This window comes from Canis lupus, chromosome 9 (genome assembly GCF_003254725.2).
Source record: "Canis lupus dingo isolate Sandy chromosome 9, ASM325472v2, whole genome shotgun sequence".
NCBI lineage: Eukaryota > Metazoa > Chordata > Mammalia > Carnivora > Canidae > Canis > Canis lupus.
The window spans coordinates 17,654,332-17,798,510 of NC_064251.1; the positions used below are offsets into that span (position 1 = coordinate 17,654,332).

The following is a 144,179-nucleotide window of genomic DNA, read 5'->3' on the forward strand; positions in this document are numbered from 1 at the left end:
AATTTCTTGCAGAGCTGGTTTGGAGGTCACATATTCTTTTAGTTGCTGCCTGTCTTGGAAGCTCTTTATCTCTCCTTCCATTTTGAATGAGAGCCTTGCTGGATAAAGTATTCTTGGTTGCATGTTCTTCTCATTTAGGACCCTGAATATATCCTGCCAGCCCTTTCTGGCCTGCCAGGTCTCTGTGGAGAGGTCTGCTGTTACCCTAATACTCCTCCCCATAAAAGTCAGGGATTTCTTGTCTCTTGCTGCTTTAAGGATCTTCTCTTTATCTTTGGAATTTGCAAGCTTCACAATTAAATGTCGAGGTGTTGAACGGTTTTTATTGATTTTAGGGGGGGATCTCTCTATTTCCTGGATCTGAATGCCTGTTTCCCTTCCCAGATTAGGAAAGTTTTCAGCTAGAATTTGTTCAAATACATATTCTGGCCCTCTGTCCCTTTCGGCGCCCTCGGGAACCCCAATTAAACGTAGGTTTTTCTTCCTCAGGCTGTCGTTTATTTCCCTTAATCTATCTTCATGGTCTTTTAATTGTTTGTCTCTTTTTTCCTCAGTTTCCCTCTTTGCTATCAACTTGTCTTCTAGGTCACTCACTCGTTCTTCCACCTCGTTAACCCTCGTCGTTAGGACTTCTAGTTTGGATTGCATCTCATTCAATTGATTTTTAATTTCTGCCTGATTAGCTCTAAATTCTGCAGTCATGAAGTCTCTTGAGTCCTTTATACTTTTTTCTAGAGCCACCAGTAGCTGTATAATAGTGCTTCTGAATTGGCTTTCTGACATTGAATTGTAATCCAGATTTTGTAACTCTGTGGGAGAGAGGACTGTTTCTGATTCTTTCTTTTGAGGTGAGGTTTTCCTTCTAGTCATTTTGCTCAGTGCAGAGTGGCCAAAAGTAAGTTGTATTGGGAAAAAGAGAAAAAGAGAGGAGAGAAAGAAGGAAAGAAAAGAGAAAGAGAAAAAAAAAGGGAAGAAAAAGAAGAAAAAAACGAAAAAAAAAAGAAAAGAAGAAAAAGAGAAAGAAAAAGAAAGGAGAAAAAAAGGTGGTGGGGGAAGGAAACAAATCAAAAAGCAAAACAAAACAAAAACAAAAACAAAAACAAACAAACAAAAAAAGAACCACCGGGGAGTATCTTCTGATTCTGTGTTCTTTAAGTCCCTTGGCTTCTCCTGGAAGTTGTCAGTCTAGCTGGTGTTCTGGGGGAGGGGCCTGTTGTGCTGATTCTCAGGTGTTAGCAGTTGGGGGAGCTGCTGTGCCCCTGCCTGGTGCAGGGCTCAGTGGGGGTTGTTTACCCCCTGAGGCCGCAGGAGGAACAGCCCCAGTGGCGAGGCAGCTCTGGAAACCTGGATTCAGCTCCGGCAGGAACTCCGTCTGCAGGGCCTGGAGGCTCCGGGCGGGGCCGCTGATCTGCTCAGCTGGGGCAGGAGCTTCCTTGCTGTCCCGGCCCTCCCGGCCTCTGCCTGTCCCGGGGGAGGCCGGATCCTGGGCTGTGTCCCGGCGCCCTGTGCTCCGGAGCCTGCGCTGGTGGATTCGCGCTCCCGGGCCGCGCAGCCCCTTCCGCGGAGCTGCCGCCCAAGCCCCTCCGAGCTGCTCCTGGAACCGCGCAGCCCCCTCCGCACGGAGCCTCTTCCTCTGCCCGAGCCCCTCCGAGCTGCTCCTGGGGCCGCGCAGCCCCCTCCGCGGAGCCGCCGCCCGAGCCCCTCCGAGCTGCTCCTGGAACCGCGCAGCCCCCTCTGCACGGAGCCTCTTCCTCTGCCCGAGCCCCTCCGAGCTGCTCCTGGGGCCGCGCAGCCCCCTCCGCGGAGCCGCCGCCCGAGCCCCCCCGAGCTGCTCCGGGTCCCGCCGGTCCCGCCGGGTCCCGCCGTGAGCGCTGCAGCCCTTAGGGAGCTCGGCGCACTCTCCTGGGCGCGCAGTTGCTGTTACTGTCCCGGGGAGCCCGAGGGCATCTGCTCCCTCCTGGGTCCTGCTCCAACTCCCTGCGAGCCCCTTTCCGCCCGGGAAGGTCGGTGCAGCTCCTGCTCCTCCGGGACGGGGCTTTCCTGTCCTGGGGACACTCGCCCCGGCCTCAGCCCGGCTCCTCGCGGGGCCCCTCCCCCTTGGAGGCCTTTGTTTCTTTATTTCTTTTTCCCCGTCTTCCTACCTTGATAGATGCACGAACTCTTCTCACTGTAGCGTTCCAGCTGGTCTCTCTTTAAATCTCAGGCCGAATTCATAGGGATTCTGTATGCCTTTGATGCACCCTTATCCTTGTATGTGAGGGTGTGTGTGTATACATGTGCACGTGTGTGTGTGTGTTCACACTTTCTTACTTTCTGGCACTCCAGATGCTCCAGGCTCATCTTGTATATTTCCTACCCCAATCCTAAAACCAGCCATTTCTCTGAGGAGCCCTGGTTCCTCTTATTGGACAGCGGTATGAGAAACAAACCACAGATCTAATGCTCATTACTGCTGGGGGGTCATTGTCTGGAGGAATGTGTGTGGATAGGAACCCACGTATGCAAAACTGTAACAATCCTCCAGGACTCTGAGATGATAAACATCTGTCACTCTAAGCCACCCAGTTTGTACAGCAGCCCTAGGAAATTAATACAAGACCCTTCCCCTCCTCTGCAGTGAGTCTCCCTCCCCGTTTCCTTCTTTTATACCCTCACAGTTTCTCCGCACAGCCAGCTGTCTGCCTGCCTTTGTTGTTTCGTGTCTCTTTGGCTACTTCCTACCCATTCCTTCCAGATTCCACTCAGACACCAGCCCTCTGGCTGCCTTGGCATGCCCCCCCACCATGCACAGTTAGGTGCCCTGGTCCATACAGCCCCTTGCGTGTCCACATAGTTACTGCGATGTCGCTGTCGCCTCTCACTTGACTGTGCGCTCCTTGAGGGAAGACTCCGCCTTTGGCTCCCAGGGTGTGCAGCTGCTCAGGTGTCCCATACACCAGGAGAAGGCTGCAGAAACTGAAGCCTGATGAAGGCCATGGCAGCTCCAGAATTTTATTCTAGGAGGGTCCCAAGGTGGCATTTGGTTTGCAGGAGCGGAACCCCGAAACCAAAATTGCCCAGCACTTAACAAGCGTTAGAGAATTACAGTTCGTGTTAGAGGCGGAGAGATCAGGCCGCGTTGTGCAGGGGTCACCTCCCTCTACAACCCGGTGGAAGCAAACTCTAATATCCTTTGCTTCCGATGAAGAATCTGAGGAGCTGCCATGCTCTTGATCAGACTTCAGTTTCTGCAGCCTCGCAGGTCACACGCTTCCTTGAAGGTCACACGGGCGGTTCATGGCAGGCTGGGACTGCAACCTAGCTCGGTTTGTCTGACTCCAGGCTTGTCATCGCGGGAGGCGTTTAGGGGGCTTGAGGTCCCCCACCTTGTGCATCAAGGACCAGCCTAGATCTAACGGAGTTGACAGCGAGGCGGGAATCCCAGCCTTCCCTGCGAAGGGAGGGCGCAAGGGGGCACCGCTGTTGAGGGCGAGCGGCAACCATGCCGACAGCTGTTGTGCACTAGCTGGGATGGGGTGGAGGGAACTACAGTTCCCAGGAAGCAGTGCGGCTCCCTGGCTGCCCCGCTCAGGCCACGCCCAGACCACGCCCCCACCCGCCTCGGCCACGCCCCGGCCACGCCCCGGGCCGGCTGGTATATAAGGGCCGAATGGCCCGGCGGCGGGCAGAGCGCGGAGGCGGCGCGGGCGCGCGCGGGGCTGCCGGGGCCGGAGGAGGCTGCTGCTCGCCCGCTCGCCCGCTCGCCCGCCCGCCGCTCCGCGCTTCTCCCTCCGCCTCCCCGGCCCCGCGCACCTACGAGCTCCGGGCCGCGGGCCGAGCTGCCCCGGGCGCTGTCCGGGCCTGCAGAGGGGATGCCGGCGGGGACCTCGGGCTCGCGCCGGCGTTGCGCAGCAAAGAAAGGCGAGGCGCGGCGTCGGGGCTGCGCGCCCTGGAGCTCCGGGACGCGGCACTTGGGAACCCCCGCGGCGAGCTCCCGCCATCTCCGCGCGGCCGGAGCGCGCAGCCCGGGGCTGGCCTCGGGTGGAAAGTGCGGGGAATGGGGCGAGGGGCTCCGGACCCCCTAACGTGGATTACTTGGTGTGCATCAGCCGGGCTCAGACGACCCCCACCCCCGCGACCTCGTCTGCGTCCTGGGCTTGCTTCCTTCCACCTGGCAGTCGGGGCGCATACCTGGCAGGTAAGTGTTCCCTGCGTTTCGAGGGAGGGGGTTTGGTGCGCTCCTCTCTCCCCGCCTCCCCCCCCCCCCCCCCCGCGCCGCTTTCTGGAGCTCTTGGGGTTTGCACGGAAATTTCTGCTCTCGCACTGACATCTCCGCAGAGACATCCCCTCGGCCCCCCTCCGGGCGGCCCCCCGCGGGACAGACCCTCCGCCGGGGTGGGGGTGGGGGTGGGGGGCCCGTCGCCCTAACCTCCGCCCTCGTGGCCGCCCCGGGGCCCGTTACCCCGGGAGGGAGCGCTGCCGCCTCGCCGACCCAGACTGCGGCGGGCTGCGTGGGGGCTGCGGCGTCTCCCCAGGTCCCTGTGGCCGGGCCTTGGGTGAGCGGCTTAACTGCAGGGCCACCCACCCAGGGTGCTGTGGGCAAGGCTTCCCGAAGGATGGGAGACGGCAGGATCCCGGGGCACCGCGTCCACCGTCCGCCGTGCATGCACCGGGTTCCAGGTCAGCGTGGGGAGGGGGCTTAGTCTTGAACCCTGAGCTAAAAGCAAACCAGTTTTAATCTATAGCCGCATCCTCTCCTTGTCCTTTTGTGTCGGCCGCCCAGGCCACGGTTTGGGGCAGCTCCCGTGCCTGTCACTGAGTGGGCGACCCAATAGATGTTTGTTGAATGAATGACTGAGCTAGTCCGTCTTGATGTGCAGAGAAGCGGGGGTCTCCTTTACCTTCTCCCTCCTTGCCACTAGGGCTCAACTCCAGGACACCCCCCCCCCCCAACCCGGAAGATGGGCTTCCTGGTGATGCTTTCCCAGATGTGGGATTCACTCCCCCCCCCCCCCAACCTTGGCAGCCTGTCCCTGATGATCCATTTCCAGCCCAGAAGTCCCTCCTGCAAAGACAACTTCTGGAAGCTGTCAAGGGGGCCTCCCTGGGGGTGTTCTCAGGTGCTGTGCCTCCAGTGAGCACCTGCTGGGGGTGGGGGGAAGGAGGGAGGGCCAGGCACCGCAGGAGGAGAAGAGGTGGTCTGTGTTAGTACTGTCCCCTCCCCCCTGGAGCCTGTGCCTCTGGCTGCACCCAGGTCCCTGGAAATGCTCAGGTTGACGCAGCACCTTTTCCTGTGGCCTTTATACCCACCCTCTCCCCCTGGCAGCCTCCTGCCGCCCCCAGAGAGGAAATATTAAACTGTCCCACCATTCACGCACAGCTCCACCTCTGCACCTCACTCGATTTTAAAAGTATTCCGTGTTCTCTCTCTTCTTTGGAGGGCTTGGGTGGCTCCGTCGCTGAAGGGTCTGCCTTCAGCTCAGGTCATGATCTCGGGGTCCTGGGATCGAGCCCCACATCGGGCTCCCTGCTCAGTGTGGGGTCTGCTTCTCCCTATTCCTCTGCCTCTCCCCCTGCTGGGGCTCTGTCTGCCTTTCTCTCTCTCTCTCTCTCAAGTGAATAAATTTAAAAAAGTCTTTAAAATGTAAAAGAAAACCACAAAAAAAGTGTAAAAAGCAGGAAAAAAATACTCAGTTCCAGTAGTGCTGGCAGTTTGATGCATTTCCTCATTGCTGAAGCCCTGCAATGTATACACTTTGTTTACTGCTTTTTTCCTCTCGATTTTGCTTGAACAGTTCCCCAGGTAATGGCTGTATTCCTCTGCCGGCATCAAATCCTAATCTGACAATTCCCCTCTTGTTGGACACAAAGGTATTTCTAGATGTTTACCCTTAGAAGTAGAGCCTCGGTGAGCATCTTTTCTACACAAAGCTTTGTCCACCCTTTGGATTATTTCCTTTGGAAAATTACCAGAAATCACTGTCTTTGCTTTAAGTCAGAGTCATGTCTGAAGCTGGAGAAATGCCCCTCTGGGTGGACATTTCGGAGCTGGGCTTGGAGGAAGAGATCCCCACTTAATCCGTCACACACCTTCTGGCACCTGGGAGCCAGAAGACAGTGGGCGCTGGGAAGACACTTGCTGAGTAAATGCAGTGTTTCGTTCATTTCGGTTTTCCTGAGGCCAGCATTGGCATGAGAGTAACTTATGCTTTGCGTCCACGACTACCTTGTAAATTATTTTAGCAAGGCCACAGGTGAAGATTTAGTAGGCGGCTGGATTAAAACTGCTGTCCTTTTTTTTTTTTTTTTAAAGAATTCACTTTTGATTTTGATAGAGATCTAGATTTACAGGAAAGTCACAAAAATAGTACACGGAGTTCCCCTATACTCTTTACCCAGCTTCCCTGAATGTTAACATTTTTCATACCCACAGCGAGGTGGTCAGAGCCAGGGGATTAACATTCACAGACTACTTTGAACTCCTCTTTGGGCCTTATTCCGATTTCTCCTAAGGTCCCGCTGATGTCCTTTACTGGGCTCAGGAGCCGATTCAGAATCTTGCATTGCAGAAAATTCTGACGTAACAAAAAAAAGCGGGAGTTGAGAGGGATTCAGGAGATGCTCTTCTTCCTCTTTGTTTTTTTTTCCTAAACCATTTTATTGAGGTGTGATTGACATACACAAAGCTGTGCGAATTTAACGTATACAACTTGATGAGCTCGGTAATGAGTGTACACCGTGAGACCCTGACCACAGCCTAGGCCATAAACCTGCGTGGCCTCCAAAAGTTCCCTCCCACCCTCTTTATTATCATTATTATTTTGTTGATAAGAGCACTTACCAGAAGATCTTCCCTCTTAGCAAATGTTTAAGTGTACAATGCAGTATTGTTAACTGTGGACGCTGCGCTGTACAGGAGAACACTAGGCCTTATTCAGCTCAGCAGAGCGTCTTTATTCCGGAGAAGGTTTTTGAGTCGAGACTTCTTCCACTTTCTTGCCCAGGTTGACTTGCCCCTCGTCCCTCCCTATTTATGGCCAGCGGAGCCGCTGAGACCCGACGGGGCCCAGAGGAAAGGGGAGCCCCCGCCGGGAATGGCAGGAAACTTCTCTGTGTACCCCTCCTTCCTTCCCCCGACACCTCCACTGGGAGTGAGTCGTTGAGTAAAAATTGGGTTATAGCCTGATCTGTCCGGACACGTCTTCCAAGGGGTAGGTGGATGGATGACATCCGGTGTGCGTGAGAGCGAGCCGCCAAGCACCGAATCCGCTGCTGACAAGTCCGGCGTGCAATGCCTGTGTGGGTGACTCACGCCGGCCCGAGTAGCAGGTGTGCCGGGCTGCTAAGTGTGCAGACCCAGCAGAGGCCGTGTTTCCTGGTTATCTTGGCAGGTTTGAAGGAACAATGGGTTCTACTCTTACCTCGGACTGGATTTTGGGGATTGCCCAGCCCCAAGGGCCAGGGAGTGATCCCCCTTTTCTTTAGGGGGCTTCTTTCACCCAAGAGGGCTGCGGAGAGCCAGCCCGAAGGGGTTTTGGAAGTGGCTGATGTGGATGGAGGCCCGAGTGTCCTTGCATGAGAGAAGGAAGACCTGCGTTCAGTGAGGAAGCCCACGGCAGAGGCCCTTCTGCGCCTCCAGCAGAGACCACGTTAGCCTCAGTGTCGTCAACAGCCTACGTATGCTCGAGTTAGGGCCGTCCCCTCCTGCTGGGGGCGGCTGCCCAGAGCGAGTGGAGGTGATGTTTGTTCGGGATCAGGAAGTTTTGAGTTACTTGAGTCTCCACACAACAGACTTCAGTTGTCCAGAGAGAGTTTTGGGGGTGTTGTTGGGGGTCTGGTCGCCTAGCGTGGATGTTTCTCCTCCTCTTTGAAGCCCTTCCCGCCTTCCTATTAGACCTCCTGAGCTCTGGAGGATACTCATCCTCTCCTTCCCCGTCCCCCCCCCCCCCCCCCACCATCCCCGGTGCGCACACACGGGCCCAGACGGTTTCCGTAACCCGGCAGCTCGGCGAGGAGCATAACAGGAAGTCTTGGTGGGAGACGGGCTGGGGATGTTGCCTCTACTTCTGGAACAGCTTCTTCTGTCTACACCTGCCTTGTCCCTCTCCTCAGTGACTCCTTGTGGGCCCTCCCTTCTCAGGAGCCTCTGCTGTCCCCTAGCTGGACGTGGGCCCGGTCCAGACTGTTCGCTGGGCCGCTCCCCCAGTCTCCCCAAGTTGTGGTTTGCACGAGAACGGATTGCCTGGGGAACTTGAGAAGAAGGAGTACTCTTCATGAGCACTCAGCAGCCATCCTGCCCTCCCCTGCCTTAGAGGCTCTGTTTGGGTATGTGTGGGGGCTGGGGGTCTGCATTTTTGACAGGCTCCCCAGGCCATTCCAGTACAGATGGACACTTTAAGGATCAGGGTGTTGACTGATTTCTTGGCCAGCAAAACCCTGCATTGAGACTTTCCCCCCTGCTGAAGCTTACCCAGCCATAAAACCATCTTTTCTCTCTTCCAGGAAGCCTTCCAGGCCTACCTCCACCGGGCTGGGGCCCTCACGTGCACTTATTTGGTTTGTAGGTACATCTTTTGAAATCTGAGTCTTGGCAATCAGGTATCCTTTGTGCTTGGTTAGGACAGGAATGGCTGTGTTTGGATGATAAAGGTTGGGCAGTTGTGGGTTTTGGGGACGACTTAGATCTGCAGGCTCTACCCCTGGGTTTGCGAGTTCCCGGGGAGCTTGGAAGAAGAGGCCCCGCGATAGGCAGCTTCCCGCTGCTTCTGTTAGTCGGGCCCACGCAGACCACTGCTCCTCCTGTTTCTGGATGTTGTCGTCTTAGGCAATGTCCACCGTCCCCACGGAGCTGGTCGGGGTCCTCCGCGGCCAGGTAGCCCCCGTTCTTCATGTGGCACATGCTCCCAGCTCACTTTCCACGAGCAAGACAAAGGTCCTGGACGAATGTGCTCACTTTGATCCGTGTCGTTGGCTAGAGACGCCCTGTTCAGAATCACGTGCTTTGCGGACTAGGTTTGCACCTGGAGAAAGGTCTGTACGGAACCAATCGTGGTCGGTCACGTGACATGCGAAAGGCCTGGAGGAAGCATCCAAGCGCAGGAATGCTGAAAAGGCTGGTTTCTGTCTAAGCATTCTGTTTGTGATGTGAATCATCGCCTCCTCCCGCATTTGGTTTGTTGGTACAGGTTTTCACATAGAAATCTCGAAACCAGGTGTTTTTTTTTTGCAGTTGGTTGAGACAGAAGTGGCTGCGTTGGGACGGATGATAACGTTCTGGGTCCGTAGAGATGAGTCAGACCTTCAGTCTCCCCCTGGGGTCTGTGAGCTTCCCCTCCCCCCCCAACCCTCCTGGCCCACCGCCTCGCCAGGCCCCACCGTCGTTTGGGAAATGGCCCTTACGGGAGCTGGTGGTGTGGTCTCCACCCCCTTGCATGTCCTGCAGGGTGACCTTGTCCCACTTTAGAGTGGTCTGTGCTTTCCTTGGGCTGGCCGGGAAGCCTGAGAGGGACGGGGCAGGACGGAGCGTCTCCGCCGGCCCGAGATCCCCCGTGTCAGCCCGCGCCCGGCTGGAGCCACCGAGGGACCGTCCTGTCCCATTACCCTCACCGTCGGCGCGTGGCCCGTCATTCGCAAGCACACGCCCTGCCTCCCTCCCAACTTCTGCAGGTGCTGAGTGCCTGCTGGACGCCTCCTTGGACACTGCCGCAGCCCCTTGCCGCCTTCTCCCGTGGCCTTCGGGTTGGCGGGAAGCGCTTGATTTCGCTGACTTTGCGGAGGAAGGTTCTGCGGCGCTTCTTGGGTGTGGAAGGGAGGGTCTCCGAGAGCCTGGCCTTCGGGGGCCCAACCTTCAGCGTGTGGGTGAAGGCCTCAGGAGCTCCCGGGACCATGACTGTTTCGGCTGTCCTACCTTCCTGTCTTAGCTCATTTTTTTTTTAAAGATTTTATGTATTTATTCATGAGAGAGGCAGAGACAGAGGCAGAGGGAGAAGCAGGATCCCTGCAAGGAGCCCGATGCAGGACTCGATCCCGGGACCCCGGGATCACGCCCTGGGCCGAAGGCAGACACTCAACCACTGAGCCACCCAGGCGTCCCCCTCCCTTAGCTAATTTAAACATTTTTCACCTTTTGTTTGTTATGGTGGCAGATTTTACCAGGGTAACCATTTCTTATGGGTGTGATTAACGGCGCTCACGCTGCCTCTCCGTCCTGCCACCATCCATCTGTCTCCAGAGCTTGGTGAGCAGCCCCGACCCCGACCGAGACTCTTTGCCCTCCCAACACCAACTCCCTGTCCCCCTGTCTCACACCCCAGCGGCCACCATTCTGGTGTCTCCATCGATAGGGACCTTGCGGAAGTGCGGGGACCGAGCATTTGTCCTTCCCGTGTCTGCCTTACGTCACTGAGCATCACGTCCCCCAGGTTGGCCCATGTTGTAACAGGTGTCCCAATTCTTTCCCATTTTAAAGCTTAAAACCTTCCCACCATGGATTACTTTTTGCATTATATCACCTAGAAAAGCCATGGGATGATCTTTCAGTGTCTCAGATCAGAAATGTTTCTCTCTCTGACATATGTCACTTTGATGATAGAAATCAGTATTGTTCTATCCTTAGAAATGTAGCTTTAACCTGGTTAATACTGAAAGTCACAAAAATAACAATGAAAATAAATAATGGCAACTCTCCTTTAATGAATGCATAAGATGTGCTAGACATATAGCCCATACGTTATTTCTTGTCCCATAACCATGGTATGCTTACTTATCAAAGAATATGCTGAAACTTAGCTTAAGGTACTTAACTAAGGTAATAATTATTTAGTAACAGTGTTAAGATCTGGACCCAGGAACACCCGAACTCATCCTGTCCCCATCACCTTTGCTGGGCTGTTAACCATGTTGAGGACAGCATGACTCCTGACCTCCATAAGGTAAAATCAGTCTTTCAGCTCAGTGTATTTCATTACACTGTGTTCTGTTATATTTGTCCTTCAGTGAATGTGTGGCTGCAGTGTTAGATCGAATGCTTGCAAAGATGATACAGCTTTACATCATCTTAGAAAATCTGTCTTTAAACTGATACTTAAAAATCATATCCCCAGGAAACCTTTCCTTGACATTAACCTCACCTATATTTAGGCATCTTTATCTTGTTAGAGTTGACATCCAGCCCCATAGCTTGAAATACTGTCGATTACCCGTAGCCTTCACTTTCCTCTAATGTCCCAGGGCCATATCTCTAACTGCTGCCCACTGGACTGCCCCTCCTAAGCATTTCTGTAGCATCTTAAATGCAACATTCCTGGGACTCGGGGATCACAACCTGAGCCCAAGGCAGATGCTCAACCCCTGAGCCACCCAGGCATCCCTCAGCCACATTCTTATACCAGCTTGTGCAGAGCACCCGCTCTTCCTGAAATGAACCCTAGTGCAGCTAGCACAAGAGTGAGAGGATTCAGTCCTGCTGCAGGGGGATTTATAGACAGACCATCTGGAACTGTGGAGAAAGTGGAGATGTCTCTGAGAGAACTCTCGGTTCGAGTCCAGACTCCGTTGTTTGCTCTGTGACATTAAGCAAGTTGTCTAACTGTTCCCAGCTTTGCTTTTGTCTCTAACGTGAGGTTAATACTGCTTGTGCTCTCTCTGTCCGGTGGAAGCAAACTCTAATATCCTTTGCTTCAGATGGAAGCAAACTCTAATATCCTTTGCTTCAGATGAAGCAAACTCTAATATCCTTTGCTTCAGATGAAGAATCTGAGGAGCTGCCATGCTCTTGATCAGACTTCAGTTTCTGCAGCCTCGCAGGTCACACGCTTCCTTGAAGGTCACACGGGCGGCTCATGGCAGGCTGGGACTGCAACCTAGCTCGGTTTGTCGGACTCCAGGCTTGTCATCGCGGGAGGCGTTTAGGGGGCTTGAGGTCCCCCACCTTGTGCATCAAGGACCAGCCTAGATCTAACGGAGTTGACAGCGAGGCGGGAATCCCAGCCTTCCCTGCGAAGGGAGGGCGCAAGGGGGCACCGCTGTTGAGGGCGAGCGGCAACCATGCCGACAGCTGTTGTGCATTAGCTGGGATGGGGTGGAGGGAACTACAGTTCCCAGGAAGCAGTGCGGCTCCCTGGCTGCCCCGCTCAGGCCACGCCCAGACCACGCCCCCACCCGCCTCGGCCACGCCCCGGCCACGCCCCGGGCGGCTGGTATATAAGGGCCGAATGGCCCGGCGGCGGGCAGAGCGCGGAGGCGGCGCGGGCGCGCGCGGGGCTGCCGGGGCCGGAGGAGGCTGCTGCTCGCCCGCTCGCCCGCTCGCCCGCCCGCCGCTCCGCGCTTCTCCCTCCGCCTCCCCGGCCCCGCGCACCTACGAGCTCCGGGCCGCGGGCCGAGCTGCCCCGGGCGCTGTCCGGGCCTGCAGAGGGGATGCCGGCGGGGACCTCGGGCTCGCGCCGGCGTTGCGCAGCAAAGAAAGGCGAGGCGCGGCGTCGGGGCTGCGCGCCCTGGAGCTCCGGGACGCGGCACTTGGGAACCCCCGCGGCGAGCTCCCGCCATCTCCGCGCGGCCGGAGCGCGCAGCCCGGGGCTGGCCTCGGGTGGAAAGTGCGGGGAATGGGGCGAGGGGCTCCGGACCCCCTAACGTGGATTACTTGGTGTGCATCAGCCGGGCTCAGACGACCCCCACCCCCGCGACCTCGTCTGCGTCCTGGGCTTGCTTCCTTCCACCTGGCAGTCGGGGCGCATACCTGGCAGGTAAGTGTTCCCTGCGTTTCGAGGGAGGGGGTTTGGTGCGCTCCTCTCTCCCCGCCTCCCCCCCCCCCCCCCCGCGCCGCTTTCTGGAGCTCTTGGGGTTTGCACGGAAATTTCTGCTCTCGCACTGACATCTCCGCAGAGACATCCCCTCGGCCCCCCTCCGGGCGGCCCCCCGCGGGACAGACCCTCCGCCGGGGTGGAGGTGGGGGTGGGGGTGGGGGGCCCGTCGCCCTAACCTCCGCCCTCGTGGCCGCCCCGGGGCCCGTTACCCCGGGAGGGAGCGCTGCCGCCACTGTTGAGTCGGGCGGTTCTGAAAGTGAGCGGCCTCGGGATCCACACCGAGAACTTTGATTACACCTCGTGGTCCTGTGTTAGCTTCTCTCCGGGGCGAACAGGGGGCCCCGAGTGCCTTCGCGTGCAGGAGCTCGGGCGCCCTCGCCGCGTGGTGCCGTGACTGTGCCCGCGCGTGTACTACCCGCGCCCCCCGCGCCCCGCGCCCCGCGCCCCGCGCCCCGCCGGGGGTCACCTGACCGCGCCGAGGGCCGCCCCCTCCCGAGCGGGGGAGCCCCGGAGCGAGCGGCCGGCGCCCGCGGCGGGCGGGGTGCGCGGGGCGATGGGCAGGCCCCCGGCGGGGCGGGCGGCGCGGAGGCTGCAGGTGGGGGCTGCGGCGGGCGGGCCGAGCGCCGCGCGCCTCGTCTGCGAGAGGAGGGAAAACAAAAGCGTCCGCGGCGGTTCGGTGGCTGCGCGCGGCTCGACGAGGCAGAGCCCGGGGCGCGTGCGGGGGGCGCGGAGGCCGGGCCGCGGCTGCTCTGCTCGCGCCCGGGGCCGCCGACGGGAGGACGGGGCGCGCCGGCACAGGTGGTCCGCGGCGAGCCGGAGCGAGGAGCATGGCCAGGTGCGGCGGGACGAGCGGGCCCCGGGCCTCGCGGGCGCCCGGCTCCAGGTGAGCGAGCCCCAACTTGCCGCGCCCCCCGCGGGGCCGCCCGCCAGGCTGGGGCTTTTGTTCGGCGCCGCGGGTCGGGTCGGGCCGGGGCCGGGGCCGGGGCCGGGGTCCGGGCGGGGGGCTGCGCGGGGGGCTGCGGCTCGGCCCCGGGGCTGCGGGGCTCGGCCGGGCGCCCGGGACCTGCTGAGCCGGCGCTCCCCGGCCTGCCACGGCGCCCCGAGACCTCGGGCTGCGCCCGCCTTATCTCCATTTTCCACCTAATTGAGACCAAATATGCTAAGTTTGAAATGGCCCCGACCCCCGGGGCGCCCGCCCCAGGCTGCCCGCGGCGCGGCCTCTGCCCCCCGAGCCGGAGCCCGCCCGCCCGGGGAGGACGCGGGGTCGTCGCCGGCGGATGCCGAGGCCGCTCCGACGATCGGGCGGAGGCGCGCGCAAGACGGGCGCGCGATGCCTCGTCTCGCTGTGCGGGGACCCTGTCTTTTGTTCCAGCCTCTGTATTTTCCTGTGTGTGTGGGGGGTTTTTGTTTTTTTTTTTTTTTTTTACAAAGAAAGCGTCGCCTGTGCTTTCTGTGACAGGGGACTTGTCTGCCAGTTTGCCATTGTGCACTCAGGAATCTGCTCCATTCTGAAGTGAACTGCCCAGAGGTATTAGTCAAGAAGCTGGAGGAGGCTGGGGAGTGGGGAGAGGTGGGTTTTTCTTTCTCTTCTTCTTTCTTCCTTTTTTTTTTTTTTTTTTTTTAATTATTAGCTCAGAAGTGTCTGATTCACATGATTTTAAGAGGAAATGGGGGAGAGGCATTTAGTTTTGAATTGGATGCAGGTCTGTGCTGTGCTTTTGAAATATATCGAACAGCCGTAAGTCCAAGATCATCCTTCTGACGTGTACCTGATGTACTGGTGCCCTTATTGCCAGTCAAGTGGAGCATTAAATGCTTTATCAGCTGAGTGGAAGATAGGATTGATTCTCTTATAAAAACTGAGGTGCCAGAAGACAGGTGCCTGAACAAAAGGTCATCTACTTTCTGTTCTGAGGAATGTCAAGAATGAGCCTCTAGAGAAAGCATTAGCAGGATTCCCATCAGAAAATGATTTTCATTCAGTTCATGGTAACATGCATAAATGGGCCTTTATTAAAGGATATAGTGTCCAAATTGGTATCATTGTGTGTAGATTTATTATACCTGGTTTCATAGGCCATAAGAAATTTATAGGAAGGTTTACATTTGGTAAAATTCTAGGTAGTCTTTCTCATTTTACTTGTCACTTCCATAACAAGATATCAGCACCTTGCAGCCAAAATCAGCAGGAACATACATATCGTTGAACCAATGTGGGTTCATTGACTCATCACAATGAGGGAAAGCTCACACCTACAGGGAACTGTGTGACATCTCAGTAGGAAGCCTTAGAATTTGGTCTTCCAAGAGATGTTTTTTAAGAGGGTTCAAGGAAGTGAGAGTTCTTTATAGATTAAATACTCTGAAGGGCAGGGATGATTTTCTGACAGGGTTTCTAAGTAATTCTTACCTAGAAGGTGAAAAGATGAAGCAAGGCTAAAGCTGCAATAGGAAAGATACAGCAGAGAGTGGTCTGTTTTTTCTCTTGATATCATCAGTCATAGAGAGACCTTCTCTGAAGTTGGTGTGCTAAGAAATTGTTGATGTTTGGCAGAAGAACACCAAGGTATAGCTGTCAGTTCCAGGCCAGCACTTACCAACAAGACCTAATTGATAGCTCTAGGTTAGCTTTCATCTGTCATCTTTTCTCTCTCACACACAGTCCAGGAACTTTTGTTTACCAGGAGACCCTGTTAAACTGGTCCTTTATAAAGGGAAGCCCACTTTTGTAGTACAAGATGCTAATAAAATATTTTTTAAATTATCAGCAATTATTTACAGAAAACAAGAGGGGAAACCTTTTTCTTGAATTAGTTGATGCTTTAAAAAAAAGTCCATGGATCATAAAGGGGCACATAAATTTTGAAAACCATCATACTCTTTTTGGCAATCTCATCTTACAACTTGGATTAAAAATAAATTATTTCTACCTAACCCAACATAGTCATTCAAATTTTATTTGATAATTAGATAATATCTAAATCAGAGAAGAAAGTAATAGTCCCATTTTCATTACTGATAAAACCGTATCTCCAACACCATATTCAATTCTATTTAACACTACATTTTAAGAATAAAATAATGACAGCAATTTTGAAATATCTAAAGCTGCATCATGCAGAAGAACCTGTAGACTTACTCTATTCTGTTCCAAAAGCCAAAATCAGTATCATTAGCTTTATGTAATAGGGAACAAAGATTTCTGTTCAGCAGTAGGAATAAATGTCTCATAATTAAGAACTACCCAGAAATGGAATGGGTTACGTAATTATATAGTGAAATGTCCAACATTGAAAATGTTAAAAACAGAGGCTGAATGAACACAGAAAAAGCAGACATAACTGGAACATCTGGAATGAGAGTTTGAACTACATGGTTGGTCAAGACCCTCTCTGACTCTGACGGCAAAAGCAATGAGTAAGAGAATGCAGTTAGAAAGTTAGTAAGTTACCATGATCTAGGGCAAGTTAAAGGCCATCATATTTGTCAGGGTTCCAGAGAACCCAATACTGGAGATGAGAGAAAAGATAACCTAAAAGGTTGAGGCAGTCTTGGTTCCCTAGTTTCTAAAATCAAGCCATTGATATGTGTCCTCTACTGAGCATGCAATTAAGTTAGTATGACCACTGGGCAGAAACTCTGCTCTTCACCTTTTAATACTTTAGGTGTAGGCAATAAAAATAGCATTTATCAGTTACTTAGTCATGACCATTGCACCATGTGGAATGTTATGCAAATAAAATGTGCAACAACTCATATAATATCCTCATGAGTCTATGGGAAGGGTACTATTATTATCTCTGTATGTTTTATAAATGTTATAGCATGCTCAGGGTTGCGCAGCTACTATGTGACAGAGCCCAGATTTTAACCTTTGTTTGTCTAAGTTGTGGTCTTCATTCTAGGTTATACTGCTTCTAAGTAGAAGGAAAAATGAGGCTCTAATAAAAAGACCATTCTTTTCTATAAAGAGAAAGGATGTAGGGGGCCACAGTTGTTGGCAATATTTGTTGTTGTTGTTGTTGTTGTTGGCAATATCTTAATCATCAAAATCAAATGTTTAATTTTCCATGCTTAGAGAAACGCCAAGATCAGATTAAATGTAATAGAGATACTTTAGCATTAATAGAAAAAAGATGATTATGCCTGTAGACTTAAATATCTTTAAGGTTTTCTTTAATGAGGAGCATTATGTTTTGATGTTACCTGGTGAACTGTGTGGGAGTGGATCTTCTGTATTCAATTATTTTAAAACCCAAGGATCTCAACACAAATATTGTATTATAAGTAGTAGTTGTAGTAGTAGCCATAGTAGTAAAAGAAATGGAAATAGTAATAGTAGAAATAGTAACAGAAATGAGTAGCAAACATCCCTGAAGTACGTATGAGCCAAAAAACTTATTAATGTCCATTTCATTAAATACTCAGAGTAGTTTTATCAAGTTGGTCATAAACCAACAAATGTTGAAATATGGGCTCAGAGAATTTAGGGAACTTGCCCAGCTGACGTATCTAGCTGGCTTGAGAGCCTCTCATGAAAACCTTGGGCACCCAAATATATAAACTTTTTATTTGCATAACTTGAAAAGGTCAATTAAAGGTATATTGGGGAAAATGTGCAATACAGCATTAAATTTTTTTGTTTATTTTTAGAATAGAAGCCCCAGATCCTAGGGAGCAGCTGAACTTCAAGCTAAATGATTTATCAGCCTCATAAAGTTAATGTGTTTTAGATTTTTCCTTTGGGAATAGTGACTATAAACATTCATATAAATAAAATAATAATCCAAATTTTAATATTTCCCAGTTAATCAGTTTCATGTTGACCAAATTTAATGAAATGTATTAAATAGCAACATGTTCCACACAAAGCCATTTTAAAAATTGGTCTGAGTATTTAATTTGGTGGCTGCTAACAAGTTTAGTGGAGTGGACAAAATACCCTTACCATGTATTCAGCCATCAATGTCATTAAATAGTGGTTTAGCAATTTACTGCTGGGTAATGATCCAGGGCATCACGATAGCTCTTCAGATCTCTCAGGTAAACACAGTCTGTTTAAATTAGTGTTGCATGAGAATAGGACTATTTAGCATGACTTAATTTAACGTAAGATAATGAAGACACATAATTTCAAGTTCCATTACTCAACTGATAAAACCTAGATTGGAGTCAAAACGGATGTCTGGTTGGGCCCCTGCTCTCTAGAAGCTTAAAGTCTACTGGGGTTGCCAACATAGTAGGTAAGCAGGCAGTCTTTTTTTTTTTTTAATATTTTATTTATTTATTCATGAGAGACACAGAGAGACAGGTAAAGACACAGGCAGAGGAAGAAGCAGGCTACATGCAGGCAGCCTGATGTGGGACTCGATCCCGGGACTCCAGGACCATGCCCTGAGCCAAAGGCAGGTGCTAAACCACTGAGCCACCCAGGGATCCCCCAAGCAGCCAGTCTTATAAGTGACAACGTAAGTAATATAAACAGCCCAGGATACTAGGTTCTGAAACTAACATACAGAAACAGTATTCAGGTCTTTATTTTTGTCAACATATGTTCATTGAGTACACTTTGTGTTCAGTGAGCAGTTGTACAATGTGCCCTCTAGACACACTGTACTCCTCAGATTTTTATTGTGCCTCTGAATAGCCTGAAGGCCTTGTTAAAATGCAGATTCTGATTCAATGTGTCTGGAGTGGGCACGAAAGTTTGCTATTCTAATAAACGAGGTGATGCTGATGGTGCTGATCTGCAGATCACACTTCGAAAGGCAAGAGTATTAAATTGTCTTAATAAAATCTTTTTTATCATTTCTCATTAAAACCTGCCACATTTTATACATACACAAGGATATTTAGAGAGACTTTATTAGATATAAATATATCTCTACATCTATCAAGCACAAAACTACCAAGTGACAAACATTCTTGCTACTTGCCCAAAAACTTTTGGCTGTTCCCATTTAAAAACACCATTTGAAAAGGCTAGAAGGCAGTGGAATATCTCCTTGCAGTCAGTGTCCTGACTCTTGTCTAAAACTATCCACCTTAGGGCATGAGGTAATCATGAGTTCCTGACATAGAAACCTGTCTTTTAGAAATTACACTGAAACCACCGACTCATTTTGTAGCACTTGCTGAACACCTGTCTATCGATAATAACTTTTAGTCACTACCAGTTTAGGCCAAATTGGAGCCAATGACCTTTAGGTGAAAGTTTCATATTCTATTTCCAGTCCCTGGAGCCATCAAAGACTCCTGTCGGAAGAGTTGTAATTCATGAATTTCAGCATGCTGCCTCTAGCCCAAAGCACAGCAATTGTTTCTTGAAACTAACAGTCACACATAGGCTGTCTGTTGCTCGTGACATAAATCTAAGAGACTGATGGAAAAATTTGGTTTAAGTTGCCTTTTTTTCCCCTAAGCAATGCTTTAATTGATTAATACAAAACTCAAAACTTACATGAGCAGTTATCTACCTCAGTTAGTGACAATGGATTCCTAGTATATCTAAATAAAGATTTATCAACACTTGTTTCTTAAAACTGAACTTTCAAACATGAAGTAGGCTTTCTTTTCTGAGCATAAAAATGTTGTCAGGGAAGAAGACTGGAGACCTGTGTGTGAATCACTGAAGAAGAAGACCTTTCTGTGTTCTCATCTCGTTTCCACTGTAATAGGGACATGGCGTAATGAGGAAAAACTGATAGGCTGGGCCTGTGGTACTGTTTTCATTTAGTATTCATTCCTATGAGGTAATCATCTAAATTAGTGAGGATTTGCCCTTTTATGTGGAGGAGAGAGCCTGATCCAAATGGCCTCATAAAAAAGGAAATTGCTGAATGAAGTCATTACTCTAATTAGCGTTAATGCTCCCAATGTTAACAGTATACCTTTTTTAAAAATGACGTTCAATACCTTCCAACCTACTGCAGTGAGTAGTGGTCGTGGCCTGAGTGCCAGATTTAATTGTCCTTTCAATATCAATTTAGACAGATCTACTAATAGGGTCGTGTTATTAGATAAATGCCTTTGGTAATAGGAAAAAATGTCATTACGGAGCTGGATTGAATAACTGTTCACTGTGATGAGCAGTAAACTATCAAAGCTTACTCATTTATGAGGCCTACCTACCTATTCATTCGGAGTTCTTTCTCTTATCTACGTTCATATAAACAATATCATTGTTTAGCTGATGGAAAATGTTGAATGAAGCTTTCTATCCTCTTCCTAGAATATTTGGTTCTGTATTTAGGTCAAATCTCACTCCATTGACCTCCAAATTACTGCTCAGATTCTCTAGTGTTGAACGTTTTATTAAATTCTACAATTAGGCTTATCAGTTTAGGTTTGTAAAATGATTTTATTTTTGCTATTAGTATTTCAGTTTTAATAAAACCTGATGTGTATTTGTCATTCTGTCTCTCTCTCTCTCTCTCTCTCTCTCTCTCTCACACACACACACACACACACACACACACACATGCATTCTTCTTCCAGTCTTCCAACTATCTCCCATCTCTCTTATTCCCCTTCAAATCTATTGCCACATAATAGCAAAAATGAATAGCCATTTAAAACATTTAATAGAATCATGATTCCGCTTTGTGAAACTCTTCCCAAATCCCTTGACTTAGCTGACAAGGCCTTGTAGGATTTGCTTCCTGCTTGTGCTTCTCGTTGAATCCTGCACCTCTCCTCCTCGCCCTTTATGTTTCAGTGATGCTGACTCAATGATAACTCATCACTCCCTACATATGTCAAACCCTTCTGTCCTAGTGATCTTTTTTTTTTAAATTTTATTTGTTTATTTGAGATTGAATGAGTGAGAGAGAGCCAACGAGAGGGAGAAGCCGGCTCTCTACTGAGCAGGGAGCCTGACACAGGGCTCGATCCAGGGAGCCCTCGGCTCATGACCTGAGCTGAAGGCAAATGCTCAACTGACTGAGCCACCCAGGCTCCCCTGTCCTAGTGATCTTTTATTCTTTGGGCCATAACTCTGTTCTCCTGGCTTTTCATACAATGAGTAATTTTCTTTCTTCTGGTCTCAATTTAAACAGTACTTCCTCAGATAGACCTTTGTTACCCTGCTTAAAGTAGGTTTCTCTGTGACTATTTCTTACAGTCCTCTGTCATGTCCTTTACTTATCTCTTCACTTGGTTAATTTTAATATCTTTTCTCCTCTGGACTCTTAAGTTCCCAAAGACAAGTACTTTATTCATATTGCTTATTTACTGGGCACATATTAAATGCTCGATTAATGAGTCTTTTAGTCTATACCTGGAAGATTGTGTCAGTATTTGATTATTACATAGACCATCTGGTGGCAGTCCACATCCTGGGAGCCAAATCCACTCTAATGCCTATTTTTGTACAGCCCACAAAATAATAAGAATGGCTTTTATATTTTAAATAGCATTAAAAAAATCAAAAGCAGCACAGTATTTTGTGTTACCTGAAAATCATAAAATTCAAATTTTAGTCTCTAAAATACTGTTTTTTTTGGAGCCCAGACATGCCCTTCATTTATGGGCTGTGACTGCTTGCATACTACAAGAGCAAAATTGAGTAATTGTGAAGAGACCATATGTCCTGGTAACCCTAAAATATTTACTCTCTGGCTCTCTACAGGAAAGAGTTTGCTGACCTCTCATATAGACAGATTTTTTTTTTTTTTTGTAAAGAATTAGAATTTTTTTGTAAAGATCTTATTTTTTTAGGTAATCTTTACACCCAACATGGGGCTCAAACTCACAACCCTGAGATCAAGAGTTGCATGCTCAGGATGCCTGGGTGGCTCAGTGGTTGAGCGTCTGCCTTTGGCTCAGAGCGCGATCCCAGAGTCCCTGGATTGAGTCCCACATCAGACTCCACATCAAGGGAGCCTGCTTGTCCCTCTGCCTAGGTCTCTGCCTCTCTCTCTGTGTCTCTCATGAATAAATAAAATTTTTTTTAAAAGAGTTGCATGCTCTACTGACTGAGCAATCCAAGCACCCCAGAATTTCAACACCAAAAACACTTACATTGTCCTGAAGCAAAAAAAGATTATTTGGAAGAAAGAATGGTAAGAGATTCTAAAATAGGCTACTTGAATCCTTCTTATTCTAGCTTGACTTTCAAAATAAACCCCATTTGATTGGTCTACCTGACCTTGAGACAAAAGCAGTGGATTTTGAGGAAAAAAACAGTGGGTTTTCAGACTTCAGTGTGCATCAGAATGAGCTGGAGTGACCCAGGCAGCAGAGATTCTGATTAGATGGTGGAGGACTAGGGCCTGAGAATTTGCATGTCCTGCAAGATCCTACAACAAGAAAGAGCAAGAAGGATTGCATCTTTCTTTACAGAATGTGGGTGTTTTGTCAGTGTGAGAATTCATTTACTCAGTATTGACTAGATGTCAGTATTATTCTAGATGCTGTGAAAACAAAGCTAAATGATAAATAGCTTCTTTTAAGAAGCCAAAATTCAGTGCTATCCAGACATTAAATAAATAATTACCATAAAGATAACAGCTATAACAAGAGGTAGAAACAAATTCTGATGGGGGCACCAATCAGTTCCTGAATATCTATAAAAACTTTTAAGAAGGAAAATTAAGGCTTAGAGGATTCTGTAATGTTTTAAGAAAGAAGTCTATATGTCACTTTGGTTATGCCAATTCACAGCATCTCTTAAATCCTGAGTATTGGGTGCAAATTTAGAAGTTCTGTCCAATATTTCTTTCAAGGAGAAAGAAAGGGAGGTCATCACGGAAAGGCTTACAGTCCTTCAAGCAAGTGGCTAATATTAGTTCCTACCCAAACTTTATTCCATTTGTTTTCCTCCTCTGAAAACTAACCAAATCTTATTGTTGTCCCCATGTTCATCACCTCCCAGTAGCCAATTACAATCAGTGAACCCCTGCAATAAATCCCTCATTGACTTGAAGACTTTCCCTCTTGCCCGTTCTAGTCCATTCTACATGCTGCAGCCTAGCAATCCATTTAAGAAACAAATTCAAATGTCTTTTAAAACCTTCAATGGCTTCCCTTTACTTTTTGAAAATTAACCCAAGACTTTAACAAAGCTTTTTGATCTCTAACTTCAGGGCTCACTCTGTTTTTGGCACCAACCATACTGTTCTCTTTTAGTTCTCCTAAAAACTATTCTTCCTCCAGAGTCAAGGCTTTGGAGATTTATTTCTTCAGCCTGGAATGCTCTTCTGCCTGTACCGCTTGAGATTTTATTGAGTGGAGACATTTACTGAGACATCACTTGAGTGATGCTACTCACCTTTCTCATCTTAGCATAGACATCAGTGCCCTGGCAAAGCTGTCCTCTCACTGACTCCACCCCCTTCCCTGCTGTCAGAAGGAAAGAAGGACTTACCCACACTAGTAATCAGTCTAGAAACGGAGGCCATACTGTTGTGGTACCAATGTGGGAGAAGGTCAGTCATCATGTTAAACCTGCCATCAACTCTATCTTGAATGCATTTAAATCATCAAAAAACAAACTTTAGATCTCATACCACATAGCCTTTGAGTTTGTGGAATATTAAAGTATTTTACAATGTAGATTATGTCTTGAGTTAAATTAGGAAAGCAGGAACTTATCTGGATGACTAGGTAGCAGAAATTTTGAAATTAATTTTTATAAGCAACTTGGTTTGTTTTGGGAGAAAATACACACACACATTAGTCAGCTTGCATATAGTTGAGCCATTTGATTTTCAGAGATGTCCTTGGGACAAGTTTTGGGAATAATAGAGAAATTTTATTTCTTATTGTTAGAAAAGCCACATACATTTCTTTAAAGATCTGTGCTGATTCAGAAATATTTTTGGCTCAGATTGGGGAAGGGGACTGGGTGTTCAATCATAATTCATTTTTTCCCCCTAACTATCCTAATTTGAGCTCTTCTCAGAGTTCTTAAAAATACCACTACTAGATCTTTATAGCTCTTGACAGCTTGTAATTTTGTATTTGTTTGATTATTTTGATTACTATGTCTCTCCAGTATAAGGTATGTTTCAGAGGGGACTTGCTTGTTTTGTTCACCATTGTGCCTTGCGGTAATACATGCCTGACACATAGTGGGTGGCCTCTAAATATTTGCTGAATGAATGATGAACAGTTGGATGTCCTTCTGTCCATTACTCAGCTCTCATTGGCTTGGTTAGCTGATGAAAATCTCACCCTGCAGTGAACCCTTTTCCTGACTGAGCCTCTTGTTCGTCATGTGTCTCTTACTGTCCTGGACCTTTGGATTGATTCTCACCCTCCTCTTCACCCACTCTTATTAGTTATGGATGTCATTATCTGCCATCAGTAATTGACTACTTATTAAGTCTTGCTTTTTTCAGAACTAGGCTAGGAATTGCAGCATTATGCGATCTAAACATTATCATTTTGACATGTAATTAACATAAAAATGATTACGGGGATGCTTTATTTTTTTGCATACTAAGTCTTCAAAATTTAGCATGGATTTTATACTACAGCACATCTCAAAGCAAAACTGGCCACATTTCAACTCCCATCAATGGCTAGATGTAGCAAAAGCCTGCGATATTAGGCAGTGTAACTTCTATGTTATCAGCTATTATGTGATGACGGATGGCCATATATGCATGGCTTTGGCCAGAATGTCATCTCAGGGATTGTTTTAGAACTCTACAGCTTCATGGGAAGATACATCACATGTATCTAGTCCTTGTTGCTCCTTGTTCTAGTCCTCTTCCTCTTCTTCATTTTCTACCTATTCTTCTCTTTATTTTCCTCTTCCTTTTTCTCCTTTTTCTTCATTTCTTTCTACTTCTTTTCTGAACTTTTCTTGACTCATATCCTTCCCTCTTTTTTTTTTCTTTTATTAATGCAACAATTATTCGACAATAAACTTGTATTTCTGCAGGGTGCCTGGGTGGCTCAGTCAGTTAAGCATCTGCCTTCGGCTCAGGTCATGATCCTGGGGTCCTGGGATTGAGCCTCTCATGTCAGGCTCCCTGCTCACTAGAGAGCCTGCTTCTCCCTCTTCCTCTATCTCTCCCCTTGCTCTTGCTCTCTGTCTCTCTCTCAAATAAATGAAAATCTTTAAAAAAGAAAATAAACTTGTATTTCTGGTACTTTCATAATTTACTACAAATAAGGAAGATCCTGTGACAGGCAAAATTATAATGTAAAAATTCGAGGAGTAGGGGAGGTCCACCCCAATAAAACATACATCTTTAAAGAATTGGGGGGGAGACCAAAGTTAAATATTAAAGCTGCTTACAAAATAACTTCAAAAACCAGCTGACAGAAGCATTCTTAAGTGTGACGCTGAGTCTTGTTTTCTTTGGGAATTTTAGGACGTGCATTTTAGGAATTGCACTTTAGGACATGCAATTTTAGAAGAGGAGAATATTGTCTAGATTGCATTTACCAACTTTGTTTTGTATTTACAGAATTTCTAAAACACTAACTCTGTGCCCATATGACTGATTCTTGCCTTGGCTGACAAGAGTTTTGATACTAATTTTAACTCATTGATATCCCTTGTGTAATATATGAAACATCTTAAAATTTGAATCTTTTCATGATCTGTGTTTCTATAATAAAAATCTGAATCGTTGATGTGGATGAAAATGTTTATTTACAATTTGGCAAATTTTCCAACGTAATTAATTAATTATGAGTAGATCTCGAACTCTGAATGTTTTCTTTCTGTCTGATGCCAGAGTCAAATATTGTAGGTGTCATTAAGGAGGCTAAGTATCAAACTACTTGCTCCATTTATAAAACTATATAACACAAATGATGAGATTCCCAACCTCTTAAATTTTGCCATACACTGTTTCCAGCACAAGGACAGATTCTCAAGCTCTAGGGATCCCAGTGATGGGCTGTGTTGTATGCATGCCTTAGAGTCCCTGTAAGCAATCATCTCTCTTCTACTAAACCATTATCTGAAATTGATTCTTTCTGGTTACCCAAAAGGGACTAAAAGCACTGAGAATATTGGGGAGAAATGAGGGTCAAGACTTTAATCTGTGAGGTATGTTGAAGACAAGAATATTATCTTTCTAAAATCCAGCTCCACTTGGGTGCAAAATGGAATGAACTATGACCATTTGATGTAAAATCTACACGTTATTATATACCCAAAGGACTGAAACAACAGAGTCAGCATCTGAGTATACTACTTAAAAAGCCAAATGCACTTAAATAACAAATCACATGTTCCCATCATGAAAATTGATCTTATTTAAAGGGAGAACATGTCGGAAATAAGTAAAAGCATTTCAAGATATTCCACTTTGGAGTATTGCATTTCCTCGTACCTAATATTAGTTTTCAGTGTCATTCCTACTTTTTATCATAGTATCAGAACTTACAGGCATAAAGAATACGGTATGCCTCAGAAAATACTATTTTGGTGTCTATTCTCCTTCAATAAAAACCAGCAGTACAGAAAAGAAAAGAGTTTATAATTCATTGAAATAGTCTATTCTTTTTCACCCTTGAATCTGCCATTAAAATCAATGTGGAAAAAACAAACACACACCTGGGAAAGGTCAGAAAATGGATCCAAACATTATTTTGAAAACTTAGATTAAGACTATTTGAAACGGTTATTTAGTCTGATAAGAGAAATAATTCCTGTGGTAGTCTTCAAGTATACCATGCGAAAAGTTATTTAGAAAGCTATTTTCAAAAAAAAAAAAAAAAAAGAAAGAAAGAAAGAAAGAAAGAAAGAAAGAAAGAAAGAAAGAAAGCTATTTTCATCTCTTATGAATGACTTAGGAATGGATCTGCATAAAAGTGGGTAATGGATTAGATTTTCCAGGGACACACTAGGCAAGCTTAGTTCATAACAATGTAATTATGTTGCCTCTCTTCCTTTACAAGAAATTAGTACACTGTCCATTATAAATGGGCATGTATGAATTTTTTATTATAAAACCAATTATTGACTTTAATAGAGTATTATTTTTTCATATTTCTAGAAAGCTTTTCCATGTTTATGGTATCAGAAATAGGTGCATCCACCCTGTTTCACTCTTTAGAACTATAAGTTTATGGGAAAAAAAATCATTCTTTTAAGTGCTCAAAAAGCTGAGGAATAAATCAAGTTCCTCAAATAATTGTCTTTTTTCCCTCAAGCATTGATTAGAAAGAAGAATACGTAATGTATAGATAATCCTAATTATAATAGAAATAAGTGAGCAATTCTATGTATCATTTGATTTTGCCATCATATTCAATAACTAAAATCTTATATTAAATTTAACATGAAACTTCTAATGATTACATCATTTTTTACAAATGCAGATGTATTCAGAGAAAAATAGACTAGAAAAGCCTATATCCCACTTCATTTCCGAAAAAAACACACATATGCTTGGACACATGCACACATGTACATTTTTGGAAGGGGGGTGGGAAAAAAGTCACCAAAAATGTCCCAACTTTATTTTTTGGTAGCAATTATTACCTTTCCCTTTAGAAAGTAATGATTTGTGTTTAATAGTTGTGGCTTTTTTAAAAAGATTTTTATTCTTAAGTAATCTCTAGGGCAGCCTGGTGGCTCAGCGGTTCAGTGCTGCCTTCAGCCCAGGGCCTAATCCTGGAGACCCGGGATCGAGTCCTATGTCGGGCTCCCTGCATGGAGCCTGCTTCTCCCTCTGCCTGTGTATCTGCCTCTCTCTCTCTCTGTCTCACAAATAATGAAATAAAATATATAAAAAAGTAATCTCTACACCCAATGTAGGGTGGAACTTACCACCCCAAGATCAAGAGTCGCATTCTCTAGCAAATGAACCAGCCAGCTCTCCCCCTCCACACCACCTCTCCCCCCCCCCCCCCGCCCCCTCCATTGGTTGTGGCTTTGAATGAAGTTCTCTCCTGTCAGTTCTGGGCAGATTGCAAATTCTATCCCCGCCCCCCTTTTTTTCCCTCTTGGGAGGCAACATAATATTTTGAAGAGATGAGGTTCTTAAGTCATACAGGTTTTTCCACTTGCTTCATTTGTAATATTGGCAAACAGTTTAATTTTTAGAGCCTCCATTTTCTTTTAACTACAGAGACAGAATTATTTCATACATTTTTTGATGAATAAATGTCCAAGGTAGCCATCATATATTGAGACGTGTTCTGAACCAATCGCATTACATGTCCCTTTGTTACCATTAATCCTTATAACAGCACTGAGGGTAAAAGTTATTCTAGCCCCCATTTGATCCAGGAGTGCTTAGGTAAAATGTTTATTACAGTGCCCAGCTCAGTAAATTGTGGTGGTGGTGATGGTAGTAATAATACTAGTCATTGCAGTTGCTGCTTTGTCCCTGATCATCTTACAGCCCCATGTTCCCAGTTTAACCGAAGAAATTTAAGGATATAATGAGGTAGCCAGTTTAGGGGACACGGGATTCAAAGACAGGTTTATTTCAGCATGATCTGTGCCATTAAATGTTATGCCATTTTGTTAGGATATTTTGAGATTTTAGATTTGCTAAATGTTGGCACTGTGCATAAAGGCATCTCATTCTTAATGGGACACTATTTTCAAATTATATTTGAAAGTGTTTTGGTGTTCATTTTCTTTTGAAAACATGCTGATATGTTACCTAAAAGGCACATTTTACCCTTAGCATATGGGTTTCTGTACACTTACATCAGGGAATCACTTCAATGACTTAGCTAACTGACTACCTGGCTAATTCTTCAACTTAGTTTAGGTATTTCTGGTTGCCTGGTTTTATGCATTGCATTTGGTATAATAGCATGTTCTTAGTAAATTATATTCCTCAAGTGTAGTAACTATATGGGTTATTTCTGTGCTTCTTCTAAATTTTTCTTATTATTGCTAATGAAGATAATCTTAACATTTTAACTAATGATTCATACAGTTTTACATCTAGAATTTAATCTGAAGTCTTATTTTCATAAATCAAATAGTAGAAATAGAATATTATTATATAATTTATAATCACATTATTTAGCAATATAAATTCCACAGGATCTGTTACTTCATACTTATTTTTAGCCTGAACTATGAATTTATTTATTTTTTTTAATTTTTATTTATTTATGATAGTCACAGAGAGAGAGAGAGAGAGAGAGAGAGAGGGGCAGAGATATAGGCAGAGGGAGAAGCAGGCTCCATACACTGGGAGCCTGATGTGGGATTCGATCCCGGGTCTCCAGGATCGCGCCCTGGGCCAAAGGCAGGCGCCGAACCGCTACGCCACCTAGGGATCCCTGAATTTATTTCTAATTAATAAAAGGTTATGTTTCTACTTCAGGGAGATTTAAACTATAAAAGACAAGTTGGGGGAAAAAAACACTGACATGTGATCCATTTTTCTCAATACTATATACTTAAAGGAATTAAGATTCTCAGAATACTACTAACAAGTATATTATTTATTGGGACATGTTGGTTATTGACTAGTTTTACTTTATGTTTATTAGATAAGCAGTTAAGTATTGAGATTTCATAGAAAGCATAGCAGTACACTGAGAATAGTGCAAGCCCTTAGGGATGCTGAAATATAATAATAATTCATAGACTTCTAAGAAGTAACTAGCAGTTTTTGTTTGCTCAGAATTCAGCAAGTACATTTAAAAAGTCTGATTCATTCGAAATGCTCTAAATTAAATTAGAAAGTAACATTTAGCAAAATGTGTATCATCCACTTTGCAGACTACTGTATAAAAGTTTTACATGTATAAGAACCACTTTACATGATGATATTTTTCTCTTGCATTTCTCTTACAACTGTGAATAGCCATGAAAATGAGCAATAGCATTAGTGTTACAGCTAGCCTTCAGAATATTCACTTAGTGCCAACATGAGGTTTACACTGCCATTAAAACCATTTCAATTTCACAGTTTTATAAAGCACTTCCTCTTACATTCTTCATCTTCATAGTAACCCAAGGAGGAGGACAAGTGTAGTAGGTAGATATTGGTCATTTCTGTGGGCCCAGCGCCCCAAGACCATCCCCTCTTGGGGGAAAGCCCTGTGATGAGGATGGAAGGTACGGCTCTGCCTCCCTCTCCTGAAACCAAAGGAGAGCAGCCATTCTCCAGCTCTAATTCGGCGGCTCACAGGCTCTCCCATGACTGAGACTCAGCCAATGAGACAAACCTGCCCGAGTGTTTTCTTGGAAATGAATGAATCAGCGCTCCTGAGGAGAGATTGGGCCTCACTCCAGCCAAAGGAAAGGCAGGTGAAGCCTTTGCCCATGGCAGTGGAATCAGCTGGGCTTTCAGAGTCCAGGCCAAACAGATGCAACTTGCATGTTTTGATCAGACTCCTTTGTTTCTGCCCATTTCCCCCAAGATTGTTCAGCCTCTTCCCTTAACTAACCATCTCATATTTCTCTCTCATGTTTAACTTAACTATAGTAGATTTTGGAGGGCACCTGGGTGGCTCAGTGGTTGAGTGTCTGCCTTTGGCTCAGGTCATGATCCCAGGGCCTTGGGATCGAGTTCTGCATTGGGGTGCCCATGAGGAGCCTGCTTCTCCCTCTGTCTATGTCTCTGCCTGTCTTTCCCCGTCTCTCATAAATAAATAAATAAATAAATAAATAAATAAATAAATAAATAAATAAATAAATAAATAAATAAATCCTTTAAAAAACCAAAACTATAGTAGGTTTTGGTTATTGCCACCCAGAACATAGGTATAACAAGTCCTGCTATTCCCAATATATAGATGAAGAAATTTACCCTCAGTGAGGTTAAGTAACTCCCTGAGTTGTAATCATGTAGAAAAGCCAAGTCCAGAACCCATGACTTCCAGATCATAGGTTGTTTCTTTCACAACACACTGTTTTCCCAGCAGCCTTCAGTGGCCTCAACAGATAGTGAGACGTGCTTCCTCCTCCACTGCTTCTTGATTGCAGTACTTAGTCCCATTTCCTGTTACAATGCTTATCTGCTTGATGTCAGCAGTGCCTGTCTTCTACACCACGCTGCTAAGCATCTGGAAGACAAGGATTGTTTTACAGTCATCATTTTCCCTCAAACATATATTGGAGTGCCTGGATGCAGAGTCAGTACTAAATAAAGATTGTAATGAATGAGTAGCAAATGAGTGCATAAATTATTCAATTAAATGAAAACACCAATGTGGGCTTGAAGCTGATGCTAAAAGTATAACACTGATTTTACAAAACACCACGATGTTCTTTACCAATCAAAATCTTAAACTATAAATAATTTCCTTAAATATATAAAGATGCTCACTTGGTAAGCATTGATTCCGTGGCTACTATGTGTCAGGCTGTTATTACAGAGAGAAATAAGAATTCATCTCCCCTGTTAAGAGGTCTCACAGACTGATGGGAGGAACAGATATTCCATAGCTCAGATCATGAGAGCTATGATTAGGGCAGTAGGCCCACAGTCAGCAGCCATGAGAACCACTGAACTGGCCTGGTGATACCCCTCTGGGCAGGTCACTGTGGACATCAAGGAAAACAGTCAAAGCCTTTTGAAAGCTACAGAAAAAGCACAATATACTTTGCCTTTCCAGACTGTTGTGAGATATGCTTAAAAAAAAAAAAAAAAACTACGAATTGCCTCTGAGAGGCTCAGTCAGTTAAGCATCTGACTCTTGGTTTCAGCTCAGGTCACGATCTTCAGTTCCTGAGATCAAGACTTGCCCATCTGGCTCCATGATCAGTACAGCCTCTGTTTCTCTGCCTCTCCCTCTGCCCTTCCCCCTGCCCATACTCTCTCTCTCTCTTTTTCAAATAATAAATAAATCTTTAAAAAAAAAAGTTATCTGCACCCTCAATCAGACATAATTATTTTTAAAAAGGTTATAATCAGGCATATCAAATTTTAAAAATATTTTTGAAATAGCTTTGAACAATATGAGACTAATACATAAGACTATATTTTGGTTTGGCAAAAGGTGAAAATGAAGATAAATCTGTATCTTTATTTAAGCATTAAAGCCCAATATAGTAAAAGCAACAAATAAAGATGCATATAAAAATGTGAAAGGAGACAAAGCCATATATCTGTATGCATGTAAAATACACGTATGTGCAAGAAACAGGATATACATTTATCAATATAATTTCTATTTTTTACAGACTGTACACACAGTAAGAGAAATCTCTAACTCCCTGAAGTTTTGGTATCATTTGCAGACAATTACTACGGCACGCCAAAGCCTCCAGCAGAACCAGCACCATTATTATTAAATGTAACAGACCAGATACTTCCGGGAGCCACTCCAAGTGCTGAAGGAAAACGGAAGAGGAATAAATCAGTGAGCAACATGGAGAAAGCCAGTATAGAGCCTCCCGAGGAAGAAGAGGAAGAGAGGCCTGTGGTCAATGGAAATGGAGTAGTAGTAACACCAGGTTAGTCATTTAACATATGTACATATTTATATGTATGATTGATTATAGTTAACCTCAGAGAGAGAGGATTCTAATATCAAATGGAAAGGACATAATTCTTGTATCCCTTTTATTAGTTTTAATTTCGACATATAAACCAATTAGTTTATGTTCCTCGGTTTTTTGTTTCATATACACAGTATTAATAGAAATCTAATGAACTATTTCTACATTTTAGAAAATATTACAAGTCATGAATATGATTGTATAAAGTTCTGGGATCTTTGCTAATTAAAATTAGGTAAAATCTATCCTTAGAAATCTTACTATACTCACTGTTCTGGAAAAAGAGGTTGTTTCATGTGATTTAGTTAACAACTTCAATGAACACTGTACTCAAAATGACTAGAGCTACACCATGTCTGTATATTTTTCTCTCCACCCTTACTATCTAATCTGGCAATGTGGAGAAAGCATCTTTAGACATTGACTTCGTAAAGGCACCTACCCTTGAACAAGGAAAAGGCTTGTTATCTTTTTTATTTATGATCTATCATATCACATATATAAAGAAGAGCAGGCAGATATAAAGTGTGTTTGCACAAGGGTATGGCTTTGCTATTTTCTTGTGCTTATTACTAACTGAGTGCCAAATTTTATTATAATTATAAAATTAGTTTTTTTCCTTACATTACTTATGATTAAATGTTAAAGCAAAACTATGGCATTCTTTTTTTATATACTTTTTTAAAAGATTTTATTTATTTATTCATGAGACACACAGAAAGAGAGAGAGAGAGAGAGAGAGGCAGAGATAGAAACAGGCTCCATGCAAGGAGCCCGACGTGGGACTTGATCCCGGGTCTCCAGGATCACGCCCCGGGCTGAAGGCAGCGCTAAACTGCTGAGCCACCCAGGCTGCCCTAACTATGGCATTCTTATAGCCTCTAAGCTTGGAGTAAATTTCCAAAGTTTTATTAGTTATTTATTTTTTAATAACAGCATACTAGTAGGCATTGAAAATCTAAGAACTGAAAAGCTCTTGAAAAAAATGTTAACACATGAACTTCTCATACATATTATTTTTTTAAGATTTTATTTATTTATTCGTAGAGACAGAGAGAGAGAGAGAGAGAGAGGCGGAGAAGCAGGCCCCATTCAGGGAGCCCGATGTGGGACTCGACCCTGGGTCTCCAGGATCACACCCCAGGCTGCAGGTGGAGCTAAACTGCTGCACCACGGGGGCTGCCCCACATAATTCATAATTATGAATAAGGAAGGTTAAGAAATAAGCTTATGAAATGTTGATAAAAATAATAGAGCATGAAAATTAAAATACTACGTCACTATAGAAACTGTACAATGATAATTAAAAATAGAGACATCAAAATAGTTGTAGGAAATATACTATTATTATTTAATATATTATTATTAATTACAAAAATGTTTTTCCTCAAACATAGGGAGACCAAAATCTAATCTATTCCAATCAGTGTGTAAAACCTTAAAAAGTGATTTCATCTTGATTTCTCAGAGGAGGACAGCCTCCTCCATAAATGCAATGGTGAAAAACTTATGCTCTGTTCCTACCAATCACCAATTTCTGTATATAAATGCTAAAGATCACTATTGTACATAATGTAACTTGCTTACTAAAGACCCTGTGCCGGAAAAAAATGTGATGCGGTTCAGAAGGTGAAGAACTAAGTAAATGTATATGAGAGGAAAGCAATTTATAGGTCTATAGGTAATTTTCAAGCAATTAGATACCTTTTCTGTTCTGATTCTGAAATATCTTTGTCAAAATATTTATTTTTCATTATGTAATGGATTTTGAATTAAGTTGGTAGTACATAGTTTTCTTAGCTATCTTTGATATGAGAAGCAAAATGATTCAGCCAAGTGGAAGCAGTAATCACAAAAAAACAAAGTTGGAGATCAAAAAGCAGTTACAGAGTTTGTTACTGATTAATACCTTACAGCTAAAAACATAAAATATTTGCCCTTGGTTGGGCCTGAATCGTTGGTTTCTATTGCATTTCTACTCTGTATAAGGCAAATCAAATGAAGTATTCTTGACATACATTTATTTGTAAATTAGAAATTTATTTAATTGAGCGTCATAGTAAATGTAGAAAGCACCATTCCTTTCAATTCATATATTAGACATAAGGAATTGGGTTTGGTTTGTTTGTGAGTTTGGGCTAGGCAGGAGGGGTCCCAAGGTACATGGATTTGTTTGCACTCTTCTTAAGCAGCCCTAACAGTATGTCTGTCCCTGGACCTCTCAGCCTGAGGACGGTAGAGAACAACTACCCAGGCCAACTCTGGGATGTCTGGATAGTCAATAGATGCCACAAATGCCAACAGATGCTTGCAGTGGCTCTGTAAGCCTGGCTGGACTTCTCTGTCCCTTATGGGAGATGAGACATATGTAAATTAGGCGGCTCTTTGCCCAGTGTTCAAAGATGGAGAAAACAGCCCCAAACCAGAAATTGGTCCTTCATCCTTTATTAGAATATCCAATAGAAACTTTAGGGTTCACATTGCCTCCTTCCCATACATATTCACTCAGATCTTCATCTTTTGAACTTTGTCACGTTTTTTTCTAGCATAGGGTCTTTATCCTGCCTTTTTTCTTCCCATACATGTTTACCAGATGTAAGACACTTTAAACAATATTGAGAAAATTCTTGCTTAAATTTTAGTTACCGCCCTGTATCAACTAAGAGCCTATAATACTAATTAACATCAGATGTCAATTCAGAGCATAAATAGTACAATCGATGAGGTGCATTTAGAAAGTGAGAAAAGCTTACTGAGGTACTTTTATTCCATTACATAAAAATGCTGATAATACCGATAATAAACAATGTAAAAATTAACCTCTTGTGGATGCTAACCATGTTCTAGAAACTCTTTAACTTCATTATGTGTACTAGTTCAGTTATTTCTCCTAACAGATTTTACGGGTTAGGTACTATTTCATAGAATAGGACACTGAGGCACACTACTGTTAAGTAATTTGCCCAGAAACTGGGATTTATTTATAGGAAATATCGATCCAGAAGCATGTTCTTAGCTGCTATGCTATCTGAGTGTAATAGCACCAATAGAAGCATAAATACATTTCTCAGCAACATGTACGTACATGATCATTATTTTACTTGTACCTCTTTAAAAGTGGCATTATTAGTTTCTACCTACTACAAGTTTCTTATTTCTTTCATTTCTGGAAATCATGTACAACTCCACTTATGTGGCTCTGTGGTTATTAAAAAAATCGTATTTTTAAAAAATATTCTGCATGCATTTAAGCATCAAGCCTACCAATCTTGGGCAGCCCTGGTGGCATAGAGGTTTAATGAAGCCCGGGGTGTGATCTTGGAGATCCAGGATTGAGTCCCATATCAGGCTTCCTGTATGGAGTCTGCTTCTTCCTCTGCCTGTGTCTCTGTCTCTATGAATAAATAAAATCTTAAAAAAAAAAAAAGCCTACCAATCTTTAACTCCTTATGTTTTACTGAAATGAATTATTCTCGCTAGGTAAATAAAGGTTTTAGAAGAGTCCTCAATTTACTTCTACTACTCGTTTTCTTCATCGCTTCTCCTTTAGACTTAAACTTAGAACTATACATTCCTTTTAGTTTCAGGCCATATTTATGTAAAGTTTGTGTACATGAAGCTCTACTGACCTGTAACATTGTCCACGAATAGTCAAGTATTTTAAGTGAATAATTAATGTTAGGCTCCCTTTTTTGGTTGGAATTACATCAAACAGATGGAGTTAGCCCATATCACCTAGAAAAGCCATGGGATGATCTTTCAGTGTCTCAGATCAGAAATGTTTCTCTCTCTGACATATGTCACTTTGATGATAGAAATCAGTATTGTTCTATCCGTAGAAATGTAGCTTTAACCTGGTTAATACTGACAGTCACAAAAATAACAATGAAAATAAATAATGGCAACTCTCCTTTAATGAATGCATAAGATGTGCTAGACATATAGCCCATACGTTATTTCTTGTCCCATAACCATGGTATGCTTACTTATCAAAGAATATGCTGAAACTTAGCTTAAGGTACTTAACTAAGGTAATAATTATTTAGTAACAGTGTTAAGATCTGGACCCAGGAACACCCGAACTCATCCTGTCCCCATCACCTTTGCTGGGCTGTTAACCATGTTGAGGACAGCATGACTCCTGACCTCCATAAGGTAAAATCAGTCTTTCAGCTCAGTGTATTTCATTACACTGTATTCTGTTATATTTGTCCTTCAGTGAATGTGTGGCTGCAGTGTTAGATCGAATGCTTGCAAAGATGATACAGCTTTACATCATCTTAGAAAATCTGTCTTTAAACTGATACTTAAAAATCATATCCCCAGGAAACCTTTCCTTGACATTAACCTCACCTATATTTAGGCATCTTTATCTTGTTAGAGTTGACATCCAGCCCCATAGCTTGAAATACTGTCGATTACCCGTAGCCTTCACTTTCCTCTAATGTCCCAGGGCCATATCTCTAACTGCTGCCCACTGGACTGCCCCTCCTAAGCATTTCTGTAGCATCTTAAATGCAACATTCCTGGGACTCGGGGATCACAACCTGAGCCCAAGGCAGATGCTCAACCCCTGAGCCACCCAGGCATCCCTCAGCCACATTCTTATACCAGCTTGTGCAGAGCACCCGCTCTTCCTGAAATGAACCCTAGTGCAGCTAGCACAAGAGTGAGAGGATTCAGTCCTGCTGCAGGGGGATTTATAGACAGACCATCTGGAACTGTGGAGAAAGTGGAGATGTCTCTGAGAGAACTCTCGGTTCGAGTCCAGACTCCGTTGTTTGCTCTGTGACATTAAGCAAGTTGTCTAACTGTTCCCAGCTTTGCTTATGTCTCTAACGTGAGGTTAATACTGCTTGTGCTCTCTCTGTCCGGTGGAAGCAAACTCTAATATCCTTTGCTTCAGATGGAAGCAAACTCTAATATCCTTTGCTTCAGATGAAGCAAACTCTAATATCCTTTGCTTCAGATGAAGAATCTGAGGAGCTGCCATGCTCTTGATCAGACTTCAGTTTCTGCAGCCTCGCAGGTCACACGCTTCCTTGAAGGTCACACGGGCGGTTCTCGGCAGGCTGGGACTGCAACCTAGCTCGGTTTGTCTGACTCCAGGCTTGTCATCGCGGGGGGCGTTTAGGGGGCTTGAGGTCCCCCACCTTGTGCATCAAGGACCAGCCTAGATCTAACGGAGTTGACAGCGAGGCGGGAATCCCAGCCTTCCCTGCGAAGGGAGGGCGCAAGGGGGCACCGCTGTTGAGGGCGAGCGGCAACCATGCCGACAGCTGTTGTGCATTAGCTGGGATGGGGTGGAGGGAACTACAGTTCCCAGGAAGCAGTGCAGCTCCCTGGCTGCCCCGCTCAGGCCACGCCTAGACCACGCCCCCACCCGCCTCGGCCACGCCCCGGCCACGCCCCCGGGCCGGCTGGTATATAAGGGCCGAATGGCCCGGCGGCGGGCAGAGCGCGGAGGCGGCGCGGGCGCGCGCGGGGCTGCCGGGGCCGGAGGAGGCTGCTGCTCGCCCGCTCGCCCGCTCGCCCGCCCGCCGCTCCGCGCTTCTCCCTCCGCCTCCCCGGCCCCGCGCACCTACGAGCTCCGGGCCGCGGGCCGAGCTGCCCCGGGCGCTGTCCGGGCCTGCAGAGGGGATGCCGGCGGGGACCTCGGGCTCGCGCCGGCGTTGCGCAGCAAAGAAAGGCGAGGCGCGGCGTCGGGGCTGCGCGCCCTGGAGCTCCGGGACGCGGCACTTGGGAACCCCCGCGGCGAGCTCCCGCCATCTCCGCGCGGCCGGAGCGCGCAGCCCGGGGCTGGCCTCGGGTGGAAAGTGCGGGGAATGGGGCGAGGGGCTCCGGACCCCCTAACGTGGATTACTTGGTGTGCATCAGCCGGGCTCAGACGACCCCCACCCCCGCGACCTCGTCTGCGTCCTGGGCTTGCTTCCTTCCACCTGGCAGTCGGGGCGCATACCTGGCAGGTAAGTGTTCCCTGCGTTTCGAGGGAGGGGGTTTGGTGCGCTCCTCTCTCCCCGCCTCCCCCCCCCCCCCCCCCGCGCCGCTTTCTGGAGCTCTTGGGGTTTGCACGGAAATTTCTGCTCTCGCACTGACATCTCCGCAGAGACATCCCCTCGGCCCCCCTCCGGGCGGCCCCCCGCGGGACAGACCCTCCGCCGGGGTGGGGGTGGGGGTGGGGGGCCCGTCGCCCTAACCTCCGCCCTCGTGGCCGCCCCGGGGCCCGTTACCCCGGGAGGGAGCGCTGCCGCCACTGTTGAGTCGGGCGGTTCTGAAAGTGAGCGGCCTCGGGATCCACACCGAGAACTTTGATTACACCTCGTGGTCCTGTGTTAGCTTCTCTCCGGGGCGAACAGGGGGCCCCGAGTGCCTTCGCGTGCAGGAGCTCGGGCGCCCTCGCCGCGTGGTGCCGTGACTGTGCCCGCGCGTGTACTACCCGCGCCCCCCGCGCCCCGCGCCCCGCGCCCCGCCGGGGGTCACCTGACCGCGCCGAGGGCCGCCCCCTCCCGAGCGGGGGAGCCCCGGAGCGAGCGGCCGGCGCCCGCGGCGGGCGGGGTGCGCGGGGCGATGGGCAGGCCCCCGGCGGGGCGGGCGGCGCGGAGGCTGCAGGTGGGGGCTGCGGCGGGCGGGCCGAGCGCCGCGCGCCTCGTCTGCGAGAGGAGGGAAAACAAAAGCGTCCGCGGCGGTTCGGTGGCTGCGCGCGGCTCGACGAGGCAGAGCCCGGGGCGCGTGCGGGGGGCGCGGAGGCCGGGCCGCGGCTGCTCTGCTCGCGCCCGGGGCCGCCGACGGGAGGACGGGGCGCGCCGGCACAGGTGGTCCGCGGCGAGCCGGAGCGAGGAGCATGGCCAGGTGCGGCGGGACGAGCGGGCCCCGGGCCTCGCGGGCGCCCGGCTCCAGGTGAGCGAGCCCCAACTTGCCGCGCCCCCCGCGGGGCCGCCCGCCAGGCTGGGGCTTTTGTTCGGCGCCGCGGGTCGGGTCGGGCCGGGGCCGGGGCCGGGGCCGGGGTCCGGGCGGGGGGCTGCGCGGGGGGCTGCGGCTCGGCCCCGGGGCTGCGGGGCTCGGCCGGGCGCCCGGGACCTGCTGAGCCGGCGCTCCCCGGCCTGCCACGGCGCCCCGAGACCTCGGGCTGCGCCCGCCTTATCTCCATTTTCCACCTAATTGAGACCAAATAGCTAAGTTTGAAATGGCCCCGACCCCCGGGGCGCCCGCCCCAGGCTGCCCGCGGCGCGGCCTCTGCCCCCCGAGCCGGAGCCCGCCCGCCCGGGGAGGACGCGGGGTCGTCGCCGGCGGATGCCGAGGCCGCTCCGACGATCGGGCGGAGGCGCGCGCAAGACGGGCGCGCGATGCCTCGTCTCGCTGTGCGGGGACACTGTCTTTTGTTCCAGCCTCTGTATTTTCCTGTGTGTGGGGGGGGGGTTTTTGTTTTTTTTTTTTTTTTTTTACAAAGAAAGCGTCGCCTGTGCTTTCTGTGACGGGACTTGTCTGCCAGTTTGCCATTGTGCACTCAGGAATCTGCTCCATTCTGAAGTGAACTGCCCAGAGGTATTAGTCAAGAAGCTGGAGGAGGCTGGGGAGTGGGGAGAGGTGGGTTTTTCTTCCTCTTCTTCTTTCTTCCTTTTTTTTTTTTTTTTTTTTTTAACTATTAGCTCAGAAGTGTCTGATTCACATGATTTTAAGAGGAAATGGGGGAGAGGCATTTAGTTTTGAATTGGATGCAGGTCTGTGCTGTGCACTTGGCAGAGACTACATCAGGGAGATGCTCAAGGCGGAGGGCGTCAGATCTGTGCTGGGCTCTCTAAGAACAGGTTCCGTGAGGGTGACTGGCCGGGTCCCTCTGGGCCACATTAAGATGCGCTCCGGCGGTGCACTAGCAGCTGTGAGCTGACGTTTGCTTGTGAACCTAGTGAAAAATGGCTCCCTGTCTCTCCTCCCAGTGCTGAGGAGATGGTCCCTTCGGGTTGCCGAGCCCTCCTCCAACCCGAGGTGCTCCCGCGGTGCTCTCCCCGGAGGGGACGGGTAGGCTGCCGGTGGCGTTCAGCTCCCCTGCCTTTTTGGATCTGCGGTTGACTGGGGTGTGGGTGGGGACCGGTTTACTTCAAGTACAAACTACCCAGCAAGGCCAGCCGAAGAGAAGAGATGTTCCTGGCCATCGCGTTTCCATTTTCAAAAGCGCAGATTACATTTCTTTGGACACGATATAAAGCACTTTGGGTTGTTGTCCAGTGGGCTAGTAAACGATTTCTCCGGGGACAGACGCACGCATGTGTGACACTTTGCGTCTGGACTCTCCGCATGGAAAGTGACAGGTGAAAAACATAGGGATGCTTGCCCATCATCCATCTCTGAAAAGATAAAGCTGCCCTCTTCTATCTTACCCTCCCCCCACCCCCTATTTTTGAATTGTGACTCGTTGTACTGGGACAAGGATCGTGTCCCAGAGTTAGAAGGCAGGGAGGTAATGCACTACTGTCCTGTAGGACTCATGTGCTTACTAAGGAATTCCTGTGCTGAGCAGGGAGTGGAGGTGCTACAGCAGCTACACTGCTCCTTTATTTAGGCTTGGGTTTGTGAAAACTCCAACCAGCAGAGGCAGGATGCGCTTTAGCAGAGAGAGCTGAGTGTTTGAGACCCTGGTTAAGAGAATGTGTTGTTTGGGGCGGCGGGTGTGTGTGTGGGGGGGGGGGGGGCGTGGGGGTGAGATTGGCTGTTCTCTATTATACAACATTCTAAGATGATTGTATGAGTGTGGAGTGAGTTCAGGAGGGAGGGGGTGGGCTCTTCATATTTTAGGGAAGAAGTACAGCACTATCCATCCACGAGAGAGGACAACACGAGAATGCAAAATAATACAATAGTGTGCGCTCGGTGCAGAAACAATAACTCTTTAAATTGTATGATAGTTCCCTAACTATAGGAATTTGAAAAAATTTCCAGGCTTCCTGAAAAATGGCATGAAGTCACCTCTATGTTATAACAAGTAAGACTACTCGTACAATGATTTTAACTGCATTATGGAAACAGCTCCAGAAGTGCTTTAGATATTACACCACTTGTACCATTGAAGGTTATCTCTTAAAGGTTTGCATCTTGGACACTTTTACATAGGACAGGAGTTATAACACAGGTTTTCTTGTTGGGGTCTGTTTGGAATTATTTTGATGAAACTAAGAGTTTACAGAGGCAATGGGATTTGCCTCTTTAGTAGGACAACAGAAGTGAAACTTTTAACACCGCATGCAGATCTGATTACTGCTTTTATACGTGTAGACAATTAACTATGGTACGTAGTGTGCTTTAGGGAAAATGATGCAATTGTAATTGAACAATGAATGAAACAATAGATAATACAATGAAAACATGGATCCCAACATTCATGAGAAGACTAGCAGGGTCTCTCTTAAATATTGTTAATGACTACAGGTGAGGACATTTTACCCAGAGAAATTTCAGATGTCTAGAATGGGAGGACCATGTTTATAAAACTAAGGGCATAGCTCACCAGCTGTTTTAGAAGCTGGATGGCACTGATATTTAAACCAGATAATATGTGACACACAAAAGAATAGCATACAAAAAGAATCATGCACCGCAGGAACTTTCCACCAATGGAATTTTGTTTTAAAAGCGGCAAAATAGCTTTAATATAGAAGCAGTTCACAGAGCAGTAGCCATCAAGGGAGAACCAAGAAAATCTAGGACTAATATGAAATTTTTGTAATGAGGTGCATGTGATGCCTGAGTGACCCTCAGGATAGCAGTAAGTTCTTAATGAGAGCTGAAAAAGAAAAATCCACATGTTGAAATAAACTTCAGTATGCCTAAATTCGAATAACTTCAAGTTTGGAAAATAGGAAATTTCCTAGGAGTAAAATTAGTTGTTCATATGGTACCTGTGGCATAGAAAGGAAAAGTTGCGGTAAAACAATTAAGTCTCAGAAAAAAGATATTTTACTCTCACTGAATTATTCTTCAATTGTTTTTGAACACAAAACTTCTAACTTTCTGAAAATATCTTAAGTAGTAATGGCCTCCATTCTGACTCAATTTTCTCATTTTCTCTGTTACTTTTAGAACTCTATTACCCCGAATTCCATTTTCAATTTTTAAAAGTCTTATTAGATGGCAACATGCCACTGAATAAGTACAGACACGGTACGAGCCTCTGAGTTCAAAATGCTTTAATTTTCTGTTCAATTTCAGGTACATTTCTCTTCCAACTCTGTTATATCTTCAACTTTTACTCTAGCTCATACTAGCATGTGGCAGTCTCACTTCTAAGACCTGAATTACATACTCTGAAAAGAGCAGATGTTTCATGAAATTGGAAAAATAAATAAGTAAAAGTGTATTGCTATCTGACTGCTATTTGACTGTATTTGACTATTTTCTGTAGGGTATTAGGTAATACCCTAAAGAGAAAAGTCAGAACATTATTATGATGTGAACTATCAGTCCAAATGATTCACAGATAGCAGAGGTTAAAGCAGATACTGTGTATCTCAAGCATATTAAGGCCTCTAAAATATACTAAATATACTGTATGGAGGTTAGTTCTTTTCCTGGTGCTCATCACAAAGACAACTTTCTGTCAAATAATATCTTTGTCAAATTGTATATTTCCCAGGAACAGTGCATTTTTTCTGTTTCCTCTCATAGATCCCCTGCTGGGTCTCCCAAATTACACAAAGAATATATCTAATCCAATGAAAGTGATAATGATAAAAGAAAAAAACGTCCTAATCAAGGTGTTTGATATTTTAATATTTACTTTGAAACAGCATTGTCAGAATAGCTTTTTTCTCCTTTAAATCTGTAAAGCAAATCAAACTTTAGAGTCTTTAAGGAATCTAACAATGACGTGTATTATGAAATAGGAGGCTCATTTCCAGGCAGTCAGCCAATGGAGGAGCAGAAGCAAGCTTAATTGATGACTCTAATTGAAGCATTGCAGGTCAGGAAGTTCCCATATTAATAGGACCCCAGCTGAAATTCCAGAGCCAGCTGTTCAGCTTGCTCACCTTTCTCTTCTCCCTGGGAGCAGGGCCAGGAGAATAATCCATTAAATAAAAAGCAATCACTTTGCTCTAAGATCATCTCTGACATTGACCAATCCTACAAGCAGTTCAGATATTTTTAACATCCTCTCAGCCTGAAATTTCTATGACTTTTCTCTACCTACCACAGATTTCAGGTGACTCTGGATGGAAGACACTCATAGTATCAGGTGTCTTGCCAAGCAGCACCCTCAAAGGCACAAACCCCTTACCCAGTGAGAAAAGCAGAAGAGGTTGGGGGCCTTCTCTCCCGCAACTAACAGCCTATTTGCAGGTCAGCAAGCATTTTCTATAAAGGGTAGGTAGCCTATATTTTAGGCTTTGCAGGTTATCCAGTCTCTTTGTAACTACTCATTATGCAAAAGCAGACAAATCAATATATAATTAAAGGACATGGATGTATTTTGATGGAGCTTTGTTTATGAACAGAGAATTTGAGTTTTGTATACTTTCAGGATTTGAATTTCAAAATACTGTTCTTTTGATTATTTTTTTTTTTTTTGGCAACCATTTAAAAGTATATAAATTGGTCTTCATTTCTGGACCATACAGAAAATAGAGGCAGGCTGGATTTGGTCCACAGGACAAATCCTGGCCCCGTGTGTTCATGTGGGGCCTTCCTCTTGGCAGATCTTAAATGCCAATATTTTAAAAATGTTTTTTCTTCCTAGTATTGCAAGACTGCCAAAAACCTGTGGTGCATTTCAGGGGTTTTAGCTTAGCTGTTTGCCTCTAGACCTTGCAGCTTCTGAATTGACAGATGTCATCATGGGATAATGGGTTGTCTAAGATCTCTCAAGTCTATATTTTGTCATTGGCATCAAACATGATATATAGAGAAACAGTCTTGTGGACCTATAAATATTATTGATTTTTGTGTTTAGAGGCATAGCATTCTGCTGGTTATTAAAGAATCGGTGGTATGCAGATCTATACATATGGCTCTCAAGACTCCTCAGCTTTCGGCTGGCTTCCCTAACCTCTAGCAGTGGTCTTCTACCTAGGCAGTCTGGGTTCTTACCACAGCCCAGAATCAACAAAATCAGCTGCAAATTCTTCCCTCACTTCTTCAGGGTTTTCTCCTCTTTGGAATCCTAGGCCTGTTGTTTCAGCAGTGCTGATGCCTTTAAATTGTTTATTTTTTACATTTTGTGTAGATTTTTTTTGTGTTCTCATGGTTTATAAGCTTCTCACTCCATCCTACCTGGAAGCAAAAGTTTTATGCAGTATTTTTTAAATTGAACATTTTAGAGCTTATTGGATTGCATAACTATAAATTCTTTATTATTATCGTAATTAAAATTTTGATCTCTCAAAATGGAATTCCATGATGTTGTATATATGTGCATACTGTCATCAATGTGCATATGTATTGTGTGTGCGTGTGTGGATATGGATCTGTAAATGTTGACATTTTTAGTTCTGTTAACACTGGTACATAAAGTTAATTCCTTGGTCAACTACAAAAGAAGAAGCTGAGTGAAAGAGTGATGGAAGGGAGGTTATCAACTGATTTAAATTATTCTTGGGCTAGAGAAAAAAACTAGCAAATATTTTCTTACTGTTATCAAGGGGGACATGGGAACATAGATGGCTCCATACAAATACATATTAAACAACCATCTGTTGACACCAAAGCAACCATTTTATCTTGAAGCATAATGTACTAAACGTGAACGCATACTTCCTTCTCTCACAATACAGTCGAAAGTACTAAAGTCACTACATTCTGTGCATTTGTCATCGCTCTGCATTTTTAGAGTTTTAGCACCAGTCTACATAGCAGAAAAAAAAAATCTCCACCTACTACTGGATTCTAATATTAGTATTTGGGGGAGTGCCATTTAGCAAGCCAATATAGTCTTTTACAAAACGCCACAGAAATAGTGGTTAACTATTAAACAGTTTGGAGGCAAGATCAGTGAACTGCATATAAAAAACATCAACATATGTGTCTCTGGCCCCCACAATCAGTACCATGGGGTTTCTCCTGAGACATTGCTGATCACATATATCTCAGTGGTGACACATCCCCCAAGATTCACTGAGCTATAGGGTTAACATCAAACATGATTCAAGCCTTGGGGTGCCTGGGTGGCTCGGTCATTTGAGTGTGCAACTCTTGGTTTCAGCTCAGGTCATGATCTCATGAGTCATGAGATGAAGCCCCATGTCCCCATGTCAGGTTCTGCACTCAGTGGGGGAAGTCTGCTTGAGATTCCCGCCCTCTGCCCCTCCCCCCCCACTCTCTTTCTCATAAATAAATAAGTCTTTTTGAAGACACCTCATAGGATCATTCTTTTCTTAAAGTTGAAATGTAATTAAATTATCACATTCAGAAGAAGAAATTGTGTGAAATTTGGAGTCAAGGAAACTTCTAATCCGAACACAAATCTGTGGGCTCTTGGGAAAGGTACTTCTTCACTTCTGAGAACCTAAGGTTTCTTACCTGTAAAAATGGGAAGGATATCTGTTTCCTGTAGATTCAGCTTCACAAATAAAAGGGACAGTGCTTGTGACACTACAGGCTCTCAATAACTGTTCCTTTCTTTTCCTTTTCTGTGTGTTCTGAGCCAACAAATGAGCCTCATAGAAGACAAGAGGAAGAATTCAGAATAGTTGGCCTACCTAAAGAGCTTTGAATTATTCTAGAGTATCCTGGAGAGATGGAAATGAACAAAACCCTTGCAGGCTAAAATTATCTGCCTAGCTAATTCCAGCCTAATATTGATAGATTAAAGATTGTCCCCCTCTATTCTGTTACGATGGCTCTAAATTCTCAGAAAATTGTAATCACAGCTGTACATACTAGGTGGCTTCATTTCCATATTCAATGTGTATGAATTATAAGGCAGTTTTCTCATATTGCTGTAAAAACAATCACATAATCTTAACCTCTTTACCTATGTGAGAACTCCATTTCCATTGACATTTAGTTAAAACTAAAGTTTTGAGTTATTTATCTTTAAAAAAAATGGTGTCCAAAATGCACATAATTGAAGATAGCATAAGCTATGTTTGGAATATATATTAAGTGGATTTTTTTTTCAAGAGGAGGTTGCCTTTTTTTATATATATCAATATAGTGTACTGAGTTTTCCTTTTATTTTGCATTTATTTTTAAATTTTTTTCTTTGAATTCAATTTCCCAACATATAGTATAACACCCAGTGTTCATCCCCTCAAGTGCCCTCCTTAGTGCCTGTCACCCAGTCATCCCATCCTTCGTTTGTTTCCCAGTGTTAGGAGTCTCTCATGGATTGTCTTCCTCTCTAATTCCCCCTCCTCGATTTCCCTCCTTTCCCTTATAGTCCCTTTCACTATTTCTTATATTCCACGTATGAGTGAGACCATGAGAAGGGTGCCTATTCTAAAATAATAGAAAACACTAATCAATTTTAGGTCATTTCTTTTTTCTTTCTTTTCCAAATTTTTAAGTTCCAATTAGCTAACATACAGTGTAATATTAGTTTCAGGTGTAGAATTTAGTGATTCATCACTTATATTCAGCCCCCAGTGCTCATCACAAGTACCCTTCTTAATGCCTATTTAGCCCATCCCCCTGCCCCCCTCCCCTCGAGCAGCCCTCAGTTCTCCATAGTTAGTCTGTTTTCTGGTGTTTCTCTCTCTTCCCACCCCCCATGTTCATCTGTTTTATTTCTTAAATTACACATATGAGTGAAATCACACAGTATTTGTCTTTCTCTGACTTATTTCACTTAGCATAATACTCTCTAGCTCCATCTATGTCATCACAAATGGTAAGATTTCATTCTTTTTTTATGGCTGAGGAATATTCAATTGTATATGTGTGTACCACATCCTCTTTATCCATTCATCAATCTATGGATTGATGTCGGATTGTTTCCATAATTAGCAATTGTGGATAATGCTGCTATAAATATCAGGATACATGCATCCCTTTGATTTAGTACTTTTGTATTCTTTGGGTGAATACCTAGTAGTGCAATTGCTGGATCACAGGGTAGTTCTACTTTTAACTTTTTGAGGAACCTTCATACTCTTTTCCAGAGTGGCTGCACCAGTCTGCATTCCCACCAACAGTATAAGAGGGTTCCCCTTTCTCTGCATCCTCATCAACATCTGTTGTATCCTGTGTTGTTAATTTTAGCCATTCTGACAGGTGTGAGGTGATGTCTCATTGTAGTTTTGATTTGTGTTTCCCTGATGATGAATGATGTTGAGCATCTTTTCATGTGTCTGTTAGCCATCTGTACGTAGTTGTAGGTCATTTCTTAAGTGAATTTCTTAACTGTCACACAGATTAGGAAACACATAATTTTATTTTTGTAGTTCACATTCTGTTCCTAGAATGCATAGTTTATTTCTTTTTCAAATAGGGGCTTTGGCCTGTTGTCTCATTAAATTTGTATTGATAATTAATGACCCTAATTTCTCAACAATAAATATGAGCAAATTAATTTCACCTTTGAATATTTGTTTTCCTGATCTAATAAACCTAAGATTATGTTTGTAAAGTACCTTGATAGCTTTCCCCTAGGAATAATTCAGTAAAACAGGCTCTGGGGCACCTGGGAGGCTTATTGGTTAAATATCTGCTTTTGGCTCTGGTCATGATCTAGGAGTCCTGGGATTGAGCCCATGTTGGTCTTCCTGATCAGTGGGGCATCTGCTTCTCCCTCTCCCTCTGCCCCTCTCTCCTCACTCATCCACTTGCTCTCTCTCTCAAATGAATGAGTAAAAGATTAGAAAAAAACAGACTCTAAAGATACCCCTCAAGTACTGAAACTTTAGAATTGAAAAATCATTGATATTTTGAACTCCTATCTTTAAATATTATGAACTAATTTGAATGTTACTTTGTTTTTATAATGATATTTAGGATGTTTTATTAAAAATTTGAGGAAATTTAAAATATCTTAATAGAAACTGTTCTTATTTTGCTAACTGGTACTTATTCATATTAGTCATGATTTTTTTATAGCAGCATTTTGAGGTATGCTTCATCCAATAATATAGTACCTTTTCCAGTGTTTTCAGCTTAGGGGTACTACAAAATACCAACACTTTAGGAATATAAATCTTTTGTGGAGGAAATAATAAAATAAAATCAAAATAAATCATATAGGATAGATTTTTCCACTGCTTTGCATAGATACCAATTCTTCTGTTTATGGCTGACGTCTGTAATAATTGGCCCCCATCTACTCTGAGTGATTAGTGTCCAGACCATAAAAGTTGTTAAATATTTTAAATATCATTTTTGCACTAATCATTTATGTATTTCTCTTTTCTACCTCCAATCTTTATCATGGCTATAAAATAGTACCTGTGTAAGGATTATAAAATTGCATCCTTTTATTCTTGATTGCTCAAGTTTCTTTTATATTTAGGAATGAGTTATGTCTTGTCTTTACTGCTTAATGCATGCAGGTTTGAAAATAATATTGACAGCATCAAATCTGCTTGTTTTGTGCAATAGCAAAATAATTTCAAGATATTTCAAATATGGCTTTTCAAAGTTTTTTATTTTGAAATATTTATAAATTCACAGGAAATTCTAGGGAGGGCCCAAACACCCCTAACAAAGATCCCCAATGTTAACACCTTACATGAATATAATACCGGATCAAAATCAGGAAACTGACACTGGTACAATCCACAGATTGATTTCACTAGCTATCCAAATACTGGTGTATGTATGTGTATGTGTGTATTTTCATGCAGTTATATCACATATGTAGTTACATGTGACCATGACCACAGTCAAGATTCATAACTCTTCCATCCCATAAGACTCTCTTATGCTACCACTTTATATCCATATCCATCCCCTCTCACTGCACAACCCCTAACCCTTAACAACCACTAATCTGTTCTCCATGTCAATTTCTTTGGTATTTCAAAAATGTTCTAAAAATGGAATCATGCAGTGAATAAACTTTTGAGATGGACTTTTTTCCACTCAACTTAATTTCGTTGAAACCCATTCAAGTATGTGTATCAATAGTTTGCTACTTTTTATGTACCACTGTTTGTTTAAGCATTTACCTGTTGAAGGACATCTAGGTTGATTCCAGCTTCTAGTTAATATGAAAAAAGCTGCCACAAACATTTGTATATAGGATTTTTCATGAACATAGATCTTTTACCTGGGATAAAAGCTCAAGACAGTAATTGCTAGGTTTTTTGGAAAATACATTTTTAGCTTTAGAATAAACAGCTGTACTATTTTCCAGAATGGCTATATTCTTTTACTTCCCACCAGCAATGAACCAATTTTCTCTACATCCTTTCCAGCATTTGGTGTTATGACTTTTTAAATTTTAGTTATTCTGAGAGGTGTGTAATATTACATTATGGTTTTAATTTGTATTTCCCTAATGGCTAATGATATTGAACATCTGTTTTGAAAAATATTATTTATTTATATGAGAGAGAGAGATTGTGAGAGAGAGCACAGTGTGGGGGGGAGGGAGAGGGAGTCTCTCCACTGAGCAGGGGGCTCCTTTCCAGGACCTTGGGATCATGACCTGAGCCAAAGGCAGGCAGACGCTTAGCCAACTGAGCCACCCAGGTGGTTCTTGAACATCTTTTCATGTAATTATTTCTCATCTGTGTATCCTGCTTGGTAACATGTCTGATGATGCCTTTTGCCCAAATCTTAATTAGATTATTTTTTTAAATTTGGTTTTGAGAATTATTTACATATTCTATATATAATAAATCCCTTTATCAGATATGTTGTTTATAAACATTGCCTCCCAAACTATGATTTTTATTTTATCCTCTTAACGGGGTCTTTTGCAGAGAAAATATTTTTAATTTTGATGAAGTCAAATTTATCAATTTTTAGCAATTTATCAAATTTATCAATTTTTCCTTTTCTGAAACATGCTTTCAGTATCAAATATAAAAACTCTCTAACCAGCCCTAGACGCCAAAGAGTTTCTCATTTTTCCCCTAAATTGTGTACTTCAATATTTGACCTGTAAGTCTGTGACCTACTTTGAAATAATTTTCGTATAAGGTGTAAGATCTAGGTTGAGATTTTTAAATTATTATTATTACTATTATTATTATTGCTGTAGCCTATGGATGTCCACTTGCTTTAGCACTGTTAGGTGAAAAGGCTATCCTTCCTCCAGTAAACTGTGTGTACAACTTTGCCATAAATCATTTGGGTTCCATTGATCTATGGGTCTTTCTCTGCACCAGAACCATCCTGTCTAGATTACTGTAGCCATATTCTAATCCCTAATATTGGGTACACTGATATTCCCTAACTTAGTTTTTTAAATGTATAAATAGATAGAAGGTTTAATTAATCAGGAAGATTTAAAAAATTCTAAATGCATATGCATCTGATAACATACCTTCAAGTTTTATATAAAGGAAAAAATTACAAATCTGAAAAGAGGATTTGAAAAATTTATGGAGTATATTACCTCATGTACCTCTCCTTTCTCAATATTTTAAACAAAAAGAAAGATTTGAATAACAGAAATAGTAATCTTGATTTAAAAGCCACATATAGACACTGCACTTAGATGGAAAGTACGTTCTCAAGCACACAGAGTACTTTACAAACAATGAGTACATGGTAGTCTGTGGAGCAAGTCTCAAGAAATTTCAAAGTTGACAGTCCTGTGTTACAGAAAACCTTAATTATGTATCAATAGAAAGATAACTAAAATACTGCCCATGCTTTGAAATATAAAAACGATTTTAACATGTGTTTTTTCCAAATTTATTGAGATATAATTGATATATTGTATAGTTAACGATATACAACATTATCATTTGATACACATATATATTGTGAAATGAATGACACAATAATAAGTTTATTGTGTTAATACATCCAACAACTCATATAATTACTTTATGTGGGGGGTTGGGATGAGAACATTTAAGATTTACTCTCTTAGCAACCTTCAAGTATAATACATAGTACTATGAACTGTAATCAGCATGCTGTACATTATATCTCCAGAGCTAATTCATCTCATAACTGGAAGTTTGTATCTTTTGACCAACATCCCCCCATTTCCTCCATTTCTTAGCCTTCCATTCTGCTCTGTTTCTATGAGTTTGCAGGAGAGGGAGTTCTAGATTTCATATATGATATCCTACAGTATTTCTCTCTATCTAACTTATGCATAATACCCCCAATCCATCCATATTGTAACAAATGACAGAATTTCTTCCTATAGCTGAAAAATATGCCATTGTAGACGTACATTACATTTTCTTTATCCATTCATCCATTGATGGACACATAGATTGTTTTCATTTGCTGGCTATTTTGAATAAAGCTGAAAGGAACATAGGAGTGCAGATACCTCTTCCAGTAGTGATTCAGTTTACTTCAGATACATAGCCAAAAGTAGAATTTCTGGATCATATGGTAGTTCTATTTTTAATTTTTTGAGAAGCCTCCATATGTTTTCCATAGTGGCTCTACCAATTTATATCCCTAGCAACAGTGCCCAAAGGTTCCATTTCTTTCTACATCATTGCCATCTTTATATTTTTGATAATAAATATTCTAACAGGTATGAGATGATATATCCTTGTGCTTCAGACATATTTCCTTATGATTAGTGATATAGAGCACATTTTCATATACCTGTTAGCCATTTGTGTGTCATCTTTGGAAAAAAGTCTATTCAGATCCTTTGCCCATTTTTTAACTGATTTTTTTTTCTTTTTTTACTCTTAAGTTGTATGAGTTCCTTATACATTTTGGATTTAACTCCTTTTAGATAAATGATTTGAAATATTTTCTACCATTCTATAGATTGTCTTTAAACTTTTTTTTATTGTTTCTTTTGCTATTTAGAAGCTTTTCAGTTTGGTGTAGTCCCACTTGTTTATATTCTATTTTATTGCTTGTGTTTTGGCGTCAAATCCAAAAAACTAATTGCCGAGATCAATGTGAAGAAGCTTTTTCCTATGTTTTCTTCTGGTAATTTTTGGTTTCAGATCCTATATTTAAGTCTTTAATCCATTTCAAGTGATATAGGGGTCCTATTTCATTTTTCTGCATATGAATATACAGTTATCTCAATATCACTTATTGAAGAAACTATATGTCTCCCATTAAGTACTCTTAGCTCTCTTATTAAATGTTAGTTGACTATAAGTGCATGGGTTTATTTCTGGATTCTTGATTCTATCCCACCTGACTATGTGTCTCTTTTTATGCCAGTACCACACCATTTTGATTATTTTAGCTTTATGATCTAGTTTGAAATCAGTAAACATGATGCCTTGATTTTTGTTTGTTTGTTCTTTCTCTCTGGATTGCTTTTGCTATTCAGGGTCAGTATGATTTCATATGAGTTTTAGGATTTTTTTTATTCTGTGAAAAATGCCATTGGAATTTTGATAGCAATTTCATTGAGTCTATAGACAGCTTATAGATAGCTTTGGGCAGCATGGACATTTTAGCAATATTAGTTCTTCCAATACATAAATTCAGGATATGTTCCCATTTATATATGTCTTCTTCAGTTTTTTTTCATCAAAATCTTGTATTTTTAGTATATAGAACTTTGATCTCCTTAGAATTTCTTTATTTTTTATTCTATTGCAAATGGGATTATTTTCTTTATTTCTTTATCAGATAATTCATTCATTTCTGTATCCTAAAACTTTATATAATTGTTGATTACTTCTGACAACTTTTTGGTATAGTTTTTAGGGTTTTCTATACGTAAGATTATACTTATTTGCAAACAGAGATAATTTTACTTCTTTTCTGATTTGAATACCTTTCATTAATTTTCTTTGCTAATTTGCTACTTTCTTTGGCTAGGACTTCTATTACTATGTTAAAGGAAGTGATGGGAATGGGCTCCCTTGTCTTATTCCTTATCTTAAAGGAAAGATTTCAACCTTTCATCATTGACTAGCTGTGAGCTTAACTTATTATTTATTATTATGCTTTTATTATATTGAGATACATTTCTTCTCTGCTCAAATTGTTGAGACTTTCTATCATGAATGAATGTTGAAATTTTTAAATTGGCTTTTGTGTTTCTATTGAGATGATCATATAATTTTATCTTTCATTTCATTAAAATAGTATGTCATATTACTGGTTTACGTATGTTGTACCATCTTTTGCATCCCAGTGGTAAATTCCACTTGGTCAGAGTATAGGATTCTTTAATGAACTATTGAGTTCACTTTGCTAATATTTGGTTGAGAAGTTTTACATCTATATTTTTAAAATATTTTATTTATTCATGAGAGACACCAAGAGACAGAGACATAGGTGGCGGGAGAAGTGAGCTCCCTGCAGGGAGCCTGATGTGGGACTCAATCTCAGGACCCCGAGATCACAACCTGAGCCAAAGGCAAAGGCTCAACCAATGAGCCACCCAGGGACGCCTTACATCTGTATTTATCAGGGCTGTTATTAATTTCCTTTTCTTGTAATTTTTTTTTTTTGTCTGCTTTGGTATTAGGAGAATCCTGGCATCACAAAATGACTTTGGGAGTATTCCCTCCTCTTCAGTTTTTTGGAAGGGTTGCAGAGGGATTGGCATTGCTTTTTCATTTTATGTTTGGTAGAATTCACCAATGAAGCCATCTGGTCCTGGGCTTTTCTTTGTTGAAAAGTCATTTTTATGATTATAGTATTTTAATGAAAATTATAGTCTTTTTTATAATTATTTGTTGAATTACTTCCAGGACATCCAGAGGGGAGGGACAGAGAAAAGTGAGTCCATACCATCTTCTCTGGGACCAGATGTCTAAATGCTACTTTTGATATTAAATGATAACAATAAAGTTTACTTTATCATACACTCTTTCTTTTCCATCTACCAACACCCTGTGAGGGTAGGCAGATTTTTTAACCCCTACTTTTTTAGTTAATAATGCATTAACTGAAATAAAGCATTCCAAAGATTTTAAGGGCCTTGTCCAATAAACATAAATTTAAAAATAAGGCTAAATCCAAACCACCCAAGTTTAAGGTAGATCTCAATGTTATATCCATCATACAACATCACAGTATGTTTTAGCTGGAGACACTAAGCTCTTAAAAATATGTTAAACTGGTTTAAAATATTTTTACTTGGGACCAAGATGGCGGCGCCCAGTGAGGGGCAAGCGTTTGCCTCGGGGGTTGAAAAGACTTGGGGTGCGGTTGTTCGCTCCCCAGAAGGGACCCCTCAAAAGGTCCGGCAGCTGATAGATGAGGGGATTGCCCCGGAAGAGGGAGGCGCCGAAGCGAAGGACACATCTGCCACATTCCAGTCAGTTAATGGGTCACCCCAAGCAGAACAGCCGCCATTGGAATCTACAAGTAAAGAAGCCTTCTTTAGCAGAGTGGAAACATTTTCTTCTCTGAAATGGGCAGGTAAGCCCGCCGAGCTGTCTCCACTTGTCTGTGCAAAATATGGCTGGGTCACAGTTGAATGTGATATGCTCAAGTGCTCCAGTTGTCAGGCTTTTCTCTGTGCCAGTTTGCAACCAGCTTTTGATTTTGACCGATATAAGGACCGATGTGCCGAGCTGAAGAAGGCCTTGTGCACTGCCCATGGAAAGTTCTGTTTCTGGCCAGACAGCCCCTCCCCAGATCGATTTGGGATGTTGCCATTGGGTGAGCCTGCTGTTCTTGTTAGCGAATTCCTAGATCGTTTTCAAAGCCTTTGTCACTTGGACCTCCAGCTTCCTTCCCTGAGGCCAGAGGACTTGAAAACTATGTGTTTGACAGAAGACAAGATCAGTCTTCTTCTGCACTTGCTTGAAGATGAACTTGATTGCCGAACTGAAGAGAGAAAAACTACAAGCAAATTAGGCTCAGACATCCAAGTCCATGTCACTGCATGTGTTCTCTCTGTATGTGGCTGGGCCTGTAGTTCTTCTCTGGAACCCATGCAGCTCTCCCTAATAACGTGTTCACAGTGTATGAGGAAGGTGGGGCTCTGGGGCTTCCAGCAGATTGAGTCATCCATGACCGACCTGGATGCATCCTTTGGCCTGACCAGCTCCCCCATCCCAGGCCCTGAGGGACGGCCAGAGCGCTTCCCTCTTGTGCCTGAGTCTCCTCGGAGGATGATGACTCGGAGCCAGGATGCCACATGTTCTCCTGGCTCAGAGCAGGCTGAAAGGAGCCCAGGTCCCATTGTCTCCCGAACTCGGAGCTGGGACTCTTCCAGTCCTGTTGACCGTCCTGAGCCAGAGGCCGCTAGCCCCACCACCAGAAGCCGTCCTGTGACCCGAAGTATGGGAACAGGAGACAGTAGTGGCCTGGAAGTGCCGTCTAGTCCTCTCCGGAGAGCCAAACGAGCTCGCCTCTGCTCTTCTAGCAGCTCAGACACATCTTCCCGAAGCTGCTTTGACCCCACCTCTCAGCATAGAGACTGGTGCCCTTGGGTAAATGTGACACTTGGCAAGGAAACCAGGGAGCATGGTGGAACGGAGACAGATGCCAGTATCTCTACAGAGCCAGGCTGGAAGGCTGTGCTGAACATCCTCTTGGCCCACAAGCAGTCCAACCAGCCAGCTGAAACAGACTCCATGAGTCTCTCTGAGAAATCCAGGAAAGTATTCCGAATATTCCGGCAGTGGGAATCTTTATGCTCATCCTGAAGACATTCTAGCCCTTCCCAGAGAGAAGCAGAATGAATGACTTTGGGAAATGAAGTCTGAATTTCTTTGTGGTCAGCTGATGCCAAGTTTTTTCCATTCTGGTATAACCATCAGAAGCCATCATCCTTGCAAAAGGCAGTGAGTGTCACTCTCTGCATCTGACTGAAGGGAAGCCTGTTTCCATGCGGGGGTGTGGACAGGTGAGGTACAACACATGTGGTCCTATTAAAAGAGTGTGGGGTCACTTCAACCAGACAGAAGACCAAGGCCCTGAGCACGTTTAGTGTCTTTCCGTACTGGGCAGTGTCTCAAGGGCTCTTGTATACTGGGAATATGACAGTATGTATTAATAAAATATTTGTGAATATTCTTAAAAAAAAATAAAAATAAAAATAAAATATTTTTACTTTATAATTTTGTATTTAAAAACATAAAAGGGAACTTTTTCATATATTCTTAACATTCTCTCTGGTCTATCATTTATAAATAGACCAATCTGTATAATTTTATGATTGAATAATTTACTTGTCATTTGATTTATGTTCTTAAATTAACAGAGTGAATTTAGCTCTTTGAAAGACATTTTTAAGTAACTATTGATTTATATTTTATGTTTCTCAATTTAAAAGAAAAAGAAGAAGCTTTTGTGGGTTTTATGCCTTCACAATTTCTAAAAATGTTCACTACAGTCCACATAATGTTGGAACAATTTCTTTAAGAGTTAAATGCGGGTCTCTGTCAATCATACTATGAGACACAGTCTTATGTGTCCCTCAGTGGTTAGATCTGTTCATCAATGCAGAAAGCAAAACAGAAAGGTGAAGCTCTGATCTGAATATTATAGACAAGTTCTTTCAGAAGTAGGAAAAACAGATCCAGGCCATCAACCCAAAGCACTGAACATTAACTATGACTTGTAGTTGATAGGGTGGGCAGGGTGGAGGTGGGAGGGATTGGGATAGGAGGCTTAATTTAGGTTGCTGAGGTGACATGATCTGATGTCCCTCTTGGTACATTTAATTTTAAGGTTTCCTAAATACATGACAAAACAGTACTTTCCAAGGAAAAGTGGGTATTTGAAAAGTTTGTTTGTTTGTTTTACTAATTTGGGTGAAATTTGAGCACATATGACATAATCCAATGTATGATTGTGGCCTAAGCATGAAGCATCTCAAAGTGCCTGGTATAATACATGTTCAGTGAGATCACTCACAGCTATAGTTAAGGGCCTATCCATTTTACTATTAAAATCTCGTGTCGGGTAGCCCCAGTGGCTTAGCGGTTTAGTGCTGCCTTCAGCCCAGGGCATGATCCTGGAGACCCAGGATCGAGTCCCACGTCAGGCGCCCTGCATGGAGCCTGCTTCTTCCTCTGCCTGTCTCTCTCTTTGTGTGTCTCTAATAAATAAATACAATCTTAAAAAATAAATAAATAAAAAATAAAAACTCATGTCTTCAAGAAATTACATATCCAAGAGATCAAGATTTTATGTGCTCTTTGTAGAAACAACTTGAATTTAAAAAGTTGCCTTAGACAAAAAGGGGCAAACACAATTTGGATGCTTTGATGCCAAAACTGCATAAAGAACCCAAATATATTTAGAACCATTATTTCCGAGGCACCACTTCAAATCAGTAATACAAAATCAGTAGGAAATTTTATTGACTATATTTGTTCTTGAACTTCTTACCAGTAAGTAATAAATCATGGAAATTATATTATCACTTTTTTGACCATAAAATTAAGCTTGACAATTTCATATTGATTCCCAATACTTGCTTTGATTTTTTTAGAGTCTTATTTCTCTTCTTCCACATTATCTTTTCAATTTATTCTAACTTATATTTTTTCTCTTCGCCTCATACTTGTTTGCTTAACCCAAATCTTTTCTTTGAGGTTGTTTGATTCACTCCTCCAATGTTTTGAGGTTACCAAAAAATTTACCTTTTCCCTTTGATTCTGGTACTCAATTATCATATATCAAAAGTCATGTTATTACTTTTAATGTGGATTACCTAGTTGCAAACAAAGCAGGCTGACCTATTTGTCCATATGACAAATATTTGTTGGATATCCACTCTGCTTGTAGAATTGAACTATGCCTCATGAAAAATGTAAATAAATGCAACCTGTTCCTCAAAAAGCAATACAATTGACAAGATACTATAGTCAGCATTCCAAATAATGAGGAAAGTTTAATGATGGTGTGAGGAATCACCATCACCCAAGAGGAAAATAAAGGACAACCAACCATGAACAGGAGTGTTCAAAGAAGGCTTTTTTGAAAGACATGGCATTTGAACAGAATTTTATTTTTATTTTTATTTTTTCCAAGATTTTATTTTTAAGTAATCGTTACCCCCAACATTGGAATCTAACTGATCTCCACCCTGAGATAAAAAGAGTCACCTGCTGTACTAACTGAGCCAGCCAGGTGTCCCAAGAATCTTAAAGATGATTTGGATTCACAGTCATTCTTAAAGGTTCAGCTTCTGCTGAATTATTTCATTAGGTCACCTTCTCTTTCCGGTCCACTCCTTCTCCTTGGGTGTTACTCCCTTTCTCATCATGCTGATGACTCAATTTTTCCTTTCAATCCTGATTAATTCTGCCTGCTATTATTAATATGCACAGGTGCTATGTCCATTTCTGTTTACTCCGTTAGATTTTGTTTCTATTATGTTATTATTGCTTAAGTAATTTTCAGTACCTCAATCCTCCACTCCTATGCCAACCAGCTTTGCATTTGCTATACTATCTTTCCTTTCAAGTTCTTCTTTTAAAAGGCACAAAACTTGTCCTTTCCATCGCTACACTGTTACTCTTACGTGCGTTCTTTCGATCTTTAGTCCATATTTTCATGTATGAAATCCCTTATGCCAGAAGATATTTCTTATATTTTTTGAAATGTATTCTCTTAAAATTACCTCATTCCAAATGGATATCTTCTTTCACTATTCACAATAATGTACTTTCCAGCTATTCTTTCATTCCTTGCTTTTTATATTCAACATAAATTCAGGGTTTGTGTCTTTATATTCAAGATTCTGCATGATTTCTGTCTCACTCCATTTGGTTTCTTTTCTTTGGAATGCTACCAGCTGTTTTTACTGTTTTTTTCTATTCCATTCTGATTACTAATTTTTTTAATTCATTTAAGCATTTTTGGATCTCCTTAAGACGACAGTTCAGAAAGGTCCACGTACCAACTTGGTATATTGATAGCACATGGATTTGACCTCCAAATACTAAGGGAGCACCTAATAAAATTATGACACAGGAAAAGGATAAATGAATATATAGTTTGAAATATTATGAGCATTTTGGGCTTCAGTACATTTTATTTTACAACAACAACAAGAAATTCAACTTCCAAAAGTTTGAGTTTTAAAAAGAATATTAAGGTTTTTTCCTTTGAATTGAGCTTCCTATGTCTGTGTGAACACGTTTAAAGTTTAATAAATTTTACATACACGGTATTTTACGAAAAAAAATCTGTTACATGAAAAAACATTTGGTTTTTCACCTTTAAATGGAGAAATTACCATAAGCTTCTATGGATGGAAGATTTTATGTCTTCATTATTATCTGTATGGGTTGACATTTCCTTGTTTTATTGGTCTACTTGCTATTCCGATTCCGCCAAGATTATTATTTTGTATAAAATTCTGGCCTCATGAAAATGAAAGCTTGTGCTCAAAACTTATACATCTCACTCTAAATTTTGAATGTGTGTTGCCTCTTTGTCTAGTAATTGGGGCTTGGCAATCCTCAATAACTGTTTATATTTAATTTAATTAGAATCCTAGTGCCTGAAGTTATGTCATATTAGCTCTTTTTCCAGCATAATTTTAAAATTACCTATTGAGTCTGCAACTCATAGTTTTCTTGAGAGTGTAACTGAATTATAATCCCATCTCCTAAATAGATGTATTATCATACAATTTTTTATCATCTTCACACAACTCATAACTAACAACTCAACATATGCCTGATGCCCTAAAGCCAATAGGTGCCTTTACAAAATTTGTCAGGAGAAAACCCAATTTGCAGGTAAATAAATAAGAAACATGTGATAGTTAAATCTTTTCCTCACCTAGGATAGCATTCCTCTTGGTTTATTCTCACATTGATACCAGTGTATGTGATAGTATGTAAGAAAACCTTTCAAAACTGCAAAGCACTAAAGGCTGCAAGTTGATGTTACTATTGTGGTGCTAGGTGCTCTCTAAATTAATATATGCTGGAGATTGTTCCCCGGTGATGAGAAGGCTCAGATGGTAGTGAAAAACCAACGCACTGAGTCTGAGCAGGTTGTAGCTCTTTGATGACTACTTTGCCTTTTACACGTATCTGATAAAAGAGCTCATTTAAGATCTCTTCTCACTCATTTCTTCCCTCTCTTCTCTCCTCCTGCTTCTGGACTCTTTCATTTAATGGCTTCTGAATTACAACTTTCTACTTGTGAGTTCATTTGGAGTAAAGAAAGTTGACGAAGTACTGTGTTTAGATCCCCAAAGGGAAACCACTACATTCATGTATGATTGCATAAGAAATAAATATAGTGTGTGTGTGTCCATGTGCCTGTGTCTGCATGTGTTGTACATCATTGGACACAGCAAAAATTATGGCATAATAAATACATCTGCTTAATTAGAGAGGACTTCTTTTACAAAATAGACTTTTGTGTGAAGTTTTTAGAAAGGCTAAAGAAGTACAGCATGACACAGAGGAAAAACAAAAACGTGTTATACATGCGGATTGACTTGAAGATGCGGTTGTGTGGGAGAGAACAATTAGGTTTTCCTGACTAAAGCTGGGATTGGAAGCAAATAAAGTCATATGTAAGTATAAAAGTAGATGAGCATAGTGAGGTAAAAGGCAGAAATGTTATAAAGTGATCTTATACTTCAGCTGCTTTGGTGTATTTATTGTTTACAAAACATATTTATTTTGTAAAGCATTTATGCAGATGTCAGATTTTATCCTAATCAGCATTCCATGAACTATTGAAAATTAATATTCACATTAAGACACCAAGGCCTAAAGAGGACAATGATTTGCCTAAACCAGTTGCTGATTAACTTGCAATTAGATTCTTCCCTCGTGATTCTTCAGTTAGTGACCTTTCCCCATATTATATTGTCACTCCTCATGGGGTGAAGCTCAGGGATAAACAACTATCAAGAGTCCCTGGGATTTAGAATGCTAACTCCTTCTCCTAGAAGATGTCCAGCATTAGTACCATCGTTGCTGTCATAAACAGAAACCGAGATCTAGAACAACAGCATATGTTTAGGATGCTGCTGCTTAGCATTATTGTGCAACTTGGGAATTCATGCTTAGAAGAATGCTTGAGTACTCTCCCAACATTCCATTGGGTTTATGACATCCCATATAAATGGAACGGTGTTGCAGCTAACATTTACTAGTATTATTTGGAGCACATGGTTCCTGCCATCCTTAGAAATGCAGTATTTCCTCAAAGAGTGCTAAAAGCTGTCTTAAACTTTTTAAATCCATAGCTTGCTTCAAGGGCAATATGCAATCCTTCAAAGAAAAGTTTTCTTTTTATTAAAAAAGGTGTTTATTGACTCCTTTACTGCCACAAGGCAGATAGATTTAGAAAATATTATTGGTTGCTCCTTGGTTCCATCATCATTATTGTCTATATTAGTTTTGTCTCAAAATTTGTTGCCTTTTCTTCAAAGATTGTTTTAGGACTGTGTATTGTGTATGTATATAAAATCATAGACAAATCTAGCAAATAAATAACTGCTAATTTTTTTAACTAAACGTAAAGTAGTCAATTTAAGATATTAATGTAGATTGGGGAACTACACTTTGCCATGAATGCAAATTTATTATTGCAGCAAAATTGGTGATGAAACATTTGAAAGGGTGAAGAAATGATCATTTTTGAACCGAGTTATTGTAATAATTTAATACTATCCCGATAACTCTGAGCCATGGGACTACAGAAAGGGAACATAGGGGTGCCTAGGTGGTTCAGTCAGTTAAGAGGCTGCTCTCAGCTCAGGTCATGATCCCAGGGTTCTAGGATCAAGCCCCACGTGGGGTTCTCTGCTCCACAGGGAGCCAGCTTCTCCCTCCCCCTATTCTGTTCCCCTTGTTCTCTCTGGCACTCACACACACACTCTCTCTCTTTCTGCCAAATAAATAAATAAAATCTTTTTTTAAAAAAGGGGACCATCGGATAGTCAGTAAGAACATGGACTCTCTCTGAAGCTATACTGCTTCAGTTCAGATCCTGGTTCTGCCCCTTACTGGCTGTGTAAACCTGGGCAAGTTACTGAATCTTTGTACCTCAGTGTCCACATTTCTACAGAAGAAAAATTGATCTTTCTCATCATAGTGAAAATTGAATAGATTAGTATATTTAAAGTGCTTAGAAATATGCCTGGCATAGTATAAACACTGTGTAAGTCTTTTTTTTTAATTTTCTAAAAAACAAACATTTATTGAATGTCTCTCGTGTCAGGTGCTGATATACTGATAAAAATATAAATGTCTCATAAAAATACCAAGTGGTTTTTAAAGTAAATTAAAAATTATCCCAAAGTAGGACAATCGGGGGCTAAGAATTAGCACATTAAACTCGGTTTATAAAAGAGCAACAGATGTCATCATCCTAAATGTGGTCTTCTTACTGAAATAAAATTGATAGGGCAGCCCCGGTGGCAAAGCAGTTTAGCGCCGCCTGCAGCCCAGGGCGTGATCCTGGAGGCCCTGGATCGAATTCCATGTCGGGCTCTCTGTATGATGCCTGCTTCTCTCTCTGCCTCTCTCTCTGTCTCTATGAATAAATAAATAAAATCTTAAAAAAAAAAAAAGAAAGAAAATTGATAAACGTAATTCACTTCTTATGTAATATAACCAGTACTCCAGCTCATTTTGGGCATGAAATGGTTAAAAAACAAAATAAATTTTCCATTCTTAGATGAGTACAGGCTGTGTATTGCCTTGTGAAACAGTTTGGTTCAGCCACTAAAATTCACTATTACAGAACACAGAGAACCCTAATAATTTGTTAGTACACAAAGGATTATTTAACAAGTGTTAGGGCCCTGACAAAGAAACACTTGGTTGTTTAATTTTACTGAGAATTATTTCACTTTTTCTTTTCTTCTGGTAATAAAGGCTTACCTCAAAAACATATTAACTTATATCTTATGCCTGTTTTGTGTGTTCTAAGCTTGACAGTAAAGCTGACTTTATTGTAAAGCATCTTATCTCAAGGAAGTGACAACTTTGTGTCTTAATCATACACGCTCCTACTTAACAGACCCATTGTGTTCAGCCAATGGACTGGGATTTTCTTTCTATTTAGAAGTTTATTCTTTTTTTTAAATATTGTATTTATTTATTTGACACAGAGCACAAACAAGGGGAGCAGCAGAGGGAGAAGGAGAAGAGAAGCAGGCTCCCTGCTGAGCAGGGAGCCCAAAGCAGGGGCTCGATCTGAGCAGAAGGCAAACACTTAACCAACTGAGCCACCCAGGAGCCCCTAGAAGTTTATTCTTGTAAACAGGAACAAATTATTATTTCTCTGTGTCTCTCTATCTTCTGTGGAAGCAGTAATTTTAGTGGCTGACTCAAATTGCTCCATAGTTCTGTGCATACTTCATAATATCCTGAAAGAGAAAATTTATATTGTTTTTTGAATCTTCACATGCCCAAAGTGATCTAGAGCTCTGATTATGTTGCATGGCAAGTGAATGATGAAAAGAATGGGTGAATTATGTTGACCAAATTTATTCCATTAAGAAAAAAAAAACAGAGCCTTTTAAATATCTTTCTGTAGTCAGTCATTCATAATTCCTACTTCTAAATAAAGAATAAATAACACATTAATGCCTATTAATATGTTCCAAGCAATTTGTCATTATTAATTCTCAATTTCCTGTTAATTTTAACTTTTTTTTTTCAGTTAACTGGTGCTTGATTAAACATAGTTTCTATTTTTTAATAAGTGTTCTAGATGTAGATGACAAATTCTACAGTGGTTGAGTACAAAAGATAGAAAATATATAATTTCTTTAAAGAGAGTAATAATCTCTTTTAAGTTCAGTTCCCTTTGGATCAAAAATGATTTTTCCACCTACATTATGTCAGCACAGAGCTAGAGGCTTGGGCTAGAGAGATGAAGAAAAATAGTCCTCAAGGTGGTTTTACATCCTGATAATGAGACAAACATATGTTTGGAGACTTTCAATGCAAAATGGTAGAGGCTGATTTCCACAAGAGCTTAGGGAACACAGAGGAGGAAGATGGAGTGCATCAAAGGCATTTTGTATTTTCTGCATTAATTTTACTGGTTGTTCCTTGGTTTAAAAGCACCATGGTAGGTGATAGGTAGAAGAAATTGCATCCGAAAATCACTTAGAGAGAGGTTACAGGAAGGATGGGAGGGGAAGTGAAATCAGGAATATTTTAGAGTGATCCATTATCATTAAGCAAATTGGAACACTGGGAATCCTATCCCAGGGGTAAAGGCAATATAAAGCTGTTCTTCCCAGATAGGAGCCAAACAGTCTCTAGACTAGCACTATTATTGGAAATAGAAACTCTCTGAAAAAAATAATTGGGAGAAACAGCCAACTGTGTTTTAAAGTGGTGTCTTTATATCAGGGAGGTATGAGAGCCTTTGCATGTGGCACGATCAGATTTTCTTTACTTGGGCTCATTCCAAAGAGAGGAAAGAAATGCCATGCCATTAGGATGGTCTTAGGAGAACTTTTCAGTTGGCAAGTATGTGTACATTTATGTAGCAAGAATTCCTCCAGTCTTCTTCACTAAAGAAACACAATGTAATTGGAGGGGACTTCCCATAGCACAAGGCCAGGGACCCTGCATCATTTCTAGCATGGAAGGTTTAGGAAGGTGTTTGCACAGAATAAGTAATAAAAATAGTGTTGTGAAATGCTTTGTTTCCCATTTGGTCTATGTCTCCGGTGGTTCTGATTCTAGACTGGTTCACAAATATTGATTAGTAACTTTAGTCTATGCAGGTCTTAATTTACTTTTAGAAATTAATTTAGTTATCAAAATTAATGGATGATGTGCCTAGTTTTCAGAGAGTATACATATTTGTGAAAGATATCAAATCCATATATATTATGAACTGTATCTAGACTTCTGCCCAGAGAATATGCAGCTCCCCAGAGAATTGTGAACTAGTGCTAATTTACTTACTGCTCTATTGTTTCTTTAACCTTGACTTATTCAAAACAGTGAGTTTGTTAGGCAACAAGTAATAGTAATGATGGCATCCCTACCCTAAATCATCCCTACCCTAAATCTGAACATGGTACCTGAAATTCTTCTCCTGTAGCCTTTGACCATTATCCCGCCCACCTGTGAGTGATTTTGCTATTATTGACCTCCTGACTTGGCTTCACTGTGTCACCTCCGCCTGACTCCTACCTCAATCAGATTTATTAGCTGTAAGCAGCAGCACTCTCTCCATCAAATCTGTCACAGAGAGGAATAGCCAAGGTGTCAGAGGCATCCTTTGCTTTAACCTCCCAGTTATGGTCTGGCAATCAGTTAGCTGTGTATCCTATGGACCTTTTTTTTTTTTTTTTTTTTCTGTGAAAAACTAAAGCTTAATAATATTAAATAACTCAACTCAGAGAAAGTTACTATTGGAGACCTACTTGAAACGTATTTTAATTTTAACATCAGTGTGATACAGCTGAAATGATTTTTCAGTGGTTTGAAACACATATTGTATTTTCACATAATTTTGTAAAATGCAGATACCCATAGAAAAGCAAAATGAGAATAGCCAGCAGACCTCATATACGTATTGTACATACATATGTATAATTTATACTTTGATGTACACATGGATAATAATGAGTACCTTTAATTTATCAGTCCCTATCACCACCTAATCTCCTACATTCAACCCATTTCATACATTTCTATTGACTGCATGAATCATTAGCCACTGAGTTTGTGTCCTCTGCAAAAGGGAAGTGATGAAAACAAGATCTAGTATTTTGTCTACTATATATCAGGTTCTGTAGTAGGATGCTTTCATATATTATCTTATTTAAATCTCATAAAACAATGAGAAAGGATTATAATCACCATCTTACAAAAAAGATAATGAGTCTGTGACAATTGAATAAACTAGCCCAAAGTTCACTAAGTACAAGCTCTGGGAGTCAAACTAAGATCTTTTTTTTGTTTTGTTTTATATTTTTAGTTGAATTGTTTGAATAGGTAATATAGTACATGGCGCAAAGTGTGTAAAGCAATGAAGTTTTCCCCCTACTTGTGTGCCGTCGCTACCAGTGTCCTTACCCAGAAATAAAAAAATTTGTTGATGTCTTATATATTCTTCTAGAGATAGGTTTCTTTCATAAACAAGCAAAATAAAAATGTTTATATAGAGCTTTTTTGGTTTTTATTTTGTTTTAAAAAGAAACAATGTGGAATGCCTGGGTGGCTCAGCAGTTGAGCGTCTGCCTTCGGCTCAGGGCGTGATCCTGGAGTCCCAGGATCGAGTCCCACGTCAGGCTCACTGCATGGAGCCTGCTTCTCCCTCTGCCTGCGTCTCTGCCTCTCTCTCTCTCTCTCTCTCTCTCTCTCTGTGTGTGTGTGTCTCTCATGAATAAATAAATAAAATCTTTAAAAAAACAACGTGTTTTTAATATGTAGGTATATCAAATCATGACACTATACACCTTAAATATGTACAGTTTTTGTCAGTTATACCTCAATAAAACTGGAAAAAGCGTTTTATATGCAAATAAAAAATGAAACAGCATTTTAAATTAAAGTGTTCATTGTAAGATTATAGCATATTTATCAACTCATTTAGGGTATGCCTAAATTCTGTTGTCAAAAATTTTACTACCTTAAATAATCTAGCATATAAGTCATTTCATACATAGGTGAGGATGCAGTTTTATTTTTTAAATGCTAATCCAGTTGTCTCAGTATTATCTACTGAGCAATCCTTCCCTTCCTTTCTAACATGAGATACTGCACGTAATCTAATATTCAACTGCATTTTGCATTTGCAAATCCAATTCTTTGTGACTTTGCTTTATGTAGTGGCCTCCCTCCCAATAACAATAACCTATAAACATATTGTTGGGACTTTCTTGATATCTATTAATTTCAGGTCTAACAACATTTCTCAGGCCCCACCAATTTAACTCCCAGTACTACCAATAATATTTTGTTTTAATTAAACTCTCTTTTGCTTGGCAAGATGTCTGAAGCATATCAATTAGCCAATTAGTTCTGATCACTGAAGTGTCTCTTTGGCTCTGTTTCCACCAAGACACAGCCTTGCTCACAAAGGACCATCTCTTAGGATTAGAGCCCGAGGCATAGCCGTGTGTCCTAAGGGGCCAGTTCCTTAGGGGTTATTGTGAGGATTAAGTGAGTTAATGTAAAATTCAAGAATGTCAACCAGATTGGAGAAAGCATTTCAAACATGTAACAGAAAAGCAGATATCACAGTGCTAACAGGTGCAGACCCTGGAGCCAGGAGACTGGGTTTGTACCTATCTCGTCACTGTCACCTATCCATCGTGTACCTTTGGCAGATTCCTTAACTTCCTTGTGTCTCCATATCCTTATCTGTAAGATGGGAATAATAATAGCGCCTACCCCCAGGGATGCCACTTGCTTATGCTGTCGCTTTGTGTGAATTTGGAAAAAGACAGTTGCCTATTAACTTTGCAACCTAAAGGCGTCTTTGTGTGAAGAAATAGGAACTCCTTCATTCCCATGCCAAGGCAAGGACAAGATGCGCTGAATGAGGGTGGAATTGTAGCCCCTACGCCCACTCTCTGCCACGTGCCTTTATGCAATCCAGTAGTACAACCCCACACCATGATCAGTCTACACTGTGGGATCACTGTGTATAATAGAGGAGTTACTACTTGTAAAACACTTAGAACCATCCTTAGCACATAGTCCGCCCTCAGTAAGTATAGCTGTTCTCTTACCTAGTGCTTCTCACAGTTTATTTCTGAGCCTGGCTTTGCCAGTACTACTGATGACAGCACCATTTTAAAACCCAAAGACAGGGGATCCCTGGGTGGCTCAGCGGTTTAGCGCTGCCTTCAGCCCAGGTTGTCCCAGGATCGAGTCCCACATCAGGCTCCCTACATGGAACCTGCTTCTCCCTCTGCCTGTGTCTCTGCCCCTCTCTCTGTCTGTGTCTCTCATGAATAAATAAATGAAATCTTAAAAAAATAAATAAAAAAATAAAACCCAAAGACAAGTAGAGAGCTTTTTTTAAATACCTCTCTTTTGGTAATCACCACTTATTTTATTTTTAAAAAAAGCTTTTATTTATTTGAGAGAGAGCATGCGTGAGCGGAGCAGGGTGGGGGAGAGAGGCAGAGAGAGAGGGAGAAGCAGACTCCCTGCCGAACAGAGAGCCCCACGGGGGGATCGATCCTAGGACCCTGGGATCATGACCTGAGCCAAAAGCAGACATTTAACCAACTGAACCACCCAGGTATCCCAGTCACTATTTTAATTATTTGCAAGGCTATTTATATCACATATAATCCAAATAACTTAATTAAATTCTCTAGGTGTGTGTGCCAATGCACACGTGCACACACACACACACACACACACACACTTTTTTGTTGGGGAGGGGGGCAAATTTGAATTGGCCTAATCACTGATCTTAAAACATCTGCTGAATTCCCAGTTTGTCTTCACACCTGGGCCTGGGTAAAGCACTTCCAATGCAAAGTTGAATGGGACACAGAATCAGATCTCTTTCAAGAGAAATAAAATCGGTGGTTACAGTTCAGTGCAATGCATGTTAGGCTCAGAGTGGAAAGGGAGCACAGAGTGGGGGCTGATTAGGAAGCACGTCAGGAAAAGATTTCTGTAAGATGTGATCCTGGGTTTGTTCAAAAAAGTTAGGAAAAAAAACAAACAAAGGGAAGTTCAGGCCAGTAAAGGCATAGAGATGATAACCAATTCCATTTCACTGGGCCAGAGGCTTTGGTAGTTTTGAGGGGAGTTTTTTCTTCTTTTATTTGAGAATAGTAGACACACCATGCTACATTTGTTTCAGGTGTACAACATCATGATTCAAATCCTCTATCCATGCTATGCTTACACAAGTGTAGCTGCCATCTGTCACCACACGTGCCCTTACAGTATCACTGACTGATTCCTAGCTGTGCTTTATTCTCCTCACTTCTTCATTCCACAACTGGAAGCCTCTGTCTCCCTTTTACCCATTTTGTTCATCCCCCACTGCCTCCCCTCTGGCAACCTCAGTTTGTTTTCTGTGCTTATAGGTCTGATTCTGCTTTTTTGTTTGTTTATTTGAGTATAGAGGAAGATTATTTGAGAAAGGAAGTTAAAGGAGAGTGATCGAAGCCACATTTGACTGAGTATTGAAGGAAGCCAGAGTAAATACTTAGAAGTTGATCCTAGAAGTAAGAGAGGGTCATTTAAATAATTTTTGCTGAGAATTTATCTATCTAAAACTGCATTTGGGGGTATAATTTTATGGCTGAGTTGCACAGGCTCAGTTGGAGCAGAGAAACGATGGCAATGGGCCACTCAAGATATCAGGAACCTGAAGTGAGAGATATTATGAAGGAGGAAGTGGTGTGGTTTGAAGATTTGACTGGATGATAATGGGGCTGGCTGACATTTTATCTGTGCAAGTTAAGCAGAGAAATCATAACCAAGGGATGACATACATTTTTCTTTCTTTTTATGCTGTACGTTTAGGGCCTTTCTTATAAGGAGTTCTTTAATTCTCTTTCAGAAAGCAAACTATATTTCCCAGGCTCTGGTGGTCTAGAAGTAAACTCAGATTTTCTAGATTTAGGCAAAATAACGTAAAGGAAATTTTCCCTATGATAACCTGCATCTTTTCATAATTATCTCCTTATCTATGCCATATGGGATACCTATAGATGTTAGAAACATCAACTTCTCCAGAGAACAGCTTAAGGATTTCTCACAATGAAATGCGTCTGCTAACGGCTTGATAAACCATATTGTGCAAGGTGAACCTCATGCCCTATGGTTCAGGAACATGGCACAAGTCCCCCATCTATACATATAGTCTATAATGTGCCTATCGCTATCTTGTAAAACAAGTATCTACAAATTAAGATTTATGTACTAGTAAACCTGTTCCAGTTTATGATGACTTTCAATGACCTACCTACAGACACCTGTTCTTGTCAGTACAAATTGGGTTGGTTCACTTGTGCCATATGTGTATGCATTTGAAGCCTAGACTCACTGAATTTCATTGGATTAACACCGAAGATGCTGAAAACATGTTTTGTTACTTGATAAATCTCTTGTATTTTTCCCCAGGTTAACTATAATCTTTTTGATATTTTTTATTAGTATTACTTTTGCAATTAGTATTCTAAAATAATAATATGAGGAAAACTGACTATAAAAGCAAAGTTAAAATATGCACTATGCAAGTATTATAGAATTTATAGAATTATTTCTAAGGGTTGATAGTAATGGGATTAAAAACTCAGAATAAGATGCATGTACTTGCCTCTAGCTCATCATCAAGTACTTCTTAAACTTGTGAAGGATAGCATGGGCATTTGAAAAATTCAAGTGCCACCCAGAATGACTGACTATACCTGATTGAGAAAGGTATTTCTTTGATGTATCACTTTTAGAGAAACCAAATTCTTATCATTTCATTTGTGAAAAATATATTTGATGCAGGATGGAAAAATAAGCTATGCCTTCTATGTGGACCATTAACATATGCAGAATAATTTTTTTCTACAATCTGGTCTGCAGACTAATATTGACTATTATGTCATTTTCTCTATTCTCTGGAAAATGAATTAAATTTTAAGAACATGTTTGACTTTTGTTTGTTCTTGAACCTGGAGAATCCCAACCCTCAAGTTGTGAGGCCAGGATAAGCAGCTCAGGAAGGACACTGAGTAATGGCTGAAGGCAAAGGAAGAACAAAAGCCAGAGAGGCAGAGGGCTTCCAAAATTAAGAATTCATCAGTAATGATAAGTGCTGCAGTGAAGTCAGGTAAGAAACTGTTCTCTGGATTTTTCAACAAAGGTGTTATCAGTAAATTTGGCAGGAGTGAATTCTTGGAGTGTCAGGAGTTGGAAGTTAAAGTATGTTGAAATGTGAGAAGGAGGATTATCACTATGTGTTAGTAGGTCATGGCCAAGCAAAGCATTTCTGCCGTAAGGGATAATGGTAGTGATGAGGGTGATGATGACAAGGATGACAATATCTAGCATTTCTGGAGCACTTCCATTACACCAGACACTATAGTAAGCACTTTCCATGTGTTATCTCTTACAACCTTCAATATTCCCATTTTACATAAAAATGAGACATTAATAGGTTAACTCATTCTAGTTTCATCTGTTTCCCCCACTTGCTGACTGCCTTTCTTCCTTCCTGTATTCTTTCCTTTCTTCCTTTTTATCTTCTTTCCTTCCTATTATCTCTAGCAAACATTTGTTTAACTCTTTTTAGTTTCTAGGTATTTTGCTATATGCAAGACCTACAGCAGTGACTAAGACCCTCTTAGCATGCAGAGTAGACATAAGAAGTAATGGCTTCTATTCTTTGCTTCCTGAGCAAAAGCCCTTTCTTGTTTACCTTCAATTTTTCTAACCCTTCATTTTCTCCATATCAAACCACCTCCATTTGCTAGGGGGAGTTTTGCAGAAGCTATTCTTGTTTCTTTGCTCTCCTTGTTACACGCCAGGATTTTGCGTAGTAGCATCTACTCCCTCATGTTTAATTTTCTATGATGGTCATACAGTTAATCTGCAAAGCCACTGTGTTTAATGTACAGGGCCTTGGGGGGGTCTCTGATTAGAACACATCCAGGGTGCCTGGCTCAGTCAGTTAAGCTTCTGACTTCAGCTCAGGTCATGATCTTGGGATCCTGGGATTGAGCCCTACATTGGGCTCTTGCTTGTCCCTCTCCCTGTGCCCCTCCTCCCACTCATGCTCAACTCTCTCTCAAAAAAATAAATAAATAAATGAAATCTTAAACACACTCACACACATCCAGATGGAAGTGGTGAAGACAACACTACTATTTCCCTCTGGACTGGTTTTTCTAACATCCCAGCCCAGAAACTTCAAAAACTTCTTTAAACATTACTACCCTTAATTTGTGAAATCTGTCCTTAAGTCTCCTTACTTTTTTCTATGTATTTCTCCCATATTTGTCTTTTCTATCACAAGCAACCCTCACTAGACATCATCATGTTGCAAACGCCTCGTTGCTGTCCACCCTGCTTTCCGCGTGCAGCCTTCCCGTCCATCCTCATGGTGGCTGCCAGCCACCCTGCTCCGTACTTGTCTTGGGACACAGCCCCTCCCTCCCAAAGTAGACCACAGGGGAAGGGCCTCTGGGGAATTTCATGAAGACTAATCTCTCTTTCTTCAAAGGCCCAAGGGGAGCCCCAGATAACTGTTTTAGAAGCTGTTATTTAATTTAGCCATATTTCTCTGAATATTCTACACCCTATTGACTGCATTCCTGACTTTAAATAGAAACCTTAGAAAGTTCTATCCAAGCACCATTTTTTGTGTGTGGAATTATGGTAGAGCATGCCTGTGTTACCTTTGGAACTCGGCCATCAGCGCACTAAAGACCGCGTTTTCAGGAACTACACAGACAGGAGACTTTGTGACTTTGAATACAGCCTTCATGCAGCAGCTTTGCAGTTTTATGCAAATAATCAAGGAAGACTTCAAATTTGCCTGTTTTGGAAAATATTCCTCCATCACTTAATAAGCAAACTGGTAAATATTTTTAATTACATTTTGGTAAAATATTTCTCCTAAAATTATGTCCATTGATTTCCTCCCACTCAATCAGGTACTAAATCAGAGGCATTTTCTTCAGATTTAATAGAATATACAGTGATTTTAATATATCTATTACAGTTCTCTAGATATGGCAATAAAATTTCAATATTAAAATGCCTTAAGGGGGATCCCTGGGTGGCGCAGCGGTTTGGCGCCTGCCTTTGGCCCAGGGCGCGATCCTGGAGACCCGGGATCGAGTCCCACGTCGGGCTCCCGGTGCATGGAGCCTGCTTCTCCCTCTGCCTGTGTCTCTGCCTCTCTCTCTCTCTCTCTCTCTCTCTCTCTCTCTCTGTGTGACTATCATAAATAAAAATTAAAAAAAAATGCCTTAAGGGGTTTTTTATCATTATTTCTGATATTATATTTTAAAGTCCTATTCCCAGGGTTCCTTAGATGAAGAGAACTTGAAGTTTATCTCAAAATAATGATATATTTTCCATTGTCTCTGTATTTAATGCCTTGATCCTGCTATTTGATTTCAACACTCTATTCATCTTTGGCACTTTCATTCTTGGTTTCTGTAACTTAGCTTTTTACATGCTGGTGTTTGTCAGATAAGAATAGTCTTCTTCCTAGATTTATAGCAAAGAATGAGCAGAGGGTTACAGAGAGAAATTTGTGAGTGAGAAAAGATGATGAATCCATGTAAATCATGTTGACAAAGACCAACAGAATATGGTTCATTCGAGTAAGTTTTTTTCTTCAAAAATTGAGTTTTAAACAAAACTATACCATGAATACTCCACCCACACTGTGCTATAAAGTCACATATTTGATTTAAACCAAATGTGTTCACACAAGCACGTCTCTCAGGCAAAATAATTAGACTACTCTGTGAACTTGTGCCAGAGGGATTTCTTTTTTTAAAGAAATAGATCATAGGTGCTTGGGAATCAGATTCAAAACTCACTTTACATTATAATCATTTAATTTTACATTATAATCATTTAAATATTTGTTCTTTTTCATATTATTTTGTTTCAGTGAGATTTTGAAAAGCTTTAAATAAAATTAGGAAAATTCTTTGTTTTAGACTGTACCAACGACATACAATTAATGTACTCTGAACTGGTTAATTCAGAAATTAAAGATACACAAAATATAAAAATGTGAAAGACAGAAACAAAAAAAAAACTGAATAAATCTAATTCTTCTAACCAAGAGGAATAGATGACCCAACATAGAAAAAGTGTCTTAGGATCTAATTATTTTTGTATTTAATGTTTCCTCACTCATGCTGATATTCACCCAAATGTAAACCAAGAGGGAAACGAATCCATTCTTAGGATGACATTTATTTATAAAGCCATTTGAAGAGTTAAAAATATTTCTTTAATTACCCATCACAACAAATGCGCCAAACTCCTAGCAAACAGTAAATGCTGAAATATGTGTTGAATGTAAGAAAGATAAGTAGATAAATGGATAGACATTTAACATGAAAGATGGTGGACAGAAAGATGGGTTAAAAGATGGTAGAAGAGACAGAAAAATTGAATGGGGGCTGGCAAGAAGAAAAGTGGACAGAAAAGTTGTTAGAATGAAGAGAGTCAAAGAAAGCAAGAAAGACAAAGGGGGTAAAGGGTAGGTTGCCACACACGCGCACGCGCTGTGTGTGTGTGTGTGTGTGTGTGCTCTTGCATGCTCCTACACTATGTCATGTGTTGGCAATTTATTTATTTATTTTTTAAAGATTTTATTCACTTATTCATGAGAGACACAGAGAGAGGCAGAGAGAGAGAGGCAGAGACAGGAGAAGCAGGCTCCATGGAAGGTGCCCCATATGGCACTCAATCCTGGGACTCCGGGATCAGGCCCTGAGCCAAAGGCAGCTGCTCAACCACTGAGCCACCCAAGCGTCCCAATGTGTTGGAATTTAAATTACGATATTTGGAACACCAGTATATATAATTAATGACATAAAAATCTCTTTAAATTAGAATTTTCAAAATAACTAGCCATCAGTTCGAAACAACAGACTTCATGAACCAGTACCTTGTTTTCATCTGGATATAATAAATATGCATTTAGTGGAGAATTCTTTTATTTTATTAAAATATTTATTCCACCTCTTTTTATAATAGTAAAAGACAATAAAAGACCAAATATCTTAGAACTGGATATGCTGTAAGTTTGGTATATCCGGGCAGCCCCGGTGGCTCAATGGTTTAGCACCACCTTTGGCCCAGGGTGTGATCCTGGAGACTTGGGATCAAGTCCCACGTTGGGCTCCTTACATAGAGCCTGCTTCTCCCTCTTCCTGTGTCTCTGCCTCTCTCTCTGTGTGTCTCTCATAAATAAATAAAATCTTAAAAAAAAAAAAGTTTGGTATATTCACACAATGGGATAATACGCAGCCTTAAAATGAAGTTGTATATAGATCTGGAATGATACACCAAAATATTAACAACAATATTTCTTGGTAATGGTGACTTTCCAAGAAATTTTAATTTCCTTTCTATTTATGTTTTCTGAAATATTTTTGCTGAACGTGTTATTTATGTAATGAAATAATTTTAAGTTGATTTATACATATTCAAGGTAGAGAGGTAAATCAGAGGAGGATTTTGCAAAGAAATGTTAAAGGGCCAGTGAATGTGTCCCTGCTGTTTTTTCAATCACAAAAAGACATCTGGCATAGAAGCACTGACACAACCAATTCAACAGACACTTTTGTTTTATCCTCCTTTGGATGAATTCCTCCTCCCCAGAACGAGGGGAGTGAAGACGTTTTATGCTTTGAGTTTGGGTTATGGGTCTTACATAGGCCTTTCCTACTCAGACTTGCTGGTTGTCAGGTCTTCCATTCAGCCTTTTGTCCTCTCTGCAGAGCAACTGCTGGGTGAATCCAGACCTCACACTGTTCATACTTCAGTGCTTCAAGCTGGTGCTATTTCCAGGGAGAATTTATGGAAACATGCATTTGGTCCTATGTCTGGGGTTTGCCGTAACCAATTATGCTAGGACTTGCTTGAAACAGCCAAAGTGCCTGGAATCTATAGTCATTTTCTTGGTTGCAGTGAGGTGTCATCTTGCCAATTGCTGGGTCTGAAGGAGAAGGGGGGAAGCTGAAGGGCAGGCTCAGATTCTTTGTATTGTGTGCCAGTAAGCCTCTCTGGACTACCAAAGCTCCAACAACTGTAGGATTTGCTCTGGGAGTTTCTGAATACTTTGAAAGAATGAGTGTAATTACATGATGACATATCAAAGTGAATGGCAGCTGTGTATAGGGATTGGCTGTCAAGTGGATATTTTAAGTCCTCTGAAAACAGCATTTAGGCAAAATTAGGTGCCCTGGGGAGCAACCTAGTGGATGACCATTGGTGAATAGTAATTCAGTGTTTGCAAAATCCAGAGAAGTCATTATTTCTGCATTCACCAAGATAGCTGTGGCTATTCTAAACACTGATTTGACTTAAATGTATGTCTATGTTTATCCTGTCAGCTTAAAGAAATGTAAAACATTCACCTTTTCAGAATCTAAAGGTCACTCCCTAATGCCATAGGGAATTTGAAAGCATTGAATTGTCTTAAATTTTTTGCTTATTCTTTGAAGGATTAGCTTTAAGATAATTGTATACAGCGTGGCTGAAAAACATTTGCGTAAGAGAAAATATATATGTGAAAATAAAGTGTTCAATTAAGTTTTATGGGATTCATTGCACACTTAATTAAAGTAATCTTTATCTCTACTGCTCACAGTGCTCACTTAACAGGAAAATAGAGGAATATTAAATTAGTGGAATATGTCTCATATCAGTATATTTTACAAAATGTTTAAGTCTGAAGTAATTGAAAATACCTTTGCTCTTAAGAGGTTTTAAATATCCGGCCTCTGCATTTATAATTAATTTAAAGACTTCATTTTTAGAACCCTCGTAGATGTGACTAAAAAGGGAAATGAGCCATAACTGTTAATACTACCCATTGCTCAGGACTCTCTGCTCACCAGAGTTTATGCAAAATGCAACTAGGTAACCACTAGAAGACAAGGTTTCTGCATCTAATTGGTTTTTCCCACTCTGCAGGTTATAATGCAACTCCTAATGAAATGGTTTATATTACTCAAGTTCAAAAATTGCCTTGCAAAAAAAAAATTGCCTTGCCATATCACTAGGATTTTAATTATCAATCTGGTACATATATTTAAAGCCTTACATATTGGTATAAGTGGAAAAGCAGTTTCTTTTTTTACTTATAAAAATACTCTTTTTTATAATTTCATTATGTAAAAAATACATAATTAGCATGCTCTTTTCTCAAACTGGAGATCTCCAATCAATAATTTCAAGTTTAAGAGAGTATTATAACTTTAATTGCTCTTATGTTTGAAATTTACAATTTTTTTCCTCTGAGTACAGAAAACCAGAAAAAAGATTGAATCATTGACCAGAAGTTTCTTTTCTACTTCTCAGAAAAACAAACAGAAAAACACAACACTGACAAATAAACAGATTGTTGCCCAAGAGAGATATAATACATATATATATGTGAATATATACTCTGAACAGATTTACCTTCTACCTTTATTATTATTTAGTTGTTACTCATATGAGATGGAAAATGGAAAAGGAGATATATATACATATATACACACACACACACCTGCACTATATATGCATCTATACACACAAACACATATATGGAAGGCACATATACTTTGGAATAAAAAGGGCATTCATAAAAAAGTGCTTCCCACTCATTTTGACATTAATAGCAATTAGTAACTTTACTTTCTGATAGCCCTTCATGCCTGTTTTGTTGAAAATATTAGTACATCAGGGCATCTGGGTGGCTCAGTTGGTTAAGTGTCTGCCTTTGGCTCAGGTCATGATCTTGGGGTCCTGGAATGAAGCCCCACATTGGGTTTTGTGTTCAGCATGGAGTCTGCTTATCTGTCTCCCTCTCCTTCTGTGCTCTCCCTCTCTTCCTCTCAAATAAATAAATCTTTAAAAAAAATAAAATATTAATACATTAGTGATTTTAAGAAGAACATAAGATGTTCGATTCAATTTTGTTCTTTTTTTAAAATTTTTTATTTAAATTCAATTTGTCAGCACACAGTATAACACCCAGTGCTCATCCCATCAAGTGCCTTCCTCAGTGCCTGTCACCCAGTCACCCCATCCCCCTCCCCACCTCCCTTTCCACTACCCTTTGTTGTTTCCCAGAGTTAGGAGTCTCTCATGGTTTGTCTCCCTCTCTAATTTTTCCCCACTCAGTTTCCTGCCTTTCCCTTGTAGTTCTTTTCACTATTTGTTGTATTCCACATATAACTGAAACCATATAATGATTGTCCTTCTCCAACTGACTTACTTCACTCAGCGTAATACCCTCCAGTTCCATCCACGTCAAAACAAATGGTAAGTATTCATCCTTTCTGATGGCTGAGTAATATCCCATTGTGTGTATATATATATATATATATATATATATATATATATATATGTATATATACCACAGCTTCTTTATCCATCTCTTTCAATGGACACTGAGGCTCCTCCCACAGTTTGGCTATTGTGGCCATTGCTGCTATAAACATTGGGGTGCAGGTGTCCCGGCGTTTCACTGCATCTGTATCTTTGGGGTAAATCCCCAGCAGTGCAATCGCTGGGTCGTAGGGCAGGTCTATTTTTAACTCTTTGAGGAACCTCCACAGTTTTCCAGAGTCACTACACCAGTTCACATTCCCACCAGCAGTGCAGAGGGTTCCCCTTTCTCCACATCCTCTCCAACATTTGTGGTTTCCTGTCTTGTTAATTTTCCCCATTCTCACTGGTGTGAGGTGGTATCTCATTGTGGTTTTGATTTGTATTTCCCTGATGGCAAGTGATGTGGAGCATTTTCTCATGTGCTTGTGGGCCATGTCTATGTCTTCTTTAGAGAAATGTCTGCTAGTGTCTTCTGCCCATTTCATCACTGGGTTGTTTGTTTCTTGGGTGTTGAGTTTAATAAGTTCTTTATAGATCTTGGATACCAGCCCTTTATCTGATGTCATTTGCGAATATCTTCTTCTATTCTGTCGGTTGTCCTTTAGTTTTGTTGGTCGTTTCCTTTGCTGTGCAGAAAGAAGCCTTTTATCTTGAGGAAGTCCCAATAGTTTATTTTTGCTTTTGTTTCCCTTGTCTTGCAAGAAGTTGCTGTGGCCAAGTAAAAAAAGTTGTTGCCTGTATTCTCCTTTAGTATTTTGGTGGATTTTTGATTTAGATCTGTCATCCATTCTGAGTTTATCCTTGTGTCTGGTGTAAGAGAATGGTCTAGTTTCATTCTTCTGCACGTGGCTGTCCAATTTTCACAAAACCATTTGTTGAAGAGATTGTCTTTTTTCCAATGGACAGTCTTTCCTGCTTTGTTGAATATTAGTTGACCATAGAGTTGAGGGCCTATTTCTGGGTTCTCTATTCTGTTCCATTGATCTATGTGTCTGTTTTTGTGCCAGTACCACATTGTCTTGATGAACACAGCTTTGTAGTACAACTTGAAATCTGGCATTGTGATGCCCCCGGCTCTGGTTTTCTTTTTCAACATTCCTCTGGCTATTTGAGGTCTTGTCTGGTTCCATACAGATCTTAAGATTATTTGTTCCAACTCTGTGAAGAAAGTCCATGGTATTTTGATAGAGATTGCACTGAATGTGTAAATTGCCCTGTGTAGCATTGACATTTTCACAATATTTATTCTTCCAATCCATGAGCATGGAATATTTTTCTATCTCTTTATGTCTTCCTCGATTTCTTTCATAAGTGTTCTGTAGTTTTTGGAGTATACTTCCTTAACCTCTTTGATTAGGTTTATTCCTAGGTATCTTATGGTTTGGGGTACATCAATTTTGTTCTTTTAAAACTGTATGTAAACTATAAATTTAACATTGCTGAATATGAAAGTATTTGAAATTATTTGGCTATACTATTCACGGCTTTGGGGATTAATAGATATACTTGTGCAAATCATTATTTTTCAAAGTATGATGTATTGAAAAGAATATTTAGGCTTTAGAGATACAGAAGAGGATTTGAATACCAGCTCTTAATACATTGTTGTGAACCACATTTTTAGTTTACTTTAAGAAAGCGATTATTTTTTCCCTTAGGGTTGTTGGGGGGATTAAATGAGATGGAATATAAAACATCGAGCATAATATCTGATACCTCTGCAGAGTCTGTACAGTGTTGGTCTTTTTTTTCTCTCTCTCCCATTTTTATTATTATTCTTATTAAAAGAACATGTACTATCATGTTTTAAAGGTATCTCATAGTCCAGAAGGCTGCTAAATATTTTCAACGCATATATATCACATAATCCTCGCAACCCAAAAAGTATACATTATGATTGTAATTTTGCAGATAATGAAAGAGACTTAAGAGGTGAAATATCTTGCTCAAAGTTCAATCAGCTACTAAATAGCAGAATCTGTATTTTAACCTAGGAGAATCTGACTTTTAAAAAAAATTTATTTGTTTTCTTTTTTCATGAGAGACACAGAGAGGCAGAGACACAGGCAGAGGGAGGGGCAGGCTCCTTGCAGGGAAGCCTATGTGGGACTCGATCCCAGGACCCCAGGATCATGACCTGAGCCAAAGGCAGATGCTCAACCACTGAGCCACCCAGGTGTCCCTGACTTTTTAATCTGATTCTGGAAACTAGAAAGTTTGATTCCTAAGGCATTCTCTGCGCACCATGCAAGTGAGTAAGTTTAGAGGATCTAAGACAGTTTGGGAGGGAAGATTGTGTTAGATACCGTGAGAGCCAACCAATTGCCAGTTGCTTTTAGGAACTGACTAATTGTTTAAACCTATAGAGGGGTAGGGCTACTAGGTTGAAAGGAATTCACTACATCTGAATTCCGCAGATACAGTAAAATGAGACGAAAGAGATGATGCCCACTGCTGTTCATAGGGAGTTCTGGGAGCTTCTCAGAAAGACAATAAGCTTATAATTCTAGAAATGTAATCTCCAAGAAAACTTTTGCATTAACTTGTAGATTATTTCTAAATTTGTATCTCTTGCAAATGTGTTCATGCTCATATTGGTTGATATCTGCTGTAGGACATGGTAAACCATCTCCCTTTTTCAGAGCACTGCAAAAAGGTCATTCAGAAAGCAAATAGCCCATCTTAATGTTTTAAGCATTTGTCTGCATCATCCCCTCTGCCAGACGCCCTGTCCATTTCTTTGTATCTGTGAACTTCTCATCTTTAAAATCCAGTCTGAATATATCATCTTTCTGGAAGATTTCTTTGGCTTGTTTACATCCCTAACCCCATCATATGCTCTGAGACCTCTATAGTTTGTATACCTTTCTTTTGTATTCCTTTCCACAAGTCTTTTTTGTGCTAGCATATAATAGATGTTCAGTAAATGTTTGCTGAATGTTGATTATACAGTGAAATCCCTGAAAATAGCAATACCAGGCATTGTGCTTGGCTCAGACTATATGCTTAGGAATTGCGTGTAAATAAACAAATGAATGCTGATTGTGATAGGCCCTGGAAAATACCACTCTCTCCAGTTTATTGTAGATTGAAGGCTTTGTAAACAGAATTAGAGTTGCCATTTTAAAAGGTTATTTAAGGGGGATAGGGAATAGAATGGCAGTGACCAGAGGGCAAATGGGGAGATGCTGGTGAGGGGTACAAGTTTCAGTTATCCAAGATAAAGAAGTTCTGGAGCTCACATGTACTAGTTAAGAATATTGCATTGTATAGTTGAAATTTGCTAAGAGGATAGATTTTAAGTGTTAACATCATAAAAAAAAAGATGAAAGAAAAAAATGATAACTATGTGGGGTGAGGAATATGTTAATTAGCTTCATTCTAGTGGATATTTATGTATATTTTGTATATACAAAATCATCAAATTATAAACCTTAAATATATATAATTTTTAATTGTCAGTTGTACCCCAATAAAACTGAAAAACAATCTTTGAAAGAGATGAAAAGTGCAATATGTCCCAGGATTAATAAAGCAGCACAAACTTGTAAAAAGCTCCAAGTTGGGTATAAGCTGAGCTGACAACAAATGTCATATCATCAGAAACAATAACAAAGTATCTCTTTATATTATGTATAGGAGGAGACCCAGCACCACTCTGGTAAGGGGTTAAATGGAAAGCAAAAATCTGTGATCCTTGGATTACTGCATCTTTCACTTTAAGAATTGTCTTCCAAGGGGAAATATAGGAAAAAGTATATCATGTAGAAGGAATTGAAACTCAAGTTGTCCAAGTGAGCTTGTCAGTCTCAGGTTTGCAAAGATGGCCTGATAACTTTACTAATATATCCAGTGGGTCTCTTTAAAGGAGTTCAAACTTCCAGACCCATATGCTAGAAGTAATTAAAATAGAGGAAAACATGAGTATATTGCTATTTCCTAAGAGAACAAAATGGGCAGGTTTTATAGATGGCAAGTCTGTAGACTTATTATCAAATTTTAAAGGGATAAAAAAAAAACAAGAAGAAAATTTTAAATAGATTATTTTTAAACACTTAGCAAAGAATATGGGGATGCTTAAGAGTCAGAATGACGTCACTAAAAATAAGGAATATCAAACTAACAATTATTTTTTGGTGGGACCACTAGATTATGGTAAGAGAATATTAATAATATGACTTTTATTAAGTTAACAGCTATATGCCAGACACTGTGCTCAGCATAATACCTTTTGATTTTCATTAAGGCAGTGACATAATCGTGTAGGATACCTTTGTGTGAGATAGAGAAACAGGGATTAAATTATAGGCAGATTTAAAACTAGTTGAAAAAATTGATCTAAAGAAACTTTATAGTCTGGAGTGAAATGTTCTTTTGCTATTCCCATTGTCATGTTGCATCAGTGTTAGAAGTAAGGTACACAGAGCAGGGAATCATAACTAATGGGATAAAATGAAAGAATCAATATTTCCTAGCTATTCAGCGTGAAACTAGTAAGAAATCAGTACTTATACAGATCGGTATAAAAAAGCTCTGAAGAGTTTAAAAAAGTTATCTGTTTAATTAATAGACTTTGATTTGGGGAAGAGTTTCAAGTTTGTGGAAAAATTATCAGAATGTGCAGAGAGTTCTATGTACCCACCTCACTGCCCCCGCCAATCCACCCAATTTCTGCTTTTAATAACATCTTGCATTAGTGTGGTACATTTGTTACAATTGATGAACTGATATTGTTACATTATTATTAACAAAATCCCTGGTTTACATTAGGGCTGACTCTTTATGTTGTATAGTTCTGTGGGTTTTGATAAATGCATAATGTCATGTATCCACCATTACAGTATCATACAGATTTATTTCACTGCTCTAAAAAACACCTTGCTCCCTTCTCCCTAGCAACCACTGATCTCTTCACTGTCTCTATAGTTTTGCCTTTTCTAGAATGTCATTATAGCTGGGAGTCATACACTATGTAGCCTTTCCAGGCTGGCTTCTTTCATTTATTGGTATGCATTTACAGTTTCTTTATGTCTTTTTGTGGCTTGATAATTTATTTCTTTTTATTTTTGAATAATGTTCAATTCTAGTTTTTGGCAATTACAAATGCAGCTGCTATAAACACTCGTGTGCAGGTTTTTGTGTAGACATAAGTTTTCAACTCATTTGGATAAATACTTAGGAGAATGATTGCTGGATTGAATAATAGCACTATGTTTAGCTTTGTATGTCACTGTTTTCCGAAGTGTCTGTACAATTTTGCAGCTCTACCAGCCATGAATGAGTTGCTGCTACTCCACATCCTTACCAGCAGTAGATGTTGTCATTATTCTGATTTTGACCATTGTAATAGGTGTATAGTAGCACTGAGGTCAGGTTTTTTAAATTAGTTTCACTTGTGGAGAAAGGAGGTGACTTGCTTAAGAAATTATTCAAATAGAATATATATATGTATGTATGTATATACATATATATATATGTATGCAGATTCTGTGGATCCTAAAGTGAATATGTAGGGAGAGCTTTATTCACATGCTAAGAACAAATGAAAACAAATACCTTGAGATATGTTAATTGTGCCAGTTGCCTGTTGATGTGAAATAATAGTCACATTATGCCCCATTGGTCAGGGCACATATGGGATGTGGTGAACAGGTCACTTGGAGGTACATGGTACATTAACAGCTTGGACATGTTCATCCAGGATGCAGTATGTTGCCAGTCAAAAATTGGTGAAAAAGAAGAGTAGAAGAAGCAAAAAAGGATTGCATTTTTGTGAATTTCCAGATTTAAAAAAAAAAAAAAAAGCCTCCCTATTCTCAAATACAAAATGGGGATAATTTTACTAGTCCCCAAAGATTTTTTTTTTGGCAGATAATGTAGGACAGTGTCTATAAGGGGCTTAGCATATTGCCTGACACATGATAAGTGTTAATCGCTGCATTGGATACCCAATGCAGATCCAGAGGTCAGGAGAGAGATCTTGGCTGGGAAGCATGTGAGCGACGCTTGAAGAGAAGTAGTATTTGGGTCAGTTGACTAGCTCACCAGGGACACATACAGAGCAAAAGAGAAGAGGACCAAGACAGTGTCTGAAAAGAACAGGAGGAAGAGTAACAAGCCAAGGGCATTATTGCAAGAAAGAAATGAACAGATACAGAGCTTTTGTGGTTCTTGGCTTCAGGTATATATCTGAAGCCAAGAGCCCAGGCAAACAGTGATTTCTTTGTACAGATTGGCTTCAAAAGCTTTTTCTCCTTTTATTGCTGAAGAAAGAGTCCTCCATTAAAAATAATCGATCATTAGTAATATTGTAAGGCATTAGTGCAGTCTTTCAGCTTCTCCATCTGTGTATTTGCATTGCTCCTGGCACTCCAGTACCTGAGAGCTTATCTGCTGGGCTTGTAAGAACAGGTTTACATGTGTTCATTATGCAAAGAAGATCTCGCAAATTTAGGTCTAGATGTGGCAGGTCAGGAGAACTGTGACATTGTAAGGTTACCCATTCAAACCTAAAGTAACACCTTAGAGAATATCAAGAACAGAGGAAAGAGGTTATAAGCCAGCTTACAGTAAGCATGACATTTTTATTTTATAAGAACAAATAATAATTTTCAAAATTATTTATTTAGTTTTCATATTAAAAACAAATGATTTTTTGAAAGAAACCCAGATATTGATATGCAGTGGATTGAAATGACCTTATTTTCAAAAATTTAAAAATATGCTAATAAACAGCAAACTTTTTGTTTGAATGTTCACATTGGTTTTATATTATTTGAGGGTAAATCTTCAGTAATTTTAGTATTGATTAATAAATCACTTTCAAATTACTAGGCACTTTATACTGTTTTTCTGGTACCTAGTACTCTGACACATGATGTGTTTAACTAAATTTTTCTCCATGTTTCTTAAAGGGATGGTTGCTTTCCTTGTTCTGCATACAGCTTAAGTCTTCAATGAAAGATTAGATCTCCCTTATCAAAATTAATCAGACACTACTGATTTGGTAGTTCCCCCCCCCCAAAAAAATGCATTTTTGTAGTTTGACACTGTGGGTTTCATAGTTTCTACTTATTTTAAGGAATATTCAAAATTAGTACACAGGTACTGTACTGCTTTAATCCCAGAGATAAACAAAAAAATTTATAAGCATAATTTTAATACTACTAATGATATCTATATTCATACTGTGTTCTACAGTGTTCAAAACTCTAAAATGTGTGCGACTCTTACTATACAAGTCAGGGCTATTATCCTCAAAATCAGAGAGACAGTGCCACTTCCTGGTTTCAGATGTGGGCATTGGAATCATAGAACTGGATTTACATTATGATTCTTCAACTTAGTTTGTGAGCAACGGGCTTGTGTTGTGTTGAGCATTATCCGTCTAAGTCTCAGTTGCTTCTCATAGAGCTGCTGTTAAGGAGTAAAAAAGACCCTGTGCATTATTCTGCAATCAGCACAGTGCTTGGCACAGACTGATACTAAACAATATTGGTTTTCATGATCGTCCTCAACAACATCAACAGGTTACACAGATACTGTTACATCAGTAACCCTAAATATTAGACCAGATCTAGAACCTTAGAAATGAAGCAAAACTCTTAAGATCCTGTGATAGATGTAACTCTGCATTAATTATGCAAAATATATTTTAAATATTTTTTGAAGTAATCTCTGTGTTCAAAATGGTGCTCAAACTCATGATCCCGAGATCAAGAGTTGCATGTTCTACCACCTAAGCTAGGCAGGCACTCCCAAAATATTTTTAAACTCCCAGATTTTCCAACCACATATCCTAAGGATATATTCATTGGTCTAATAACAGTGCTCTCCAGCAAAAGGCCAAATAATGTGGGGAAATTCTGCAACACATCCCCCTCTTGATGATTCACAATGTGCATTCGTGTATCAGAAGCCCTGATTCAGGAAAGAAACTTTACCATCAGCATCACCAAAAGTACTCCACTCACACAGCACATATTCTATGCCAGATTGTTCTGAACTTTTTCCACAGAAATTCATGTAATCCTCACAACAAGCCTATAAGGCCAGATACGATTTTCATCCCCATTTTACTGAAGATTAGAATCCATAGAGTCAGGATAGGAGCTGCTATCCTAACACTCCACATATTACCTCTGTCATCCTCACATGACTCTTTGGGATTAAGAAGTTCCATGTCCAAGGTCCACGTTTGGAAACTGCTAACTCCTTTGGAAATTGACACTGCATTCCTTTAATACACTTTAATACACTTGTTTGAGTCAGCTCTAAAACGATTCTCTTTTTATTTTTCCTTTGCATTCTAAACATTAAAAGGAACCCTTCATTCTGATGCAATATTAGAAATGTATGTTCTTTAGGCCAGTAAACTCCTTAGATTTCTGAAGACTATGACCAGTGCATGTAGATTCTTGTATAAATGACCTTGGTGTCAACACTTTGCTACTACTACTCACCACCGAAATAATTACTCTCTGTCTTTTGCTTACTTGTCATACTCTGTCACTATGTGAAAATCCTATTACTATTAATCAAAGTACAACAATCAGAGCATGAAGCTCCTGGCCCCTACTCATCTCACTGTTGCCTATGCCAGACCAGGTGGTGAATGGATGAATGAATGAATGAATGAATGAATGAGTGGATGGATGGATGAATGACCACTCAGGGCAGAAAACACAGTAGATGACCTTAGTTCTAGTCCCAGCTGCATCACTAATCACTTTGCCACCTCATGGAAATTACTCCCCTTTCAACTCTACTTGCCATCTGTGCCAGCAAAAGTGATCAAAAGTGCAAGAAAAAAAAAGGAAGTGGAGAAAATGAGAAATGTTCCTGTCACCTTTAAGTTAATAAAGACCTGTTTTAATCACACAGATACAATCTCTCTAAGAACTTTTCTTTTTAGAGTCATAGAGGCCTCAGCATCCTGTCTGAAAAACACTTTCATCACAATAAAGCATGTGCTTTTTGCATGCTGTATCCAACTTAGTCATCTCATTAATGAAAGGAAAATTAGAGAACATTTATTTGAGTTGGTTAAATTATCTCTAAATGGGGCAACTTCAAGATATGATTAACATTCCATCTTTGAAATTTCTAACTAGACATTCCTTTCCCCCTTATTCTGCCCTGAGGGTACGTAAAGGTTATAAATAAAATAGTATTTCCTAAAATGTTTTGCATTTTAATGAATTCCCAAAATTGAATTACCAAAATGACTTTAGTATTGTTTAAATCATACGAATATTATGCATCTGTATTTTGTATTATTCATGAAAATGCAGTCCTCCTACTAGTACAATCTGGTAACACTGGAGAAGCAAATGATAAGATAGTGTGATATTATGAAGAAAGTCATGAAAAAGTTGAAATTAGGGAATAATGTCACATTCTTACAAAAGAAAAATCTCTGCTAACTTCTATAAAGAATACATTTCCGAATGAATTAGATATGTTCATAATTATTCAAGAAAGGTATGAAATTCATTTTGTGGCAACTACTATAAACATAATTCTCTGATTCAGTATTAGTATGAAAGATAGATTTTAAGTGTGAAGCAAATGTGGTTTTAGATTAAATAAAATCACAAGTGAAAAAGTTACTTTTAATTCTCTTCTGATTATCTGGTTATGCCAGATTTCAAGTTTGAAAATTTTAGCTTGGTGATAATATGCCTATATCATCTTTTAAATACATACAAATGGCTGTTTTTAGCAAATGGATCCCTTCATTTAAATGTACTGTTAGGAATATAAATTACTTAGGCGAAAAAGCTCCCTGAAAGATTTCTGAAGGATGTATATTTGGATACGAAGAGCACGAAGGTCACAAAAATAGATACTTATTAAATCAATATTTAACACTTGGAACTTTCCCAAGGCACAAGCGAAAAGTAACTAATACAGTGAGGTGCCACTCAGAACTTTCTGAAGACAGTGGGATCTTTTCAAAATTGAATGAAATTGATTGATCTCCATTCTATTTATATTTATTGTTGTTTTCTGTTCACATCGGGGTGTGCTGTTTTTCTTTATATGCAGTGCTGCAATGTTTCTAGTTTATATTTTATAAGCTTCATTGTGCATCAATTCAAGGAAAATCTTAAGTAAGTACAAGCACTGATGGCACACAGAGCCAAAAATCCTGGCAGTGGTGTATTAATGATCACAGTTTGGGAACTGTTCTTTCAAGTTCAAACATGCAGTCTCTTTCCTAACTCCCTGCATATGTCTCCATAGTTTCTTGTCAGCATCACCATTAGCCATGAAGCAGCTTGCCAATGATAGTGCAAAGGTAGTGGGAAGAAGTGCCAGGGTAGAGAATGAAATCACAGAATTGTGAAAAGGGTTAAAAGAGAATTTGTGTCTAATATCTTCCGTTCTCACAGAGTCAAAGGACAGTTTTAAGATTGTATCAGTTTAACCTATAACAGCTGACCCTTGAACAACACAGGATTACAGATGCTGACCCACGCCCTACCCCACACAGTCAAAAATCCATGTATAACTTTAACTCCCCAGAAACTTAACTACTAAGAGTATGCTGTGACCAGAAGCCTCGCCAATAACATAAATAGTCAATTAGCATATTTGTTGTAAATTATTATATGCTGTATTCTCACAATAAAGTAAGCTAGAGAAAAGAAAATGTTATCAAGAAAATCATAAGGAAGAGAAAATATATTTATAGTATCATCCTATATTTATCAGAAAAGATCCATGTATAGTTCAAACTCGTGTTGTTCAAGGGTCCACTATATATTTGCCTACTGAACCACTCACACTGTTAAATGACATGGTAAAAGATTTTATTATACAAGAAACTGTGTGCTATTTCTTAAAGCACTGACTCTTTGATAAAGGTTGTCTTTAGTTATCTTGTCCTAACTTCTCATATGTTTAATCTTAGCATTTATGTGGTTAGCAATTTGTTAATAAGCAAAGGGAAGTGTGCACATTTGTATTTTATTATGCACAGATAAACGTATACAAAATTATATACATACACATACACACATTTAAATTATTGTTTAAAATATGCAGCATGGGGCTAACATAGCATAGTATCTCATTTCAAGGACCAGATTTATGCTAAGACAGAGAAGTTTTTGAAATGTCACGTTGTTTTGGAAAGCTACATCAGACTCTCTCATGACCTATTTGAATGTGGGCCTGCATGATAAGAGTGTTAGCCATGGAATTTAGACTGTTTTATTAAGTTTAGACTTGTTACATCCTTTTTTTTATTATTTTTTTATTTTTTTAGAGAGTGACAGTAGAGGCAGAGAGAGAGAGAGAGAGACAGAGAATCTAAGTAGGTTCCTCCCCTAGTGCAGAGCCCTGAGGTAGGGCTCAGTCTCACAACCCTGAGATCATGACCTGAGCCAAAATCAAGAGTCAGATGCTCAACTGATTGAGCCACTCAGGCGCCCCAAGAGTTGGTACATTTTTCCTCAGAATGGCTCATTTTCCAGATGCCTATTAGTAAATCAGATTTTTTTAACTGCATTCCTTCTCTAACATGTATCAGTGTTATTAACACCAAATACCGTCCTATGTTTAAGTATGTAGATAATGGCTCTCTCTTTCCAGAATCCTTCTGATGACAAATCTGTTGTAACTGATGAACTGTCATCCACACAGGAAAATCAAAATGACAAAATTCTTCTGAGAGCCTGCCAACCATGCTTCCTGTAAAAGGGTCACAGTTAATTGGTTTGACCTGAAGTTAGGTAGAATAGTCACAACTTAGATAGGTTTTGTAACTCTTCTGCTGATAAGTTTATAGTTGCAGCCTGGTTGTTTCATACTTATGAGCATAATTGGGACACCTAAAATAAGATGAAATTGCTGAAGCTATATTTCAAGTGTGAACTCTGGGAAAACTAAAAACTGAGCATTTCTAGTTCATGTGTGAGTATATAATGAGCCTTGCTAAAGTGACATTTCATAAAGAGTGCTGCTTTGGTTGCCCACTTTAAGCATCAGAACTTTACTGCAGGACCCATCTGGCACAGGTCTTAATTGGTAACAAAATCTGGAAGCCTTCTTTCCTTGGTACTTTATGAAAACAACAAAAAGATGAACTGATGAGGTATCTATTTTGCTTTGAGATAACTCATAATTATTTACATCAATAAATTGCTGGTGTGTGGGTCCTGTTCCTTTTCTTGAGGAACTAGTAAAACTCTTAGTCAGCTCAGACTCCTGTGTTCAGTTCAGATTCTCATTTTTATATGTTCATCTAGGATTTGTTGATTCCTTTTGAGAATCCCACATCATATTTATCCCAAATGAAATTAGTCAATTCCCTCATAGAAAATTTTAAACATTTAAAAAATTCAGTGTCAAAAGCATCTGCTTAAGTATGCTTGAGTAAAAATATTTTTACTCCACTCTTCTCCCCAAAAGTCCCTTAAAAATCACCATAAATCAGGGTGCCTGGCTGGCTCAATTGGTAGAGCATGCGACTCTTGATCTTGGGATCATGAGTTCAAGCCCCATGTTGGGTATAGAGATTATACGTAAATAAACTTTAAAAAAAATCACCATACACACACACACACGCACACACACACACACACGAAGAAAAAAGTATCATTATCTGAAATAGATATAGAAATTTTCAGTTTTGAAAATTGAGAAAAACATGATTTTTTATTTTTTTGATTTAACTCTTATAGGAAAATAAAATTCTTCTTTTTTATTAAAGATTTATTTATTTATTCATGAGAGACACAGAGAGAGAGACAGAGACATAGGCAGAGGGAGAAGCAGGCTCTCTACAGGGAACCTAATACAGTACTCCATCCCAGGACCTGGGATCACGACCTGAGCCAAAGACAGACACTCAACCACTGAACCACCTACGCATGATATTTTTCAACCCACTACTGAATGTGAGGGCGATCTGTCTGCAACATCTGTTACCCTATTAATCACCAGGGTTGATTAGGCTGATGTGGCTGGCTAGGCAGGTGTCCTGTTCCTCCCTCACTGCTCCATATGCGTCTCTCCAAAGTTCTATCTCCTGGATAGAAGAGAACCATCCTTTGGGCTAAGTGTATACAAGTGGGCTCCCCTGCTAGAACCACCAAACAAGCTCTCAAGGTCCATTTGTAGGAGAAGGCAAAGTAGTCAAGCTTCTAAGACTTAAGACACATCCAAATGAGGTGCTATATGTAGCAGTGTTTCTTTCTTAAAAAAAAAAAAAACAAAACCTACTACTAACTCAAACTTTTATTCCATACTTATTACATATGATAGCTGGAATGTTTAGTTTTAAATGCATCTCTCTATTTTTGCTTATCTTTACTTCAGTTCTGATTCTTATACTGTCCTTTAAAAATGGGTAGAGATTATTTGCATTCTGAACTTTGCTTTTAGTTGGGACAAAAACATGATTAAAAAAAATCTTTAAAAATACATATTAGAGTTCAAAGAAAAATCAAAAGACCAAGAAAAAAGAAAAAAAGATCATAAACATGATTTTTAAAAATCAAGAAAACAGAGAAGAAATATTTAGAAAGACTATACAGATGATACATATGAGAGAAACAGATAGACCTCACATTTACATAACCTATTTCTAAAGAGGAAAATGCATTAATGAATAAAATAGTAGAAAACTTTTCCGAAATTATCAAGTTTGAGTTTATAAGTGGATCTGGATCTCAGAAAATATGGGATCTTTAGAAAAACTGATGTAAAATAATTAATGTCAAGATAAATCCTGGTAAATTACTGTAATTTTCAAAAATATACAATCATATATACATCTAAGTTTTTTTAAAACATCAAATTATGTATGAAGAATAGATTCAAGGTGGACCTTATACTTTTTGATAGCAACACCCAGTATCAGAACTTAGATTAGATAATGTCTACTAAATTTTGAGGTAAAGTGAGTTCAATCCAAGAATTTCACGGTCGGTCTAAAGTATTTTGCAAGTATGTGTGAAAAATCTAAGCCAACCAATAGACATTTTCTAGCAAGGAGGTATGTTCCTTCTTTAAAAATCTTACTGGATTTCACAATTCAACCAAGCAAAAGATGAATCCAAACCAAAGGAAGAACTCAGAGTGGAAAACCCATGATTTCATCAATGATAAATGTTGCCTTTATGTGAATTATAGTGAATAAACAGCATATAAACATAATTCTTGATAATTTAAAAATCAAAATTCTGAGTAGAGGAGGGCGGGTGGTCTGATGTGTGATTTCAAGAGGTTCACCAGGGCTTAAACAGTGAATGAATGTGAATAAGGTAGAAACTAGAGACATAAGCAAAGTCAGGACATTCTGGTCTTGAAGCCACAGTAGGACTCCAAATTGGGTTTCTGTATTTTCTGAGAAAACAGAGGCAAGGTCCTGGGCTGAGAATGATGAGGGAAATGATGAGGTCAGAGGTAGGAGAAAAAAGAGGCTTGGAGTACTTGTATGAAGAATAATCAAGAAAGCTTACTAAAGAAAATGAAGAGATGTAGGGCTCATCCAGGTCCTTTCTGGGCTGGTGCTTCTGCATATTGGCGGCCAGTGGCTTCCACCCTCCCCCTCTGGGCACTGAGAATGGCTTCACCTAGAAGAGTAAGCCTTGGCTCTCCTAGGCCCCCCCACACCCCCTGATTGGGGCGCAGCAGCCCACATCTATGACTGACTGGCCTGCCCCAGAGCTTCCATGGAACCTGCAAAAGCCACTTTCCACTTAGAATTAAAACTTTGCTTTTTTCCCCTCCTGCCCCATCCTGCTTTTCTTACGCTCATTTTCCTGTGAGCACTCTCTCAATAAATCCCTGTGCAAGAATTCCTGTCATGGGTGCTTCAAAGAAACCCAATCCATGGCAGAGTTTTCAGGGCAGTTTTGAGAACCAAGTTAATGTTAGATACCAAAAGTTTATAGTGCTCTTGATCTGTACAACCGTGATTTCTCACTGGTGTTAGGGATAGGTCACCAGGGGTAGATCTAAAGACTAGACATTTAGGTTGATCTGTGGTTGTGAATTTTGCCACCTGAGTGAGGTGGAAGGAGCATGGGGTAAAAGCATATTTATGAAAGAGGAGTTTAAGTGATGGGCTTTGAAAGCTAGGCTGGAAAGGAAAGAATGTGCATCCAGGATGGCAATGAAAGCAGGAGGGAAGGTGAAGGAGAGAATGACTGTGGTATCAATAATTTATTAAAGTATATATCTATATACAAATATACATACACTATGTAGTATGCTTTATATACACACTGATGTGTGTGTGTGTGTGTGTGTGTGTGTGTGTGAACTGAGGGAGAGCCAGGAGAATAGAATAGTAGAAAGATAAAAGTTAAAATTCTAAGAGATAGACACTTTATATAAAGTAAGCTGCTTAAGGAATATTTATGGAACAATTCTCAATTTCTTATTTGGCAGGTTTCATTTGGGATATCAGTAGTCCCTAATACAATATTGCTAATAGATTTATTTTATGAATCTGAATCATTAGGCCAATAAAACATTTATCCTTAAGGAGAAATACACTTAAGTAAGAAGTGTTACTTCCTCTTTATCTGCTGAGCCAGAGCACCAGGAAAAGATTGCTGGATACGAGTTTGGATATCTTTCTTCTTTAGAGCAGGAATTCTCAAAATTGTCCAATGGCCCTTCGGTGAATGTGAGGGGGTTCTATCCTGATGGACCAAAGAGGCATCCAGAATTGGAACTCTTTCTTTTTCCTTTAGTTTTCACTTGTGATTTAAGGCTCTGTGTAGAGAGCCAACTAAATGAATTCTTATAATTACTAAGTTCCTAAGCTAACATTCGCACATTCTTCCAGTTTACGGATGATTTTAATTGAGCGTTCTGACTGCAGCTCAACCCTGGAACAGAAAGGTGTAATTTGAAGTTCCCTAGGAAAACAAAAACTGGGATAGTAAGTAAGCCGCGTTTTTTAAATCCCACTTAAATGGCCTTAGTCGAAAACACTCAGAGGCTCCATTCAAAGTAGACCTCAAGTAAATAGCATTCCATTTTATCTCAAAATAAAAAGAAAATCTCCCTGAAGAATCTTTTCCTCCCACCACTACTCCTTCTACGTGCATCACCTCCTAAACAAAGGAAGAGAGGAACAGCATGTCACACTCCCCACCTGGTCAAACTGAAGGGCAGGACTCTAACTTGGAGATATCCTTGATGTCTCTATTCCAAAGGTGATTCAAATTCACTCAAATAAATTTCTGACAGTATAGCCCCCGTATGCAGATTACTTAAAGACATAGATAGAAGTATCTATGTAATATCTAAAATACTGGGTATTTTAGAAATTCCTATATGGTTATTATGACCGATGAATCAAGATCAGAAGATATCAGGTGATTTTCACCTAGAAAAGAGGAATAAGGACTGAAATGGCTTTAAAAATACAGAATTAGTTATAACAGAAGAATAATCAAAGAATAATAGTGGAATGAGTCTGCTAGATTTCATGCATTCAGCAAATATATATGGGGGGCTTCTTATATTCCAGCACTATTCCAGAGACTAGGGATACAAGAATGAACAACAACAACAAAAAATCAGACTGTGTTCTTAAAGGTGAGAAGAAAGACCAGGTGTGGCAATGTGGAAGCAGGATCTTGGGCTTCAAGTACTGCTTACTACTACTGTTCCAGGCTCGGGATAGAGCCCCACACCTCCAGGACAACCTCCAACCTTTTATTGTCAAATGTAAATCATACCACTACCTTCTGATCTTCATTCATCTGTCATAATAAGCCCACAGAGATTTCTGAAATATTCTCAAAAATGTTCTTGCCAAACACATTTTACAGAGCTCAAGTGACTAATGTATAAAATATATTTTCATTAACATAACTCTGCTTCGTACTTTTCTGAAGCTGAGGAAAGGAAGAATTTATCATGAAGAAGGGAGATACAGGACCACACAAGCACTGCGCAGTAACTGCAAATAGGATGCAAACAGTGTATTGTCCTTAAATGTCAAGTTAAGTGACAGCTAGGCCATATGGTATCCATTTGCCTGGTTTAAAATGTGCTTTCAAGTAAAAGAAGCAAAACAAATTGTATTTCAACTAACTCGCTTTTCCCTGGATGAAAAATAACCCTGCCCTTTTTAATCTCCTATTGTAGACAAGAACAAATAGGTTTGCATCAATAACTTCTGTGTGTTTATTGTGTATATTCAAAAACAGTGAGTACCAAATCAAACAGTTTAATGCTCAATTATGTTAAATAGCCCCCATCTGGATTTTTTTTCTAAAATAAATTTAAGTAAATATTGATAAACAACACAAAGCATATCAATAATTTGTTGTCTGAGCTTGTTATTTAGGGGATTAAAATCACAGCTGAGAGAGCAAATAAATATTACAAGTTACACTGCATCATATTTGCTAAACTTCCTAAATTATTAGCAAATCCACTGGGTAAATGCAGCGGCAAAGCACAATCTGTTTCCCGTGCAAATCTGAAATCCACTTACGAAGCATAACAGGGTGTAGATGGGATTTCAAATATATAATTACAGGAGAGTTATTGATTCACCATTTTCATTTCCAAACAGGTCATTCTAAGGATCACCTTGTAGGTTACCCAAAATGAAATAAGAGAAGAGTATATCAGGGTTTGGTCTTTTTTTAATTCATTATTTCCATGTGTACAGATTTGGAGGTCAATCTAACCAGTCTGTACCAAGATGATTAGTGTGAGCCACATAGAACCTATCCTCGAATGAAGTGCAAATAGGAAGTATATGAAGCAAGTTCAGGAAACTGTCCACCTAGAGAAGTAAAGGTGCTTGTAGCAGTATGAGAGCTGGGGGCTGTGGGGGAGAAGCCGTTTCTATGGGGAAGGGGAACTGGCGATCTGCTTCCTTGAATTGAATTGGGGCTTGAATTGGTTAGGAACTTAAGAAGAACCAGAGGAGAAGCAAAGACTTAGAAAGAAGAGTTTGTGTAACCAAGGATCGCAGGTACATTTGTCTTCCATGGAAGGGGAGGATCCCTTTCCTTTAGCTGAGGATCTTGAGCAGAGGTACTCAGAGGGGCCCCTAAAATTGCAGTGGGGTGGAGGATAGAGGGATTTGCTTAAGGAAATGGGAGGTCAGAGGTTTGCTGCTGAAAAGATGAGAGGAGAGGAGAGAAAGGGAAAGGTTGCAAAAGAAGACTAAAGCTAAGGGGAGGGGCTTTCTGTGATGGGCCAGTCTAATATGCAGTGTTAATTATTTCATTCTTTTGGTTGTCTGTCTTCCCATCTCTTGGGATTCTGTATTTCATTTCTTGTAACAAATGTCTTATGTGGGTGGGGTTTTTTTTTTTTTTCCATTGTGGTATTTTTGTTTTGGTTTAGTTTTGCTTTGCTATTAAGTTTTTTTGTTTATTTGTTTGTTTGTTTGTTTGGTTTTATTTGGTTTGGTTTTGCTTTGCTACTAGGTTTTTTTTATTTTTTTGGTTTTGTTTTGTTTTGTTTTGTTATGTTTGGATGGGGTTGTTTGTTTGTTTCCTTGAAATTAAGGAAGAGGGCTGACTTCCATGACTGATTAACTCATATAAAAAAGAACACACACACACACAAAAAAAGAGAGAACACAATAGCAGGAAGGTTAAGTAGAGCTATAAACTAATCACAGATCCTCCCTAGTGACAAACCACTCAGGTCACAAAAAACTCTAATTGTGCATAAATCCAAAGTGATTCCACACTAACAATTGCTATTACCATCTGTTAATGGCCAGCAGAGCTGTCTGTGTCTATGGCAATTGAAACTTTTTAATACTTGAAGTGATTCTGTTAATGTAACCTCCTTCTTTATTCCCACTACACCACAAATTCCTATAAATCTTAGGGAAAGAGACGCCTGGGTACCTTAGTGGTTGAGCATCTGCCTTTAGCTCAGGGTGTGATCTCGGGGTTCTGGGATCGAGTCCCACATTGGGCTCCCCACGGGGAGCTTGTTTCTCCCTCTACCTATGTCTCTGCCTCTCTCCGTGTCCGTATTTTATTTTTAAGTAAAATCTTTAAAATAATAAGTCTTAGGGAAAGCATTAGATTCCACATTTTGTGTTGTTGATGGCTCAGTTCCCTTTAAATCTCCTTCTTCAAGTGTGTAGAGAGTGCAACTAGTGTCAAGGTTATACACATAAATTAGTTTGGCTGGAGCAAAGCGTATGTTACACAGAGAAGGAGAGAGCTTACCAAAAAGGTTGGGACCCAATTGTGCAGAATCTTGAATGAATGTTTAAGTCAGGAACGATGTTTCATTCAACTATGAAGCTCCCTTGTAATTCAAAAGGCAAAAGCCATTGGGGGATAGTGGGGAGAGGATGAGGGGGCAAATGAATAAGAATTGATATATCCAACCTAAATATCTCCCTTGGGGCCCATATCTATCTATCTGTTTATCTATCTATCCATCTCTGCCTACTAGACATTTCCACTTGGATTTCTTACAATTTGACTGTTGAATTCATCATTTTCACTTATATGTAATTCTCCTACATGTCTCCTATTTTGTTTGGTGATACCATCTTCCTAGCCAGGAATCTGGGAGTCAACTCTGTCTCTATTCCCTTAAGCCATACAGCAAACTGGTCACTGTGGTGTGTTCATATGGCCTTTGTGATATCACCTCAGTTCATTCTTTCTTTTCCAATCCACCACCTCGCATTTGGTTCTGACCCTCATAGTTTCTTCCCTGGATTACTAGAGTAAAACATGCTAGATGAGTCAGACTGCCTGAGTTTAAACCCCGCACCGCACCTCACACCTCTCCGTCTGCTTCAGTTTCCTCATTCATAAAGTGGGGAAATGAAAGCACCTATCGTGAATGGATGAATGAATTATAGAAGGAACAAAAAATAAATTATGTATGTCTTAATTTTATCTGGTTATGAATACGGGGAGTCAAAGTGCAGGGCAGTGCTAATAGGAATATAATGGGAACAATACCTATATATTCTACATAAACAGGTTAAATTAATGTAGTAATAATATGTATTTAATTCAACATATCCAAAATGTTATCTCTTTAGCTTATGGCACTAGCCATAGATCAAGTGCTCAATAGCTGGACACAACTAGTGGTTCGCATTACAGGGTAGAGCAGTTCTAGAGATTATTACATTGGACAACAGTAATGTCAAACTAACAAGAAGAAACCTTAAGAAGTTGCCATGGAAGGCCGCCCATAAAATTATGATTACACAATTAGGCACTTTAAGTACCATATGCACTGACTTTATCTTTCTAGATGAACTATAAGCTTCTTGATGGCAGGGAAAGTCCCTGCTTCCACAGTCGTCAGGATTGAGAGCTCTGCTCAACAGAGCATTCTTGAAACAAGGACTGACTCAGGCAACGCTCAAGCTTTAGCTCCTAAAATGACCAGGACACACCTAAGGAATGAAAAATTCAAGAACATTTTTTTTTTACCCAGTGCTAATGGTCAAATTGCGTCCAGTTGCATGTAGGAGTTAGGAATGGCAGGCTCAGAAATCATTTTGACATAAATCGAGGAACCAGGAATGTATAATTTCTGCCTGAAGCTATTCTCCGGGCTCACCAAGAACGGAGGGTTCAAGGTGGTTATGTTATAAATCTTAAATTCCTCAATGCACTTTTCAGTTAATTCATCTTCAAAGGAAGATGTTTTCATCACTGAGTCGTGAACAGGAAGAGATTAATTTTAAAGGCAAACAAAAGAGAAGAGCCTCAACAGTCCGCTAATGATGCCATTTTCTCATTTCCTGCTTTTGATGTGTTGTGTCCCCGTGAATGATGGGGTAAACTCCAGCTCTAGAAATTCATGTTTCATGGAGAAAATCCATTTCTGTGCCTTGCAAAGCAGAACTACAGGTGCAGCAAGCGAGTAAACAGTACCAGCTGCTCCTTGGCTCTGGTTTCTTAAAGAGAAATTAAAGACCAACCCCAGGTTTGGAGGTAGTACAAAATCCCGGAGAGGACAGTTGAGGATCTTTCTGACTCTGGCCCCAATTCCAGCACCTTCTCCATAGAACAGCGTACCCACAGAGGGCATGCAGCACACCGAGGCTGGACGTCAGAGCTAATTTCTGTCCATATTCTGGTGAGGTTATTTAGTGATAATGTCCCAGCAGGCATTGGTACTTAACCAGGAAACTCATTCTGGGTTCACATATTAAACCTTTATTGTCTGATTTGGGATATGATGTACAGTGTGTTAAAGTATGAACTCGTCATTTAAAAAAGTGAATTCATATTATAGATTCTAAAACAAAGGAGCCATATTCCTACATTATTTGTGTGTGTGACTAGTTTATTCTTTTAGAAAAGGACCCGTGTATGGTCTATCAGAATGAAGAAGTATTAAGTTTTAGATACCAGAGGAACAAGCTTCTTTTTACAAAATGTGGATTTGCTTTTTCACGATGAGTTTATGCTTTTAGAAAAGGATCCCAAGGCATAATCTCACAGAATAAAAAGAAAGAAAGATATGTATATGTCAGATGGTCTCGAACAGTGTCACGTGGCCATCTGTGTGGATTATTCTCACCGATTGATTACCTTGTAGTATCTATTGTATGTCTAGTGCCACCAAGAATCAAGGAAACCAAGTGCCAGTGCAAGTGACATAAACAGCAGCCAATAACAAAACTGTTGGTTTTTATATTGCTCCTGAATCATTTCTGACATTTTATTACTTCATTTTGACGTTCTGAAGCTTTTCATGAATTATGAAAAGGAATTTTCATGAGATGGAATTTTCATTAGGTTAGTTATGGTGGAAGCTGAAATGGCCATCTCTAAAATTTTTATTCGCAGACATTCTTCTACCAATTATCAAATTATAAACCTTCACAACTGCTCCTTTTTTAATGTCATAGAAAATGCTGTGGCCCATGATGGGTCACTTGGGAATGGAAAGCAAATGCTAAGAGAACACTCAGTGGGCCTGCCATGCCATTATCTGCTTAAAATGCAGTATGCTCTAGTGACCACTCGTACTAGAGTTTATCCCGATGCATTACCCCAGCTCAGCCCCCTTGTGCTGGTATTGTCACATCACATGCCCATCACCCCCACCTGCTGTCAGGATATGGGTGCGGAGGCTTCATGAAAAGGTGAAGGAGATATCAGGGCACATTTCCTGCCTGTGAGTGGAAGCCAACCTTTATTTTCAAGCTGTGTGTTTTCAGGTAAACAGCCTCTGCCCTGCTTTGTACTGTCGTTTTCTCTTTAGCCTTTGTGATGCCTGGGGAAAAGAAACCGTAGTGAAATACAAGTTCCTTTTGCATGATTTCTTCCCCAAATTCAAGAATGCTTTTATAGGCCAGTTTGTGGGAAATGGAAAGGGCGCGACCCTACATTTTGAAAGGAGTGTGTTGTGCATTCCAAGGAGCACCTGCTCACCTGAAATCGGCCTCGCCTCTGATGGAGGCATTGTGGCAACAGACAGCCAAGAAGCTACTGACAGGCAACCATGACGCTTCCTGGCTTGCTCCACACACTGTGAGCATCTGAATGTTCTCATGGACTCAGAGCAGTAACATTCCTCTCACCACCAGGAGCAGGTTACATTGTTTTCCAGTATTGTAGGAAGTTTTTCTGTGTTCTCCGAGCTCCTGCTCAATCAGACACCTTTGCTGAGTAATCCTGTTGTCTCACTCTGATTCTGCTGTGCCTGTGGTGGAGATCGGCCCTGGAGAGAGCTTCTGGGATCTTCTTTGTATGCCCCTGCCACAGCAATATCATAGCAGACTACAGACAGCTGTTTCCATCCCCTGGCTATGAGCCAGTCCAAATGTGTAGGTCCCATGCATGTCTCAAGTACTTGGTTTGGGGTGTCAAAGGGCATCTGGGTAGCCTCTGAGGACCGGCCAGCTGAGGGCCGTGGCGGGGAGTTGGGAGGTGTGGTGCCTCAGGGGAACCTGGAGGGCTTCTATAGCAGTGTTGCATGTAGACAGGGTCTGTGCGCAGAGAAGTATGAGGTACAGTCCAAACTGTGCTGCCAGACGGGCTCAACAGAAAAATTAAATGGTGAAAGCTAACGATGACAACATTTAAAGTGAGATGAGCAGGAAACTTTTTCGGGTTTTGTTGTTTGTTCTGCAGTTTTTGTGTGTTCGGCTGTACTCATGAAAGCTTGGTTTGGGCTGAGGGAGTCTTAAACTCTTCAAATTTCATAAACCTCTCAGATCAACTTGCCTAGTGATGATTCCAGGTGGAATTGAGAGTTGAAGACCAAGGTCTGTTGCAAGGACTTTTTCCTCATTAAAATGTCCCCTCTTCAGGTTCTCTGTGACTGATTTGGCAGCCTCATCCAGGAACGATCCAAGTGGCTTTCACCTCATTGGTTTTCACTTCATTGCTCTTGGCTTTCTCGGGAATTGTTTAATTGGGTTACTATTGTCTCACTGGCAGAGACCTACAAGGGGGACTCTTTTCTAAAGCAGGGTCTTCCTCTCCAACTCTGAGTGGCCCTAGTAAGGAAATGCAGCCCCTTGACCAGTCCAACCCTTTGTATAAACATACACATGATTCTGGGCCAGTTCCTTTACCTGTATAATTTTTAAAAATAGGAAACCTCTTGGATTAAAAAGACTGATGAGCTTGCCCCAGGATCTCTTCCTGAAAAAATTATCGGGAGACCTACTTACATGAAGGACTTGTTCAAAATGGCATTTCTCTGCTTCCCGTGTCACCTGGCCCTCTGCTTTGAGAATGTGCAAAACTCCTGCGGGAAGTATTATTTACATTCATTCATAGGACTTATCAACTTGGATGTGGTTCCAGACAAGAGAGAAGTAAATGCTATCTTAATAGCAAGAGATCCAGGAAAAAGTCCCCTTTCCAATAGGAACTTTGTATATTTTGCCTTTAGCAAGGAGCTCTTTGTTTTCTGAGCTCCGGATGTTCAATCTGCTGATTGAAGCAAATGCAGCTGAGTCTCCAATGGTGTGTGCAAGTGCTGGATGCTTTATGGCTGAAACAGAAATGTTTCTTGGGGTTCTCTGACCTCGGGCACAACTTTAAAACAAGGTGGTGTTTGCAGCTTCAGTGCCTGCAGGCATGTGGATTCCTGGAGCTTCTGCTTGTGGTTCTCAGCTTGTGAACCCACTTGTGTGTGTTTTGTTTTCTTGGCTTGTAGGGTTTTAAAAGTAGCACAGAATGTACCAGGATAGACTCAGCTGGAGGTGACTAAAAGGAAATCTTGAGGAAACTGGCAGAGAGCTATCCGCTGGTGGGAGATGGGGGCACAACTGAATTGCCTTTCGTCTTCAGTGTAGGAAAGCAGTGTCCTTCCAAGAAGTTAAAAGTGACGTTAACAACTTGAATTTCAGACCAATAGCTCTACTAATAATAACTCAAGGTATGGGGGAATAACTTTCCTTCAACTGTATCTCTGAAAGGAAGAACATAATATGAGCATGCATTTATTAGGCATGTATTATAAGCCAGAAACTGTGCTGCGCTTTCCTACCACAGTATCTCATTTGAATTCTCGCAACAGTGCCTAGGTGCCAGAGGCTTTGATTACCCCATTTTTAAGATCAAGAAACAAGCATAGAGAGGTTAAATAAATTATCCAAAATAACACAAAAAGCAAAGTGGCAGAGCTTGAATGAAAACTCAAGACAGATCCCAAAATTCAAGCTCCAAAGCTTTTGATGCACTTAGTGATTGAGTTTAGGTCTTAGGCAAGTCCAAGTTGGGGGATAGGTGGCACAGGAGCACTAGGGAATTGGTTATTCCAGGTCTTGCTACCAGTTGCTGCCTACAAACAGAATTTCTGACCACAATACTCATGAAGAGATAAGAATATTAACAACATATTTGGGGCACCTGGGCGGTTCAGTGAGTTAAGCATCTGCCTTTGGCTTGGGTCATGATCTTAGCATCCTGGGATAGAGCCTGGTATCAGGCTCCTTGCTCAATAGGGAGTCTGCTTCTCCCTTTCCTTGTCCTTTTGCCCTCCCTTCCACCCCTGTGCTTGTGCTAGAGCACTAACTCTCTCAAATAAATAAATAAATAAATAAATAAATAAATAAATAATCTTAAAAAATAGAATATTAACATATTTAATCAAAGGTATGCACTTTTCAATCTAAAATACTCAATGCAGGTTAGCTTGGAGAGAATAACATTTTTATACACACACAGACACACAAACACATACATACAAACACTGCAAAAACCTACTGTGACTTCTATTGGGACCTCCTTAGAGTCTGTCATTTATGTCAATATAATTAAATCTTCAAATCATGGGGGAATGGTGTTATGGTGTTATTATGGTGGGCACTGACTGTGTAAAGCTAAGCTTCTTTAAGTTACAGAATAGCAAAAAACAAGTAATCCACAATAGGACAATGTCTCATTCTGGTCTGACAAAGTGGTTTCTCTTGGAAAATAGTGGGGACAAAAAAAATCTAATTCCAACATGGACCATAATAGTTTAGATGTATTGTTCTACAGAAAAGCAATACTAATTAGATAAATTAACACAATGATTTCATGTGAGTCTCTCTATATTTTCATTTGTGTTTCTGGAATGGAGATGGCTCCATTTGATATTTTTGTTGTTGGGCATGGGGAATTAGCTTTTTTTTCTCATGGCTCTTTTATAGTCCTGGGGAGGAAGACATTTCATTTCCCTAACCTTACTAGTATAAAATCATACTTTAGGGTGTACTCTTCTGACTTCAGAGCCTGAAGTGCTGTCCCAGAAAGCAATCGGTTCTCCTCTCTGTCTCTCATTCTCTTTCTCTCTTTCTCTCCTTCCTTTTCTCCCTCTTTTTCAAAACTAGTTTGGACCAAATGCACATGACAATTAGAGTCTCCATAGTATCTGGATGTTCAACCAAATGCCTTTCATGGCTCTTGCTATAACCCCTGAGACCATTGTGCTCTGCCTTTATTTATCTCATCCCTCTCTTATACATTTCCTTATTCTGATATGGATAATTCCTGCCACCAGGCTCATTTTCACCTCACCTATCCAACCCACTGTAATTCATCTTCTGACCAATGAATCACACACGTTAGAGTCCCCATTCCATCAATCACCATGGACCTGCATTTTCAAGCTCTCAGAGAAAGAGTTCTCCACCTTTCTGGAACCAAAGTAAGCCAAAGCCTGGCAGGATGGCTTCCCGGTTAGGCTCATCTTCTTTCAGGCCCGGGAAGCACTCTGGCAAATGTCCTAGTCCTCATACCTGCTTCAGTATTTCTGCAGGTCATTATATCTGTAATTATCCCTCTCTCCCATCCTCCATAAACCATTGTTCCTTTCTTCAAGGCAGCTCTACTCACATCTCACTTGAGATCTTGCTCTTTGTTCACTAACTTCTTTAGCTTCCTGCTGAAGAGGTACCCACACAATGAATTGCATCTGGGCCCCTTCTTCTCTATCTTGGAAGGACTGGATTCCCTTCGACAAACCAGACACTTTTGTGTTCCATCCTATTTCTTTCTGAGTTCAAGAAGACCTCAGGGACCTGGTTCCATTACTAAAGTGTCCTATTCCCGATATCTCCTCTTCTGTGGTCCTTTTGTTTCTATTAGCTCGAATAAACAATGGAACAAACCAAACCAAACCAACAACAATAAAACACATGAGGGGAAAAACTTCTTTAACTTTTCAGTCTCCAATTATTTGAACCAGAAATCAAGGATTTTCACTGTTTCCTCTGCCTGTGTATGCACGCCATCAGTTCATTTCCCATTTCTATGAACCAGTACTTCTCAACGTTTAAAGCACTCCTGGGGATTCAGATTTGGCAGGTCTGAGGTGTGGCCACAGTGTCTGCATTTTTAAGAAGCTCCTGCTACTCTGCTGCTCCCTAGATCACTCATGGTATGGAAGACTAAAGATGCTTCCAACACACTTGGTAAGATTTCAGGAACAAATTTTGAAAGAATACACACAATTATTTTCCATAATTTTTATCCAATTGCTTGGAGAGAACATTCTAATCTTAACACTGGTAATGCAATCACCATCATTTCACTGATCTAGGTGCTATATTAGGTTTATTTACCTACATTACATCATTGGTCTTTATAATACTCAAAGTAAAGATGAGGAAATTGGAGTTTAGTGATGCTTGGGTGGCTCAGTGGTTGAGAATCTGCCTTTGACTCAGGGTGTGGTCCCGGGGTCCTGGGTTCAAGTTCCACATCAGGCTCCTCACAGGGAGCCTACTTCTCCCTCTGCTTATATAGCTGCCTCTCTGTGTGTGTGTGTCTCTCATGAATAAATAAATAGATTAATTAATTTTTAAAAAAGGAAACCGGAATTTAAAGAGGTTGAATGACTTGCTTGTGTGCCAAACTGACAAGAAAGAAAGAAATGATTCAAATCACCATTGTTAGAATAGTTAGCGTCCATGCCTCTTAAAATATTTTGAATTTATACTCCATTTTCCCTTTTATTTATTTCCTTATATCTTATCCTATTTTTAAAAAAGATTTATTTATTTACTTTAGGAGTAAATAGGGTCAGAGGGAGGGAGAGAGAAAGAAGCCCAAGCAGACTCTGAGAGTCTGAGTGTAGAGCCCAAACCTACAACCTTGAGATTGTGACCAGAGCCAAAAGCTTAACCAACTGAGCCACCCAGATGCCCCCTTTCTTATCCTATTTTGTCCCTCTTCACTAATGACTGGGTGTTAGAAAGTAATTTTTGTCTTTAGAGAAAAGTATTACCTATTTCTCTACAGAATAGAAACACAAGGGATAGAGCATTTAACTTGGCAATCCACTTATAAAGAACAGTAAAATGTGGTTCTGAAATCAGACTGATTATGTTTAAAACAAGGCTTTGCCTCCTCATTTGTGACCAAATTATGTAACTTCTCTGTACCTCAATTTTCTTGAAAAGACAGGGAAAGAATAAAATTTTTCTCATAGGTTGTGAGAAAGATGAAATGAAATGAAGCCTCTTATAAAATAAGCTAGCACCTGGCAAATGACTAATGCATGTCAGGAGTTACTCTTCCTATTACCATTACAGTTATTATTTACTATTCTTATTATTGTGGATTTTAAAAAAAAATCTATTCCTGAGATGATGATGGTGATTACCCTACTGAGACTGAAGGAGGTAATTCAGCCAAATGATCTATCATTTTGGTCTGCTAGTTCTGTCCACAGACTGAGTCTGCAGAACTCCCCTGGTGCTTGAAATTCTGCAGACCAATTGCTCCTCCATCTCTTAATCCTCTCCAAGAAGATAGAGCAGTTAATGAATTAGCTTGATCTATCTCCTTAAGCTTTACTGTCATCAGCAAATTACCCTAAAGAATATTATAAATGAACTTTACAAATTAGAAACCATGACCTTAAATTACTTCCTTCCTCCCTCTATTCCCTCTTTTCAAAAACTTGCAAATCTACTACCCATCAACTTAGTTCTGTCGGACAAAATTTAATCAGGCATTTCTTATACAGAATTGTATGCAAAAACTCTTTAATAGGATTTGTAGTTTTGTTTGCTGGGATTACCCAATGACTTCAACTGTAACAATTATTTAAAGAAAAAAATAAACCTTGATCAGAGAATTATTATAGGATTAGAGTCACTGATATCTTGAATCTCTGTGATTCTTGTTGATTTCATTTCGTAAATTGCCTGAATTGATATAATTGATGGACTAATCTTTATTATGAGGCAGAGATGAGCTCCACTGCTGGCTTGGAGAAAGTTCAGTTTCCTCAGGAAGATCTCCAGTCTGCGTTGGGACTCCCTGCTGGACTGGAGAAGGTTCAACATTTTCAGCAGGGGCTGGAAGTTGTTCTGGAAACTCTTGCTGGATTGCAGAAGGTTTCAAGTGTTCCTGGGACACAGCAGACTGAGCTGAGGCCTCTTGTTGGGGTAGAGAAGTTTCAACTTCATTAGTGGACTCTGGAGTTATAAGTGCCAGATCCACAGGTTTAACAGTGACTCTGGGGGAGAGTAAAAGCTCAGCTTGACTCTGACCTAGAGGAGAAACTGTTACCACATGATGCTCTGGAGAGTGAGCTGGACCCTCCTGCTGGGTTGGGGATGGTTCAACCTCACCAGAAGGTTCTGGATGCTGAGCTGTGGCTTCTTGCTGAGTGGCAGAAGGGTTAACTTCCTCATAGGTGTTTAGATGCTGACTTGGGGCTTTCTGATGGGTTGCAGAAGGTTTAACCTCCCCTAGGGGATTTGGATGTTGAACTGTGGCCTCTGACTGGGCCGGAACGGGTTCAATGCCCTCAAGGGACTCTGGATACGGAGCTGGGGTCTCTGTTTGGTTTGGAGAAGGCTCACCCTCCTCTGGGGTCTGAGGGTGCTGAGTTGGGGACTCCTCCTGGATTAGAGGAGGTTTGATCCTCTTGGAGGCCTGTGGGTGCTGAGCTGGGGCTTCCTGTTGGATTGGAGAAGGTGCATCCTCCTCGGAGGTCTGTGGATGCTGACCCTGGCTTTCCTCCTGAGTTAAAGATTCACTCTTCTCAGGCATCTGTGGAAATTGAGTGGAAGCCTCTTCCTGAGCTGGAGATGGTTCTCCCTCCTCGGAGGCCTGTGGATACTGGGTTGGGGCCTCCTGGTGGGTTGAAGAAGGTTTAGCTTTCTCAGGAGTCTGTGCATGATGACCCTGGCTCTCCTCCTGTATTGAGGAAGGTTCACCCTCCTCAGGGATTTGTGGAAGCTCAGCAGGGGCCTCCTGCTGGGGTGGAGAAGGTTCCTTCTCTTCCTGAGTCCCTGGAAGGATTTTAGCTACAGTATTTTAACCAAAACTATTCACATAATTCAGTGTGTGGAAAAAGCTGCTGAGAAAATCTAATTAATCAACAAGATGATATTTTTATCTTTAAGCCATGTCCTTTTTTCCAGGATGACTGATATAGCTCCATGAGGGTGGATACTATCTCTCATCATTTCAACCAAGGAAAGAAATCAGTGGTAGTCTGAAAGTGGCTGGTGAGTACATCTAACCACAGAATTTTGAGTTGAGGAAATGTTACTATCATGTTAACTTGGCCTTCTTAAACCTAACGTCCCAAAACAGTCTAATGGCTTGTTGCCTTGTTTATAATCCATAAATCACCTGGCAATGGAAAGTTCCTTTAAAAATCCCCAGAATAGGGCAGCCCCAGTGGCGTAGCGGTTTAGCACTGCCTGTAGCCCATTGTGTGATCCTGGGGACCCAGGATCAAGTCCCACATCAGGCTCCTTGCATGGAGCCTGCTTCTCCCTCTGCCTGTGTCTCAGCCTCTCTGTGTCTCTCGTGAATAAATAAAATCTTAAAAAAAAAAAAAAGAATTGCTTCTCTTTAAAAAAATAAAATAAAATAAAAATCCCCAGAATATACTTTGCAATAAAAGAATGAAGTACATGTCAGTCTGTCAGACAGAAGAGAAATACCAAGTATCAGTAAGTGAGAAAGTGGCTTTGATTTTAAGTTTGTAAATTCTGAATCTATTATAAAGACAAAAGATTTTCTGGAAATCTGAATTAATGGTTGTTCTTACCTCAATGAGACAGAAAACTATAATCAAAATCATTACTACTACAGTCACAGATATTGCCAAGATGAGTTTGTTGTTATAGCCATAACCTGGAACTTCTTTTGTGGGCTAAAAAAACAAAAAACAAAAAACAAAGAACAATTTTTTAGAAATCAAAGAAAAGGATGAAAGCTAACTATTCTTAAGCTACTCTAAAACCTCATTCTTTCAGTGGAGTGGCGTATAGGTTCTTAAGAAATATACCAAATCTAATGTGTTATATAATTTTATCATTAGCCCTTTCTTCAATAATATATTTATCTTGTATGTTAAGTCCTCTTCTCATCTACCTGGGAAGAGTGGCACCATTCTCTAAATGAGCAAAGTGGCAGATCACTGTCTCAGCCAACATTAATGGCTAAGACAAGACCCAGACTGGGAGGCCCTGGTCCTTGTGCGTGGGTGCTTTAATTGCATGTCCTAAACTGACTAAAAGTTCAGACCCCATCTTTCAGGAGTTATCCTCACTTCACTTGCCTTCTGCTCTTTCTGTTCACTCTGGGCTTCTGTGCTCTCATTGATATAGTTCTCAGTCTTCCATTGGTCTGTATCCCACTCTGCCTTGGACACCTTTACTTCCTGCTGCTCGCTGAGAAGCTTCATCAGGAGGCCTGTTCTGGAGATAAGCTTGGCACAGGCCAGTTGCACATTGGTCTCAGAGCAGTCCATTTTCAAAGTCCGGATAACATGAGAAATGAGCCTTCCCACGTCATTATTCGGGATGAGGGACCGTAGCTGCTGGTTTAGCTGAATTTCAAATAGATCACCTGCGGATGAGAGCTTTGCAACACTGAAGCCTGTGGGCTTTGGGGGCAAGTCAGTGACCAAGTTGTGGTATTCCCATTGTGTTTCATTGGTTTGTTTAACAGTCGGCACAAAGTTGTCTCTGGTGGTAGTAGAATATGTATTGGAAAGATTCCTACGGTTTGTGAATTCAGGGGGAGTTTGTTCTGATACAGTAGTGCTTCCTGGAGAAATAATTTCTTCAGAAGCATTCTGTGCAGTAGTGTTTTCTACAGTAGTGTTTTCTTTAGAAGGTTCTGAAAGAGTAAATAATTCTGGAAAAGGATTTTCCTGAATTCGTTTTTCTGAAGATGAAATAGCCTCCTGTGAAGGGGAATCGATGAGGCTCCTGACGGCAGGCAATGGAGGCCTCTGTGCAGGCATCAATCTATTCGAGAGTGAGTTTTTCTTTCTGAACTTTTTACTTTTTTTGGTCTTGGGTGTTCTTTGGACTATACGTGAGCGAATTTTATGGAAAATATACTTTTTTCCAGAATGCGAGACTGGTCTGGAAGCCTCCATTTCCCTAACTCTAGCATTCGCATCTTCTAAAACAACAATGGGGTAGGTTGAGTCTTCTGATTTGTTTTTCACCTTAGGTAGGGATTTTGGAGCAGTGGAGGCAGAAGGCTTGCCCATTATGTTTTGCTTCGGGAAAGAAGAGGCTGCTGCCTTGTGCTCCTTTATGAATGAAGACTCTGTGTGGACGGAGTTTCCCACTAATTTCCTGGGCCTCTGGGCCATGTGAAGCTCCTCCAGCTCCCTTGGGGATGGTCCACTGAGCCTTCTTTCTTTGGCCATGTTCTTCACAAATGACTGGGCACTCTGTTTCCCTTGGGTGCTCTGAACGTCCACTTCCTTGTAGTGCCTTTTCTGTAGGTCCTTGGGGCCCTTGAGAACACTGTTTTTTCTAAACCACCTCTTCCGTAAATTCTTAGCCTTGGGAAGGGTCTTTTCCTGTCCTTGGGCAGTTTCCAATTTCTTAAATTTGGGACCTAAAATCCCGGGAGGTATAAGCATGGCAGTTTTTTCTTTCTTTTTTACCTCATCAATTTTTTCTTGAATTTCTGCATCTAACAAATTTTCCAGGAAAGAGAGTTTCCTCAGTTTATTTTTGTAAGTTGAATTGTTGGGTCCAGGTTCAAGAGAAGGGCTCTTTGTGTTGTTTTTCAAGTAACCCACAGGCTTGTCTCCATCTTGAACATTTGAAAACAGAGTTTTAATGAATGGTAGTAATGTTGATTCTACATCTTCTACATTTCCCTCTGAGAAATAAGGTAATACGTAATTCAGCGCACTGATAACATCACTTTCATCATTAAAGTCTAACTGCTCATTCAAAGGCTGACAGACCGATGCCATTTTTGTCTGAGGATGCCTTCTCTGGCTCAATTGTCAGCTCAGTACTGGTACTCTTCTTCCGGGCTTTTAATACCTTCATGAATGATCCTTCTACATTCATTATAGATGCTTTTTCATCTGTCAGAAAAAGAAGAGACTAGTTTTGATAATGAAAGGCTGATAGCACAGTTTTTGTCAGTCCGCAGTCATACATCCCAGTCATAAAAATTAAGAACCAGCAAATATCTGAGTACCATTATCAAGGACACAAACTCAAACTTGAACCTATATTGGCAACAACAAAAGGAGAAAAGGGTATTTTTTTAAATGGTTATTTCTTCAGAACCTTTCACAACGTGAATGACTACATTTAGGATTATTCCATAATCCTTGGTCTCCAAGGGCCAATTATCTAGTACTTAAGAAAAGCCAAGTCTGGAAGACACTCAGCTAAACTGTCTGCAAATCTACTGTGACTCCTGGTATTCATATACCCTGTCCTGTACTGCTTCAGATGCAGTGGGAGCAGGGGGTTTCCTCCTTCTATCTCTTCAGTGTGCTTGTTTTCTTGCTACTATCACAGATGCCCATGAAAACACCCACTGCTAGTAGGGCCTCATCTGGACATGCCCTCTCCATCTACCCATCAATTACCATGCTTGGTCCCTGCTCCCATATATTGCAGCTCACACAAAACATAAGCTCTAGACAGAAAAAAAGCACTAAGTCCACCCTGGCTCTTTGCTTAAATTGGGCAGGGAACGAGTGTAGGCTAAGAGATTTTCCAGGTATGAGAGATATGCCAATGTGGAATGTTCGATAAATCAATGGAATAATACTTGAGGTTTTAAAATGCAGAAGGGATAAAGAAATTTTTTGTCAGAATGTGAAGAAATATACTTCACTTTCATTTCTAATATTTCTAGCTTTAGTTATTAGGGTACCATCCAGAGCTTCCCACTACATGAAAGTCAGCATATGGCTTGTGTACATGCACAGTATCATCCAACCGAGTTTCATTTCCAGAAGAATTAGAAGTATTTTCAGCGGTGTTGATGAGAGTCAGAGGAGGAGGTAATAAAGGTCACAAGAAAGGAGGAGCAACGGGCTTGTAGAGAGCCCTAAACGGGACACTTGAGTGCTAGGCAACAGTACTTAACACCTCTGATCTAATTTTTCCTCACCTGTAAAAGGAGGCTAAACATGCCTATTCTGCCCACCTCTAAGAGATAAGGGAGTAATTAGTAAAAAATTGTTTTGAAAAATAAGCAACATTGTATTTACAGAGGTAGCAAAGTGTTATTTATGATGTACCCTAGATCATTGATAGGGAACCATATTCAAGCTATCTGGGTGCAGAAGCACATTTTGGAAGTCATGAAGTTAGTGCCAATAAAACATAGTATACAGAAAAATACTTAAAAGTATCTGAGTGTTTTTGGATAGAAAAGCTGAGGATTCAGAAAAAGTTCAGAGTTGGACAGTCCAAGAATAGAAGAGTGCTCTGTATCCATAAGAAGGCAGCAGCTTCTGGTTAGGGAACAGGAACTCTCAGGCTCTGAATAAACTTTATCTATAAATCAGCATCACTTTTACTCTTGATAACTTGTAAAAACAAACAATAAACAAAAATATATCTCCACCTGTCATATAAGACAAGGGGGACCTGAGTTCTGATACATATGAAATTAGTTTACAAATTATGATGCATATGTTTTCATTTGGGAGTAATTAATTTAATAATGTAACTGAGAATCTGACTTATAACAAAGGAATAGTTCTTATAAATTTAGGGATTTTAAGGGTGCCTGTGTGGCTCAGTGGGTTAAGCATACAACTCTTGGTTTCAGCTCAGGTCATGATTTCAAGGTCATGGGATTGAGCCCTGCAATGGGCTCCACACTCAGTGGGGAATCTGTTTGAGATTCTCTCCCTCTGCCCCTCCTTCGACTCACATCTCTCTCTCTCTCAAATAAATCTTTGAAAAAAAAAAGAAATTTAGGGGTTTGAACTGTAAGTGAATAAAAATAATGCAGTGACATCATTAGTTAAAAATTGATCATTGTTGATTAAAAATAAAAATTAAAACATAAATAAAATTTAAAATATATCATGAGGTGATTCCTGGTTGGCTCAGCGGTTTAGCACCTGCCTTCAGCCTAGGGCGTGATCCTGGAGTCCTGGGATCAAGTCCCACATCAGGCTCCCTATATGGATCCTGCTTCTCCCTCTGCCTCTCTCTCTCTCTCTCTCTCTCATAAATAAAATCTTTAAATATAAATATTATATATATATCATGAGGCAATTCAAACTCACCACAACGTGTGGCATTTGTCAAACATTCACCGTCACAATGCAGCTTGACTGTCTTGCAAACAACCTCAATATTATTTTTGAGTTGGCAGAGACAACAGGACATACGGCTAGGTAATATCCTATAAATGGAAACACAGAGCATTATATTAGTGGTAAAGGGGTTACTTGAGTAGAAGATTCAGGCCAAGGTCTTCACAGGGCTCTGCATAAAGGAATTCTTGTGGCATATGATGGTTGGGTAGGGTTGAGTAGGGACCAGTTGGCCAATTGTTGCTCATGAATATTATAAATAAAGAGAAGGACAGAGGTGCTCAACCAATAGGTAAGGATGGTAGGGGGTATGATATACCTAGAATAAGACAGAGATAAGAACTGGGTGACATTGATCAGTAGTTCAGTTCAGAAGTATCTCCTTCTGACCCAAAAGTCTCACTTTGGGTTAAGAGCATACAGGAAGAGGGTAGACTTCTAAGAAGAGTCTGAGTAAGTCTAAAATATGGCCCACATCAAGGATAGAAAGCAATCAATCAAAACTAACCCAAAATCTACACAGGTGTTACAACTAGCAGACAAGGATGTTTAAAAAGTTACTATAACTGGGGTGCCTGGGTGCCACTGTTGGTTAAGCATCTGACTTTTGGTTTCAACTCAGGTCATGATCTCAGGCTCATAAGATCAAGCCCCTCACTGGGCTCCTAGATCACTGTAAGTCTGCTTGAGATTCCTCTGCCCCACCCACGTGTGCTCTCTTCTTTCTCTTAAATAAATTATAAAATCTTTATAAAAAAAGTTATAACAATATTTCTTATGTTAAAGAAAACCAGACTGATGAGGCACCAGGGTGGCTCAATCAGTTAAATGTCTGCCTTCGGCTCAGGTCATGATCCCCGGGTCCCAAGATCGAGCTCCACATCAGTTTTGCTCCTCAGCAGAGAGCCTACTTCTCCCTCTCCTCTGCTTCCCCTGCTTGTGCTCTCACTCTCTGTCAAATAAATAAAATCTTAAAAAAAAAAATCCCAGACTAAGAAACCCATGTCTCTACTTAGTGAGTTATACAACAACTTCAAGTGGCCTAATATATGCATACGTAGAGTCTACAAGGGAGAAGAAATATAATTTGAAAAATAATAGCCCCCAAATTGTCCAAACAGGTAACCCTAATAAACCCACAAATCCAAGAAGGTCAATGAACTCTAAACACAAGAAATATGGACAAAACTATGCCAAAGCACATCATAATCAAACTTCTCAAGCCATCAATAAAGAGAAAATGTTAAAAATAAGCCAAAGGAAAAACCTCCACACAACATATAGGGAAATAGAGATAACAATGGTAACATATTTCTTGTTGGAATTAATGGAACTCAGTAGAGCAACATCTTTAAAGCAGTGAAGCGGAGAGGGGACCAACAACTATCAAACTAGAATTCTATATCCAGATCTTTCAAAAATAAAAGCAAAACAAAAGACTGAGACATACAAAAGCTGAAAGAAGTCATCATTAGTAGATTTACACTGTAGAAAAGCTAAAGAAAGTATTTTCAAGCAGAAGGAAAATGATTGCGATAGAAATGTGGATCCACACAAAAGGAAGAAGAACATTAGAACTGGTAACTCCAAAGGTAAATACATAAGGTTTTTCTTACTATTTAAATATCTGAATACAATATGATTTCACTTATATGTAGAATCTTAAACAAATGAAAACTGACAACAAAAAGAAGAGAGAAACAGATTCATGAATATAGAGAACAAACTGGTGGCTGTTAAAGTAGAGGGCGGGGATATGGTCAAAATGAGTGAAAAGACGTAAGAAGTACAAACTTCTAGTTATAAAGTAAGTCTCCAGATGAAAAGTACAATGTAGAGAATATAGTTAATAATACCGTAATACACTTATTGTGGTATTAATTCTTCAATCACTATGTTGTACATCTGAAACTAATTTAATATACATCAACTATACTTCCTAAAGGAGTTAACTTATTGTTTAAACAAAAAAATAATATAGTGTGCTGTTTAGAAGTAAAGCAAAATGTATGAAGACATTAGCACAAACCAGTAAGGGAGAAATGAAGTACACTATATATTGTAAGGTTCTTATGCCAATCATGAAATCATATATTACTTGAAGATAGACTGTGAAAAGTTAAAGATGAACACTACAAGCCATTAAACTACTGCTAAACTAACAAAACCTGAGTTGTAATTAACTAGCCAACAAATAAAATTTAATTTTTAATTTAATTTAATTTAATTTAATTTAAAAGTGTACTCAGTCATCCAAAAGTAGGAAGAAAAAGAAAAAAAATAGCAAAACAAAGAACAGATGGGACACATAGAGAGTTTAGTAGCTTTAAATGTAGTCATGTTAATAATTACATTAGGTGTAATGGTATAATCACCCTAATTAAAATATAAAAAAGCAAAAGCCAACTATATGCTGTCTATAAGAATCATCTGCAATAGAAATATACAAGTAGGTTAAAAGTATAGAAAAAATTGTGCTATGCTAACAGTAATCAAAAGAAACCTTGGGTGGCTACATTACTGTAAGACAAAGTGCATTTCAAAGTAAAAAAATATTACCAAGGATAAAGGAGGTTATTCCATCATTATAGGAATATCAACTAATAAAAAAGACATAACCTAAAAATTTATGCATCTGATAACAGAACTTCAAAATATATGAAGGAGAATGGCAAAGAGAGACAAATAAATACACAATTATAGTTGGAAATTTCAATATTGCTTTCTAAATAATTGACAGAAAAATATATAGAAAATCAGTAAAGATATAGCAGACTTGAATAACACTATCTACATACTTGACCTAACTGACATTATAGAATGCTCCACCCAAAATCAGAGTACTCATTTTTTTCAAGTAGATACATAATAGTTACCAAAATAGATCATAGGCTCATCTAATACCAGAATTCATGGGTATAACACAAGCCTCAATAAGTTTAAAAGGATTTAAGTCATTCAACATATGTTCTGTGACTACAATGGAATTAAATTAGAAATGAACAGATTTGAAAAATCTCCAAATTATTTAGAAACTAAACAACATACTTCTAAGTAACCCTGCCAGTCAAAGAAATCAAAAGAGAAATTAAGAGCTATTTCGTACTAAAACTGAAACCATGTCAACATATGGGATGTTGCTAATGCGGTGTTCAGCTTCCCCAGTATCCACTTTTAAGAAATTAAAAAAAGAAAAGAAAATTAATCATTGAATAAGGAGAAGAAATAGCATAATAGAGATCAAGGCACAAATAAAGAAAATGGAAAACAAAAATAGAGAGGCCAGTGAAATGAAAAGACAGTTTTTATTTATTTATTTTTAAAAATTGTAATTATTTATTCATGAGAGATACAGAGAGAGGGGCAGAGACATAGGTAGAGGGAGAAGCAGGCTCCCTGTGGGGAGCTTGAAAAGGGACTCGATTCTAGGACTCCAGGATCACGACCTGAGCCAAAAGCAGATGCTCAACCACTGAGCCACGCAGGTGCCCCAAAAGACAGTTTTTGGAGAAGATAAATAAAACTGATAAACCTCTAGGCAGACTGATTAAGACAAGACAAGAGAAGACATAAATTATCAGTATCAGAAATGAGAGGGGTCAGGGATCCCTGGGTGGCTCAGCAGTTTAGCGCCTGCCATCGGCCCAAAGCCTGATCCTGGAGTCCCGGGATCAAGTCCCACATCAGGCTCCCAGCATGGAGACTGCTTCTCCCTCTGCCTGTGTCTCTGCCTCTGTCTCCCCCCTCTCTCTCTGTGTCTCTCATGAATAAATAAAATCTTAAAAAAAAAACAGGGGGTGACATGTCCCTTGTTTCTTTTCTTTTTTTTTTTTTAAAGATTTTATTTTTATTTATTCATGAGAGACACAGAGAGAGGCAGAGGCAGAGGCAGAGGGAGAAGCAGGCTCCCTGCAGGGAGCCTCATGTGGGATTCAATCCCAGAATCCCGAGGTCATGAGCTGAGCCAAAGGGAGATGCTCAACCACTGAGCCACCCAGGCATCCCTACAGATATTAAAAGGATAAGAAGGGAATATTATAAAATAATTTGTCAATCAATTCAAGGTGAAATGAACAGATCATAAAAGATGTAAACTACTCAAAAATAAATATGTAACTTAAATATCACTATTAAAGAAATAGAGTGTGTAATTTGCAACTTTCTCACAAAGAAAGCTTCAAATCCACAGGGCTTCATGAGTGATTCTACCAAACATTTAAGGAAGAAATAATGCCAATTCTACACAAACTCTACCAGAAAGTTGAAGAGAAAAGAATATTTCCCCACTCATTTTTAAGGCCAGCTTTTCCCTTATCATAAGTAGGCAAAGACAGTACAAGAAAAGAAAACAATAGACCGGGATCCCTGGGTGGCGCAGCGGTTTGGCGCCTGCCTTTAGCCCAAGGCCCGGTGCATGGAGCCTGCTTCTCCCTCTGCCTGTGTCTCTGCCTCTCTCTCTCTCTCTCTCTCTGGGTGACTATCATAAATAAATAAATAAATAAATAAATAAATAAATAAATAAATAAATAAACAATAGACCAATATCTCTCATGAACACAGATGCAAAATTCTAAACAATGTTTCACAATATCAAACAATATATGAAGTTTCTGTATAGTAAAGGAAACAACCAAAAAAAAAAAATAATAAAGACTACCTATCAAATAGGAGAAGATATTTGCAAGTGACATATTCAATATAGGTTTAGTATCTAAAATATATAAAGAATGTCTACAGATCAACACCAAAAACCCCCAAATAATCCACTTAAAAACTGGAAGACACAGACATTTCTCCAAAGAAGATGCACAGGGGTGCCTGGGTGGCTCAGTTGGTTAAATGTCTGCCTTAAGCTTAGGTCATGATCTCAGGGTCCTGGGATCGAGCCCTGAGTAAGGCTAGGTACTCAGAGGGGAATCTGCTTGGGATTCTCTCTCTCTCCCTCTTCCTCTGCCCCTCCTCCTGCTCATGTTCTTTCTCTCTCTCTCAAATAAATAAATAAAATCTTAAAAAAAAAAGAAGACATGCATATGGCCAACAGACACATGAAAAAATGCTCAGTATCATCAGGGAAGTGCAAATAAAAACCACAATGAGATATCACTTCACACCTGTCAGAATGGCTAAAATAAAAAACACAAGAAACAACAAATTTTAGTGAGGATATGGAGACATAATAACTTATGCTCTGCTGGCGGGAATGCAAACTGGTACAGCCACTGAGGAAAATGGTATGGAGGTTCCTCAAAAAATTAAAAATAAAACTACCGTATGATCCAGTAATTGCACTTCTGGGTATTTAACCAAAAATTACAAAAACACTAATTCAAAGGGATACATGCACGTCTATGTAGCATTATTTACCATAGCCAAGTTATGGAAAGCAGCCTACCAGTCCATTGGTAGGTGGATGGATAAAATATAGGTGGTATATATAAACAATGGGATATTATTCAGCCATAAAAAAACGAAATCCTGCCACCTGCAACAACATTAGAGTACAATGCTAAGCAAAGTAAGTCAGTCAGTGAAAGACAAATACCAGGTGATTTCACTTATATGTGGAATTTAAGAAACAAACAAAAAAAATGAGCAAAGGGGAGAGAGAGAGTCAAGAAACAGACATTTATTATAGGGAACAAACTATAGTTGTCCCCAGAGGGGACAAGGGGTGGAATGATGGGTGAAATGGGTGAGTTCATCAAAATTTAAAAATTAAAAATTCTGGTCTTCAGAGATAGAACAGAATGAAGACAAGCCACAGCCTGGGAGAAATTTGCTAAACACCTGAGAGAAAAGACTTTTTCCAGAATATATAATATACTCTTAAAACTCAATAGTATGTATCCAACTGAATGATGGATTTGGAGGCACCAGGGTGGCTCAGTTGGCTGCGTGTCTGACTCTTGATTTTGGCTCAGGTTATGGTCTCAGGGTTGTGGGATTGAGCCCCAAATCAGGCTCCAAGCTTGGTGAGGAATCTGAGATTCTCTCTCTCCCTCTCTGACTGCCTATACCCCCCACCCCCCACCACATTTGGTCTCTCTCTCTCTCTGTCTGAGATAAATAAATCTTTAAGAAAAAAATAAAAGGAAAAGAGATTTCAATAGACACATCATTTAAAAAGATATTGGTACATGAATAGACACTCAACATCATGAGCTATTAGAGAAATGCAAATTAAAGATACAAAGTCTAGGGATCCCTGGGTGGCGCAGCGGTTTAGCGCCTGCCTTTGGCCCAGGGCGCGATCCTGGAGACCCGGGATCGAATCCCACGTCGGGCTCCCGGTGCATGGAGCCTGCTTCTCCCTCTGCCTATGTCTCTGCCTCTCTCTCTCTCTCTCTCTCTCTGTGACTATCATAAATAAAATTTTAAAAAAAGATACAAAGTTTGAAAAATTTTTTTAACTGAAATATAAAGATGTCATACACTGCCGCTTGGAATGCAAAATGGTACATCCACTTTATTTTTTTTAAAGCTTTTATTCATTTATTATGAGAGACACTGAGGGAGGGAGAGAGAGGCAGAGAAACAGGTAGAGGGAGAAGCTGGCTCCATGCAGGGAACCCGACATAGGACTAGATCCTGGGTCTCCAGGATCACGCCCTGGTCGGAAGGTGGCGCTAAACTGCTGAGCCACGGGGGCTGCCCTACATTCACTTTAGAAAAGAGGTAAGCAGGTTTTTTGTTTTTGTTTTTGTTTTTTTTGAGAGAGAGACAGCAAGCACATGTGTATGAGTGGGGTGGGGAGGAGGGGCAGAGAGAAAGGGAGAGAAAGAATCTTAAGCATGCTCCACGTTCAGCATGGAGCCCCACTGGGGGCTTGATCTCACAACCCTGAGATTATGACCTAAGCCAAAATCAACAATCAACAGTTGGACACTTAACTGACTAACCCCCCAGGCACCCCTAGGAAGCATTTTCTTAAAAAGTTAAATATACACTTAGCACATGATGTAGTAATCCTACCATTAAGTATTTCACCTCCCCCAGAATGAAAGCATATGCTCACACAAAGGCCTGCACGTGACTGCTTCTAGCAGCTTTATTCATCATAGCCAAAAGGAAAATCAGAACAACTCAAATGTCCATTAAGTGATGAATGCATAAACAAACTGATATATCCACACAACTGTAACACTACTCAGTAATAAAAAGGAGTGAATTACGGGTTGATGCAATCACATGGATGAATCTCAAAAGGATTATGCTGAGTCAAAGGAGCCAATCACACAAGACTGCATACTGTATGATTTCATTCATAAGACACGGTAGAGGGGCGCCTGGGTGGCTCAGCAGTTGAGCGTCTGCCTTTGACTCAGGGAGTGATCCCGGAGTCCCGCGATCAAGTCCCAGCTCAGAATCCTTGTATGGAGCCTGTTTCTCCCTCTGACCTCTCTCTCTCTCTCTCTTTGTCTCTCATGAATAAATAAATAAAATCTTAAAAAAAAAAGACATGGTGGAAAAAATACTATAGGGACAAAAATGAGGTTGATGGCTGTCAGGGGCTGATAGTGACAACAGGGGATTAACTACAAACAGAAATGTTCTGTATCTCAAACATGGTGGTGGTTACACAACTATATATTTACCAAAGCTCATTAAAAACTGCATACTTAAAAAGAGTACATATTAACTGAAAATTATGCCTCAATAAAGCTGTCTTATAAATAAAACAAACCTAAATACACAACGAAGTGATAATAAACATAAGAAAAATCAACTTACAGTTTTTCCAATTCAAGGGTCATCATGAGAATGCTCTCAATTGTTGAAAGTGACACCTGTGTTGTTCCCATGTCTCTGAAAGAGAACGCCCAAACATGCATGATACCAAAGACTAAAATTTCACACCAAGTACAAAAAGGTACTTAATAGTATGTGATTATTTAAATTCTGGCTTCTCTGTCAAGCTAGCTCAAGAGTTTACTTGCTATGGAAGATAATTTCAGAGCATTCTTATTGAAGAAATTAAAATTTATGTGCATCACGAACATAATCACCTTGGTGCTAAACAGTACAATCTCTTTTTACCCTTTTTCTACTCATTCTCAGTTGCATCCACCTTTCTTGATTAGTCTTTTGTTTTAAATAAGGTATACCTTATTCCAGTTTGCTTTTTGAGATAAATGATATTTCTACATATGTGGTAAATATTTCGCTATACACCTGCATGTTCCATATCTCTATGTGTTCTTCAATACTGCTCTCTTCTACTACAGGCTGTCTTGTCCATATACATTCTTTCTTTGCCAATAATTCTTATTGCAATAACCCAGCTAAAATTTAAATTATGACTTTTTATTCAAAATGCAAAAGATTTAATCTTTGACAAAAGTAAAAAAGAGCAGAAATCATCTCATGAGCCATGAGATTGTTGTAATACTTACAAATATTTTAATGCTGGCAATTTAAAAAGATATGAATCTTCAACAGTTGTCAGAGGGTTATGACTGAGAATTCTGAAAAAAGCAATGGAATTAAAATTATCTGCATTTTAAGTAACTAGATGAAAATTTATGTTCTTTTTTTTGGTATGGAACTTGAAGTTTAAAAGCAATCATTTTCTGCCTTTGCCTATAAAATCACCCTTAGAATCTGTAAAACATTCTTCCTTTGGGCACTACCCAGGTCTCTGAATGATAAAGCAGGAAGAGAAAGAGAAAAAAAATTTTTTAAGTGGATGGCAAAGAAAAAATATGCCAAAGAACATTTCAGGTTGAAAACCTCAGAAGTGACTATACCAGTAGGAAGTAATTTCTGTAGGAAATACTATTTCTAGTGTCCTCCATAATTCAAAGTGCTTTTCTTTTATCTCTAGAAAGTTTAAAAATCCTACAGTTTAAACCACCCAGTTAAAGACAAAATGATAACCAATTCTTCAGTTTTGGAGCCAAACAAGAAGGGCTAAATCTATGAGCAGCCGGTGAAAGCTATATTCCCACCACATAGCCTGTGTGTATTCTTGCATTACAGCCTTTGTCATGGCATGTATCACCTGTTTCCTTATCAATCTCCTGGATTCTCGGCTCCTGGAGGGCAGGGACCATACTTTATTGTCATGTTGTCCTTGTGCCTGACATAGTATAGTGCTTGTTATTGACTATTTAATGTTTGTTGAATAAAGGACATCTTGTCATCTTTTTGACACAAGCTTTTATTCCAAAATGCTGAACAGACCTTCTTCCCAACTCTTTAAAATGAAAAAAGGTAAAAGAAATAGGAAGAAAAGAAAAGACAATCTGCCTTGAGGTTGACTCTACTCAAGAATCATTAACTATACTTTTACCAAGTATTAGATAGATAATCTTCATAACCAATACTATTATTGGGCTGTAAGGCATCTGTGATCAGCATTTCACATTTAATCCTTATAATAACCTTATGTGATAGATACTATCATCACCTCATTTTACAAATGAGGAAACTGAGGTACAGAGAGGTTACATAATTTGTCCGAGTTTGTCAAGCCAGTCAGAAGCAGAGCTGGAATTTGAACTGAGTTCTGACTCCAAAGCCTGTGTGTAACTCACATGAAGAAAAGGGGGTTTATAAAACAGCTGTTACCATAAACTTTGAGAGCGCTAAATATAGAAACTGTATTCATGTTGAACTTCATCTCTCCACCTGGGAGAGCTCCTCTGAGAATTACATTTTCTATTTTTATTCCTTTTCTCTAATCGACTCCCATGATGAAGTATTTAATTAGCTGATGGTCATTGAGACTTTAGGTATTTTAAACCATGTTATAGGCGAATCAGTGAAAACGGGAAAGTGAGGACATTTGAAACTTCATCCCTCCATAAAAGCAACGACAATGACAAACACTGGCAAACATAGAATCAATGTTTTAATCATTTTGGAAAATTTAACCAATGGGTCTACAGCAACCCAGAGAGCATTTATTAAGGGAAAATGTATTAATTTCTATAAGAACAGTGAGATCTGTTGTTTTAACTAGTTCTAGACCTCTGCTCTGTATCCTGATGGTAGCCTTGAAAAATAGCCCACATCCCAGGGGAGCAAAATGGAGCTGGAGTTCCTTAAAGCCTCCTTCCCAAAGAACTGTCATTGTTTTACCTGTCTAGTGAGTTTCCTGGAAGACCTCAATTGAGAACCTTGTCCTTGACCTCACTGAGAACTGCACAATGCTAGAAGCCTCTTCTTCTCAAGGGGCATTTTAAAAATATCATTATTTATTTATTTATTTATTCATGAGAAAGACACACAGACAGAGAGAGAGAGGCAGAGACACAGGCAAAGGGAGACAGAGAGAGGCAGAGACATAGGCAGAGGGAGAAGTGGGCTCCCTATGGGGAGCTGGATGTGAGACTGGATCCCAGAACTCCAGGATCATGCCTAGAGAGGAAGGCAGACACCCAACCGCTTAGTCACCTAGATATCCCCAGGAGCATTTTTAAAAACACTTACAGGTAAATGTTTTAAACTGGCAGCTGTGTAAGGCAATGGATAACAGTTGGGACAAAAAAAAACAAAAAAACAAAAAACAACAACAACAACAACAACAAAAACCCTAATCTAAAAGTTTAAAAGAAAAAGCTGAGAAATGAGATATCCACAGAGAGTTTGAAATGCTCCAACATATTCCTGAGAAACTAGAAGACCACAAGACATATTCCTAGGAATGTAGAAAAAAACCTTAGCACTAACAAATGGGTTCAGCAAGGTTGCAGGAAACAAGATCAATATATAAAAGTTAGATGTATTTCTATGTATTAGCAATGAGTAATCCAAAATGATATTAAGAAAAAATTTCCATGTATAACAATATTAAAAAGAATAAAATACTTAGGAAAAAATGTAACCAAAAAGTATAAGATCCATACACTGAAAGCTACAAAACATTGTTGAAATTAAAGAAGATTGAAATAAATGGAAAAAATGCCATGGTCATGGACCAGAAGAAAATATTGTTAAAATGGCACTATGCCCCAAATTGAACTATGGCTTCAGCACAACCCTTATCAAGATCACAGCTGACTTGTTTCCAGGCTAATTCTAAAATTCTTATATCAATTCAAGGGACCCAGAATAGCCAAGAAAAATCTAGATAAAGAACAAAAAAGTGGGAAGATTCACATGCTCTGCTTTCAAAACCCAATTCAAAGCTACAGTAATCGTAATGTGGCACTGGCATAAGGATAGACATATATAATCAGAGAAGGACAAACATTATATGGTGTCATTCATTTGGGGAATATAAATAATAGTGAAAGGGAATAGAAGGGAAGGGAGAAGAAATGGGTAGGAAATATCAGAAAGGGAGACAGAACATGAAGACTCCTAACTCTGGGAAACAAACTAGGGGTGGTGGAAGGGGAGGAGGGCGGGGGGTGGGGGTGAATGGGTGATGGGCACTGAGTGGAGCACTTGACGGGATGAGCACTGGGTGTTATTCTGTATGTTGGCAAATTGAACACCAATAAAAAGTAAATTTATTATTTAAAAAAATAAAAATAAAAATGCTAACACTGGAAAACAATGTAAATCTCTGATGTTCTGTAAATTAAAAGTGAATAAACTGAGGCTGAAGATTTTAAAAAAAAGGATAGACATATAAACCAATGAAACAGAACTGACAGTCCAGGAATAAATCCTCACATTTATAGTTGACTGATTTTCAACAAGAGTGCCAAAGCAATTCAAAGTGGGAAGACTAGTCTTTTCGAATGGAGCTGGGACAACTATATATTCATATACAAAATAAGGATTCCTACACTTCATTCTATATATAAAAATTAACTCAAAATGGATTAACCTAAATGGAAGTGCTCAAGCTATAAAAACTCTTAGAAATCTTTATGACCTTGGATTAGGCAAGAGTTTCTTAGACATGCCACCAAAAGCACAAATAATAAAAGGAAAAATAGACAAATTGGACTTTATAAAAAATTAAACAGATTTTTGTGCTTCAAAGGACATTATCAAGAAAGTAAAAGACCACTCACAGAATGGGAGAAAATATTTGCAAATCATATGTCTGATAAAAGTCTAGTATCCAGAATATCCAGAACACATAAAGAACTCTTACAACTCAATAAAAAGACTAATAATTGAACTTTTAAATGGGCAAAGGATTCAGAGAGACATTTCTCCAAAGAAAATACACAAATGGCCAATAAGCACATGAAAAGATGTTCAATGTCTTAAGTCATTAGGGAAATACAAATCAAAGCTATAATAAGATACTACTTTATACTCACTAAGATGGCTATAATCAGATGGAGAATGATAAGCGGTAGCAAGATTATGGGGAAAGTGGAATCTTCATACATTGGTGAGAACATAAAATGGCATAGTTACATGTGGAACACAGTTTGGCAGTTCCTCAAAAGGGTTAGACATAGAGTTACTATGTGACTCAGCAATTCCACTCCTAGGTATGTACCCAAGAGAATTAAAATCATATGTCCACACAAAACCATGTATGTGAATACTCATAGCAGCATTATTAATAATAGAAGTGGAAACAACTGAAAAGTCTAATAACTGAGGAACAGATGAACAAAAGGTGATGTGTCTATGTAAGGGAATATTATACAGCCTTCAAAAAGAATGAAGTGCTGGTATATATGCTACAACATGGAAAAACTTGGAAGCTAACAGTTATGTGAAAGAAGCTAGACACTCATTTGTATGAAATGTCCAGAAGAGGCAAATCTAGGATACAGAAGGGGAATTAGTTGTTGCCTGGGAGGAGGGAAGAAGGGGGTGGTCACAGCTGATGGGTACGGTATTTATTTTGGAGGGTGATGAAACTGTCCTGGAATTAGGGTGGCTGTTGTCTATCGAAGTATACCACTGGACTGTATACTTTACAATGTTGCATAGTCTATTATGTGGATTATATCTCAATTAAAAATAAAGAACTGGGGATCCCTGGGTGGAGCAGCGGTTTAGTGCCTGCCTTTGGCCCAGGGCGTGATCATGGAGATCCGGGATCGAATCCCACATCGGGCTCCCGGTGCATGGAGCCTGCTTCTCCCTCTGCCTGTGTCTCTGCCTCTCTCTCTCTCTCTCTCTCTCTCTCTCTCTGTGACTATCATAAATAAATAAAAATTTAAGAAAAATTTAAAAAAAAATAGAGCACTGGGTGGTAGAACACCAAATATGTTGGTAGGTGGAGAAAAGAAAAGACTTGGACTCTTCTACAACTGAGGTCAGAGGGAGCCAGTGGTAGTGAGGTTGGGAGACAGACTTTTTGGTGGGGGGAGCCATACATTTTTGTTCTTGCCTTGGAAACTCCCCTATTCTTCCTATTCCCATTCTTCTAGATTTTTTTCAGTACCATTAATGTATTGGATTTGTAATGCTAGTTATTATTCAGCAAGATAATGAAGAGGAAGAATATGAGTGTCACATGTCTGGTTAAGCACAGTTCCTCTACTTTGAGATGTTGAATGTCCTTTGCTTTTATTTTTATTTTATTTTTAAAAATATTTTATTTATTTATTCATGAGAGACACACACAGAGAGAGAGAGAGAGGCAGAGACAGAGGCAGAGGGAGAAGCAGGCTTCATGCAGGGAGCCCGATGTGGGACTCAATCACGGGTCTCCAGGATCACGCCCTGGGCTGAAGGCAGCGCTAAACCCCTGAGACACCGGGGCTGCCCTATCCTTTGCTTTTAAAAAACAATTGGCATTAAAATCTATAAGCTCACTGATGGGCTATGTGCTTGTGAGCTCCTCCACCTCTGCATCCTTCCCTCCGTGCGTTTTAAAACAATGACTATAAACCATTATGTAGCCAAAACTATTTGTTTTAACAGTTTGTTATCCTTCCCCCAAATTATCTCAGTTCTCTAACCGTCCACTCTTTCCTGAGTGTTCACCCATGGTCTTGTACCCATCAGCTCAGTGTTTCCTCTTAACCAGTCAGCCCTTGTCCTACTGAGGTTAACATCCTGCATTTATCACTAGTGAAACCAAAATATGGGGCCACTCTAAATTATCCTTGTTCCTCCTCCTGTCTTTAGCGCTATCTTTTCCTCATGAAGGCTGTGCCTGGAGGAAGGACAGAATGAGAACTGACCCAAAAGTTTACAGGTGGAGTACTCCATAGCAACTGCTTTTCTACAAACCACAATACGAGTGGTTTAGATTCACTGAGGACATCACACTAGAGATCATTTTCCTTTCGGTTCAATTCCTTCATTTTGCAGATAAAAGATGTGCTGACCCCTAGTCCACTGGCTTTTTGACATTCACAGGGTTATCTTTATGGAAGTAAAATAAAACAACAGTTTTTATTAGCTTTAAAGGCTGTCTTGTCATCAAAGTTGAAGAGATATTATTCTAAATGATTTTTTTGAAAACTATACCTTATTTGAAGAGGAAAACTCTTGCATTTTTGCAAAAGCTTTTTGCTGTAGAACAATGGGACGGATTAAAGGTAGCTCACAAAATAAGGGAACACGTCTTACCTGTTTTTATTTTTTTCTCCAAATTCTTCTATACGGGTCCAGATAGATGGACTATGTTTCCTTTCTATTAACTAAGGAGACAGAAGAATTGAGGACTGAAGCATGTCTTCACTGTCCTGAATGTACTGAAATCCTAACAGCTTTAGCTGAAAAACTATCCAAAGTAGGCAGTGAAAATAAATTTAAAATAGGACAAACTCCAAACTATCTATCCTAGAATCCCAAGACAGGCAGGGAAAACTGGCTCCTGGAAGGAAGACAGTCGAAGAAATAAGTAGAGTGACCTAGACCCTGTTCCAGTATGTTTGAAGTACTTGGGGATGGATAACCCCTTTCCTTTATTCATCTACATATGTCCATGAGCCACGAGAATGTGACTCCCCACGTGAAGCTCCTCAATATAAGACTTCTAACTAACTTTATCACATAAATTCTTTCTCAGGGGTAGGGGAGGGGCCAAATGTAAAGAATCTGTAATGGTAAGCCTATATCTTAATCAAAGTTCTGAGAATAGTTTTAAAGAAGAGTTCCTGGCAGTGAGGAACAGCAGAAGAAGCAAGCGCCCTTGGAAGCAGGCAGACCTAGGCTTGAATTCTGGCTGTCACTTCCTGGTGAAGTGACTTGAATAACAAACATCTCTGAGTCTTAGTACCATTTACCTCATAAGGCGATTTGAGGATTAAATGAAAGACCATATGCAAAGCATCTTGCATAAGGCTGAGCATAGAGTAGGTGCCTAGTAGTAATGGTGTTACATTTGCCCTGGGGCAGTGAGCAGAAAGCCTGGGGATACCCATAGGTGGCATGGCCAGGAGCTCCAGAAGCATGGGATTGTCTTAGGGAAAAGGAGTTCTCTGCTCTAAAGCTCTTATTCCAGTTAGAAACCAACTCCAAGAGACAATGCACCAAAAGCCAAATAGTCATCATTTAGCTCCTAGTACAAGGGAAAGCGGAGCTGTATTACTTGCAAATCTTGTAAGTGGTTTTGCCACTTATCAACAATGTGAACCTAGGCAAGTTACCCAATGTCTCTGTGTTTCAATTTCCTTGTCCCCAAAGTGGGGATAACAATATCTACATCACAAGAGCTGTTGGAAAAACGAAAATGAGATACAGTGTGAGGGAGCATGTATTGAGTATTTTCCATGTGGCAGGCACTATCTAAGAGTTTTGGTCACACTATCTTGCTTGTACAATACATAAAAGTCCTTAGTATAGTGCCTGGAACACAGTAAGCACCTAATAGAGGTAGGTATTAAAGAAATATTATGGGGCAGAGGAGGAACTGCTATGGTTCCGAGAGAAAGAAGATACGTATCGTTAATAACATGCATGGGAAGAATAAGATGCAGTTGGGAGAAGGAAAGTATAGTGGTTGCTGGGTATGACTGTCTCAAACCTTTTGAACTATTACTAATAGAAAATAATAAAACAGCCACCCTGAGTCCTCCCAAAGGACAGACTGAGTTATTATTTTCACCCTTAATGTTTATGCCTTTCTGAATCTGAACAAGAAGCTGCCAGGATTTCCAGTACATACCAAAAAGTGATGACAATACCCTGAAGTGTATAAACTTGTGTGTGCACACGGCTATCTAAAGGAAACCAATGCTGGATGACTGGGGAAGCATTAGGGTGTCTCTGTGACTGCAGCTCAATTTGCCTTCATAGTATGGCCACACCTGCCTCATTGGTATTCTCAACAGTGAGGTAAATAATTCAATAGGGATAAGGCTTAGAATTTCCTTATTCTCTCTTAGTGCTTATGTTCTTAGCACAACACTGAGGTACCACAGACAAGCCAGCATGTCAATGTACTCTACTTGCATAAGATATAGCCCTTCTACATGGTAGAGTCTTTCAGTTTCTAAAATCATGGAGCTTGTATTGTTAGAACCAGTGAAGTGACTAAAAGAATTTTTAAAAACAATCCATCAGTCTGGACCTGTGTAGGTGAATGAAGAAGAAGCACTTTAAAGTCAGAAAAGAAGAAAAGTATACTTAACATTTTGGATTATCAACCACTGCTGGTTTTCCATAATCTATTTCATTCCTGATTTTATCTGAAAGAGATATGATTATTACTACCATTCAAAAAGTGGTACCTTATTAAAGCCAAAGAAAACAAAAACCTCCAAAGGTGGTACCTCATTAATAAGCTCTTGGCATGTCTTTGAGGTGGATTTCAGATTCAAAATAGACTTTACCACACTGCTAACTTGTTCAGTCGGTATTTATCAATAACTTAGAGGCTTCATTCAAGAAGCTTACTGAGTTATAATTACCTGAAACCCAGGGTCAATCAAGGTCTTGTGGGGCCTGAACCTCATCTACTTTGGGAAATCCTGTCTAATAAAAACATGCAACATTATGAATATAAAAATTGCTAGGACTCCTCTCAAGACCTTGGAAGGGGCCTATGGAAGTGAGGAGCCCTGAGGTTAAAGCTTTGGTCAGTTCAAAATAAATCCACCTCAGCTAGGGCCTATACATTTTACAGACTTCTTTAATGCCAGAGAAAATATTGTTTCAACTTATAAACACCTTGGTAACATGTCACACAGGTAACATGACTAATTCAAAGGGTGGCATCTTCCCTTGGCAACTTGCCTTTGGAAAGAAATGCAATGAAGTTTATATTTCACTATGGCAGAGATTTCCTAAAGCAGACTAGCTTTGTCTATTAGAAAAATTTGACCTCAAACAAAAAAGGAGCCTAACCCCCAGTACACACTTACTGTATCGTGATAATCTTTCAGAAGGAACTGTGAATTAGTTTTCGAAGCTGTATTCAAGTCCCATGACATGAGTATTAATTTATTATCAATACTGGCTAGCTCTGGTTCTTTAATTACCTTTTTCTGTTATTTAAGATGCACACAAACTCAACACAAACAAGCTGTTGCTTCATCCATTAAGAGTCTTTTCTATCCCACAACCTGTTCCCTACTTTGTCAACCCCCTACCTTGTTACCCTGCTGCATGGATGCCCACACGGCTCCCGTGTGTTTTCCTGTCAACATCTTTCTCCTTCCAGTATGAAAGTTTCTTGGGGACAGTCCCTGTCTTATTCTTTGTACCCCCAGTACTTAGTACAGTGTTGACATGTATTGGACATGGCACTCAGTGAATGTTTTTCAATGAATTCATTGATTTTTATCAACTGATTCCCCCATATTCTTTCTTGTGTTGCCCATATAACTATAATGAAAGTCAGATTCTTTCCTTTCCTTTCTTTCTTTCTTTCTTTTCTTTCTTTTCTTTCCTTCTTTCTTTCTTTCTTTCTTTCTTTCTTTCTTTGAAGAGGAAAACTCTTGCATTTTTGCAAAAGCTTTTTGCTGTAGAACAATGGGACGGATTAAAGGTAGCTCACAAAATAAGGGAACACGTCTTACCTGTTTTTATTTTTTTCTCCAAATTCTTCTATACGGGTCCAGATAGATGGACTATGTTTCCTTTCTATTAACTAAGGAGACAGAAGAATTGAGGACTGAAGCATGTCTTCACTGTCCTGAATGTACTGAAATCCTAACAGCTTTAGCTGAAAAACTATCCAAAGTAGGCAGTGAAAATAAATTTAAAATAGGACAAACTCCAAACTATCTATCCTAGAATCCCAAGACAGGCAGGGAAAACTGGCTCCTGGAAGGAAGACAGTCGAAGAAATAAGTAGAGTGACCTAGACCCTGTTCCAGTATGTTTGAAGTACTTGGGGATGGATAACCCCTTTCCTTTATTCATCTACATATGTCCATGAGCCACGAGAATGTGACTCCCCACGTGAAGCTCCTCAATATAAGACTTCTAACTAACTTTATCACATAAATTCTTTCTCAGGGGTAGGGGAGGGGCCAAATGTAAAGAATCTGTAATGGTAAGCCTATATCTTAATCAAAGTTCTGAGAATAGTTTTAAAGAAGAGTTAAAACTTCTTTAAAGTTTCTTTCTTTCTTTCTTTCTTTCTTTCTTTCTTTCTTTCTTTCTTTCTTTCTTTCTTTTCTTTCTTTTTTGGAAATTCAGATTCTTCTAAGAGACTCTTGGTGTGATAACATGCTTAGAAATAAAGATGGTGAGTTTAAGACAGTATATTGATGCACCAAAACCTCCTGGTGCAGAAACCCAATGAGCCTTTTCTCCGGGGTGTTCGCAAGCAAAAAACTGACCCTCTGTAGTCTTTTTCCAAGTTAGGCATCAGCAAATTAATGGGAGGAGAGAGGAGCCTTCAACAGATAGGCATCTGCAGGAACTGTCCCTCTAGCTCCAGACACACCCTCAACACCTTCATCTATCCTAAAATAAACTGTGTGAAATAATATTTCTGAACTACAAGACAGGTAAGATAATCTTTTCCAAAGTCACGTTTAGAGGAAGATCTTCACCTTGAGTCTAAAATCCCCCTCAGGCCATTGAACATCCCCCACTATGATTTGTTTATATCACCAGGAAATCACAGAATTTTCCAGCCGAAAGGGAATAACACACTTCTTATTGAAGAAGAGTCAGGAAATAGCCACATGGAATTATGCTACAGCAATGTATTTCATGAACATTTTTCACACAACTTAACACAAACAATATCTTTTACCATACCTCAAAGGTTCTTATGGCCCCCAGATGATTTACTCAGAGGTATACATTTTTTGAAAAATAATGTTCTGGGTAACTGGTGAGAGAAGTGCCCTGTGGCAGGTTCTCAGCAGTTCTTTCTGCTTTACCATTTAAAAGAAGCTGATGGCTGAGGAAGCACCCACACTTTTGCTCCCTGGAGAATTCCCCTACACTTAGTTCTTTGAAGCTTTATTTTGCATGCATTGAAGCAGTTAGGAACTTTGCCCATTAGCAGGAATCAAAGTTAAATTCAGAGGTGGAATTTGAAGGACCATGCCCCTATTGGAGAAGCATCATTGTCATGGATTCCCAGGATAGTGTTGACTTGGGTGTTATTTGCTTGGGGCCTTTTATTGCCCATACCAAAGCTGAGTACAGGGAAAGCTGAGAGTGCCATTTATGAGATAGACAAGCCTCTTGGCCTCTTTGTACCTTAGTTTCCTCATTTGAAAAAAAAAAAAAAAGAATGGATTTTAAGACATACTTTTCAGAGTTCATACTGGGCTTAACATCCACTGAACCAATAAATGTATGATGTTTTTACATATTGTTTGTCTGTTTATTTTTTACATGTGTTTATTTTCTATTTCACTTACAGCTTATGTAAAAACTGCATTCCATGCCAGGCCTGAAATGTTCCAAAGCTCACTTCCGTCAATACATTGCAACTAACATTTCTACAAAAAAAGACACAAGCAAAAGAAGAAGGAAAAAAGGTATTCTTTCAGAACATTTACCCTTTGGCAGTGATTCCAATTTATATAGGATGAAACATAATCTCAATACCCTCTCCATATCCTGAAACTATCTCGCTATGGAAGATATGCCTTTTAAAATTTTTTTAGAAATTTAAATTTAAAAAATTTGCATGAAAGATTTATATTTTCATGTTTCTACATGTGTTGCATTAGATACAAATCTGTAAATGCTCAATAAATACTTGTGTTAGGTAATCTTTATTTCTCTAGAAAAATATTTCACATCAGCACTATTGACATTTATGGTTGGATCCTCTTTTTTAAGAGGGGCTGTCCTGTGCATTATAGGGTGTTTAGCGCCATCTCTGGCCTCTGCCCACTAGATGCCAGTAGCATATCTACAGTCTGACAACCAAAAATGTCTCTAGACACTTCAAATGTCACCTGGGTGCAAAATCACCCTAGTTGAGAACCACTTCTCTAGAATGATTCAGTCTGATCTGTATAATAATTCTTACACTAATCTTTGCTACAGACAAAAAAGATTCGCTACATAATTTTAGTAGCTTTCTACTAATAAAATTACAATCATATTTCAAAATGATTGTAGCAAAGAGGTTTACAATTAAGTTTAACAAAAATCCCAAATATAATGAAATTTATATTTGTAACTTACATAAACTTCAAAAAAGGTAGTGGTTCAAATGTACGTCTTTCAATAGATTGTATCTTATTGCAGGATAAATCTCTAGGAAAAGTAAAAGGAAAATATTGCCTCAATTAGCTATTAGATACCTAACTAGTAGGCTGATAGTATTGAATAAGCAGCTTTTGCCTAAACTCTGAACTTAAGGACTTGTTATTTGAACCTTCCAGAGCCCCTAACTCTCCTCATCTCTCTTAAAAGAGTCTCACTTTCATAAATGAAAGAAGTAACTACAGCTCTTGATAGATTCTGGAAGTAATCTTTCCTGAGAGCAGAAGAATTAATTAGAGGACATTTGAGGCCTCATCAATTTCTAGATTATGAGCTCAAAGTTTTGACCTCCACATAGAATTTCTTTCTTTATTTTGTAAAAGATTTTATTTATTTATTCATATAGACACACAGAGAGAATGAAAGGCAGAGACACAGGCAGAGAGAGAAGCAGGCTCCATACAGGGAGCCTGACATGGGACTGGATCCAAGGTCTCCAGGATCACACCCTGGGCAGAAGGTGGCGCTTAACCGGTGAGCCACTCGGGCTGCCCCTATAATTTCTTTTTAAAAAATATTTATTTATTAGAGAGTGTGTGTGCATGCACATGCACAAGTGGGAGGAGCAGAGGAAGAGGGAGAGAGAATCCCAAGCAGACTCCTCACTGAGTGCAGAGCCCAACAGGGGGCTCCATTTCAGGATCCAGAGATTGTGACCTGAGCCAAAACCAAGAGTCAGATGCTCAGCCAACTGCACCAACCGGGTGCCCCTATAATTATAATTTCTAATATTAAAAGGGATATTCTCATTTTGGAACACCTTTTTGGTTTAGTTCTATTTTTCTAGGCCAATTCAATACCAGAAAAAATAAAAGATATCCTTTCATTTAAATTGAAAGGAAGTTACCCCTCTAATCAATACATAAATTTGAACTAACTCAGAATCATATCATCATGTTAATAGAAATTCATTTTTGGTTGTACATTTGCCTTAATATTCCATGAATTTATTAACTGCTTCAGTTGCAAGTGGTGAGACAACAAAAAACACCACATAGTACTGGATTTTTATTTGAAAACACCCATTCTTGATAATAGTTGACCCTCAGACTTCCATTGATTCCAGCTTAGTCCCTTATTTTCCACCTACTCTTCAGACTGGCATTGCCATCTCTAGTCTCTCCCTTTCTAATCCATCCTGCACACAGTCACCAGAGTAATTCTCCACAAGTGGTTCTCGAATGCCAGCATCACTTGGGCACTTATTCAAGATGCAAATTCTCAGCCTTACTCTATAGACTGAAGGAATCAGTAACTGTGGAGGTGGAGCTTATTTTCTGACAAGCCCTCCAAGTGACTCTGTTGCAGATTATTTATTTATTTATTTTTCTATTGCAGTTTAAAGCTTGTCCTGGAGCACTGCTGTGATAATCCAGTAGCGTGGCATGTTAATCCACGGCCTTCAAAATCCTAGAAGACTAGCTCTAATCTCCTACTCTACAGGTACTCAAGATATTTTTCCTGTATTTTGCCTTTCTCCCAGTCTCCTTTGTAAGCTTATTCGCCCTACAATGTCTTTCTGATGATACCCAATAGCTCTTCAAGGTCCTGTTGAAACAGCATTGCTCTAATAGCTTCCCTGATCCAATGTGAAGTCTTTTCTTCCTCATCTGTATTCCAAAACCAATTTATACCTCTCGTTGCCCATATCCATTTCTTCTTCTTCTTTTGAAAAAAACATTTAAAGTAGGCTTCACACCCAACCAGGGGCTTGAAATCATGACCCTGAGATCAAGAGCCACATGCTCTACCAACTCAGCCAGCCAGGCATTCCAATTTATTTTTAATATAGTTATTTTTGCATCCTTTTTCCTCTGAGCATAAAATGCTTGAAAGTATGGACTAGTTGTGTTCATCTGCATTGTCTACCATGTTTAAAACTGACACATGTTTCTTTCGTGTTGAGTTTAATAAGTTCTTTATAGATCCTGGAAAACTAGCCCTTTATCTGATACGTCATTTGCACCAAAGAAACAAACAATCCAATCATGAAATGGGCAAAAGACATGAACAGAAATCTCACAGAGGAAGACATAGACATGGCCAACACGCACATGAGAAAATGCTCTGCATCACTTGCCATCAGGGAAATACAAATCAAAACCACAATGAGATACCACCTCACACCAGGGAGGATGGGGAAAAGTAACAAGGCAGGAATCCACAAATGTTGGAGAGGATGCAGAGAAAAGGGAACCCTCTTACACTGTTGGTGGGAATGTGAAATGGTGTAGCCACTCTGGAAAACTGTGTGGAGGTTCCTCAAATAGTTAAAAATAAACCTGCCCTACAACCCAGCAATTGCACTGTTGGGGATTTACCCCAATGATACAGATGCAATGAAAGGCCGGGACACCTGCACCCCGATGTTTATAGCAGCAATGTCCACAATAGCCAAACTGTGGAAGGAGCCTCGGTGTCCATCGAAAGATGAATGGATAAAGACGATGTGGTTTATGTATACAATGGAATATTACTCAGCCATTAGAAATGACAAATACCCACCATTTGCTTCAACGTGGATGGAACTGGAGGGTATTATGCTGAGTGAAATAAGCCAATCGGAGAAGGACAAACATTATATGTTCTCATTCATTTGGGGAATATAAATAATAGTGAAAGGGAAGAGAAGGGAAGGGAGAAGAAATGGGTAGGAAATATCAGAAAGGGAGACAGAACATAAAGACTCCTAACTATGGGAAACGAACTAGGGGTGGTGCAAGGGGAGGAGGGCGGGGGTTGGGGGTCAATGGGTGACAGGCACTGAGGGGGGCACTTGATGGGATGAGCACTGGGTGTTATTCTGTATGTTGGCAAATCGATCACCAATAAGAAATAAATTTATTATTAAAAAAATAAAATTGACACATGGACATAAAACAAACTCAAATATTTAAAAAATAAATATAAAGAGCTGGGTAGTGAATAGCAGAAACAAAATGACTGTGTAAAAAGAAATGTGGTTTTATGACTTTATGGCTCCCTCTTCTGCACCTCTTCAGCACTTTGTCATCCACTTAGTGCTTAGTGCATTATGGTTTGAGCTTCTGTCTATTTTCCTTGTGAGATCATGAGTTCCTATAGGGGTAGGAAGCCTGTCTTAATCATCTGAGTGCCTATGATACTGGGCATAGTGCCTGTCATATTAGCTTTTGATTGACCTTTTTTTTTTTTTTTTAAATGAATGAGAACACTTCAGCTAACATAAAATAATTGGCTTACAAAGTATTTCATAGTAGTAGTAATGAAGTGCCTAATCCTTTGAGCAGTTTATCTCATTTGATTTTCTACAAACGGTGTTTGTAAAGTTTAGAGTCCAGATCACAGAAGTAGCCAAGAAAACCAATACAAGAGTGGCTGTCCCCTAAGACTTGGAAGGTTTGATAACTTAAAGGACTATTCTTAGTGTTTAATCATGCTCTTGCTCTTTTTTACCCACTATCCTTAAACCTTCTACATTTGCAAGAAGACTCTATTTGCTCAAGAGCATCATTAATAGGGATTAATGACTTACACAGCTCTGGATGCCACAGACAAAGATAAAAATTGAACCTTTATAGCAAAGAACATGGTATCTCTGTATGTATACCTAGAAATACTAAAGAAGCATTTCCTCCTTGACAATGAGGCTGGAGAGATTTTATTTTATAATTAGTTAAATCAGGGGCATTTCTGATATGTTTGCTTAATGTAAACATTTCTAACCATAATACTTAACCATCATTTTATTTTACTTTAAAGATTTTATTTCCTTAAGTAATCTCTATACCCAATGTGGGTTTCAAACCCACAACCTCAAGATCCGAAGTCACTTGCTCTATCAACTGAGCCAGCCAGGTACCCCTTAACCATCATTTTAAACATCTATTTTTAATACTGGTGCTAGAATTCCCACTGAAATCCTTAATCTGCTCTCTTGGTAACTTAATAGGTACTTGATGATACTGCTTACATAATTAACCTGCTTAAATATTTAATATTTAAATGTTTAATTTAGATTAAATATTAAAAACATTCTGGGTTAATGGCATTCAAAATAATGTAAGTGTTCTATATTTTCTTGTCCTGTAGGTGACAATTTGAGGTTAATTTTAATTCCTCTCATTTTACTAAACCAACTTTTTCAAACCTTTTCTGTAAAGGCCAGATAGTAAACATTTTGGGCTTTGCAGGCCATATATGGTCTCTGTCATATATTCTTCTCTTTCTCTTCTTTTCTCTTTTACAGCCCTTTAAGAACGTAAAAATCATTCTTAACTCAGGCTGTATAAAGACAGACCTGAGCATGATTTGATCCATGAGCCATAAATTAAGTATAAATATAAGCACACGGTATATGAACACTTACAAGACAGGTTCATATGTGCATCCATAATTGCTCAGACCTAATTACCCCTTTTGCTCTATAACTGAAGGGTCTTTTTCTATCTTTATCTTGTCTATAGAATTAAAAAACTGAAAATGCATATGAGATATTTAATGCTAGAGATGGAAATTTATTGTTAGAAGAAATTATAGTGATTATCTAATTTGAACCCCATATTTATTTTACAGATAATATAACTAAAAACTCATAATAAGTGATTAATTAACTTACAAATACTGTAGGGATAGCAGGCCTTCAAATGAGTCCTTATGTAATTCAGTCAAATAATTTTCACTGAGAATTCTGAAAAATGAAAAGGTTATTTCTGCATCAAAATGCAAAACAACTACAACTATTCACTACACAGGACTAACTCCCATTTGGGAGGGAAACCTGTGTAATGGTGCCACCTAAATATACTAATTCTTCTTTAATTTAGGAGTACTGAGCTCTGCGCTGTTTCCACTCAAATCCTTTTTTTTTTCTTTATTCCTCTCTCTCTCTCTCTCTCTCTCTCTCTCTCTCTCACACACACACACACACACACAGCCATCCACTATTTGAACCAAAATGCATATTAATGTCTACTCTCTGGATCACAAAGTCTCTGCTAGAACCCTGGTTTAGATGACAACAATACTGGCAGAACTGACACTTCCTCCTCTCTTTTTCTAAATTCTATGTTGGAAGCCCCATACAGCACTATAGGTAAAGTCATTTGTTTTTTCCCCAACCAAAAAAAAAATTTTTTTTTGAGAACTAAAAAAATGCACATCAAGTGTACATAACATAAATATTCAGTTTAATAATTATAAAGCAAATACCCATGAAACACCACTTGTATCAAGAAAAACCCCTGCCAGCATCCCAGAAGGCTTCAGTGTGCCCCTTCCAAACACAACCTTCTCTCTGATTCCCCAGAAGTAACCATTATCCTGACTTTAATAATTTCTTTGCCTTTTTTAATTTTTTAAAAAGATTAATTGCTGGGAGAGGGGCAGAGGGAGAGAAAGAATCTCCAGCAGACTCCTGGCTGAGTGTGGAGCCCTATCCCATGACCCTGAGATCATGACCTGAGCCCAGTCAAGAGTTGGACACTTAACTGACTGAACCACCCAGGGACCTCAAATTTCCTTGCTTTTTTAAATGTAGTTTTACCTATCATATGTCAGCCATAAACAACATAATTTAGTTTTGTCGCTTCTTGAACTTTATATAAATGGAATCACAGGTATTATTTTCTATGTTGCTTCTTTCACTCAATATTATCTTATAAATTCATTATATTGTTGCATGTAGCTGAGGTTGGTTCATTTCAATACCTAGTATTTATTGCATGTCTAGCTACATGTGGCTACTGAATACTTGGGAGTGGCTAGTGTGACTGAGGAGCTGAAGTTTTTATTTAATTAATTTTTTTTACTTTAAAATACAAATGAAAAAACTGATACTCAACAGTTATTAGAAAATGTTTAAATATGTTTGCAACAATGTAGGTATGTGATATTACTTTTTCAACTGTAATTTTTATGAAATCTAAATACAGAACAAGTATTCTTGATAAAAGACTAGCAATCAAATTGAGATTTCAAAGAGTTACTATGGAAAAAAGAACATAAAAAGAACACAAACTCTCAATAATTTTTATACTGATTACATGATAGAAATGATATTGGATATTTTGAAGACAGTATAAAACATAGACTATCTTACTAATAATGGGTATAATAATTATATGTCGAAATAATATTTTGGCTATAAGAGCTAAACAAAATATATTAACATTTATGTCATCTCTCTCTTTTTACTTTTAATTTTTAAGTGGCTATCAGAAAATTTGAGATTACTTATGTGGCTTTATGGTTCAAACAAATAGTGTTCCATTTTATGACTATTCCACACTTTATTCATTCTACTGTTGGCAGATATCATCCAATAGATATATAGAAAAACAGGTTAAAATCCTGCCCCAGGAGAGCAGTGATCCATAGTTAGGAACCTCTGCTTACAAGGTATAACCTTCAAGCTGAACCAGACATCTGCAGGACTTACCACACTCGTGTTCTAGTATATAAATTCCCAAACACATGCTTTTTAAAAATTAATTTTTTAATTTCAATTCATTTTTTAAAAATATGTAATATATTCACATGGCCCAAAATTCCAAAGGTATATAGTACACAACGCAAAGTTTTTCTACTACCCTTGTCCACAGCCCACCCATCCCCCTCCATTCCCTAAAGAAAATTAACGTTATTTATTTCTGCGACAATTATTTTCAGTTTTCTTATAAGTTTGGGAAATAAAATATCCCAGTCAGACACTATCATGGAGAAATATAAACTACACATAGTATTTAAGAAATTCACAAAATAAAAAACAAATGCCTAGTTCTAGCATTTCTCCCTTACCAATAAGATATCAGACTAAGGGGCGAAATCTACTTTAGAGGGATCATAATCCCTATTTTTAGATTGCTATGATTACTGTCTTTTATTGTTAATTCAGGAGTCATTTATGACTTCTCTGCTCAAGTTGCACTAATGATATGACACCAAACTCTCATAAAAACACCAGTTGATTGCTTTGATTGTAATATTTTTTTTTCTAAAAACACTTGTGTCTACATTGACTTTTTTCTACAGATCAATTTTTATAAAAGATAACAGAAAATTGGCAAAGGACAGAAAATTCACTCAAGAAATACAAATGTTCAGTAAACATAGGTATTTAAATTTACAAGTAATCAGAAAACTTCAAATTCACATGGGACCCCTTTTATTCACGCATCAGACCAGCCAAGAAATGGAGAATATCCAGTAGTGGGTGGTATGAGGATGTGAATGCTGTCATGGTCTATGGGTTGGAGTATAAGTTGGCACAACTTTTTTGAGGGCCATTAAAATTTTACATCTACATAGTCTTTATTCAAACAATTCCATTTCTAGATATCTATTCTACAGAAATACCTGCCCACATACACAAAGATGCATGGTTGAGGCAGTTCACTACAGCAGCGCATGTGACAAGAAAATGGGACACAGTCTAAACATTCATCAATATGAGAATTACTATATACATTCATACTTTGGAATATATTACACAGGCATATACATGAATGGGGTAACCCCCTATCTATACACTAAAAGAAAAGAAATCTAAGACATAAGATAAAAGAATCAAAAGATTCATTTATAAGCATAAGCATAAGCAAAAGAATCAAGTTGTAGGAAGTTATCATTTATATAAAAACAAAAACAAAAACAAGGTAAGAAAATCCCACAACAAACCTATTTTGTTGTCTATAAATATGTATGTAGACAAATGCATGGAAAAAGATCTGGAAGGATATATACTAAATCCAGATAGTGGCTATCTCAGTGGTAGGGGATCAGAACACAAAGAAGATGTTCACTTTATCTATTCTTTCATTTTTATATATTGAGGATATAATCATGTATTCCTATATAATGGAAAATAAGTTTAGATTGACTCTAAATTTTAAAGAGAGCCTGTCAAATTCAATTTTCAAGATAAACATAGAATTGCCATCAATAGAGGTTGATTTGGGATATGGAGGGGGAAATACCTTTCCTCCAAGATACTGACTTCAAAATTTTTGACTAAGAAGGATCTCAGGATGCAGTGTTTTGTATTCGTATTCGGAGAAAATATACTCACAATTTCTCAGTCCAACGGTATGGCTTCCATGTATTCTCCTCAATGTAAGAAATAGCGTTTCCTTGGAAATTTCTGTGAAGAAACACAGTTCAGATCCTTGACTAGTTAGGAAAAGAATGAACAGAATAAGTAAAGAATCATAGGCAACCTTGGGGGAATATGCAAATGCAGAAAATACCAGCTTCTTAATATCCATAGCTATCAGCATCCAAGTTTGCACAATTAATAAAGAAATGTGGGGCCATTGGTGTAAACAAGCCATCTCATTAGAACCAGAACTTCCTATTTGTCTAATTTCTTGGATAGATAATGCCAGTTAATTACTTTATGAATATGGTATTTTTCTCCAAATCACCTCTATGTGTCTAAAATGGTTCTTTCTGTAAATCAATGAGAAAATAATTGAACCGAAAAATGGCAAAAAAAAAGTATCAAACAAAGGTAAAGAAAACAAAGGTAAAGAAATCCTATGCCAGGAAACAAAGGTAAAGAAATCCTATGCCAGGAACACCAAAGCTTTGGCCCAGTGACTTCTTTTGAAATCTGTCCAGCTGTTAGGAGAAGTTAGAAATGAGAGGAACTAATATGGAGAGATTTCTTAGACATGTTACATAGGGAAAAGCAACAAATTACTGAGCAAGGAACAAAAAGTATTACCTGATTAGGGGAAAATTGCAAAGGAAAGTGATGGGAAGGACAGACACCAAAATGGTAACAGGAGTTATCTTATGGGTGGTAGGGGGGGTTGGGTGGGATTTTCACATTTTATCCTATATGCTTGTGACATTAAAAAAAAAATGAGAATGTATCCATGAATTGCAAGTATTTCAAAAAAGCTATGAAATGCCTGAGTTCAGTTTTAATCACTAATTCTGTATATGACTGAATCTTACCTTTAACTTATCTTCTTCCCTCAGCAACAACTTACCTATTCATTTGTTAAGGTGTTATTTATTCATGAGAGACCAGAGAGAGAGAGAGAGAGAGAGAGAGAGAGAGGAAGCGGCAGAGACACAGGCAGAGGGAGAAGCAGGCTCCACGCAGGGAGCCCGATGCAGGACTCGATCTCTGGACTCCAGGATCACGCCCCGGGACGAAGGCAGGCACCAAACCGCTGAGCCACCCAGGAATCCCCCCCCTATTCCGTTTATATACACATTTTTTTCAGGGGAGTCAGAAATAAGGCAAAACAGATAGCCATCTGCCCATCATCTGCCTAGTGGCCATTTCCAGTCAACCAAAATGCCTTCTGGTTGCTTTATGTTCCCTGATAAAAGATGCCTAAACCTGAATTTATCTCCCTCCAACTGGCTGTCCTTCCCAACTGCTGTATTTCCACCTGCTCATCCGGGACAGAAATTTCTGAGAGTTATAGTTGATTTTTCTCTTTTCTGGATGCACCCTGCCCACTACTCCCCTCAGCAGTTACGCAGTCTTGTTGCTTCTTCCTCTGTGATGCTTTCAGGATTTTCTTTCTACTCCTATCACAGCCATTCTGTTCTGGCCCCTTGTCACTTTACTCCCAGCTTTTGCTAGACCATTCTTTCTGGTTTCCCTGGATCAAGCTTTCCTCTTTAGATCTCTCTACATAGGGAATAGAAAACAATCCTCTTGTTTTAGTGATACATATGTCTTTCTGGAAAACTTTCAATGGCTCTCTATATCTCAGCATAACTTTCAAACCCTTCTAGCTGATAGTCAAGGGTATTCATAACCGTATCTTTCACTGCTTCCTAAGCTAATGCTTTTTTTTCCAGATTTTATTTATTTATTCATGACAGACACACAGAGAGAAAGGCAGAGACACAGGCAGAGGGAGAAGCAGGCTCCATGGAGGGAGCCGATGTGGGACTCAATCCCGAGTCTCCAGGATCACGCCTTGGGCTGAACGCAGCGTTAAATAAATCGCTGAGCCACTGGGGCTGCCCTCCTAAGCTAATTCTTTTTTTTTTCTAAGCTAATTCTTAATTCCTGATCATTCTCGCAGCTGTGCCTTTGCTTAGACTATACTCCCTATTCTTGCTGTATTTAACAAATCATAGCCACTCTAAATCTCAGCTGAAGTTTTAGCTTATCCATGCAGCTTTCTCTGACCCCTACACTCCATTGATTACAGATTCTGGTGACTTACAGAACCTATAGTCTGTACTTAATTATAGGTCACCTGTCTTTCTATGCCTATTTCCTTTCTTCCCACCTATTATTTCATATTCTAAAGACAATGCCATACTTGCATGGCTGCCACAGTACTGAGTCCTGGGCGGGGCATAAAATGGGTGCTGTATATAGAAAACCAAGGGACAAAGATGAGTTCTAAACATAGCTGAGGAATCAAATAATAGCTAACACTCACATATATGTGAGGCACTGAAAACGTGTTTTATATGTATTAACTCACCAAATCTCACAATAATCCCACAAGGTAGTAACTATTACCCCATTTTATAGATAAGGAAATTGAATCAAAAGCTAATAAGTGACAGAACTCAATTCAAACCCAGGCAGTCTAATTCCGGAATCTCTAC

At 40.2% G+C, this 144,179-nt stretch overlaps 2 protein-coding genes and 1 long non-coding RNA gene across 4 annotated transcripts in view; 2 read left to right on the plus strand and 1 right to left on the minus strand.

The window, feature by feature from the left end:
- The first annotated feature begins 3,654 nt into the window (after positions 1-3,654).
- LOC112665046 (uncharacterized) lies at positions 3,655-36,327 on the plus strand. Of its 2 annotated transcripts, none has more exons than XR_007413179.1 (4): positions 3,655-4,177; positions 14,211-14,349; positions 31,909-32,124; positions 36,216-36,327. It is a non-coding gene; the product is annotated as an uncharacterized LOC112665046 (long non-coding RNA). The 2 variants fall into 2 exon arrangements; XR_007413178.1 differs by lacking the exon at positions 3,655-4,177 and adding an exon at positions 12,211-12,719.
- Positions 36,328-43,095: 6,768 nt separating this feature from the next.
- Positions 43,096-76,337, plus strand: LOC118355879 (zinc finger C3HC-type protein 1-like). Its single transcript, XM_049114660.1, has one exon. It carries the CDS (start codon positions 54,270-54,272, stop codon positions 55,815-55,817), a length of 1,548 nt encoding a protein of 515 aa, XP_048970617.1. The 5' UTR covers positions 43,096-54,269; the 3' UTR covers positions 55,818-76,337.
- A 22,920-nt stretch (positions 76,338-99,257) lies between these two features.
- LOC112675988 (leucine-rich repeat-containing protein 37A3-like) overlaps positions 99,258-144,179 on the minus strand; it is a 50,458-nt gene continuing 5,536 nt past the window's right edge. Inside the window, 11 exon segments of the mRNA XM_049113776.1 lie at positions 99,258-102,497; positions 108,591-108,695; positions 109,104-110,748; positions 110,750-110,888; positions 113,067-113,185; positions 120,828-120,902; positions 121,490-121,561; positions 132,749-132,829; positions 133,527-133,598; positions 138,205-138,276; positions 141,655-141,726. Of these exon segments, the coding sequence (XP_048969733.1) occupies positions 102,486-102,497; positions 108,591-108,695; positions 109,104-110,748; positions 110,750-110,888; positions 113,067-113,185; positions 120,828-120,902; positions 121,490-121,561; positions 132,749-132,829; positions 133,527-133,598; positions 138,205-138,276; positions 141,655-141,726 (2,464 nt within the window). The 3' untranslated portion in view covers positions 99,258-102,485.

Bases quoted from the DNA above. Each gene is read 5' to 3' on its own strand.
- LOC118355879 (XM_049114660.1), top strand. From the start codon at position 54,270: ATGTTAAACTGGTTTAAAATATTTTTACTTGGGACCAAGATGGCGGCG.